We start from the raw sequence: 121,896 nt of genomic DNA, 5'->3' as shown, positions 1-121,896 counted from the left end.
GGATTTGTGTTTCAAAACAAAACTCTTCACTCCATCACTTTTTTCGTTGGTTTGACTTTTGAATATTAAATTTGGTTTGGATAAAAGTCTTTTGTAAAACTGCTAAAGTGCAGCAGGTTTTTATCCAGGCACAAAAACTGACTGATTTATGAGATGCAATTTAAACACAAGTAGTGAATGGACTTTAAAAAAATCTCCATCTTCCTATAGAGCACCACTGGCCTTCATTGTGTGTTTGAGCGTGTGTGTAAAATGTGTGTGTGGTAACAGTTGCCTCTTATCAGCTACATTCCTGCTTCATGTCATCATTGTTGGCTCTTATGATAATGCACTGTCCACTGTTACTCTGACTATGTTAAGGGCCACATTCAAGAAGGTGAAGGGCCAACTGAAATGTGTATAATAGGTCTGGAATAACAGATTTGCATCATGACTCAAAAACAGGTCAAATCTGAGGATTAAAGGAAGGAGGGAAACTCCCGGATACACTTCACATGATTGGAGCGTCAATTTGCTGATGTCAGGGCAGGAGATGATTCATGAAAAAAGTTTTAAATAGTGAGGTACGGATTAGAGCGGCTCAGTGGTTGGAGTGGTTGTGGGGGAGCATCAACTGGGATCAGGATCCATTCTTACTCTCCTCTTATGGGACGAGTGGGATGTCAACAAAGTCCGGCACCAGCTGACCAGCCCAGCAGCACATGAGCATCACTTCTTCCAGTGCATCCAGCCCCCCCCCCCCCCCCCCCCCCCTTACCCCTTCACACCCAGCTTATAGCCACTGGGGCCATGGGGATTGCCTTTTTAGGAGACACCTGATCACTGCTGAAGTCACCGCCGCCCCAACACAAAGAAGCTGTGGCTGATAGAGTGATGCTTTTGAGTGTTTGTGTGTGCGTGTGAGAGTCCACCCTTAATGAGAAACAAGCAGAGAGCTCTGATGGTTGGAAGGACGGAAGATTAATATATAGAAGAGACAGAAGTCTGTGGTAGTTCTACGTCTAGTAGGAATCTTAAAGGGCTGTTTGAATTCTACAGGAGTTAAGATTCAGATTTGTTTGGACCAGGAGTCGTCCAAATCCCGGGAGAGCTCATTTGAGAGATCTTGATTTGATCAGCTGGGACGAGCCCACGTGAGTGGAGCCCTGGACATCATGGAGAAATTCAAGGCAGCCATGGTTCTGGGTGCTGTTGGGGATGCCTTGGGCTACAGAAAGGGCCGCTGGGAAGGCTGCATCTCAGGCAAGAAGATCCAGGAGGAGCTGGCCTCCCTCGGGGGACTCGGGGCCCTGAAACTGGACTCCGACAACTGGCCCCTGAGTGATGCAACGCTGATGCTCATGACCACAGCAGAAGCTCTGATAACAGGTACGTTAAGGAATAATGTCATAAAGAGGATTTTAGATTGTCTAAGAGGCAGATTACTGAGTGAAAATCACAGCAAGTTTCGGAACTAATGTGATTCTTTCTCCTTTTTAAAATGTTAAGTATGAAATGAAAATCGACAAATGTAACCTCAGCTATATCTACATGTATATTTCCTTAGCTGTTAAGAAATGTATCACCAGAACCCAACATATCCCTAAAATATATACACGAGGCTTTGAATCTTTCTACACTTAGAAGGACCAGAATGGCTCCATCTAGTCAGTGGAGGCTGCTGACCCCGTACTGGGTGACCAAACCTGACGCATCATAAAACAGGACGTCAAAGACAAAATCTATGTTAAAAATCCTTTGTATGAATGCCGTCACCCAAATACCATCAGGAGTTACAGGGACAGAATATTCTAAAATAGACCACTCTGGAAAAGCTGATCCCCGCTTCTCCGTCACTGAACAATGGTCAGACGACTCCATAATCTGCCGCTATCATGTTCGGCTGCAGGTGCGGCTCAAAGCCAGTGTCAGTGGTCCAGGGAAATGGTGGTGACATCTTTTGAGATTAGGAGGCCCTATTTAGCCACAATGCAGCATGCCTGTACACACACACACACAACAGACAGCAGACAGCCCAAAGAGTATGGAGTGGAATGAATGTTGTTACTGTAAACACTGACTCTTCGTACCAGCACACAGACAAACAGCATGTAAAAATTAATGAGATAGCAAAAACTTGGCAATCAGTAGAAAGCATACCACCGCCAACAGCCACAAAATTCAAAACTCATCAATCCCCTAAATGATCCATAAATGATTCCCTGGGAAATAATTGAAAATGTCAAAAAAGCACCTATATTGCAATGTTGAAGAAAGTAAAAAAGCATTTCTGGATTTGCCCTCTGATCTGGATCCACAATTGAATGGGTTCTGTCTTTGATCAGGTCCTATCCTTCCACCTAGCATAACACTCAGTAGAGAGCATACCTGCTTAAATTCAATCAAGCTGCACCAAATTTCACACACTCATAGATATCAGTTCACTTAATGTGCCTGTTTTTTAAAATCAAGATCCATGAATTATTCCCTAAGGAATCTGTAAAACATGTCTTATTTAACAAAGCTAAAAAAGTGGAAATAAGGAAAAGATCCTGAATCTGCCTCCGTGTCCGACAGGTTTTGTGGAAATCTTGCTGACAAACAAGAAAACACACTAATGGAGAAACCCTCTCAGCAGACGTAATAAAAGCAAACTGGATCCTATGTTAAAAGGAATTATTGGAACTCAACTGACGGGACTTAGTCTATTAAACATTATTACTCTTCTCTCAACTCCCTCTTCATGTATTGATGACTCCAGGTCTCTCCTGCCTCACTCTCTGTGTAACTCAATCTGAACCACAGTCCAGTCACAAAGATGAAAGTTCCCGTCTTTCATCAAAGCCCTTGACCACTTAATTTGGTGAGGCTTCTTTGTCAGCGCACGCTCTCTCTCTCTCTCTCTCTCTCTCTCTCTCTCTCTCTCTCTCTCTCTCTCTCTCTTTCATGCACACACACACACACACAGTACACATATAAACAAACTCTGGCAGGGAGCTGGAGATTATGCCCGTGGATCCCAATTGACCTCATGGTGTGTGGACCTGACTCCACTCGCTCCACAGGCATGCTGGTCCTAATCTGTGGTGAGGCAGGCTGAGGCTAAACTTAGCCCGCTCATCTCGCCTTGCATGCCAGTCATGAATGACACTCAGTGTGTGTGTGTGTGTGTGTGTGTGTGTGTGTGTCCAGATTACTGGTGTCTGGAGGACCTGTATCGGGAGCTGGTGCGTCTCTATGTTGATGCCATGGTGTCCCTCCAGGGCAGAGCCCCTGATCCTGCCACAGTGGAGGGATGTGTTCACCTCAAACCTCACAACTTCCTGCTCGCCTGGCACACACCCTTCAATGAAAAAGGTTATTGGACATTTTTGTTTTATATTAGATAATATTAGTCGCTCCAACATGACTGCAGCTCATAAACATGTGTGTCTGTGTCCAGGGTCTGGCTTCGGGGCAGCTGCTAAGGCCATGTGTGTGGGTATGAGATACTGGCAGCCTGAGAGATTAGAGAACCTGGTGGAGGTCAGCATTGAAATCGGCAGAATGACACACAACCATCCCACAGGTGACAATGTTGGTGTTTCTTTTAACATATCTCAATGAATCCAGTAACTACAGACTAATCATTGTGCTGCTGATGAACTGTCAAGCATCTAGTTTGTATTTTCAGAACATTGATTTAATACTTAATTCATTATTTGGTGACTTTGACATGTCAGTAGACGGAACCATTGTGACTTTAAGTATCTCCCTTGTCTTCAGGTTTCCTTGGTTCCATGACAACAGCACTGTTTGCCTCCTACGCAGTCCAGGGGAAATCTCCTGTGACCTGGGGCCGGGAGCTCATGAAGGTCATCCCCCGGGCAGAGGAGTACTGCAGGAAGACCATCCGACACATGTCAGGTTAGACTCTGTTTCAGTAATTTTCAGTTTCAGTCAGAGTTGTGTCTGAGAAAGCATGACTGTCTGCTGTTGTCAGTTCTGTGTGTGATTGTACATTTCTATGCAGAGTATCAGGAAAACTGGTTCTACTTTGAGGCCAAGTGGCAGTTTTACCTTGAAGAGAGACAGATAGAAACAGAAGAACAGAACAAACCTTTGTTCGCTGATCGCTATGATGCTGAGGAGACAGACAAGGTAAGTTCTGACTCAGAAAACAACAAGACATACAAGGTTGGATTCACCTCCACATTTACTGTTATCTGTATCGTTGTCTGCACAGATATATAAACGTTGGAGCTCAGAGGGCCTTGCGGGTCGCAGGGGTCACGATGCCCCCATGATAGCCTACGACGCCCTTCTGGCTGCGGGGAGTGACTGGTCTGAGCTGTGTAAACGAGCCATGTTCCACGGAGGTGAGAAACACAGCACTCTGCACCTGCAAGACATTTTTCAAACTCATATTTAACATATGCTCTGCTCACTGTGGACTCACTGTGGACTCACTGTGTGTTGTTTCAGGTGAGAGTGAAGCCACAGGCCTGATCGCAGGTTGTCTCTATGGCCTCATGCACGGCCTGAGCCAGCAGGTTCCCTCAGGCCTTTACCAGGATCTGGACAAAAGAGGGCGTCTGGAGGAGCTGGGGGAGAAGCTGTACAAGGCAGCATCTACAGAGAAAATAGACAAGTAATCCTGATCTTCACTGGCCTGAACCCTACTGGCTATCAGCGGAACTGCACATGACTCTAAAACTGCTTCCCTATGTCCCACACCACCCTCTAGTCCTCCTTGGTAGTGTCTCAATTATCTTAGTGGCTTTCTGTTCTCTCCTCACCTATCTTGCCCTCTTCTCCTTGATGTTTGCTGCAGCCCACTGTCCACACATCTGACATGAATGTTTTCTACTCGATCATGATGCTCTTACTACATCTGGAATCAGTTTATAGCAGGGGATCTGGCACAGTTTGACCTCTTGGGCAACTTAATCCTGCAAAGACTCATCTCGCTTAGAGTAACACTATGTCACTTTTACTGAGCAACAGCGCCACACATGCTGTCTAATTCTGTTGGGCTGAGGTCGGACTGAGTAGTCCCCACAAACTGAACTGAAACACAACTGAAAGATAGATATTCCTTCTTCCTGAACACGAAGAGCTGCAGCTGTAACAAACTCACCAAACTCTGTTCAGAATTCTTCACATTTTATAAGTTTCCGCACTGAGTATTTGAGATAAACGCTAAGAATCACATCGCATTAATGACTTCTTTGTCTTTTCAACTGATCTACAGCTCAGCGTAACAAAAAAAAAAAAGCTGCATAGTGTTGCCTCAAATTCAAATAACAGAACTGGGGGAAAGAAAATTCCCAAAACAGTTAATTAGGAATTGTGCACTAACAACCAGAAGATAATTTCCTTCTCTTAGGCTAACCTGTATTAACATTAAGCACAAAGTTGTATTGTGGAGTAATTTAATATAAATGAGCAAACAATGTCCACTGTGGCTTCTGAAGTTCTCAACATTAGGCTCATTAAACCTGATTTTCTGCTTTTATCTAAAAATATTAACTGAATCACTGTATAACTATCTTTAGCTGATCAGTGCATGTAAAGGTGGTTGAAATTATGAAATGATTTAGCATACCTGTATGAAGTTGAAGAATAGTAATTGTTTTCTTTTAATATGTATCACTGTTTGCACTGTGATGCTCTTATCAGGTACAGTGTACTTTATTGTGAAAGCACCACGACATGGTGGATATTAATATGACATGACAATTAAAATTGACTCCGATATTTGTCACGCATGACGTGCCTGTCTCTTTATCTTAACTGCATCATTTATTTTGACAGATCGCTTCTTAATTTCCTGCCAGATTTCCTCTTCTTGTTGCACAACTGTCCTCTATACTCCCCTGAACTAATCAGCTGTAACACGTCCGCACTGCTTAAACACTGCACTTCAAGAACTGTACTTTGCTGCATCTCAAGGGTAACTGATTAATAAGGAAAAATTAAAAGAGGAAAACATTTTAGAGATTGCTCAGAGTAACAGTGGCTAGTTTTATATGGTCCCTGTGAACGGCCAAATTTACTCTACTAGTATAATTTAGTTGTGCATTTCACGTTTCAGTTTCAGAGAGAAAGAAAGAAACTTGGCTACAGGGATTAAGTTTGACATGTCCTCTATTCTCCTTAGACCAGATTCTTGGAACACCATTATCAGCCCTGATGCCGGTATGTTGAGGAAGTTGATTAGAGATCGCAACTGCCGTCCAGTGCTCCGAGGGATTTTTGAGAGTCTCCTGCATTACCTAACACAGTGTCTGCCCAGGCGGTCCACCGTAAACAGAAACCTGGAGAAGCCGGAGTCTGGTACTGGGGCAGCCAGAAACACAACAAAAGATTGTCCTGGTCAGAGAACGAGAGGTTCAATGAAACATTCTCAGCTTCAGACCAATTGCACAATGATTCAGTGTCCTGAGGAGGATCAAAAGACGCAGAGAAATACTGAGACCAGTTCCAAGATCTTCAAAAAATGCTGGTCGGATCCGGGGAGAGACAGATTGCCAAGCAGGTGTGGAGAAGACTTAGTTTCTCGGCGTCTCACCACATTCCAGCTCCTCCAATGTAAATTCACCAGGTCTACACCTAAACCTCCCATCACCCACCAGAGGGAGGTAGGAAGCCTGTCCTCCAGCAGAGGTGTGGCAGGTAAAAGGAGCCACAACCATGACAGTGAGCGAGAGACGCCCAAGAGGGACCAAGCTAAAAGAGAAAAAGGACTGAAGAGGGGAGGCAGTGTGAAGGATATAGTTTCCAGGTTTGCAATAGCTGAGCATAAAGAAATGGGACTAAATATGAAGAAGAAACAGCCAATTAAACCAGGACTCATTGGGCGAGGGATCCTCTTATCTTCTTTGATGGAGAGGTTTGAGACCATTGCCACAGTGTGCAGGGGAAGTGACTTCAAATGTTCACTAAAAATATCCTCTCGGGGAAATGACAAGGAGGTGACAGGAAGTATAAAACAAAAGGTGGCTTGTTATGAAAGAGGTCAACGAGAGGCAGCAGATCAAACTGTCCACAAACAAAACCGTCACAAGGTAATGAAAAGGAAACCTCTACAGCAGTTGAAGGGAAATCAAATTGCTTATAGGCAAGAAAAAAGACCAGAGCAGAAAGTCGACATTCTAACAGAATCAGACACAAACCTGAGAGAAAAAAATCCTTTGAAAGTAGAACAAATGAGACAAATGGGTTATCAGCCTCCAAATCAAAAGGCTGATCGTCATTGTTCATTAAATCATGTGAATAGTCAAGCTAACGATAGTCAAGCTACGAATAGTCAAGCTAACGATAGTCAAGCTATGAATAGTCAAGGTAACGATAGTCAAGCTACGAATAGTCAAGCTAACGATAGTCAAGCTACGAATAGTCAAGCTAACGATAGTCAAGCTAACGATAGTCAAGCTACGAATAGTCAAGCTAACGATAGTCAAGCTACGAATAGTCAAGCTAACGATAGTCAAGCTAACGATAGTCAAGCTAACGATAGTCAAGCTACGAATAGTCACGCTAACGATAGTCAAGCTACGAATAGTCAAGCTAACGATAATGACGTAAAGGACTGGAGGTCTGGAGGGGAATGTGGTCAAATTCGGACCATAGCTAATGAAACTCAGTACGTCACCAACAGGTTAAAATATGGACGTCAGGAGATGCTTTGTTTAATATCTGTCTCAGAGTGGGCCCCACCAGAACCCTGCCGGCTGTCTCCACTATCAGAACCCTTATTGAACAGGCATGTGGCGGCCATTGTGACCTGTGCTTTGTGGTCCACATGTGTGGATTCCTCTCCCAAACAATATCTGCAAGAAACCAAGCCCGAGACCTCAGAGACGATACCAAATGTGAAGAAAAACAGTCCTTGTGGAGCTCTTCCATACTCTCACGGCGAGTCAGCTGCAGCTGAACTCTCAAATCTAGTAGCTGAAAGCAGTACAAAACCTAAAGTTCAGGGACTTTCCCCAGAAACAGGTCCTGACTCCATGGAGAGCAGAGCAGTGGAGGATCCAAACCACTCCAGAGCAGAGGACATTCCGAGACTGCTGCGTAAATATGTCATCCCACGTGTTCACAGACTTCACTGTCATCAACAAGGTCCTGATCGATCTAATTCTTACTCTCAATCAGCTCCAGATAGAGAAACTATAAGTCGCCCGTCACAGTCTGATACTGATAAGACTGCTTCTAACAATACATTAATGAGAATGGAGAATTTTGAAGACATTGGTATAAGCCATAATAATCATAGTATAACAAAGATGAAACCAGCAGAGGCTAAACCACTAGAAAAAGACATGAAGGCTGCAGCGGCAGAAGAAGAAGTAACACTAGTGGACATTAAAGACACTAAAATGCAGCAAAGACTTTCTGAAGACACTGCCAATGAGGATGAAGACAATAAGACCATCGATGTAACATTACCTGAGATTAAACCTGAGCGATACGAGACAATACAGAGGCCAAAGTATACAACAATCAACTACGGGGATCCTTCAGTCAAACAAACATATAAACCCAAAATCATACGTTTTACTGACACCTTCACTTTTTAGGTTGTTATCGATGGACGGACGTTGACGTACAGTCAGAGAACTAGAATCAGTGTTTGCTGATCCTTCCACAGATATAATGTTGACTTATACATCAGCAACAATCACAGCAGCAGCAGTAACAAGTAACACTGGTGTCTTTCTTTGTCTTTCCACAACCAAATATGCATTGTTTAATCCCTAAAGTAAAACTTTTTATATCTGCAAACAAATGCCAATGCTGATACTGTATGTTGGTTGGCTCTACAATAAAGAAAAACACAAGAAAATGTATTGCTAACTCTTATCTTGTGTCACAACAGTGTTGATTCAAAAATTATTTTTCATTGTAGTATGTTTGTTTTAAATGCCTTTGAATGAATAGGATAGAAATGAATAAAAGGGTTCTACAGAAGAACAACGATCATTAATAGTAATAATATAACACTGATGACCTCAAAGTGACCTACAACAGTAAGACTGGCTGACCAGGAGCTTGTCAAGGTTTAATTGTTGAAAACGGTTCTGTCAACATGGTTTCTGTTTCTTTCTCTGCACAAAACAGTTTTCTCTCTACTTGAGAGAAACTAAACAGACCCCTTTGCACTGCGTTTCAGCCTCTGTGTATTCTTCAAGGTAATCTGTATAGGTAATAGATGTTCATTGAAAAAAACAAAAAACTTTACCACACTCATAGTGGAATATAGTAATTTTGCATTGACCTCAATTATTCTGTATGAAACAGCTTTAATGTGATTTTGGTTCAGATTGCTGTGTATATAAATCACTTTATAGGGAACTGGTGATGAAATACATGGTCACAGTGGTTACAAGGTTGTTTCAAAGGAAGTACGTTTTGTTAATCTTCAATCAACACTTGATTAACTGGACTCAGACGACCTTGTCAGCCTGTGGAACAGTGCCTAGCACACACCTACGCTAAACTGTAGTGTTTGCATGTGGTGACGAGCGCTGAGAACAGACGAATGGTCACACAGCAGTGCCAAAGATTTCAGTGGTGATAAGTTCATCCAGTTCGCAGTTACCACGCTGCCGGCAGGTGGGTGGTATTTTCACAAGACAAAGAGAGATCGAAGCCTTAATGAACCTTCGTCTGTCCAGTCAGGAGTTTTGTGTTGTTTGTATGGCAGCAACACTTATATCTGATTTAAAGTAATTCGATTTAGGATATATGTGGTTTATGCGTGGCTCTTGGTGTCACTATCAATAACTTGAGTGTTGTGTTTTTTCTTTTTCTTTATAATCAAAATATATTTCTGACAGCTTCCTTCGTTTATAAAAAATATATTTCAGCAACTCCAAAAGGGCTACATCAAAAAAATGTGTTGCGATTGTTTTTCAGCCTTTACGAGTGTCCTTTAACCACTTTTGAGTACTTAATCGTAAGTAACTTAAACTACACAAATTAATATGACCACATTATCTTCCTTTCCCCCCCAGCTTTTTAAAAAACAACAATTACAGGAAAAAGGCATCATGAACAGCCTCAGTGTTGTGTAACAGACTTTCCTGGATCTGGATGTCAGTGTTGGGACACTGTTTGCGTGCGGCTCTGCTCCAGTTTCTCTCATTTGCTCATAATCAAATTTAAAAAACTGGTGACTTCATGTGAGGTCGGCCTCATTTTCATACTCGTCACCTTTTCCAGAAAGACAGCACGGTCCAACTCTCGTACTTACATAACACTGTTCATAAACTGTATACGATTTAATTATATGAACTGAAAAAGTCATTAATTCATCATGTGTTATGTTTCCCTAAAGATGTGAAACTGTGCAGATGGTGGAAAGGAAGCAGATTTTTGAGTTTCCCAGCAGAGGCCCAGGTGAGTCTGTGTTTATTCACCTGAGCTACGTGGCTGTGCTGAAGAGGGCGTCGGCCACTCACCCTTTGTTTTGCTGCCTTCACGTTTCATCAGACATATGAACACTGTTCAGGTCAAATGTGGAACCCTGAAGAAAATTTAGGATCAGGGGGTTGATTGAGTTGCATGGCTGTTATCTGTGTAAACAGTTGGAATTTATATAACACTATACATGCCAAATAAATATTGAATACTTTTACAAAATGTTCTCTAATGCCTCTCTTGAAATACTGCAGTTGCTTAATGCAAAACAGGAGTTACTACATGTCCTCCTCCTCACATAGAGTTAATATACGAATATGCGGTAAATATATGTATTACTGAAAAGTAAAACTAGATGTTGTAAAAGATTATCATAAGTCCTTTAACCACTCTCCTGTTATCGTCCTCATTTCCTTTTAAACGCGTTTATGCACAACCTCACTACTTTTTTAGATTGTTGTGGGTCATATTTATGTTATAGTTATTTATTATTACATTTAATTCTATCCTATCCTACGTAGTTGATTTACCTCATAGTATTTGGATGTTTCTCAGATCAACAAGTTATGAGCAAGTGTCTGTTGATTTTACTCTTCTGTTTTACTCCTTTCAATCTCCTTAATTCTACTTGAAAATTGTTTTTAAACTGATTCTAAACTGATTAATCTTCCTTTTGTCTCTGTTGTTTTGAACGTGCCTGTGCAGCCCCTTGAATCTCCCTCTGTGTCTGAAACGTGAATCAGACTCGCCTCGCTTTGCCTTTTTGAAGTCGGCGTTTTCACGGGAGTCGCTTGAACGCACCACTAGGTCTGATTGACGTGGGTGTCCCGGGGCAAACGTCACGAGTCCAAAATCCTCCATGGAGCAGAAGAGGAGTCTGGACGGGAGCAATGGAGGAGGAGGACACGTGAGTAACATGGAGGAGATCGAGTTGTGTTAGTGTTAGTGGGGCGACTCAAGAGTTTCTCTCCGGGAGGAAGAAGAGGAGGAAGAAGAAGAAGAAGAGGAGGAGGGACCAGGAGCAGCAGCAGGTGCCTGTGGATGGCGATACAAAAAAAAACTCGAGGCAAACTCTCCACGCGATTCAAACACAACCGATAAAAAACATTTGAAGAATTGAACTGAAGCGAGTTGAAGCTTCGAGGGAAACGCTTCGCATCGCTTCTTCCATCTCCAGAGGATTTTGAATCCCAGGAGGAAAAACAGCACCAGGCAGCAGCTGCGTCTCGTCCCCGGTTCTCCTTAGCAAACAAAAACAAACATGGAGAAAGTGAACGGAAACTTTAAACTCCACTGTCCGGCCCGTCGTGAAGTCTGAGCGGGAAGCGGAAACCACAGCGGCTCGGTGGATCCATGGTGAGACTGAGGCTGTGATTTATTTAGTTTTCGGGGGATATCACCGGAGCGCAGGAGCCGATGGAGAAGAAGCACCGGGCGGCGAATGGAAGCCGCTCCGCCGCCGGAGGAAGCGCTAAAGACCGGGTGGGCAGGTAACGTCAGCTAACGTAACCTTGAAATATTAAATTAATAAACAAAAGTATTCCATGTTTTGAAGAAGGTGAGCGCTGTTTCAGGAACTTTCCTGGAAGCTCCAACACGGAGCAGCTCATTACTTTAATCCTCATTTCGTGGGAAATGTGAGCTGCAGCCTAAGCTACTGTTTCTACTGTACCTACATCTAACAGCTACTTCTTAAACACGACTTACTTATGAATTATTACAAATCATCCACACTCACTGATGACAACTTTCTATTAGAAAAAACTTCCAAATATTTTAGGAAATTGCCAAAACTCATCACAATGTAAATTATTTCACTATTTTTCAATAAATCAGTATAAATGCTGGTGGGTATGATACTGGTATTTGTTTTACCCCATCAAATTAATAAAAACGTTTTTATCAATACAGTTAAACAACCTATTGACCCTAACTACACAGTTACACTCAGTTTTTTTTAAACCCCAAAATACTACAAATTCACTTTTACCATGTTGTCAATAGTTTTGATGATGGTAACATCTTTAGGTTTGCACATTAGATATAAGTTCCCTAAATTCAGATTAGTTCTTCAAGATCAATTAATTACTCTTTGGGAAATGTAAAAGAAAAACCTGTTCAAAAAGTTAAAGAAAGTAATTCAAGATTTCAGAAGCCACCCTTTTGTGTGGATCCACGCAAACATTGATGGGTTGTTACTTAGCCCAGGTACCTAATACCTTCCAGAAGGTATTGTGGAAATCCATTGTGTAGTTTTCCATTAATCCTGCTGATAAACAAACAAACAGACGTGGGTGAAAACAAACCTCTTGCTGGAGGTAATAGAACAGTGAAGGTTGTAAAACACGTGTTGACACAGGTTTTATCTTACGGGATCACCAGATGGAAGGTGGAGGGATGGTCATTGCTGATCTTACATTTAAAGTGGTACAACAATTTAATCAAATTCCGTTGTAATGACTGAATGGAATTCAACACGCCCCAAAATGCAGTCATTAAAAAAATCATAAAGATGAATCATCACATACCTAGTGCAGTTTCAATGTTCTGACCTTTACAAAGGTTGGGTTTATTGCAGGGCGGTTCTCTTAGACTGTAAATAAACTGACAGCAGGTGTATATTGGACTAAAGTGTCATTAAAGTTGATATAGTTCAGTTGTAGATACAGGCTAAAGCATGTTGACTTTTTTTGTAGACGTGTGACATCAATACTTTTGTCTTCAGTATATGTATAGTGATATTTTCCATGGAGAAGTTTGGCTGTTGCACTGTTCAAACAAACGGTGATAACCAAAACCAACCTGCAGTCAGGTGCCACATTCACAGGCTCCACAATGACACATCCAATGTGTGCCCTCGCTTTTGTTTTGCCAACAAGGACATTTTCCCCCATGAGGAACGTAATCTTTACCTAATAATACCTTTTAGTGTTGACACAGTCACACCAGGTAGAGCCTGGACTGTTTTTGGTACATAAAAGAGGTGGTGGTGGTGGTGGGGGGGGGTTACAGGCTGTGAGGGCTCGTGTGTATTTCTTCTTCAGGGATGACTTTGGTCTCATGAAAGGGTTAAGCTGCCGGGAGATAATCGTGTTACCCAAGGCATTAGGTGGAGCCACTCACACCCAGAGCTTTTTCATGTAGAACCAGACTGTAGACATAGGTAATGTAGATACACATGCTACAGTTCTATGATGTGAATGCGTTGTTATTCTGATGGATATTCTGTTGAATTAGATGTCAACAGTTTCTTACCTTGTGCTTTTTGGCCCAGGTGGGATCCATATGGCTTTGAGCGCTCGGAGGACTTTGACTACGAGTCATACGAGGAGCTCATGTCCGAGTATCTCGTTGTGCTCACCCAACGGTCGATCAAGTGGTCCAAACTACTGAAGGGCAAAAGCAAGGTGCAGAAGAATGTAAAATGTAAGTGTGAAAACTGAAGCACATGTATCCTCAAGTAAGTGAGTCCTGAATGAAGTAAAACGGAGGGACTCACCTTAAATGTTCCCTTCTTTCTTTTCAGTAAAGCGTTATGTGCGTAAGGGGATTCCCAATGAGCACCGGGCTCTGATCTGGATGACGGCCAGTGGGGCTCAAGACCAGTTAGAGAAGAACCCAGGATACTACCAGTCCCTGCTTGGAGCCAAACACGACCCTAAACTGGTGGACACCATCTGCACAGGTCAGGCTGCAAACAGATTCAAAAACTGTGAGCCCTGGTACACATCAAGCCAATCTCGAAGAGCTTGCACCAGGAAAAGAACCATAAGCTGTTTTCAGACGTGAACTCCAGAAAAAGTCCAGAAATTGGGTTCAGACATTTTCTGGAGTTTGCCGTTCACATATAAAGAGCACAGCAGGAGTTTATCTGGCTCAGACTGGTTCACAACAACATGTTCCTGCTGTACTCTCCCTTGGGCTCACTCAGATATTGTTCTAACATCAGTACATGTCTGAAAGCACCTATAGGTGGATCACCTCATGTCTTCTGTTACACACTAACCTCTATGTAAACCCTAACCAGGGGAAAAACAGTTCCTCATCCAATGATTAGCCAGTTAGTTTCACATCAGTGTGAGCCCCATAAAAAGTTGCAGTTTGTACCATAAAGTTTTTTTTTTTTTATGTCTTTAGTATCATGCAGTTTTCTTTGCTAGTGAGAAAAAAGCCAGAGAGCTAAAAGGCCAGCTGGCCTCAATGAGTGGAAAAACAGATTTCTTTTTAACACACCGTCAGGGAATTCTTCATCATTGACTGCGTCTGAGGCTGATTCAGCTCATCAGTTTATGCTGACTATAGCTAATGGTCCTGAATACACTGCAAAACCTACAGTGAGGCACACAGGCCACAATGATGCTCAACATTTTGGTGTTTCAGAGCTCATACAACTCATCGTGACGTACTATAAATAGAGTACTGTATACTTCTCTTCAGCCAGATCAGATAAACTGCTGAAGTTCACTTAGGATATTGTTATGTTATGGGTATTCAGGTTGAAAACGGCACAGCAGTGAAAGAACCCCAGGGATGGGATTCTGTAAGAAACTGGTGAAATCATAAAATACAGTACAGGAAAGTCAATTAGAGTGATAGGTACACTGTGGTTTTTTAATTCTATGAGAAAATTATTTTTATTTTTCTAGCTGTGTAAACAAACAATTCATCCTTTTATGGAAAAAAAAACCCTAAAATGATCGTTCTCTCTGAAGTGAAAGGTGGACAGAAGGACACTGTGGCTCTCGTACCTAGTTACAGTTTAACCTACACTCAAAGCATCTGGAAAAGTTCACATGATCGAGTTACTGTTATCTCAACATGAGAGTTGAGATAACAGAAAGTGTCTCTGTCCTGCTTCTCTGTCACTCACCCTCTTGTTTGTGTACACACAAGCACATTATCAGTCAGTGTGTGTGTGTGTGTGTGTGTGTGTGTGTGTGTGTGTGTGTGTGTGTGTGTGTGTGTGTGTGTGTGTGTGTGTGTGTGTGTGTGTGTGTGTGTGTGTGTGTGTGTGTGTGTGTGTGTGTGTGTGGGGGTTTCTTTCAGACTTGAACAGAACATTTCCAGACAACATCCAGTTCCGTAAGACGTCCAGCCCATGTCTCCAGAAAGCTCTGTACAATGTGCTGCTGGCTAATGGTCACCACAATCCCACTGTGGGCTACTGCCAGGTAATACTGACCTTTAACCTAACAATATACCTATTCTCACTAAGTTCAATATGATTACTGTGACCATATTCAGTAGTGTCAAGGACTGTGTGTTATGTTTTTTGTTTGTAGTGTTAGAATGACACATTGTTCTGTTTAGTACTGAAATGCAGTGAAGGGTTCAGCTTGTTATTTGTGAGGATTATAGGACAAAAAGTATTATAGACAGACTGATATGGATTTTTGGGGCCGATACTGAAGTAAAAACACTTCCAACACTGATAAATCAGCCAATATATTTATATGTAAGAAATGTAATTGAGGCTTGATATTTTAAAGTTCAACCATAAACTTTACAAAAAATATATAATATGAATAAGAAAACAACACAAATAAAACAAAATAAATGTATTTTTATGTTAGATAGAAACATAAATGCACATCTTTTCTTTGTTTTGTGGAATTAAAGTTTTCATATCGGTAAAGATAATGTGTCTTTGAACAGCTCATTCATATCAGCCTTCAAATCTTTATCAGCAAAATTTAAAAAACAATAGTTTTTTTGCTTAATGGATGCTTACACATAACAAATCTGGCTATTTAGCTATTTATTCTATACTCAAGTATAGAATTGTATGTAATGTATGAAAACGGCAGTTTTTACAGCACTATCATGTCAACCAGTCATTTTAGTTGGTACTTCCAGGGAGCCAGTTCGCTTGTGTAAACTTAGTGCGTCCTATGTAAATGATCATGCTACTCATTTGAAAGGGTAATTTCCTACACCAGACCACATTCAGCTTGTTTTGCAATTCAAACAGGCAGCAGGTTGCCGATGGTTACATCATGTCGTAGAACAAGAACTCATTCATCTCTAATCCTACTCAGGTAGCCTGTGTTGGCTGGAATGGTTCTTTGTCTATTTATTTCATGTCCCGAGTACACTTCATGGTCTCTGTCCTTTTACTCTCGAGCTCCTCATGCTCTCTTCATGTGTAGCCTGAGTGTGTCTTTTGTCTTCAGGGGATGAACTTCGTAGCTGGTTATCTGCTAATCATCACAAAAGATGAAGAGAAATCCTTCTGGTTGATGGATGCACTACTCAGCAGAATATTACCAGGTGTGTGTGTGTGTGTGTGTGTGTGTGTGTGTGTGTGTGTGTGTGTGTGTGTGTGTGTGTGTGTGTGTGTGTGTGTGTGTGTGTGTGTGTGTGTGTGTGTGTGTGTGTGTGTGTGTGTGTGTGTGTGTGTGTGTGTGTGTGTGTGTGTGTGTGTATATATAAATGCTCTGGTTGTCCTTTTGCTCTCGGCTAAGAATAATCTTGTAAGAGGTCACGTGGTCTTTATCTGTCTGTGGCTTAAGACCTACAGTATGTTTTCATTTGGAATTTACACTCATTAAAATTAGTCAATGTAATGTCAATATGATTTAGACGGCAATTGTTTGTCAGTCAACACACGCAATCATGTTTTCCATTTAACCTGTTAATCCAGCTTTTGTATTACTCGAATGGATTTGTTTAGACACATCTTGTTATTATTTAAGGGCAATGTTTAACTCACAGTGTGTGTTGTTACAGACTATTACAGTCCAGCCATGCTGGGGCTGAAGACGGACCAGGAGGTGTTGGGGGAGCTGGTGAAGATTAAAATCCCTAGTGTGTGGAAGACCATGGTGGATCATAACGTCATGTGGACCCTCGTGGTCTCCCGATGGTTCATCTGTCTCTACATAGACGTCTTGCCAGTAGAGGTGATTGTCTCCGAGGTTTTGCCTTAAAACACCATTCATTGTCCGTCACATTCATTGAACTCCTTTGTGTTTTTTTTTTTGCCCGTTCTGCTTTAAATGCATTCCATACACAGATTATGGCCAATCCACCACGTGGAGTAGTCCTTGTTGTTGCTCCCTCTGTTGGCCAGAGGAGGGTGTTACATGTAAGACCTGGCAGATATTCAAGCTATTCCCTCAAGAGGTCACCCTCCCCACACTCTCAGCCACCATGGCTAACCATTCCCAGTAGTTAGGACTCAACTCCAGATTGATTCAGAGAAACCACCAGTTTTTCTTTGCTCCTCTTGAAACAAACATCCAAGTTACATGTTTTATAGAAGCTAGCAAGGTAGTGCAACGTTGAATGGTAGGATATATGGAAATTGTTTAAAGTTTTTCATTTTCAAGTGTATGAAAATAATTGTATGTATTTTTCTTCTTAATTTGCCACACCCTCTACCTTTTTATGTTTAGCTTTTTCAGTGCACTGGAAAAGTCATTAATTTTAGAATATAGGACAAGATGGTGAATATCCCTTGTACGTTTGAAGGTCTTCTGCACATTTAAGTTACCAACTACCAGTAGATGTTAGCAGGTGTTAGCGGCCACCAGCGGGGGTTAGGGAAATAACTATTTTGATCCCTATGTTAAACGTCATGTTGTGTATCACGACATGTGGGATTTACTTCTCTGTCAACATCTGCAGACTGTTCTACGGATCTGGGATTGCCTGTTCTACGAGGGATCGAAAATCCTCTTCCGCGTCGCTCTGACACTGATCAGCCAGAACCAGACTCTGATTCAACAGGCCCAGTCGATGCCAGACGTCTGCCAAATCTTCAAGCAGATCGCCCATGGACCATTTGTGGATGAATGTCACACTTTCATGCAGGTAAAAGAAGAAAAGGTGAACAAATTGGATCCTTTTATAATTGGCTTTCTTTAATTCTATAATCCTGCTGGGTTTTTTTGGCCTTTCCCAGAAAATCTTCACGGAACCACGAAGTCTCTCCATGGCAACCTTGACTAAGCTGCGGGCGACATGTCGATCTCGCATCATTGCAGAAGAATCATGACCCAGACTGATTCACCTGCTGCTCAAACTCAAACAAATTCCACTGGGAGGAGAACCCCGCTGCTTGTTTGCACCTTTTTAAGACTCAATATCACTGCGTCTACTCCGAGTAGTTTTTCACTTAAACATGGGTTTCCATACAATCTACATGTTTTATATATGATCATATGAGAATATTAGTCATGTACTGTATTAGCTGATGATTCTATTTCAACTTAATATGTGCTGTAGTTTATCTTCTTTTGGTAAAATGTGGACTAATGCACTTTACTCTGGTAAGTCAGAGACACTGAAGAGAGCTGGTTTGGTAGCAAATGGCCTGGTCTGATAAAACGTGTCAACACAGAGGAACCTGCCTGCAACATTTCACATTATTGTGTCTGGAATGAATATTATAGAGAGCGGTATGATGTACTATGCTGGCACAATCCAAAGTGAATCATATTGATTTCACGACAGAAACATCTTTAAACAATTCTCCATCTGATGCTTTTCATTCTTTCTGCATTATGGTGAAGCAATTAAAGGGCTGCTCTCGTTTTCTAACAATGGTTTGTCAAGTTTGTTCTGTGTTTGGGTTTTGTTGTCCTGCAAGCTGCTGCAGGATTACTGATATCAGAGTTTGTTGCTCTGGACAAAAATAACCTTGGTGTTGATCCCAGCTCTGGGTATTCTGTGTAATTTACACCTGGTTGGACAGCTCTGAGTAAACAACCATGTTTATTTTCCATCGAACCTCCTTTAAAACAAATCATAAATGTGGAATGTCTGTCCTGGACTTTTACGATTTTTATTAACTTTCAGTAAGATGCATAATAGAAAACGAGATCACATATTTTCTATGAAAATAAAAGATCAAATCACAACAATTTATATTAAGATTTCTTTTAGGAGACGGTGGCGAAAAATGTATTTAAGTGATGCAGAGTCGCACATCGCCCGACTGCTACATTTTTAAAGGGAGCAGCAATCCAAATATTTCACAAGTATCAGTTACCTTATTGTGCCTCAGCTCAGTGATGGGGTAGCTGTATCAGTCTCCACTGTGGAGGAATGTTTTTGGAAAAGATTCAGATTCAGAGCTTTCCCTTAGAATCACTACATTCATCTTTTAAGTTTAAAAAAACTACAAGAGAACACGCGTAAGAATAAAACTCCACCCAAGTTGAAATGTTTATACATCAGTGGATAATACATCGGAACTTTAAAAAACTACTTTTTCCTACAGTTAATTTGCCTCTTTTTCATCTGCACGGGATATTAAATAGGTTTTTAAAAAAAAAGATTTCCATGGGGAACAACAACAAACAGCAGTTAAAGCAAATTCAACTGATTCCTAGAACATAGAGTATAGCAAAGCAGCTGATGGTCAACTTTATCAAGCATTCAAACTATCCTCTCCGGCTTCATCAGCTTCATCAGCATCTGTACTCAGCAGGTATATTGCTTCTCATCATCATTCCACAGAGAAGGTGAAAGGAAAATAAAAAGTCCAGAGGTCACATAGGATGCAAAAAAAACATGCACTCGCCACATAGAAACATCCACTTCCATTCGCTCATGCTCGTGTCCAGTTGCTCATTCACACATTCATCTCTCCATTATTCAGTCCGTCGAGTTCAAGTTAAACGGAGGCGCCGCTCAGATGGTCTGGTATCCAGCATGGCTCCTCTTCCTACCTATTAGGTACGCAATGAGCACAATCAGCACCAGGCCAGCGAGCGCTGCCCCGACGATGATGGGGATGAGCATCTGGTCCTGGTCCATCTGACACTCCTCCGCTGGAGACAAGAGGAGAGAATCAAATGTTATGTCACAGAATCAGTAAATGTCGTGTCCCGCTGCAGCCTGAACAGATGGATTGATGAGGGGTGACTCTAAACTGTTGATCTAGTTCCTTATCTCTCATTTAATTTATTTCAGTAACTTGCATGGTTCTAGTGTGAGTGTGCTCCTTGCATGGCTGTTATTGACAGAATAGTCAGCACTCAGTGGGTAGCAAGTGTGGATGAGCTTGATGCAGCAAAACAAGTTGTTGTAAGTCGGCCTCTAGGAATAGCAACTCTGAAATAAACAATTTGCCACCTCCTTCTGAAGAGTGAGAAGATCAATTACACTCTGATGTCTCACGAGCAAGAAGCTACAGCCAGCGACAGCCGAGCTCTTCTTGGAATTAACACTGGGCCTGACTGACAGTCCCCTTAAATTCACCAAGCCACACCACAATGCACAAACACACAGTTATCTTAAGATCCATGAATTATTCCCTTGGAAATTGGTGAAAACAGCCAACAAACGTCCTGTCTCACAAAGTTAAAGAATGAAAAAAAATTATACATCTGCCCCTTTGTCTGAATTCATGCTAAAATATAATGGCTTCTTTCTTGGCCTATGTCCCATCTGTCCCTTCAAGTTTCATGGAAATTTGTTCTGTAGTTTCTTGTGTAATCCTGCCGATAAACAAACAAACCAATGAACAGGGGCAAAAATATAATCTCCTTGAAGAAGGGCACTCAGAGAGCGCATACCTCTGTCAAGGCTAACGCCCTGTCTCGCATTTGTTAAAGCAAGGAAAGTGTTGAAGCAGATCCACTTCAAAATGTAATGGGTTCCTCCCTGGGACATGCCCCGACCCTCCACCAAATTTCATGGTAATCTGTTCAGTGGTTTTTGAGTAATTCTGGTGACAGACAGACAAACAGCAATGAACACATAACCTCCTTGGTAAAGAGGTCAGAGGACGAAGATAGAAGAGGAGTTTGATGGCAGTTGTACCTGTAGCAAACTGGTCTGTGATGACTCCAAACGGTTGGACCTGCAGTCTGAATGTGTTGAGAGACAAGGTTGGTGCCACGATCAGAGTTTGCTCTGCGTTACACATGTACGAGCGGCCCAGTGAACTCGGCAGGTACTCCAGACTGGTGTTAATGGCGGAGAACCGAGCTGTGGACAGAATTATTAGAGAATTATTCTTTAAGCCAAACCAGTCAAGGCAAATAAAAACTAGCATTTTGTTTGTTACAAAACAAATCGCAATACCTGTCATATCAGGCCAGTTGGCGAGCAGAGATATCCCACTCAGGTGGTACTTGTTGGTCGTGGAGTTCTGTGATTGAGAAGAGAAGCTGAATAGATACTTGTACCGCACACACCCACAATAACAAACTGATGAGAGATGAATTTACCAGCGTGAAGGTGAAGTTGAGTGTGGTGTCTTGCTTTTCTGTCAAAACCAAGGTAGCTCTGCTGGCTTCACATGATCCTGATGCATTTGTCTGAGTAGGGGTCAGGTTTACTAAATCCTGGACAGTCTGGCAAAGTAGAGAAAAAAAATTTAAATTTCTATTTGACTATTTTTACTATTTATTTTTACTATGAGCGGTCTCTGTTTGTTAAGCTTTAAATTACCTTATTCTGAGATTTAGAGAAGTAGGAGATGTTGAACTGAAGTCCAAACTGAGCCAGGAGACATTCCGTGCCATTGCTGTTCTTTACAGAGTACATGCCGTGTTCGGGTGTTCCTGAAGGCGTCGGTGCTGGAGCTGTTGTTGTCGAAGCAGCAGCGGTGGTGGGTGGAGCTGTAGTACTGCTTGTATCCGCCAAACAGACGCTTTCTATGACAAGAATAAAATATCAACTCAACCATTGAGCAGGAGGTCAATCATTGTGGAAAGCCATCCATTACAAGAAAATCAAAGTCCTACCTGTTGGACTCAGGTCATTTCCTGGCATGAAGGCCTCCAGCCTCATGCCAGAGAAAGTGACATTCGCTCCACCGACTCTTAAAGCGACGGGGCTCACACAGCGGTAGGTGGTGTTGATTGCCGCCCAGATCCCGACGGAAGCCGACACCACTGTGACCACATCTAGGACACAATCACACAAACAAATAACAATTTAGTTACATCTAAAATATATTTCCTGTCGTATATGCAGGGGTGTTCAAAGGGACTTTGGGGCCCTGGGCATAAAAGGACGTGGGAGGGGCCTACATTGTACCAAACCAATGCGTTTGTTCTCACCGGAGCTGTTGGCTTCAGGGAAGATCGTCGAATCGCTGAGGTTGTACTGCAGCGTCAGGTTCGCGACGCTGTACAGACTCGCGTTGGAGGAAAAGCTCAGCCCCAGAGCATGGCCGGGTCCGAACACCGCCTCCAGCCAAGGAAAGCTCTCCTCTGTGCCGCACGAGCTGCTTCTGGTGTCGACTGTGGCGGAGTCAGGCAGAGTAAACTGCGCCGTTCTCTGAGGAGACACGAGTGATTCGATAAACTGGAGGGAATATGTCACGTTTTTTAAATTCCCTCAGAGATGGAAACCGGAACGCTGCCATCGCTGCACAGTACGTACCGTGCTGCTGAAGGTGTCGTATGTGATGGAGAATGATGCAGAAAGCTCAGCCTTAATGCAGGTGGAGTTCCCCTCTTTTACCTCCAGAGTCACGGCCTGAACACAACCTGAGGGCGAGAAAATAATGAGCAAGGAGGTACAATATTAAAATATTAGGAAAAAATACTTAAGTAATTACACTTGTATTAATTTGTGTGCCACATAGACGGAAGACTCCCGTTCTTCCCACTTCCCAGAAATAAAGCAAAAAATATCGCAGATACAAAAGCTGCCATCTTGCACATTTATAGTATTATTCAAACAACCTATTCCTAAAATGATAGAAACCATCTTTGATATGTATTTTGACTTTTTAGATTTGTCCACATCCCATCCATAGAAGATGCAGGGTTTATGACCTATACTGCAGCCAGCCACCAGGGGGCGATCGAGATGCTTTAGCTTCACATTTGGTGAGCCGTCATGTCGTCCATCACTGTTGATCAACTCAAATTATATATGATTAATTTAAACATAGTGTGACCTGATTATGAGCAAAATAAATACATATTCGTTATCAGATTTTTATTTTGGAAAAAGGTTTAACAATTGTGCAGATGATAACAGGGATGATTATTGCAACATAAACAGTTTTATATGATGTCCATGTTGTACATTTACACTAAAGCAGTTCACATGAACCACCAGCAGGGGTCTATAGGCAGCAGAGAGTGACAGATTCAAACCACAAACTTCTCCCTGGCTGTTTCGCACACTTTTTTTGTTACCAAAGACTTTTTGTCACATGACAACAGTAAAACCACAATAATAATTCATATGACTGATGACAGCTGTACTGCATTGAGGTGAGCAGGTTCCAGGGTTTGTTGGCTTGTATAATACACAATGAAGTGTAGGAGAGACTTCCTGGGACACTTGATAGAAGCTGACAGATTCAGGAGCCAAACTTGTTACATATAGTCAATGTGGCCCCTCTGAGCAGAATAAAATAAATAATTCAGCCGACTTGGCAACTTATATACACTTGAATTTGTATTTGTTTTTATCTTTGTGCCCTAGAAACTGCCAACTCACTGTTGTGTGTCCATACATGTGACATAGTGTGTGTACTTCTACAGTGGCTATTCAGGACTCATGTACTTATCAACCCTACTGCTCGTTTCTTTAAAAAAAACTTTCTTACCCACTTTATAATGCAGTAATGCAACACTGGAGTTTCACCACTTACCTCTCACTTCCCAAAATGTTTAAAAAGATGTTGATTCAGACGTCTTAAATGTGGTTGATTCCCATCAGCACAGACAGTTATTCTACTTCTGTAATCGTAAAGTACTCCTCAAATGTTTGGGACCATTAAAATAATTGAATGTTTCCACCAACAAGTACAGCTTCAGCCTACTGAGATTTGTTTCCAGACTTATATGAGGTCCATGTGACCTTTGACCACGGAGCTCTATTTAGTTCATCTTTGCATCCAAGTGACAAAAGTTGAAGAAATGTCCTAATGGCAGAGTTGAGATATTATGCTCAAGAGGCCAAAAACACGGTTTGCGAAGCCAACATGACCTTTGACCACCCAAATCTTATTTTATCATCTTTGAGTCCAAGTGAATTTTCAAATTTGACCAAATTTGAAAGGATTCCCTGGAGGCGTTCCTGAGATATTGTGTTCACAAGTGCTTAGTGAGTTCACAGCGACCTTGACCACCCAATTCTAATAAGTTCATCCTTGAGTCTCTTACATCGCTGAGAGACATATATTCAGCTTTTGGCTTGTGGGTGGTGTTAGTTGCCTCCCCCCATGTTACTGGCAGTAATTTCATAACTTATTACACAGCTCACTGACTGAACTCTTCTCTCTTCCACAGTGGCCTCACTTCCCCTTTATCTCCAGTGTTCTACATTTTTACAATCTACTGATCCTAATGGGAATCTGTGCTTCAGTCCATCAATCAGGTGCCATCCCCCCTAGTGCCTTGCTGAAACTTGACCCCAGCGTCACCTCTCAGTTCACCCTGTATACACACAGCAGACAGTTTACACAACACTATAATCTGATCACAAAGTAAAAGCATCTGTGTGTGCAGAGTATGAAGCTGCAGATATAAGTATTATACAGTCGGTGCGGAGAGAATAATGAAAAAAGGATAACAGTGTTCCATACTACCAGGAAATTAGGAAACTACCTGGTTCTGGTGGACTTAAATTTTGTCTAAAGCAGAAATCCTCAACATGTTGATGAGTGGACAACGAAACTGACCATCCACTATAATTAGAGATTACTAAAAGAACATCAATCCAGTTATATATTTTATAATGAGCATTTAGAGAGAGAGAGAACTACAACAACATGGGCCTGTTTACCTTTTGGCAGCCAGCTGTCTGTGTGTGTTCAGGCCGATTAAACTGGTCATAAAATAACACTGTCAGCCCCCAGTGTACAACACAAAGCCATCATAGCAGTCACACAAAGCTCTCAAATGACACAACAAAGAGACCAATCTGCTGCTCCCAAACACGAACAAAACCTAGGGATCATAGAAGAGATTAGAATAAAATAGAATAGAAAATAATAAAGTCCAGGGACTTCTTAGGTCTGTTTTGGCATCAATACCTGAGGACGGCTGACCTTTGGATTTTGGACTTTGGACAGAGCTTGCCGTAAAATTTTGAAATGCAGTGACTTCTCCTTAGTTTCCACTGGTTATTGAACCACAGCAGGAAATCCTTCGTTTTATTATTTACATATTTTATCTGTGTGTTAAGTCAAGTCATGAAAGACTGTAACAAACTTCTACACCAAACAATGTCCATCCATCTGGCCTCTCGCCCAAAGTGGCATCTTGACAAGTGTCCAAACTCCATCATATTCAGTTGACTATCACTGAAGACTATATGGAGACCAGTGTAAGTAGTCTTCAGATCCACTAATACCACATTGTAAAAAATACTTTAATACAAGGAAAATTACTTCATAAAGGAAAAATACACAGAAAAATGGTCACTGTAACTTTTGAATTGAATTTTACAAAACCATGTGAACAGCATTTCTGTTGCAGTTGAATGTGGTGAAGCTAATTTCTATAGGACTGTGATGTTCATTTTCATAACAGAGAAAAAGTTCTGATCATTTTCTAAAATTCATTGATCCCATTGTTCACGAAGCTTGTTTCTTTCCAAATCAGTATTCCAATCAATGTTGCAATTATTAAAATAATAAAAAGAGAATGAAGCAAAACCTGAAATTTGATAATACAGCTATGTTTGAACCATATCCTAAATAGTTTCAGATACATTTACCAACCTACAGGTAAAATACTTGGAGCATCATAAATTTCCTCTATTTTCTACTAAATTCAATGGAGTAAAATGTAAAATACTTGTAGATAAATTATAGTCGAGTAATAAGATGATGGAGCATGAACAGAAATATTTTAATTAGTACTTAAGCATAAGTACACTCTATATACTGTACTTAAATAGATTTTATAAACCTTCACTATGGGTTCTAAAGATTTAAATTTGACAATGACATGTCACAGATTATATGATTTTTATTTTTAGATTCATTTTTAAACATATTTACTTAATTGAAAATATTAGTAGAAACTGGATAACATTTTTACTGAGGTTGGGATTTCAGTGATTACATCATGGACTATATGATGTTAAAAAAAAACAATTTAATTTTTACATTTTTTGAAAATTATTCTGTAGTGAAAAAACCTACTGGAAAAATAAAATGTAATGGGAAAAAGGGTTTAATTGGACTTTTGATTTTAACAAGGACATGTCATAGACTATATGATTTTTATAAATTTGATAATTTTTTTTTTTTATTTCTCTATTTGAAAATAAAAAATTAAGTAAACAAATAAAAACAAGAAAGTTGCCAGCTTAAAATGTACTTTGTTAATTCCACAGCTTGATGCTTTATAATCTTCTGTCGATCAACTGTAATGGATTAATCGATTGATCCTCTACTTGTTTAACCGTTAACTCAACAACACTCGACTAACCGACTGGCAGTTTTGGGTGACGTCGGTCGACATGGAGCTTTTACAGCCCAGAAACACTCACCTAACCCGGCACAGCAGGCGACGAGCAGCGCGGCCACCGCGTGAGAGAGTTTCATCCTTCACCTCGGACACAAGACGCCTCACTGAGCGGACCTGACTTCTTCTTATCGCCGGGGAAAGACGAGGGAAAAGCCCGGGGAGCAGGGTCGTCGTGACGCCGCGTCACAGGCGCAGGTTGACGCACGAACCAGCTGCACTTGACTTGACGGAGGAGCGAGAGCTTTACGAGGCAGCTGCTCTTCTTCTTCTCCTTCTTCTTCTTCTCCTTCTTCTTCTTCTGGTTTCCGTCTCTCTATTGAAACAATAACAGCGTGGTTGCTCAGCGAGAGGCTGGGGAACAGCGGGGGAGCGGAGCTGGTGTCGGTCAGAGACAGTGACGGAATAAACCAGGTCTGGTCATGTGAACTGAAAGAGTCATAGCTGAGCAGTCACGTGAGAGGCCTCCTCCCCCTGTTTGTGTATGAGCTCCATTCACAGCAGCGGTAACACACTGATACACACACACATACACAATGATACACACACACAGAACACGACTCATCCTGAGGAAATGGAGTTGTTGCTGATAGATAATGTTTTTAAAGACTTTAATAATGTAGGTGATGCCAACAAGGAGTAAAGAGACATCCAGTGAGACACATTTTTTTTGTTTTTGCTTGTAACTAATATTTTTACAGACATGAATAATGTAGGTGATGCCAACTAGGTGTAAAGAGACACCTAATGAGAAAAGAACGAGCTTCCAGGAATTATATTACAATGAAAATTGCTGTTTTCCAGGGAACTCACAGGAGTGGCATGTCAAGTTTATTAAAATCTAAAGTGATTAAAACAAATAACATGGGAGGGACAGTATAAACAGACCAGATGCTGAAATATAACATTTATTGGCCTCCATTAGTTGATTGGTTTGACACATTTTCACTGCACTTGTGTTCAATATTTTAAATAGAATTTTAAATACAATAGTTATCTAATATAATAGAGAAGCTGTGAGGGGGGGTTACTTTAGGAGAGCACCCTGGAACACAACACTTGACATTGTGCATTAACTTCCATTCATTGTGGACAACCTCATCTCGAACCTTAACCCTAACAATCACCATTATCATAACCTAAACCTAATTCTAAAAGCTAGTACTTAACCCTCAAAATGTCCTCACTTCATAAGGTTCATACTTAAGGTGGCCCTCACAAAGTTATAAGTACAAGTACACACACATACACACATGGTACTGTGTCGGCTGCAAGTGCATGTGTTGTGGGTAGTCAGCTGACACCTTCGTCAATTCACGAGGGGGTGCAAAACCCTTGAAGGAACGCAGAGGCTGCTCACTTGCTGCTTTCCAAGACTTTATCAGGACCCTGCCACATTCTCCCTGCATACTTCTGCCTTGCTCTTCAACAAAAGACGAGCAGTTTAGTCGTCTTAAATCCAGACTACAACGCCCGAGGGCTTTTAAAGATGTTTTTCTAAAGTAAAGGATAAGCTGCATTTTTCCTGCTGTGATAATGAAAGTATTGAAAATCCCCTTCTTTTATTTTCAGTTCCATCTTCCAGTAACTCTGGAGTCACTTTCTTTAACATAGGTTATTTTTTCAATGTGTTTGTTGATTTTTCAGGGAATAACGCACAGATCTTGATTTTTAAAAGATGTCATATAGTGTATAGTGGGCTGATATTTATAAGTGTGTACAATTTGGCCTGGATCCATTTTTATCAGATTTCTTGAAACAATTTATTGTACAACTGTTGTTTAACTGAAGCTTCTCCAGTTGACATATTTTGTGTCGCTATGTAAAACTGTGTTATGTTTATTTCTTTTGACCTGATGCAGGGAATTAATAATACACGTTACATTGTTTTTTGGTCACGAGACTGCTTCCTATTTTCTATTTCATTTCCACAATAAGAACTATAAAAATCATGTGTAAGATTGTTCGGCCTTAACGGAGGTATTTGCTATTTGCTCTACTGAGGGCGATTCTAGTCATAGTATGGTTTAATGCCAAAAACATTGCAATAAAAGACAGAAATCGTTGTTATTCACTTGCCTAGACTGGTCATGATTTCATTACTATTAATTAGTTCAGATTTTTTATTCATCCTTATCTTTCTCATTTTGCAAAAACTGATTTGATTAAATTCAGTTAGACTGCAGGAGATGTCAGCATGAATAATTGCTTGGCTGAGAGGCAATTCCATCACTGTGTGAACTGAGAAAACTAAACTAAACTAAACCTCTGCCACAGCCCAACAGTTACCTTATGAAACTGCAAATTCATTAGATCATCAAAGTCCTTGAATCATTCTCTGAGAAAGTAACAAAAATGTTGAAAAATGCCATCGCAATGTTCGCGAATGTGAGAAAAAAATTCTTGGATCGGCCCACTGATCCAGATCTGCACCGAAATCGAATGTGTTTTCACTTGACCCATACGCATCTTTCCACCAAGTTTCGTAGTAATCCGTCCAGTCGTTTTTCTGTAATCCTGCTGACAAATAAACAAGGTCAGACAAAGAGTTCACCTCCTTAGTGGAGGCAACGAGCATCAACTGATTACCTACAAATCACGATCTGAATCATTAAATATCCATTTATTCAAGTTCACTTTTCTCACTCGTACATAGAATACAATCTGATCTACAAAAACATCAGCACATGACATTGGACATTTGGACATTTTGGTCAAAACATACAAGAAACCCAAAGACATACCCAAGTGGCTTGTCTGCAAATCATTTAGCATCTGTGTTACAAGTTATAACCCCCCCGTCTTCCCCTGCCTCATCTGACCCAGCCCCTCTGGACCCCTTCATCCATCCTCACGTCTCATGTCCTCAACAGCTGCTTCTCTGCCAAATCACGCAACCAACCAATCAGATTTACACTCAGCACTGTATGCAGCCATTCATGTGGAGAAAACCTTGAACAGAAATTAAAAACCAACAAAAAAAAAAAAAATTTCTTTAAACTCATGACAAACCAACTACAGTAGAAAATAAGCGATTTTTAGAACAAAAGGGATGCGGGGGAACAAAAATCCCAACCCGGAGGAGGAAAAAACAAAACAAAAACAGAGGAAAGTGCTCGTTATTTTCAGTTGAGTTTTGCATTAGCAGATTTGTAAGTCACATAAACCAACCATCAACAACCTGGGCCGCTCCTCCAGCCCCGTCTCACAGTCCCACAAAAAGATATCGCAGGGTGGGAACTGAACAGCCAAGTGTCTCTCATCTCACTGGAGCTCTGTGTGATCTGGACGCTGTGTCCAGGACTGTGGATGGAGGGAACGGTGGGCACCAGAGGAGAGTCGGGTGGCTGAAGGGCTGTAATGCTGTTTTGTGGGGGGGCAGCTGTCCGCATGCTGTGAGAGAAGCATGGCAGTGACAGTAGAGCCCCCTTTAGGCAACATAGTGGTACTGGTTTGGAGTCTCCTTGTCACGTTCCATGTAGTCTCTGTCTATGAGCGACTCAATGCGCTTCTTAAGATCGCCCGGCTGGGGAGAGGAAGGCAAAGCAGATGCTGATGAGCTTTCTCTCTCTGTGTGTGTGTGTGTGTGTGTGTGTGTGTGTGTGTGTGTGTGTGTGTGTGTGTGTGTGTGTGTGTGTGTGTGTGTGTGTGTGTGTGTGTGTGTGTGTGTGTGTGTGTGTGTGTGTGTGTGTGTGTGTGTGTGTGTACAATCAAAATCAAAAGGAATGAGAAGCTTGAGATGCCTCACCTTAACAGGGAACTTCAGCTGGTTGTAGAGCTCTGATACGAGGAGGTTGTGACTCAGGGTCTTCCTCATCTTCATGATGCGGACAACAGCCGCATCAATCTGATACTGTCGGTCTTGAAACACACGTTCTGTTGTGCTCACCTGCTCCTCTACCTGTGAGGGAAATGGGATATTAAATATGGAAAAGTGTGCCCAGGCTGAGGAGGAGTGTGTGATGAAAGAAAGAAAGAAAGAAAGAAATTTGCTAGTGTTTTACCGTCTCCTTCATCTGGATCTGGTTGATCTTGATGCGGAACAGTTTGTGTTTAAAATCATTGTTGAAATTAAAGCGGTCTCCGTCCTCCACATCTTTCCCTCGAGGGTTCTTGTTAAGGACTCGAGCTTTTCCGCAGGCCAGGGACTGCAGTGTACGCTTGAGCTCTCCCTCCTCTGTGCATGATAAGACAAATGTCAGACAGTGTGATACAGCAGGTAACTCTCTCCACTACAGAATAGCTGTACAACATATTCAAAGGCATAGTATAATGTGTAACCTATGCCGGTCGCAGTGCGAATCTCATCAATGCTGAACTCCTCTCCCTCATTAAACATCAGCAGCACCAGAGTCTGGAACAGGGAGACCTGCAGCTCCTTTTTGCCCTGCAGGAGAAAGCCACCATTGTAACTGCAGTTTATCAAACTGTCTCTCTCTCTTCTTCATGCCCCATTAGAATATACCAAGCGTTTACCTCTTTAAACTCTGCCTTTAATACAGCGTGACCCAGGGTTGGCTGCCACTGCAGCTTCCTCCCACTGTGCTTCCCCAGGTAGAACAGCTTGAACACCTCCTGGAGTTTGACCATCTAACAAAACATAGAGAGATTACATTTGTACTAAGTTGATGACCAAGATCACTATCATCAAAATACAATGAACACAGATATTTTGTTTGGACTGTTTTCCTCAATAACTTGACTTCATGCACCAATAGTCAAAGATTCTTACCTCTGGGGGCAAGTGGACCTCCATGGGCGTGTATGACGGCCAGTAGCCCATCGTGAGGATGTTAACTGTAAGTTCTATGTTGCTGGGTTCACTCTGGTTCTGCATATACTGAGAAAAAATATAATGTCAACTACGAATGAAAAATGCATTTAATGACCCAGTACAGCAGAAGTAACACGCACACGGCAAACACGGCATCAACCTCTTCAAGCTACACTTGTTTTCCTCGTACCTGTTTGAACTGGATCATGATGTCTTTGGACAGCTCCATGTCCTTAAACATCCCCTCAAGCTTACTGGTGAATGCTGCTCCGCATTCTGCAACCACATTCAAATTTTAAGTTGAATCTTACAGACAGGACAGTACAGGTAATGACAGTTAAGGGTTATGTGTCATTAAATACAATAAACCTCAGGTAGATACATTTCCTAAAACTGGGTTTATGAATCTGAAAAATGAAATTATTAATTGCAATTTGGTAATAAAAGCTATAAGAGATCGGACTAGAGATTTTACCGTGCTTGAGTTTGGAGAGCATGGACTTTTCAGCATCTACAGAAGCACTCTTGCCGACAAGCAGGCGTTTGGCCAAGTCCTTCTTATAAAAAGCTTCAAACACGTCTTTACCTGAAAAAAAGGAAACATATCAAGAGTTCTCCTCAAAGTGTAACAAGCTTCAAAGTGGTTAATTAAAGTAATTGGTTGAGAGAGAAAACACAGTGACATACGTAAACACCCCACGCACTGACACACACAGATAGAGAAGTGTAACTGACCATGAATGAAACGGAAGATTATCATTATCTTGTCCAGGATTCTCTCCAGCTCCTCCTCTGTAGCCTCCTTGTTCCCTGCTCTTAACTTAGAATCCACATATTTAGCTGGATAGGAAACAAAAAGCTGTTATCAAGACGTAGAATTCATAACAACCATGTTAAAATATGCAGGTCTGAAAAAACACAACAGCCATGATGTACAATTTCTTTGTCTGACCTACCAATGAGTTCTGCAGGTTTGTTCGGCCTCTTGTTGATAAAAGTCTCAAAGGCTTCCTTCATGGCGTTGATGAATCCCTCGCTCCTCGTGAAGCAGCTCTGTGCCACGTTGTCCATCTTGTCCTTAAAGTCCAGCAGCTCTTGCACCATGTCCTTGTCTTTCTCTGGAGTGCACACAATCTCTCCACCGAAGGTCTGAGAGCAGAGACCGTTTACAATAAGGTGAATATGATGCATTTCTCAGACATAGAGTATGTTTGTAGATCTACAGTATGTGTTTACCTTGATATAATCCCTCCAGAACTGCAGCAGGGTGGGAAGTCCCCCCTTCACCTTGCTGAAGAGCTGGTAGAGGAGGGCCAGCTCAGTCACACGATTCTCATCCAGCAGGGTGCTCAGACCTGCCACCAAAATGTTACAAATTACTGCATACATTCATGTATATATATATACTTTATATACTGGGGAAAAAAAATCCCCTATGTCTTAAAATAAAATAAAAAATCAAATCCACAAGTTGGAAAATGAAAGGATGTTTATAGCTCGACAAGAAGGGTAGATAGCATTGTTTGCTTTGGTCGGGTACATTTTAATCACAACTAGTTCACAGAGAGCCACAAAACAGATGAAGCAAATAAGCCTAAATAAGATTTAAAACAGAAAAGTAAATTCTGCATTGTTTATTTTGAAATGTTTATTCCTCTAGCGCAGTTCAATAAATATAGTACATATTGCCAAACACAAATGCTAATGTAAAGGACTTTCTAAATTCTTCCACACAAACACATACCCTTTTGTAGCATTGAAGTCATATGTTCTCCTAAAAGTTGTTTCTCAACACAGCTAATTAGAGGTTTCCTGTGAAATCATAAGAAGAGAATGAGTGGGAAGATATAAGCAAGCATTTTTCAAAAGTTAGAATAGATGCATAGATATTTATAAGTCTGACATTCCTGCACAACAAGCTCTCCACTTTGCATTACTATTCATCAAAAAATAATTACTATAAAAATTGTTATTTGTTTCCATTTACTTTCTGAGAATTTGTTTGCACATGAGATGGATGTTATTATATAATGTTAATTAAGGAACACAGTACACAGTAACACAGTTGAACATTAATTATTATTATTATAATATATATATATTAAGAAAGAAAACAATTACTGAGTGCTCTGGTCGAGGTAGCTCAAGATACGATCATTCTCCTCCTCTAACCGACGAGCCACATGATGCAGATACTCAGGCACCTGGACAAATACAAACACACATATTCAGTACGTTTGTCAACTGAAAACACATCCTTGGCATTTTGTGTAATACGGGTCACTGATTAATTAATGTGACCACATGACACATAGATCCATTGAGATTCTCACTCACATCTCTCTCCTGCATCAGCCGCTGACCCTCTGCTGCGTAAAGACGATTGGTCTCAATCAAAAATCTCTCTTCAAAGGAATCTTTGTAAACCTGAACATGAGAGGATCAGGAGATTAAATGACACGTGTTCAGTCTCTCTACTGATTATTAACAATGTTGACCAGGGGATCAGGTACCTGTAGGTCTGACAACATGCCCAATAGGCTCCTGAGCAGACTACGATCCACTGTCTCCCCGTTCCGCTCCTGTTCTACCTGCTCCAAAATGCCATCGACGGTCCGCTTTTGCACCGCACTGTCACTCACAATGTGGGTACGGAACAGCTCCAAGCCAGTGTCCCTGCAAAGTACACCTAACGTCAGCCTCCACAGAACACCTTAACAAACAAAGTGATTTGAATAAACTGTAGTTTTACCATATGGAGGGGAGGAGAGAATTCTGAAGCACGTAGGTACGATCCAGGAAGAGAAAGATACTTCGGATCATTATCTATAAAGGGAAAAGTGAAAACAGTCTAAACGTTGGATGATTTACACTCTTGCAGAGCAAAGTGCTGTTTTAATATTCACATCTGACAAACATCAAACCTTACAGTTTGTCTGCAGTGGTCCTGCCAGCAGCGATTCATTCGCTTAAGGAAGGAAAGGTTGTCCAAAGACTCTGTGAGATCCATGTTAAGGAAATTATCTGTCACTCACTCAAGTCATTGAACCAAAATACTGAATGACCATTCATCTCAAGAAAAATGTATAATAACCTTGGATGAATATACATGTTCCAGTGGGCTTAATATGTATCTTACTTACTATACTTATTCACAAAAAAGGATATTCTCTGAACTGGTAGATCTGGGCTTGCACATGATCTTCACAGACCTGCCGGAGCTGCTTGTATAGCGTGGGGGAGACTTTATAGGAACACAGGTTCTCCACCGCCTTCCAGAAAAAGAAGATTGTTAACAGCTCTATGCAAACAGCCAATGTCACCCAAAAAACAGTAACAAACTTTAACCCTGAGCTGAAATTAAACACTAGCATACAATACAATTCTGTGTTGTATGATCTGCTGAAAGATCATGTGTTGAAAATGAATAACTACAAAGCATTTGCTATGTCATGTTCTATGGTTTCGCACTGACAGTTTTCTACAATCCAACACTGCAAAATGTTAATCGAGGCCGGAGAAAAATCATCACACAGTATGGGTTAAGAAAGAAAGTCCGCAAACCTGATAGAGCTCCTCCAGGTTGTACTTTATAGAGGTGCTGTTCTGAATGGCTCCCACCGCATCTCGTAGCTTCAGCCATGTGTCTTCAGTGTAGTTCTCTGCTAGTTTTGGCCTGTCTGTTTCAAAAAGTCAGCAATAATGTTCATTTATATCCCCTCCACAACAGGACCGACACACTAACAACAGCCCATTCATGCAAATGAAAACTATAGAAGTTTTTAACAACTTTTTCCACTTACTTGGAATAATAAATAACTTCACACTTACTGCTTTACAAGGCAAGATTATATCTGTCTTGAATAAATATGTATTACAGGGATATGCAACAATGAACTAAGGCAGGAGCACTTCATACCCTCAGATAAGTTGGTAAATAAAAAAATTGAATGATGGGAGGTGCAAAAAGCAAATTTTGCTGGTTACAGAACTTTTCACTGTTGTTTTTCCATATTTATTTCTTATGAGTTTTTGTTAAATAACATTAAATGTAGTTAAATTTAGACCTCTGGTATTTTGGACTGCACGGCTTGTTTTCTACTTTCTTTAAAGTTGCGAAATTCTGCCTTTTTGTTGATTTCTCATAGAATAATTCATGGATCTTGATGACAAGAATAAATCGGACATATTTAGGGGTCAGATATGTATGAGTGTGCAATTTGAAGCAGATCCAACTAAAAATCCAGCTCTAGTGAAGTTAAATGTGGTTTCATTAGAGGACTGCTGGGCCTCGGTGGTCGTTTGTAGTCTAACATCCTAGTTTTGGTTTGATTTGGTCTTCATGTTAAATATTTGTAATTGACATGAGACATTTCCAACAAGGGCCATCAGTGCCACCTGCATTGCTCAAACTGGGTGAATACCTCTTATATAACAAGGTTATATGTCTTCTCTCGTCTCACCCACACCTGGAGGGCAGTGGCTTTTTCACACTGGTTACGTCTAATACCAGATGTGCAAAAACCAGATGTCGTGAGAGGCTCTTCAAAGCTAAAATAACTGAAGGCTAAACACCCAATGTGCTGTAATGAAAACAAACTCTGTGAAGAAACAGCCTAATCACAGCAGCCAAGACAAGCATGTTACACTTGACGTACGTAACTCAAACCACAGGCGAACAACTTTTTGTTTGGAACTGTACGATCTAACAGTTGGCTCACATGCTCTGCTCGATAGGTAACGTAGGAGGAGATCGATCGTCGACAATACCTTTGAAATTTTTGATCACTAACTTCTTTGAGGCACCACTTTTGCCTGAGGCCACGGCGGAGGTCCGGCCCATCCCGTTGGTGTTGTGCTCTGTTATGGCAGAGAAGCTGGCTCTCTTGTCCTGTCGAGTGTCCTCTGCCATTATCAGATTAGCGCTATGGCTTAACGCTGTGTGGGTCCAAGTGTTATGCTAAGTAACTGCGGGGTCTTCCTCTGACACAGCACGGTCCCTGCCGTGGGAGCGGTGGTCGGACGGCTCGGACACTCGCAGTCGGCTCAACACGCACTCGCAAACTACCTCGGACTAACGTAGGGTTAATTAAACAGAAAACATAACTGCGGTCAGCTACATAAACAAGCTAGCAGTTGTGTTATCTGAAACTGTAGCCCCCTTTAGCTTCACCGGCTAGTCCATGCTAGGCTCCGCTACTTACACGTTTTAGCGAGTTCAGTTATTGTGTTTTGCGACAGTACAGCAACACATAACGGCGACACATTCAGCGGTGACACAACAGATCCATGTTTTGTTGGTGGCTTTCTTTAGCATGTGGCTAGCTAGCACAACAAAATGGCTTTTCTCAGGCAGCTCTGTTGGACAGGTGCATCCTGGGTGAAAAGCGGCGGAGTCACGTTCACGGACAGTTTGGGATTTTTAACAGCTTGTTAACGGGTTTTCGGATTTTCAGACACACACTGACTTAACACGAGGATACAAATGTGACATTAATTGAGGATTGTGTAAATAAATAAATGAAGGAATAAATTCAGGGATTTGTCCATTAATAAGTAAATATAGAAACACAGAAATAGCATTTTATTTACTTATTTATTTATTTGTTCATTCATTCATTCATTTATTTATGCATTTATATGTTTATCTTTATTGTATATAATTTGACCCGGGGTGTTAATACTTTTGCAACACGTTTCATTTTGAATATAAAGACTCAGAGCACATTTGTTTTATATTATCATATTATATTTTCCACCACTATCCCATTAAAACCCATTGTTATATGGGAATCCATATCACTCTTGCTTTGACATACAAATACTTTGAAGTTTGGCTTAAAAGCCAACTGTCATATGAAAATCTTGTGTATCATTTGAAATTTAAAATCCTGGTTTCTCGTATAGAATCAGAGACGATAGCCAATAAAACATCATCAAAGTTATTGTGTAATCAACTTTAATGTTTGTACTGTGCAGCTTTTAATTGGTATGAGATGCAACCTGCATTAAAAAAAGTCAGTTCATAGATTTTAACACTTTACTATCTGATCTTGGCTATGTTACTGTTGGTGGCTGATTGTGTGTTTGTTTGCTTGTTTATTGTTACATTGTCTCTTGAAAAAGATCCATGACTCTAATCTGATTTGAAAAATTTGAATAAAATAATATAAAATAAATTTAGAACCCATTTTTCAAAGTGTTTACAAATCGTCAACAACTTCCCCTCCCACTCGAGAGTCTTGAACGCAGCCCCGCATCACCTGCAGCCAGCAGCGGCTCGGTGTCACTGGGTGTTTTCTACGGGACGAGGAAGGACCCACCGCCGCCGTTCAGGCTCCAATTTCCGCTTGTCAGTGCGGTGCCGACCACAGCAGCATGGGATAATTCATCCTCATGTGTGAATCTATGTCGTGGCCGCTGTTTCTGGAGTAGAGAGGCTCGCCTGCGTGTGGTGAACCCGCCTGCCGTCCTGAGCGCTGCCTGCAGCGGTAGGTATGCTAAGAGCTCCCGGAGAAAGTCGGCAGGAAGCTGGTGCGCAGAGCATCGTCTCAAGGGGAGAGAGGCCGGTTGGAAACCAGCAGCGAGCCGCTGTTTCTGTTTGGCGATTCAACAAAACAGCTCCTGTGTTCACATCAGTAACAACCCCTCCTTTAGCCACCCTAGAAACGTAGCCTAGCTTCATTAGCCTGCTAGCATGGACATCACTGGGGAGCAGACTCTGTAAGCTAACGTTAGCTAGCTAACTTACTCGGCTAGCTGGCCCAGGAGCAACTTAATCAAGTATAAAACCGACAACACTTTCCCCACATGTATAATATATGTTACTATCAGTTGATTCCACCTCCTGACAGGTGGTGTTAACCAGTGGACTTCGTTTTGTTGCTATTGTTGGCCTTTGTGGGTTTGACAAGCTAGCTAGCGTTAACGCTATTAGCTGTCACCACTGGGAAATGATAATAAAGTGGATTATACGCTTCTATGTAAAGAAAAGCAAGTTACCTAACCAGCACAGAAATTGATGATACACCCTTAATAATATTTGGTAATGAAAGAAACACACTATCATGTTTGATAAAAATAGTTACAGATGTGAATAAGGGCTTGACTCTAAGTAATACGTCAAATTAAGTCCCTACACAGGCAAAAATAAAAGCAAAACACACAATGCAATTTATATTAATGTATATCAGAGCATATACATTATTAACTGATTAAACAATAAGCACAAACGTATGTTGACAGGAAGTTATTAAACCCTGTGCACAGTCATATGTCTAATGTGTAACACACTGTGTTGTGACAGTCACCTGTCGTGTCAAACCCGCAGTGATGTCTGGCACTGGTTTACAGGAATAGTGTAAAAGATCACATTATAGTTTATGCCTGGAGAATTTACAATTCATGTGTTAATTCTCAGCTTCATCTAAATTAAACGGGTAACACTCGCCTACAGTCAAAGGCAAAATGTTTGATCTTAACTGAGCACAAGCTGACCTGTGTGCTGGAGAGTTGATACAGTTTATAAAGCTAGAAACAAGTCTTTTCATTTTATTTCAGTTAATTAATTATTTGAGCTCCCAGAGCCCAAGGTTTCTAACCAATACTCCAGATATTTGGCATTTTAAAGTCTCACTCTCACGTGAGTCTTTATTCAGAGGAAAATCTCTGACCTTCTTCAAAGCAGAATGAAAGCGTCCATACCTCATTATGACTCAGATATTGCCAGTGAGTTCTTAATGTATCCAGGACGTGGTTTGCACTACATTCTAATATTGATTGTTTTGACTCGACTGCAGTTTTCTTGATGCCTGTCTGTTTTGTATCATCTAGTGTAGATGCCTTGGCTGAGATGAGTGTGAAGGCTTTTGAGCTTGTCCCCGCTGTGGAGCGAGATCTCCTCATGGGCGACAAAGCTCGGATCAACATCGAGTGCATTGAATGCTGTGGGAAGCACTTGTACGTGGGCACCAACGACTGCTTTATCCACCACTTCTTGCTGGATGAGGTCACGTCTTCCAAAGGGAAACTGAGTTACTCGCCTCAGAAGCTGCTGCACAAATACCTGGGCCTCAAGAAACCAGTTGCTGAGCTGCGGGCTGCTTCTGCTTTGGAGCGCCTGATAGTACTTTGTGATGGAATCGTGTTCCTCGTTGACATGGTGACATTAGAGACTGTGCCCTCAGCTGCAGGAGGCGGAGCCAAGATCAGAGGTGTTACGGCGTTTTGCATTAATGAGAACCCGGTGAACGGGGATCCCTTCTGTGTGGAAATGGGAGTACTTTCCTCCAAGCGGCGGACAGTGCAGATTTTCATGGTGTACGAGGACAGAGTCCAGCTGGTCAAAGAGGTGACCACTCCTGAGCAGCCGTGTGCTGTCAGTCTCGATGGTTACTTCTTGTGCTTGGCCCTCGCTACACAATACATGATCCTGAACTACAACACAGGAGCTTCTCAAGACCTCTTCCCTTACAACAGTGATGAGAGGAGGCCCATTGTAAAAACGATCGGCAGGGAGGAGTTCCTCTTAGCAGCACCTGGTGGTCTCGGTAAGTCAGTAACAAAAACGAGGTATCTGCAGATCTTAAGAAGTCTTTAAAGATCCTTCGAAGCTTTTATATACTCTTAACTTGCATATACAAAGATCCTGGATATTGTTTCTCGCCTGCCATGGATGGTAACACAAGTTATGGCAGATCTTTAATAATTTGATTGATTATTTCTTAATTGGTTAAACCATCCATAAATGTTCTGCCGCTTATCTAGGTCCACATCACGCAAACTAATTTATTACATTACAAAGAATTTTTTTTATACACAGCCTGGAAGTTCTGACAAAAATGTATCAGTTTGTTTTCTTTCTAGTAACTGTCTCTACTGGTTTTCTGTTATTCTTCGACCTGTATGATCAGAAAAAATGCTTTATAATTGACATTAAAACAATGAAAACAATTCTTCAATTTAATTTGGTGAACCCTGCTGAATTGTGTCTTGAATTTTAATTATTAACCCGTTTCCAGGAGTTATGTGTGGTCAGTGTTGGCAACCCACAGTTATTATGCACAGTATTTATCATGTAGTGAATCAAAACCAAACAGGCTTCATACGTTGTAACATTAACAAATGTTCACAACCTTTGTCCCCTGCTCCCTCCAGGAATGTTTGCCAATGCAGAAGGGGTATCTCAGCGGGCTCCAGTCAACTGGTCAGAGAGCGTGATTGGTGCCGCTGTGTGTTTTCCATACGTGGTGGCCTTGGATGAGAGCTTCATCACCATCCACAGCATGTTGGACCAACAGTTGAAACAGACCCTTTCATTCAGGGATGGACACATTCTGCAAGACTTTGAAGGTATTAACATGTAATGCTGTCGTCTAATCAAACCACTTATTAAACAGGAAAAAGTAATAATCTAATTAATGTTGATGCCTTTTTTACATTATTCATTAAACATCGTGACAGGTTTAATGATGAATAGTCAATAAGCTCCCTTACTAATACACACTTGTGTGAGATGATGTAAGAACAAGGTGAAACAGGTCTTGCCTCCAGCAGGTCTAATAATTAACATGAATCAACCTTGTTGCAGTTTAGGACTTGATTTCATAAACCTCACTGTACTGTGTGGTGCTACAAAAGACTTTTTACAACTTTTCATATGCAGTGATTCTCCAAGACCTTTAAACTTCAAACATTTTTTAGTGGAAAGAGTTTGTGTTTGTCCATCTGATTTATAGGAGATAATTTAAAATGGATGTTTCTTTCATAGTGATGTGCTTCTGTTGAGGAAAACAGGCTCTCTCATTAAAAAGTAAGATTTCTGGACTGAGTCACCAAAATATTTTATAAGAGAGCGACTGAAAGCTGTGACGAGCTGTACACTGGGGTCTTGACTTCCCTCATGGGGTATAAAGCCCAGGCAGCCTTTCCTGTTGCAGCATATCTTTCAGTACAGTGGTAGAATAAAGAAATATTACACTACATAGCTTTAAAAAAAGAAGCAACTGGGAGGCACCTGTAAACTCACCTGTACTGCAGGCTCCCCCACTCGTTTGTTTAAAGCTCTGCAGTGCTTTGAAAAATACGGAGGCTTGACTCCTCCTGCAGCGGCCACGATTTGTTTCCGACCCAGCCCTGTGCTGCGTATATCTTTCCCCGATTCTCTCTTCCCATTTCACGCTTTCTGTTCACTGTCATATCTATAATATAAAGGCGTAAAATGCCCATAAAATATCTGAAGAAAAAAACCAAGCAGCTGAAAGATGATAAGCTTTGGAAAACAGGCGCACAACATTCATCCTCATAGTTGATGCTCAGAATAAAAGCTCTGGAAACCCTGTCAGAGTGTTTTAACATTCTATTTGTTACCTCTGGTGTTTCTGCAATCATTCAAAATGATGTTTAAAGACTAAAGCCACCTGTGATATCACTGTACATATTTCTGGTTGTGTGAGAGCGCTGCTGAGGTACTGACCTGTGAGTCTTGTGTGTTTTTAGGGAAGGTAATCCTGGCTTCCACTAAGGGAGTGTACGTCCTGGTGCCTCTGCCACTGGAGAGACAGATCCAGGACCTACTGGCCAGTCACAGAGTGGAGGAGGCGCTCACCCTCACTGAGGGAGCACAGAGAAATATTCCCAAAGACAAGTTCCAGGTAACAAACTGTGTGTTTTAGATTTTAATGGCTATATTGAAAAGATGAGTCATAGTCACTACAGTAATATTGGTATCATATTACTCAATGATATTATAACTTTAAATTCATCTGAATCACATAATTGAAAGTATTTTTATAAACTAAACTCTCATACTGTCACTTTCCGCATGTACAGATTTTGCACAAACGAATCCTCCAGCAGGCAGGCTTCATACAGTTCGGCCAACTTCAGCTTGTAGAAGCAAGAGAACACTTCAGGTAAGAGTCATTGATCATTTACCACCTTTTGTGAAAACATCATTTGATGGGTCATGAGATTAAATTAAACCGTTCAGACCCAAGGTTTTCCTTGTAAAGTCAGAACGTTCCCGCATCTACAAATATAATTTTAGTAAATCGTATTTCTCTAGAGTTAAAATGTTTCCTTTTAATTACCATTGCTGATGCTTTTGACCCTCACAAACCTGCACATATTGAGCTGTGGGCGTTCAAGGACTGAAATCAAATCGAAAGTTGAAATAAATTGTTAACCCTTGACCAGCAGTCATAAAATTAACAGGGTTATTCATTAGTTACAATCTTTTCAGAACACACATTTTATTTAGACTTCAGGAGCTTTGCTGTCTCTGTATAAAGTGGTTTTGGAGACTTGACCAAAGCTGATACCCCATTGTATTCCAAACTGTTTCAGCAGTAACTGTTGTTTATAGCACCTGTAGTTGAACCTTTTGTTCCAACTCTTTGTGATTCATTTACGACTTCATAATTTTATGGATGCCACAGCCAAGGAGGGTCATGTGTGTTTTCCTGTTTCAAGGTTTGGCCACGGACAGAGAAACTTTAGATTTGCTTTTGGTGTAAATCTGAATCCACATAATGGTATAATTTTTTTAGATATCACACTTTGATATTTCAACTTTCAAATTGAAAAAGAATATGAAGATTTTCCGTTATTAAAAACTTCCCAGAGATAGACTGGTGACCTTTCCACGGTGTATCTTGCCTCTTACCCTCTTACTCAGCTGGGATGGGCTCCAGTCACCTCAACAACCCTTAAGTGATGAGCTGTATAGCTATTAATGGTATTATAACTATAACAAATGTTAAGGATCAAGCAGTTTTGAGTTGTGGTGTGCATTTCTTGATTTATTTATCAATATATTTATTTTCAGGAAGGGTCAGCTGGACGTGCGAGAGCTGATATCTCTCTACCCTCTACTGCTGCCATCTTCCTCTTCTTTCACTCGCTGCCACCCTCCTCTCCACGAGTTTGCCGATCTCAACCATCTGGCACAGGGCGACCAGGATAAAGTGCTGCGGTGCAAGAGATTCCTCATCAGTTATTTGGGCGAGGTAAATGGAGAAAAAATCATTTTGTTTACACCAGATTTTGCAGAGTTCACACGACAGACGTCCTTGTCGCACTGTTAATGTATAACAAAAAGTCTTTCTTCATCCTCACACACAGGTACAAAGCACAGAGGTGGCTAATGGTTGCAGAGAGGACGTGGACACAGCACTGTTAAAGCTGTATGCTGAACAAGATCACGACAGCCTTCTAGACCTGGTAGCTTCAGACAATGCCTGCCTGATGGCAGACAGCGTCCCGTGGCTGGAAAAATATCACAAGTATGTATGCCATCATTTTTTATTTAACATGCTCCTTTTTGAGTTCATGTAATTTAAAATGTGTGAAAATCAGTGAATTTCAACACTGATACTGGCATTGACACATGCAAACGGTTAAAGTGAAACAACACCCATTTATTTTGACTCCAGATGGACTGAGCTTGTTAAATATCGTCTTTTTATGTGAATTTGGTTTGAGTGTTTTATGAAGATTTTAGTAAAGTAGTGGTCTCAATTTATTCATCTAATATTTTTCTTAACACTGTGGTAACTGGAGGAGGAGAACACTCTTCAGTGTAATTTCCACTAATCCACTAAGTCTTACAGGGACGATGAGGCTTTGTTGGGTAAATACTTTTTTTTGCCCCCCACTGTTAATTGCCACCCGGGTAAAGCTTCACCACTGTGCCCAGTTTAGTTAATCCATTTCAATTATGTTTTACAATATTTGAGTCTTGAGGGATCAGCTTTGCCTCATTCATGCTTCTTTCTCCCTCTCTTAGATATTTTGCACTTGGGCTGCTCTATCATTATAATGGTCAGGATTCAGCAGCGCTTCAGGTGTGTACACCTACTCATTTGCCCATCATTTGATTCTTACAGAAGAATCAGCACCAATATAATGTTTGATAATGTGAACTTATTAGTTTTTCTTATGTTTGTGACAGTTGTGGATTCGTGTGGTAGATGGGGATCTGCAAGACTCTACAAGATCTGATCTTTATGAGTACATTGTGGACTTTCTCTGCTCCTGCTCCAATCCGGACCTTGTATGGAAGTATGCAGACTGGGCTTTGCTGAAGAATCCCACCGTAGGTTACCTGTACATTAAATGGCCTCAGTAACTGCTGTCAAAGATTGTTAGTGCCAGTCAACTTGTCATTAAGGTGATTTTTAAACATATCTTTCTAATATTGTGCATAAAGTGGTATTAACATGCCTCTTTTTGTTTGTAGATAGGCATCCACATCTTCACTAAGAGACCTGTCTGTAAAGACCACCCACAGTTGAATTCTGACGATGTCATCACTTACCTGGGAAAGCACAGCCAGGCGCTGCTTCTTTACTTGGAACACCTGGTGTTGGAGAGAAAGATACAGGTACAAAAAAAGGATGAATTATCTGCTGTTAATGCGAATGAGAGGTTTTGGTGAGAGAACCGGAAGGTGGACCGCCTGGTTCAGGTTTCTTCTTCAATTCTTATTCAGAGAAATTAATCAAGATAATACCTTCATGTTGCCCTTTGAGGATTTAACTTCTATTTGTTACATCAAAGCAGCTTGATAGATTTTTTTCTCTCCATGTTTGTGGAACGCAGAAAGAGAAGTTCCACACACACCTGGCTGTGTTGTACCTGGAGAGGGTCTTGTCACTGCTCTCACAGTCGCCCACAGATGAACAGCAGCTCAGCAGTGCTAGAGACAGACTCCAGGCCCTGCTCAGGGAGTCCAACCTCTACCGTGCACAGTTTCTTTTAGGTGAGACACGTGTCTGAAGGTGACTTTCTGTTGCTGTGTAAACTTGTATGAAAGCTTTTTTTGCAATATTTGAACCATCTCTTGTTTAGTGACTAAATGGTTCTGGTGTTTAGTTTGTCATAGTACAATCAATAATTGTTTTGGCTTAAATGTAATGCAGGCTTAAGTGCAGTTCTGGGTGAAAAGGAAGTCCTCCAAAGCTTTATGACCTTTTTCCAAATTGGCTTGTAAAGTCATCGTGCAGGTTCTGACCGCTGATGTTTTGTGCTCTCTGCTCTGCTTAGGTAAGATGGAGAACTGTGAACAACTGCTGCTAGAGCGTGCAACACTACATGGGAAACTGGAGGAGCACGATAAAGCTCTGCACATACTGGTGCACAAGCTCAGAGACTTCCCTTCCGCCGAGGCCTTCTGTATATGGGCATCGTCTTGCCGGGACTCTGCTTATCAGCAGCAGCTGTTTCACTTGCTCTTGGGAGTTTATCTTGACTCGACGAGCCATCCTGAAAAATCCCAGACTGCAGCAGAAGGTGGCAGTGGAGACTTGGAGATGGCAGCAGTGGACCTCCTTAACCGTCACGGCGAGGTGTTCGACGCCGCCCGTGTCCTTCGCATGTTACCAGAAGGCTGGTCGATGCAGCTGCTGCGGCCCTTTCTGGGTCGATCGGTCAGGGCCAGTATGCACGCCGGCCGCACCTCGCAGATTGCTCTGGGGCTTGCCCACTCCGAAAACCTTCAACTGCTGCATGACAGGGTGAGAAATGCATAGCATAATGAATGATTTAATAAATGTGCAAATAAGATGAATAAATGCATGTGTAGTTTAACATGCTAGAGTTAAAAAATACAGTTTGTGACCAAGCTTGTTGCTTGAGGTGCAATATTAACAGTTATTAAAATCTCTTATTACCTACTCTTTTCATACCTTTTCCAATAGATTACGCAATCTTGAATAAACCAAATTAAAAAATAAAATAATTAGCTTAAGTAGAGCTGTAAAAACAATTTTTTTAACATTTTAATCTGCAAACATTTTTATCATTGAAAGATTTTAGGGTGTCACCTTCGCGTCCATTGCTGCTTTAATTCATTGTCACTCTTCTGTCGTGTGTTTTCTCCTCCAGTTGAAAGAGCGTAAGAAACCCATCTTTGTGTCTGATCAGAAAGGATGCCACCTGTGCCACAACACCTTCAGTGAGCCCGATGTGGTGTGTCTGCCCGGTGGAGTGCCTGTCCACACTCACTGCGTCGCCCAGAGAGTAAGAGACTCTCCCACAAAGAGACTGTTAACTAATAACAGTAACCACACGTGAGACTCGATCCTTTAACCTGTCATGTGATTTGCGATCGGAGGCACCAAACTAAAGCAGGACATGCTGAGATTTGGGATGGCTGAGGACTGAGGGGGTAAAAAACAAAAAAAGCACAGAGCACACTTTGCCATTGAAGAATATGCTGTGGAGTTAATGAGAGATGCAAACAAAGCTGTGTTGGCCTTTGTATGTGTATGTGTGTGAGGGAGAAACCGATGATTTCAGCTATTTATTCCTGTGCTTCAATAAAACCACACTTTCAGATTGCAAGTTTTTATAGAAGTAAAAAACACAACATCTAAGTCATCGGGCCCTTTTTAATATATTTAAACAAAGACGGGCTGCTGTCCTTTTTTGTGAGCTCGGTACTGTTTCCGTCCTTGTCCTCACTCGTACAGTTTTACACCTGAATCTGAGAAACCGCTCGAATTACAGAAAACTCACAATATTTGAATTATGTTGAAATATTATTGAAGCATGAACAGTATCACCACTGGTATGTTTTTCGGCTGATCAACTCATATGGGTAACGTATTATTAATGTCCTAACTTGCTCATCGAAATGTTATGTTTCAGTCTCTTACTCCTGAGATCTGCTCTCGGTGCTGCTTTAATTTCTCCCTCATCCATTTGGGTGGTCCATGCTATCGTCACAGTATTTCAGTCAGTGACTTAACGGCAGCAGTTTAATCCAAACCTTTTCCATGTTGAATGTCCTGTTGTTTAGATTATCGCCTGTGGAGCAACAACAACGTAAAACACTACGTGAAATCTTACATTGGCTCCATTAATCATCAGTAAGTCAGTTGTGGAGACTCCTGTCAATACTCAAACTGCACCAAGGATGACTTTGGTCGACCTTCTAAAAACAAAGCGCAAATCAAATAAACTACTGATCAGTACACATGGCAGCAAATGTTACGGCTCAGTTATATTGTGGAAATAATGTGGAAATCAAGCTTCAGATATATTTGTTTGATATCAAGTAACTGAATGGGATCGTCACTGTCCACCTGCCAATCATGTTGTTTGTTCAGTACAAACAAGGATATAGATAAAGTTAATTTAAATCCTGCTTCTGTCAACACTAAACAAATGTCCTGTCAAAATGTGCGGCTGGAAAACTTCTATAATGTGTAGTAAAAGAGGTAATTTGTTCCAAACAGGTGAATAAACATTGTCAATCAGTATCTGTGAGTATTTCACTTATTTTATTCTTATCTTGTAATTGTTATTTTTCAGTTTAAGCTGCAAAAAAAGATTCTGCCCACTGGATGGCAGTACGGTGTAATCTTTTGAAAAACAAATGCAATCAACCAGAGGTACTTTGTGGAAATGATTTAATGTTCTTTACTAAGATTCTGCCCTGGATCTGAATGTCTTTTTATGATAGAGAAAAATTCCTATTTACCTGTTTGGAACAAATCCTCCAAACCTGTTTACATTTTATTCCATCTCTTATCTCACACCCCGATCTTGGTTCAAGTGAAATTCTTTTAAAACTGCTGTTAAAAATATCTTCCTGGAAATCATGAAAAATTACAACCTACCGTGACAGTGCATTGGTATGAAAATAAAACGCTCGATGAGGATGCAGTGCTCCAGCATTCCTAATGAAAGTAGTGAATGAAACTGCGAAGACAAAAACTTTTATCACCCACGACTTTGATGGCCCGAGAACATACGGCTTGATACATCCCAGCTTTCATAACTGTCTCCCCCCCAAGTGCTGGAGTTACGGCTTTAACCTTTTAATCCTGACACCTCTCGCAGAGACAGAAGTCGGCCCCATTCTATCATAATGAAGCCCTAAAATTCTTAACAGACTTGTCATCACAAAGCACTGCCTTTTCCTTTTAGTGCTTTCCAAACGTCATGTTCGTGTCAGAAACCAATAAAGTGCGGCTTGGACCTCATAAACGTTTCTTCCCCCAGACAGACATAACTAATAGCAGGTGCATAATGTGTCCGTCTTGCTAAATTGGGAGAGCAGTCACAATCAGGGACGTGTTCTTAAACATCTGCTGGAGGGGATGCTTTGCTAAAAAAAAAATTCTCAACTATGTCAAACTCTCACTTTGAAAAACTGTGTTATACAAGAAGACGCATGAATTTCATAATGGAGGAATGTGAGAAACCCCTGAACACGATGATGTAAAGCTGCTGCACATGGGCTTACACTCTTACATCAGTGTGGATCCATGTTTTCATATTTGTCTCTTGTCCTAGAAATGTGCCATTGACTCACTGAAGATGCTCGTACAGATTTAAAGTAAAAACAAGAAACGTTTGCAGTTTTCTCTCCACTAACACAAATCCTCACCCTTTACACACTGCAAACTCCATAAGAAGTTTCATCCAATTGAGTTCTGAAAAAGAAATTAGTCAGTATCCCTCAATCAAATCCTCCAAGTCTTTATTATTTAACTTATATGCGACTCTCCACCCGACCGAAACACATCACTGTTGTGGGGGTTTCGCTCGTTTCCTCCGGTGCCTGTGCTGTTGATCCTCGCCTTCTGTGACTGTAAACCCATTTCCGTTGGGGAGTTTGTGAAACATGGGATGATTTTTCCATCATGGAGATCTGATCTGTTGTAGATTGTGTTTGTCGACTCGCTTTCCATCCGTGACTGAAATTCACAGCTTATGCAGCTTCGGTCCAAACACTTTTGAGTGTAGCTTGCTTTAAAGTCCTCCTAACAACGACTTCAAGTAATAATGATAAAAAAAAAATACAGTAAAGCTCTGTAAAAACAAAAAACAAAAAAAGAATGCTATTGTATTTTATAAATATATGTATACTGGTATGTATATACTGCATTTGTACTTGTTGCTTTCTTAATCAATGCCAATGTGGATGGATGTGTACAAACTGTGAATCCGTCCCATTTTAATAAACATGAAACTGTCTATCAACTCATTACGTCTCAGTTACACGTGTAGGGGAGTGATGATGATTGGCAGATGTAATGTCGTCATGGATGGATGGATGGGTAGAAAATACATTGATCCACTTGTTAAAATTCAGTTGTCCAGTTTCCAGCAGGTCATATGATTGTACTATCTACAGACAGAAATGCAGACGCATGGGTAAATACACCATAAACTAGGATGGCACTCAGTAGAGCACATACCTCCACCAAAGCCCAACAGTCTCCCTATGAAACCACATTTAAATTCACTAGATCAGGATTTTTATTTGGACCAGCACCAAATTGCTCACACTCATGAATATCAGTCCCCTAAATGTGCTTGTTGTTTCATCAAGATCCATGAATTTATTTCCATTAGTTCTCAGCGTGCAGAGCAAAATAATCCACAATGGAAACCCGCAGGAGGTTAGTGTTTACAGCCACCAAATACATTGATGCATGAATATTAATATAATAATGCACAATATAATTATTTGTGTTTCACAGGGGACATTCTCTTCATCAGAATCAGAAAAGCTTTATTTATCCTTCCATGTGCTCTGCAGCCATCTTTGTTGTCTTTATTATTGGAGCATGATAATTGGATATTTTCACTTGTTGTGCACTGTGCATGTGTGGCAGAAACATGGTTGGTAACATCTGTGTGTTATTTTAGAGTGTCGCAAGAAACAATGAGATTAGTAATACAGATTTTGGGTCCAGAAGGACTGGGACTACAGTGAGCATAGGTTCTCCTTGATAGTTATTTTTCTAATTATTTGTTTTGCTCATTAAACCAAAATTGTATTCTTGAATTTATGACTCATTTCCTTATTAAATTAAGACTTTATTCTTGTAAATTTGTGGCCTTACTCTTGTAATATGATGGCTTTTTAAAACTGAATTGTTACTCTATTTTCTAAATATGACTTTTTCCAATAAATTATGGCTTTATCCTTGTAATATTGTGACTTTATTCTTTCAATATTATGACTTCATTCTAGCAAAATTCATTTTCTCATTAAATAACGACTTTATTCTTGTAATATCATGGCTTTTTTAGAACTAAATGATGACTTTATTCAGTAAATATCACTTTTCTCATTAAATTACGACTTTATTCTTGTCATATTACTTTATTATCCAAATCTCTAATATGGCCCTAATTTTCGACATGCAAAAAAAACAAAATCTACTTTCATGTTGTTCGACTATATTCTTAACATTTCGACTTTATTCTTAAAATGTAAAAACAAATCTTTCTCTTGTCTCTTTTATTTTTAAATAATTATCCTCCTTGCTGGAAGTTTACAGAGTGACCCAACCCCCACGCCCCCTGCCGGCAGGGCGGTGGAACAGCAGACCAGCCACAACAACACAGACGCCATCTTTCCTCTGCCAGCACAACCAGCGGAGCGGCAGAGTCCAGAGCAGAGAAGTGGGTCAGGCTCCTCAAACACCAGCGGACTGCGAACAGCTCCGTCCCTCAGCGGGTGGTCTCTGTGCGCAGACCCCTCCTCGCACCGCAGACTCCTATGGTCCAATGTGTCTGATCGGTGCACGAGCTAAAACGCACTTTTCTTGTGTCGGCCCCGGCTGAGCGATCGACTTCTGCAACAAACATCCGAAGAGGGCTGCAGGCAGACAGGTAGGGGGGGGGCAGGGCTGGCTCCACTGCTCCTGAGCTCTGTGAGCGGGAGGCTGAACACAAACATCTCCACGTTTCCACTTCACAGTCGCTACAACATGTTTGTTGAGGTGTTAGCTAAGATGCCGGGTTGGGCTAAGAAGCTAACTCGCTTGTTTTGCCGGCTGCGCCACTTAACGTGGAGGAGGGGGCGTGTCCCCTCTACAAGTACCCGTTACTGTGCTTGTGGAAGTTAAGTTACTCTCTGTGTCTGTAATGAGAAATAAAAACATGGTTTCCAACATGTTGCTCAGCAGATCATCCGGTAGAGCTTCTGTTTTATTCCTGAGTTGTCAGAATATCAATCGAGTTTTTAGATCATTGCAAAAGAAAATACTGGACATTTGTATTTTTTTCTCCCATCCAATCCACTGAATTCTCCAACAGTGGCCTAAAAACAACCAGATAGAAAAGTTAACTTAGTGTGAACTGCTAAATAGATGCATTACTATATACTGTGAATATGGCAAACATCATCCCATGGTATAAGGTTGTATTGTGTTGTACTGATATATTTGATATTTGATCGGCTCGATTGTCGTTTGCATGATTTTTCTTTCTTATTGATTTAAAGCTATCAAATACACAACAAATTAGCACATTCAGGTATTATTTTAAACCTCTATATTTACCTAAAGTCTGCTTCATGCTTTTAAACAGTATTTGCAGAAAGAAGTGCTTATGAGTCAGTAGTGGCCCCCTGTGGGTGGGAAGATGTCACATATTGACACTGGCTTTGAAAGCCAGAGTAAATTGGTGCATCTCAATCCCTGTGTCAGCCATCATTGTGGGAAAAATCTGACATGTTCATTTCTTTTTTTTATGAATTTCGGTAATAAAATGTGTGTCATACAAAATGTTATGATTGATAAACACTTTCTGAGTTTATTAAATCCTAAGTTGAAAGTGGTTTATCATGTAAATACTCTGAAGTTACTTATAATTAATCGATTAATCTAAAAACTGAGTGACAGTTTAAAGTTTGTTCGATTGTCATTAGGCCATTTAACAAAAAATCCCATTTTTTATACTCTTCATACTATTGTCTTATCTTATTGAAATTAATTTTAAGACCTAATTAATAATGAATTGATTAACTGTTAATGAAAATAGTTGTCTAATTTCACAAATACCTTCTGTATGTCAAGTCTTTTAATGAAGAATCCCTGCACAAACTCTGCTGTTTACCCAGGATGAAGCGAGTTCTCCAGGGGGATGAGCAGGAGGACGGAGGCGGCACCAGCGGTGGGTCTCAGGAGTCTCTTAAACGAGCCTGCAAGCAGACAAGGGAGGAGGATTCGGAGGAGGAGGCTTCCCGATGCGAGTATCTGCCTCAGGAGATCTTGCTTCACATCTTCCAGTACCTGCCCCTCCTGGACAGAGCCTACGCGTCTCAGGTACCCACGCAGTGATGTCCTGTCAGTCTCTATCTCAGACTCTTTGTAAAGATGGAAGACATGACTGCTACCAAAAAGTGAAGCCAAAGTGTCTCAGTCGCCACCTAGAGGCTGGCTGCAGTATAGGTCATGTACAGTATAATGCCGTCTCCTCCATATTAGTGGATCAGACATGGACCAAACTACGTCAATGGTTTTTCTCAAAGATGGTTTATGACATTTTAAGTAGTTTCTCATCACACTGATGTTTGTTGTGCTAATTTTGCCAGTAAGTTTTGTTTTAATTTATCATTTGATGATATAAAAACAGGGTGAAACCTCATGATTGACAGCTGAGGCTGACTTCTGATTGGCCGAGCATTTATATATCGATGAACCGGGCTAATGCAGCTCTGTCCTTCAGTCGCAACTGCGAAGACACCTCAAAATGTGCAATATGGCAGTGTTTGTATCCAGGATATTTTAGCTTCATTATTTGGCAGAATTTGTTGTAACAGTTTGTTCCTCATTCTCATGGTTTTTAATAAGCTGCTTATCATTAGTGTTTCATGGAGTAGCATGTGTCATGTGTGGATTTTATTTAACACAGCTAAAACAACAAGGCAGTCAATCCATTGAAAAAAAAATCATTATTATTGCAACTTGAATTTATTCCACATTTGGCACTACTGAGTACAAAGCTGGATTAAACATAGTCAAGTTACTCACCCGCTCAGTTTGTACAAAGGCACCATTCATTACAATTGATTTTACCCAGATTACACACATGAAAACCTTTTGAAAACCTTTTTTACACATGACACTGATATTGATGTGTTTTTTCAACATTTATCTGATCTTATATGTAAAATATTACAACTAAGAGCTTCTACATGACTACTGCCACCTTGTATGTACAGTATGTTTGTATGTAAAATAGAGAAAGCACAACGTTAAATTCAGGTCTCCAAGAACCTTTAGAGACACTTAAAAAAGTCAACTTCAAGCAAAAACATTAAGTGAAACTCTGCAGCACCACACAAGACAAAGTTGAAATCACTAAAATAGAGTTCTGATGTTTTTATGTGTTGCATATCTATTGATATTTTTCTCCTTTTTGGATTCTGAGTTTCCCTCTTGTTTACTTCTTTTCACACTCCGTAATGAAACATGTGCGCAGGCAAATTCTCATGACAGGTCTTGTGATTTTCTTCTTTTCTGGAGATTCCTTTGCGGAAAGTCACACAATCTCTACTCATGTATTATTGATAGATCTTTTAGTTCATCTCATTCCTTTGCAACACATCATTAATACTAATACTAATAATAAGTGACAAGTCGACTTAATCTGATGCATTGACCCAGTAGAATTAGTCCATTAGCAAAAAATATAAAAACACAAGATTTTCAAATCAGACAATAATGATCTTAAATTTAAGGATTCTGCTCTCGCCTGGGAAAAGCATTTTGTCAGCTTGCTTAGGGATTGTTTAATTTAATTTAAAAATAATGTTGTTGTTTCTTGTTTTGAATAATCTATGAATGCTTTTTAAGCTTAACCAAGTGGTTTATATCTTGATTTGACTAATGTCACCATAGGTGTGTCGAGGCTGGAACCAGGCTTTTCACATGCCAGAGCTGTGGCGGTGCTTTGAGTTCGAGTTAAACCAGCCAGCCAGCTCGTACCTGAAGGCCACACACCCAGACCTCATCAAACAGATAATCAAAAGGCACTCCAAGCACCTGCAGTATGTCAGCTTCAAGGTACGAATGGAAAGTGAAAAGGAGAGGAAGCAATGTGGGGTGAGGGTGGTGCAAGTGATGGAAGTGAAATTCTTATGTTCTGTTCAAATTAAAGTGTCACCTGGTTTTCACATTTCTCTCTCTATATTGTTAAGGTGGACAGCAGCAGAGAGTCGGCGGAGGCAGCGTGCAACATCCTCTCTCAGCTCGTGAACTGTTCCTTGAAAACACTGGGGCTCATCTCCACAGCCAGGCCCAGTTTCATGGAGCTGCCCAAGGTAAGCCGCAGCAAGATATACGTTATTTCTGTGCATCTACTGTTTCTAGTTTAGAATCGTAATATTCTGCTGTGGGGAAACAATGCAACAGTTTATAGATAAGAACTAGTTTGAAGCTGTTTTCAGTCATTAACTGCAGCAAATATCCAGAATATTGGGTCTGAGGGGGCTTGCAGGAAAGGTTTTCTGAAAATGTCCGGAGCAACTGACATGGACCTTTGCTAACTCACATACAGCCCCTCTGCAAAATGTCAGGAAAATGTCAATGCTTGTCAGAAAGCAGCTTAAGATGCTTGTGAGGAAGTCTGTAACTAAAGATTTTAAGCTCAATCAACTAAAAGTATTCAATTAATAGTTAAATCAATCAGATTTGTATTTGTATAGCCCTTATTCACACCACAAATTGTCTCATAGGAATTAAACAGCATTCTACTCAGCCATCTTGGAATGAAGCTGATGAAAGAAGGATTAATTACAGTGTCTGTCTGTCTCTTTATCCCTTTTTCACCAGTCTCACTTCATCTCAGCGCTAACGGTGGTTTTTGTCAACTCCAAATCCCTGTCGTCCCTGAAGATTGACGACACACCCGTGGATGACCCCTCCCTCAAAGTGCTGGTGGCCAACAACAGTGACACACTCCGATTGCTGAAAATGAGCAGCTGCCCTCACGTTTCCCCTGCAGGTACTCAACAATAGAAGGGCTGATAAGCATTGTGAAAGTTAATGTTGGATAATGACTAATTGGGACTTAAGAGGGAATGGTTAAGTAAAATGAATATTAAAGCATCCTCATTATCTTTCAAGGCTTAATTGGGCTTAATGTAGGTAGGAGATATATAGATGCAGTATGATTTCGAAATATTGATATTTTAGGGTTAAGGGGGTTTATATACCTGTTTAAACAGATCTGCCTTCCTAAATATAAAACCTACAAGGAGAAATAATAGTGTCAGGGTAGTTCCATCTTTTCCTGTGCTCAGCCCTAAACTGCGAGTAGATCTGTAGCCTCCTGATTTACGCGTCTCTCCATCCCAGGCATCCTGTGTGTGGCTGATCAATGCCACGGCTTGAGAGAACTGGCTCTCAACTACCATTTGTTGAGTGACGAACTCCTCATCGCCCTGTCCTCGGAGAGACACGTTCACCTCGAGCACCTTCGCATCGACGTGGTTAGTGAGAATCCTGGCCAGCAGTTCCACACCATCAAGAAGAGCAGCTGGGACGCCATGGTGCGTCACTCTCCTAAATTCAATCTGGTCATGTACTTCTTTCTCTATGAGGACGAGTTCGGCCCTTTCTTCCGCGATGAAATCCCCGTCACACATTTGTACTTCGGCCGCTCTGTCAGCAAAGACGTGCTGGGCAGAGTCGGGCTCAACTGCCCGCGGCTGGTCGAGCTTGTGGTGTGCGCCAACGGGCTGCGGCCGCTGGATGAGGAGCTGATCCGCATCGCCCAGCGCTGCACGCAGCTGTCAGCCATCGGCTTGGGAGAGTGTGAAGTGTCCTGCAGCGCCTTTGTGGAGTTTGTCAAGATGTTCGGAGACAGACTGACGCAGCTATCCATCATGGAGGACGTTCTGGTCCCAGATCACCGCTATGGGTTGGATGATATCCACTGGGAGGTGTCAAAGCATCTGGGTCGTGTCTGGTTCCCAGACATGATGCCGACCTGGTAGAGCTCTGGAAGAAGTTTAGGTTTGAATGAGTTTATGAGTGAGTGTATGTGTGTGTTTGTGATGCGTGTCCTCGTCTTTCTACAACTTCAGACACCATCCATACTGCTTTTCCTGTACAACTACATGAAGAAATAACTCTCATATCTATCTTAGGTTTGATGTGATCAAACATATGTTCATTGATTTCAACAATACCATTTTGTTCCATGTATAAAATGTTTATATTTATATGTATATTTATGTCTCAATTTATTTGTCTTGTCACTCATTTAGCATCTTGTTTTCTGAGCCATTTTTCAAGGGCTCTGAAACCCTGCAGATTGGTTATGTTTGGAGTCTCGGGTTATTTAGGGGTGACACTTTACATGGAAATTAACCGGAACGTCTGGGAATGAAGGGGAAGTTATTAAATCTATAATGACAAATGAGGAGTGGGCATAAATATAAATCCCTTTTACTGAAATCAGAAACTTTATATTAGTTAGTTAAATTTTGGTTCAATAACTTCACATACATAATCAAAAAAAGTCATCATTGTCACAGAATTGCAAATGTTTTTTATCTCAGGCATTTTGGAGGTTTTGAAAACAGTCTGGTGGTGGAAGGATGTGCAGTCGGTAGATGTGGACGATCACCATTATAAGCTAATATTTTTTGTTAGTTAAAATAACTTTCATAGAAGGTTTCTGAATTTACTTGTTTAATTTCTGACACTTTAAAACCCAAGTACTGACACATTGTGACTGTAAACGAATGAGAAACATTTCATTGTAAAGGTACAGTTATGTGTGAAGCTTGTTATAGAGGTGGTTGATCACGGTCAGGAAGCAATAGCACATATAGGTTCCATGTTGATTCCATTTGTTCTTTTGTTTTTTTTATGTGTCCATCATAGTTTATTGTCCTGTCTTTGACTGTGTTTCTGAGTCACTGCATCTTATTAAGAGCAACAGAACTGTCTCTTCCTCCGTCCTTTGATTTCATGTCGACTGGACTTTAGACAGTTCCATCTCCTTTTTTCTATGGACACTGTTAAGGTGATGCTCTTAGGTGACTTTGTTTGTGTGTGTGTCTGTGTGCGAGTGTGTATATACACGTTTATATGTATGTAACGTGTGTGTGTGTGTGTGTCTATGAGAGGTGTTACTTTTGTAGCTACAGTATATTTCAATATTTCTGCATTACCTGACACATGTTCCTATTTTAATTGTAAATATCAGTGTCAAAGTGCGAATCAAATGGGAGGGAGAATTTTTAATGGCCAACTTTATATAAATATATCTATTTGTACATTTACCAAATCTTACTAATGCACTTTTACTCTGATGAACAGCACAAGATGAGCTACAATGTCATTAGGGCCTGAAAAGTTTTTCAGCAAAATGGTGTTAAATTCTGTCAGTAAATCTGCCAATGTGTCACCTTTGGTATTTAATTAACTTTTTTCAGAGTCGAAATTAAATTATGAGATGATGCACTAAAATGAAAACTGATGTGAAAGGGATAAACCAAACCTGCTTGACAGCACAATCATTCACCTTGCTAACAGGCTATAGTCCAACTAAGAAATATATATTCTGACTTAGCTTTTGTAAATTTACAGGATTTGATTCATCATTATTGTGTTTGTAAACAAAGCGAAGACGGTTGACAAAAAATACAAAAACTCTTTCACTGTATGTGAATTTAGTTTAAATGTATTATGATAGAAGGATTGATGATTTAAATGCCAGCACAGGGCTGCACAATTACAACCAATTATGACCAGGGTTGGAGCAGATGACTTTAAAATGGAGACAGTTACTGAATACAAAATTCATGACATGTTTTTTGCAAGTGGTAACATAATTCGTTGAATTTCAATCTAATCTGAGCAGTTTTGGATTATTTTTACTTGCTCTTTCTAATCTGGTAATGTAAACCTGATTACATGTACATCTCCCAACTGTGAATATGATTAATACTAATGCAATCATGTTTTAGCAAGTCTCTCAAACAGTTTGCTGGCCTAAAATAAGGGCAGATTTAACTTTAATCAATGGTGGTACTTCAAGTTTTGTCAGTGTCATCATGAAATTCCATTTCGTATTTGGATGTGGCAGCCATTCTAATGCAAATGGTAAAATGTGAAGATAGTGACTTAAGCTGGGTAATTGTGCAGCCCTGAGGACAGGATGGTGTGGCAGCTGAATGTTGTTGTAAATTAATGTTTTGCAGAAATGTGTAAGAGTCTAATATTTATATCTCACTATTGTTTTGTAGCAATCGGCTGAAAAAATAGTAGCTGGAACGTGTCTTAAGGTGGACTTATCAAGAATGTTGCTTGTGGAGAAGTTCATTTTTTCACAGGGTTGATATGTTTAGTGTTTGAAAATGTTAATTAAAAAAAAGCTATTCACACAATTTCTTCAGTTGTTGACCTTTAATCTGACCATGATCGTGTCTTAATATCATGTTTTCTGTTCCTGAAGGTCAACAAGGCCTGGCAATGAACACGGACCTTTATTGACTTTCAGGACATTTTATTGTGTATTCATAAAAACATGCCATTTGCTGTTTAATATTAACTGCATTTGCATTCAGTGCTTATAGATGATTATTGTAATATTCAACTATAGGCTGAGTAAGTGTACAGTGACAGTGGGTTGTTTTTATTATAGCTAAACGGGGCTGCATTATACTGAGATTTATTGGAAGGTAACCTCTTGTACTTTCCCAAAGATATGTAATATTTAAGTGAAGTTCATAGCCACATTAAAAATGCTTGTTTGAATATGTTGTCTGTGTTTTAACTATAAAGACAACGCTGACACTTCAATTAGCTGTTGTAATGTTTTTTGGACAATACAGGTCCTAGGAGCTGAGCTGAATTTGCCCCGTTTGACCTCTCTTTCTAAGATGCTTCACAAGTTAAGCAAGAAAGCAGTTAGTGGGATTTAGTAAAACAGTCACGCAAACTGTTTTGGGGAGTGGAGAACATCAAATTAGTCATCAGAAATTAATTACGTTTAAACACCCTCTTTGAAATGTTGCGCTGCAAACATTCAGATCCGTGTGTTTGCACAAGAGATTAATGCCTCATGCTGAAACAAGACACAGCAACACAATTAGTCTCCTCTGCAGCCATGCTGGTGAGGGTTGTACTTTGGCACAGTGGTGATTTGAGCTAAATGCTAACAATACTATGCTAACAGTAAGTTCATCTTGGTCACAATCTCAAGTGTGAACATTTGCTAATTAGCATTTAACACAAAGTTCAACCAAGGTGGATGGAAATTTTAATTGTTTCCAGAAAGGTGGTCATTAATAATGTTTGAGGCAAAATTGACCATTTGACCTTTATATTTTAATACTTATACTTATAAGGAGGGCTCCATGTTTTCTTACAGTAGCCCAGTCTGGACAAACTAAATACCTTTTGAGTTTTTACGACAACTCAAGGCTACCACAGGTTCTCTTTCATGTTTGGAATGGGAGGGTGAGGTCAGGGGTGTTCAGCTGCAACATGCAACTTCACCACTAGATGTCACTTAATACTACACACTGAACCTTTAAGAAAATGTTAAGAAAAGTAAATGAATAAGTTACATTTAAAAAATGCACAAAAACAGAAAAGAAAGAGGTAAAACAACAGTGATGAAACAATTATAAACGTGCAGGAGTGCTGGAAAGTGCAAGATCTAAGTAAAGAGAAATGTTTTGAGTTTTATTTTAAAGAATAGAGCTTCCTTTATTTGAACCTGACAAGAACACCAAGTTATGATGAAGCTGTTTAAAACCCTCACCAGGTTTCCCCGGCTGCTGCTGCTTCTCCCCCGCAGACTCTCCCCGTGTGGGCGGGTCGGGGCCGCCGCCCCCTGCCGGCTCGGGCTCCGCGGGGAGGGGACGAGGAGCAGGACGAGCCCCTTGCAGCAACCCGGAAAACTTTGGTAGTTCAGCGGGAGGAATTAGCTTCAACTGTTCGTGTCACAGCCTCCACTCCGGACCTGAAGCCGCGGCGCTAAGAGGGGATGCTGGGCGTCGCAGGAATGACGGGCAGGTAATGTATGATCTCTCCGTTCCGCTCGGGAAGACGTAAACAACTTCAGGCCGATGGTCCGTTAGCTCCGGAGGCTAGGAGCTAAAGCTAACGGTGCGTTAGCTTGCCAACGTAAGCATTGGGGTACAGTTAGCTCACTGCTACCTCCGTGCTGCTAGATACACAGTTTTTTAAGTACTTGAAAATATGTTAGCAACGATAAATATTTAGGCTCGTATCAAAAATCCAAGGGGTTGGTTCACTGTTGATTTGTTATTGTTGGTTAATCAACATTAACTGGACCTAACTGTTGGGTTAGCATGCTAGTTAGCTCTAACTTTAGTTAAATCATCAACCGTCCCTGAACTTAATTAAAGTAAGTTAATTAAAGACTAATGTCATTACTGGAGAAACTGACTTACTGACTTCAGATTACGTTTGGTTGGGTTTGTTAAATTCAACATACAATGTCATTTTATACACATTTATGTTCAAGAGGAAGCATAACCTGGAATAATCATAATAATGATGTCGGTTGACGCTCAAGATTTAACTTGGTTAATATGCATTTAATTTAGGTAATAGGTAATTAGTGAGTTAATTTGTGTGTCTCTGTGGGTGTATTAGGGCTGCAACAATTTCCATGATCAACTAATATGCAGAGTATTTTTCTATCGGGAATAGTTTAATCAGTTTGTTTGTAAACTGTCAGAAAACAATGTAAGCTGCAATCGGGTTTCCCAGAGTCTAATATAATTAAATGAATATTCTAAAATCTGCAAAAGTATTAAGATACAAAGATAATCAGCAAATCATCGCAATCGAAAAGCTTCTACCAGTTTGGCAATAATCAATTAACATTATAATAGGTGATCGATTTTCTGTCAATTAAGAGGGAGTGAATCAGTTTATTGTCGTAGCTCTAGTGTTTATATGTGTGTAAGGAGGAAAGGCTGCACATTCTCAGTTCGGCTTCAGTACCTCCACGTCTTCACCATATTAGGCAGTGACTGTTGCTGTGAGTAAGTGTTGAGCAAGTTCCCCAACTGATGCACATATCATTTGTATATTCTCTGCGCTGACGGCAGCTGAAACGAGCTCAGCTGCTCGTGTGGGAGTGATGTGTGAAATGATGAACACTGGTCCAGCCTCGCATCCCAGTTATTTATAAGGGGGAAGTAAATGCACTAATAGGTATTTTCTTGTCTCTTGCAACAGCATTGCTAATGCCCTGGCCAATGCGGCCTGCGAGCGGTGTAAGAGTGGCTTCGCTCCGACGGAGAAGATCGTCAACAGTAATGGAGAGCTGTACCACGAGCACTGCTTTGTGTGTGCCCAGTGCTTCCAGCAGTTTCCAGAGGGACTCTTCTATGAGGTAGTGCACTCAAACATACTGCAGTCATCACCATAATTCATTTCACAATGATGAGCAGTAGTGAGAGTGGTAACGATTTTTCTGCTGCACTATTATATAGAGCATGTTGTCTGTGAATGTATCTTAACCTTCTTCTCCTCACAGTTTGAAGGAAGGAAGTATTGTGAACATGACTTCCAGATGCTCTTTGCTCCTTGCTGTCACCAGTGTGGTGAGTTTTACAATTTCTCATAGTTTCTCTTTAGCAGGGTCTTAAAGTCTAAAAAAAGTCTTAAATTCAATAATCTAAATTCTAGGCCTTAAATATTAGTATTATTGTTTTTATTATTATTATGCACTGTGTCTTAAATACATTAGGTAGGTCTTAATGTTAATTTAACTCTACTTCTGCCACACTGAAGTCACATCACAGTCAGACTATGTGTCGATGTACTTTTGATTTTATTATATGGCGACTGGAGCCACACAGGAAAATACGACATTCCCACTTATGGAGATAGAAGAGGCTTGTTTTGGCCTTTTGGGATTCTGCAGAGATTAATATGAAAATGTTACCTTGTTTGGCATTGGCAGATATAATAACATTAATAATGGTGGTCTGCCAAACCTTTCTGTCTGTTCCTGATAACGAGCATAGAGATGTACAGTATCTGGAGATTTCACAGACATTTCAGAAAACAAAGCAGTTTATAACAAAGCATTCACAGCACCTCCTCATCTCTAAACCACTGCACCGCGGTGCTTATGTCTATCGAAGCATCCCTGACCTTCATATTTTGTTTGTGAGATCAGCTTCAAATGTGTCCTCACTGAACCTCAAGTATATAAACACTTTCACTTAGAACCTCCCACTTGCATTTAGATCACCCAAGATACCTTTTAGTGCCATGTAAGATTAATTTAAATACAGCTCGAGGGTGTCCAGGGACAGACGCATGCTCTGATTAAATTAAATGGACAATTAAAATGCATTCACCATTCAAGTGTCACTTTGAGAACACTATAGAAAGCACTGCAGTGTATTCTAGTAACTGCAGGTCTCCTATGTGATGGAGTGCACATTATTGACTGCTATACAGTAATAAAAGAAAAAAAGCTTCTAGCTCAGGCAATATTGGAAAAGACAAACTTATACTTGCCGTAAGATGACCTCTCACTTGTGGTTTCCCTCAGGGGAGTTCATCATCGGTCGTGTCATTAAGGCCATGAACAATAGTTGGCACCCAGACTGCTTCTGCTGTGACATTTGCCAGGCGGTGCTTGCAGACGTGGGATTTGTCAAAAATGCTGGCAGGCAAGTATCCCATCTTATTACAGACTTAATATAAGACTGTGACAGCCTGTGGAAGATGTGGTTACGCACACAATGGGCCCGGTGACTCACTCACTGCTCCTTCCTAGCGAATATGTTGGAGTTTGGAGCAGCTGTGACTGAGCCTGCAGAACCACTAAACTTTATTCTCCTCTATTTCAGGCACCTCTGTCGCCCATGCCATAACCGTGAGAAAGCTCGTGGCCTCGGCAAGTACATCTGCCAGAAGTGCCATTCTATCATAGAGGAGCAGCCACTGATCTTTAAGAATGATCCCTATCACCCGGACCACTTCAACTGCAACAACTGTGGGTCAGTCTTAACATTGCACCTCATTATTTTGAACAGAAAACACCAACTCGAGGGAATATCCGCTCAATAGGGTCCAGACTTTCTCTGGAGTTTGCCTTTCACATATGAACAACGCTGCAGGAGTCAGACGTGTTCACAACAACACAGAAATCTCCCAGAGCATTGAGGCAATGAGTGGTGCAGCATGCAGGAGGCAAACAAATTTAGCTGTGAAGATCACGTTTTTATTTACAGTTGATCGACAAAGGAGTCGGCCCATATCACCAAAAGCTCTTGAATGTCTCTGTCTTTCCAAGTTGACACCTTCGTCTGCATCATGTATGAATAAAACATATAATAGCGACTTCAAAGCCTGTTTCCTTTTATTTATGTTTTACCTTTTCTCTGTCCACAGGAAGGAATTGACATCAGATGCCAGGGAACTAAAGGGAGAGCTTTACTGTTTGCCCTGCCATGACAAGATGGGTGTACCAATCTGTGGTGCGTGCAGGAGACCCATTGAGGGGCGTGTTGTCAATGCTATGGGCAAGCAGTGGCATGTGGAGGTTTGTGAACAAGAACTCAGTCTATTTATTAATAACACTGGCTACAGTGTTGCCGTCCTGCATTTTCAGAGTCATGTTTATATGCTTATATTCCTGCTTGTTATTTTGAGGCCTACGAGTTTGTTCCTCCTAAAGAAAGCGTAAAGGCCACACTTGCATACCAATCATGTGTTCACGGTTTAGCATTTGTTTGGAAGAAATAAAGATGAGCATTGTAAGTTTTATTTATTCAGTAATTGGATTGCACAGAAAACTGAAAGTGTAACTCATCCAGACATAATCTTTGCATTCAGCTTCCAACTAGATGTGTCAGGATTCCCAGAGTTGCACATAATGGGCCATTAAACACAAAAAGCTAGTAGAATAATTAAGAATGATTAACAAAATGATGTGCTATTAATTCATGCAAAACTTAACAAGTGTCTCTGTGAAAATTGTTCTGCACATTGTCAGCTGGACGACAGGAAATGGGCTTTAGAGAGACTCCTGACACATGAATAAAAGTGGACAAATGTCATAATGGCCACCTTTTTACATTTCATATTATGTGCAATGTTGCCTTGGCACAAAAGCAGAATAATAATCTATTATGAATTTCACATTTAGTTACCATTACTTATGCACAGGAAAATGAATTCATTAAATAAACCACTTTAAAACCAAAACACTGTAAATGAGCTAATTTGATTTGAGGCAGTCGGAGAGATGTGAGCGCTTGTAAAAAAGATTGTTTCTCCTGAGGCAGAGCACAGCAGAACAAATTGTGTGTTCGTCTGTCTGCCTGCAGGCTGCTGAATTTTAAACTGCTAAAAAAAAACAACACTATCAAAAGTGTATAGAAGTCGGTTTCATTCTAAAAACGGTCATTAGCTGGAATTAATTTAGCAACCAACTCCTTCGTGAACTTTTATTTAGCAGGCATTAGAAAGGTAGCATTGCTCACGTAGTGTGTTGGCACCCCCCCTCCTTGAGTCAGTTTCACATGCCTTTTGTTAGGAGTCTCCCTTCTTGCCTTCAGCAACCTTTTGTTTTTGTTCACAGCATTTTGTGTGCGCCAAGTGTGAGAAACCTTTCCTTGGTCATCGCCATTATGAGAGAAAGGGGTTGGCGTACTGCGAGACTCATTATAACCAGGTAAGAAAAAGGCCCAGAGAAAATAATGGCTTTCAAGGACATGAAAGACATGATGATGTGGGTAAAGTCCCCAAAAAAGAGTACACAACTAATAACATCTTATCGCTTCACCAAATACATGTTGTGTTTGCTGGCTGAACCCCTAATCTCCTTGTTTTTCTATTAAGCTCTTCGGCGATGTGTGCTATCACTGCAACCGTGTGATTGAGGGCGATGGTGAGTATAAATATAATAAAGCTCATATCTAGTAGAGTTTTTAGTAATTAAGACAGAATGTTGCTTGAAGATACCAACAGTTTTTGGATTCTTCTTCTTTCTCCTCCACAGTCGTGTCTGCCCTTAACAAGGCCTGGTGTGTCAGTTGTTTCTCCTGCTCCACCTGCAACACCAAACTCACTCTCAGGTAAGTGATGCTCATTAACAGCTTCTTTACTAACATCTTGTGTATAATACTAAAAGCTGATTCTGTCAGACCTGGTATTAACATCTGTGATAAAGTGGTCAGCGTTCAGTTTGTGTATTCACACCTGACATTCAAATGCATCCTAAATGTGTCTCATGTGACCACTTGTGATCTGATCCCACCTCCGAACTCTAGATGCAAATAAACTGTCACTTGCGTTCGGGAAGACCAAATTATTTAGTTTTTACCCAGTGTGAGTTTACAATTAATAGCATCGTCCGATGACGATGTTTGTGCGTGTGTCTGTGTGTTGATGCGAGCGAGAGAGAAATAGAGCAGGCAGAGTCAGGATGGGCTGAATGATTCAATGAGAGCAACTATGAAGAAAGATTTTACCCATTTGTGGTGATTGGCTATAAACCAACGTATGGACACTTAGAGGAGTAGAAAAACCTTTAAACTGTAGTGGGTGAAAGACGTCAGCTGAGTTGAAGGTCTGTCTTATTTGGCTCAGGTCGAATTTGCGTTCACACAGCAAAAAGAATGTGGCCCCATGCGTCGACTTAGCACCGACCACTTGTGATCGCACCGCTCAGAACTGATGTTAAAACCAGGTCCGAACAGAGTCACAGTTCTATGTAACACTCCTACTTTTCGTGTCCTGACCTAACACCTGGCTCCTACGACTCCTCCCTCTTTGACTCCTTTCCTTTTCCTGCCCCCCCCCCCTTTCCTCCAATTTCTCTTCTTTCATGCTTCACTTGCTGCGTTTATGGTAATTCAGAGATAAGTTTGTTGAAATTGACCTGAGGCCAGTGTGCAAGCACTGCTATGAGCGCATGCCCGAGGAGCTGAAGCGCCGCCTGGCTCGACGTGAGCGTGATGCCAAAGACCGCAAGAAAAAACCTGCTGTGTGTCTGTAAAGTTATTATTCTTTACAACTCGCCACTCCGTCTGTTGGTTGGTGTTATCTCTGTCTTCCTCTTTTTCTGTGCTGCTCCTTGTTTATTCCCTTGACAGTGCTGCATCATATCATTCTTTATTTCCTTAAGTCAAACCAGGACTCTGCATTTGTTTTATTGGTATAAATTTCAGAACTATACCTGTATATTAAACAAAAGTTTTTCCCGATTGCTGCTTATGAGAAGCTTAAGCTTCCATCAAGACTTTTTAAAAATGAGATAAGTAATTGCTACATTGCAGTAAAGGGCAAAGCTATAATAAGGATCATTTCAATGGATTCCATTATAAGTCAAGATGATAAGATGGTGAATTACCTACTAAAAGTATGGCCTTAATTATAATATAATTTAAAGTGAGGAGATGATGACTTTGAATAAATTCTAACCTGCTGTGGTAATAATATTTAGATAAAGAACTATGCAGGTGGGGGGCAGATCTGGAAAGGTTAATGTATGCCAGAGACAAGTCATTAAATAAATATTTAGCATTTACATGGTGTTGTTTTTCCTTCTTTGCAGAAACAAGTTTGTTGAGTTTGACATGAAGCCTGTCTGTAAAAAGTGCTACGAGAAGTTTCCTCTGGAGCTGAAGAAAAGGCTCAAGAAGCTCGCAGAGTCGCTGGGACGCAAGTGAGCTGCAGACGACCTTGAAAGTACGGTGACTATATTCCTGCTGTGCCTGTGGTAATAAGATACCTGCTGCTTTACAACATGGGAGACTGGCATTACACTAGTATATCAATATTAAACATGTAAATCAGGGATCCATTAAAAAATATGTACATATAAAAATACACCAGTGTGGTCTTGTTATAAATGTGCCTGTTAGCAGATGTTTTTTTCGTCCTGTTTTTTTTTATACATTCCTAAACTAAATTGTCCAAATATTTTTTCCTCTCCTGTCCAAGAAAATTGAATTTAATTTACTGCAGCTCTGTCTAAAACTTTTCATTGAATTTGAAGCTTGTATTGCAATTACATTGAATATATAAACTGTGTCTTAAAATGCAAATACTCATGTGTTAGTGTAGAATCTTATTTTGATAAAGTATCGACTGAAAGAAAAAGTTTACTTGACTTTTCACCACAACCTCTGTGGTCTTAAGGATATTTTAATGTCTCTTCTCCCTGATATCGAAATTAAATAATGTTGCAAGAAAACAATCAAAATTCTGGGGTCAAGACTCAGCTGCAAAAATTAAGTGTCAATTAATCCACACCTGGATATATATATTAAATGTATGTCAGAAGTTTCTATGTAATGATTTCAACTGTTTGCTTCTTGCCACTTATCAGTCTGTTGTGATATATAATCCATCGGTACTTATTTTATTCAAATAATTACTCTGTGGTTGTTAATTCGTCCAATCGTCCCATAATCTTAATATTTACAAAGAGTACATTGGGAGAAAATATGAGATGAGGAAACAAAATAATCTTTTAAAGTGACCTGTTGTTTGGACTGTATGCTCAGTGTAATGTTATTGCTTGTACTGTGAATGCCTGGAGTTTGCCACTGTTATATTTAGCCAAATTTCTGCAGGGAAACAGTTCAAAGCAAAACAGACAAAATGAACCTTCTGCTTATTAATTAACATGTGAACGCTTTGATGTTAAAATATCATGAATGAGTCAGCACATTGTTTGCAGACAGGAAAATGTGCTTTAAAAAGGTGACCTACAACAAAAAAGATATATTTGTGTGGATAAGCATTTTTATTATGGTTTTGCATTTTTCACTTGTCAGAGTTTACATTATTGATTTTGCATGAAATGGAGAATTACAATTCATTGCAGGAACTATACAGTATTTGGTTTTCTGTTGAATGATCAATAAACGTTGCCTGAACACATCACAATGGATTTCAGTTGATGAAAGAACCAAATAAATTGTGTCAGTGTCCTTTCAGGCTCGGAAAATGAGGCCTCCTGTGACTGAATCATGGTGATGTCCACGTCCTCAACTTTCTCCCACTTTAATTTAGGTTTTTAAAACTTGTGGGAAGCGTTTATGAGCATAAAAACATCAAGCACCTACAAACTCTTTACAGATTGCACAGTAAAGTTACAGTACATATAGAGGAAAACCATAAAACTTTTTAAAACAAGAATAAAAGACATAACTACTCGGAGTTTTTTGCATGAGCGAGCCTCTTTTTCATCCTCACAGTGAACTACATCATTCTCTGAATTGTTAATGGACTAAAAAAAGATTTATTTACAAGTATAAGGTCATAAAATATGTAATTTTACATTTAAACAGAACTTAAGTGGTTAAGTAAGAGTCTGGGTTTCAACTCATAAAGAGCTGACAGTTTCACAGCTTAAATTCCACATCCCTTTCTGTTTGTTTGCTATTCTTCTAAAACACAAAGACGTAAAACAAAAACAAGAAAAAGTAAACAGTGTCTCATAAAAGGCCCTTTTCACAGCAGACATTTTGATATGTCAAGAGTATTCAAAGTTTTACTAACAAAATAAACAATAGCTCCGTTCTATCCAAATGTCACAATAAGCCATAACAGTGTGACAGTGAGCAATCCCAGGACTTAACAAATGAAATCTAAATGCAATTTATTGAGTCATCAAGGCTCAGTAGCTCATTGTGCTCCTGTTGAGAACAGAGGGAGTGATGAGCTGAAATCCCTCCATGGGTTTCAGGGGGGGGGGGGGGTGCATGTAGACAGTTTGACAAAGTTGGTTAGACACCGTCATTAGCAGATTGAGAGGTTAAGCAAAGTGGTGCTCTATATATTTTGGGGGCGGGGGGCAGCTATTTTAATTACAGTGATCCTCTTCCCATGTGCAAATGCGGCATCTTGGGCTTCGTGTTGCCCAAGATCATTGTGAATGACTGAAGAAATACAATTAAGCTGGAGAAGGACAATAGGTGCAGTCGGACCAACCTGCAGCGCTGACACAGGCGTTATTTCACACATCATAGTCAGAGTAGCAGTATTCCCTGGCCTGCTCCTAGTCTTTATGCTATGCTAATATACTATATTTACCTGCTGGCTATAGCTTCACATTTAGCACTGAAACCATAGACTGAGACATGAGAGGGATCAGGATCTTCTCATCTAACCATGGCAAGAATCTGATATTTCCCAAAACGTTGCACTAAACCTTTAATCATTTATCTGTAACACTGAAACATTTAGCAAATATGTATTTTTATGATATTTGTCGCTATGGTTCACATGCAGATCGTGATTTTATGCACATCAGACGTAATTCCTACATAGAGCTGCTAACCAGACTGGCATTGGACGAGTAATGATGGTGCTTATGTGCTTTAAACCTCAGGAGCTGGTTTTGAGGATGAGAAGGTGCCGGCAGCAGGTTCTTGTTCTGAGGTCGGAGATGTGATGGTAAACCCAGGAAGTGCAGTCTGAAAGTCGCCCATTCTCCATAGGTCATGTCTAGGAGGTCTTTGAGGTCGTCCGTGTTACCAAAGAGCAGGGCCATACCATTGAGGTCATTGCTTTCCACTTTATCAATATACTTGCTGGGGTACTTCATCCTCTCCAACTAGGGAAAAAAAAGACATTTAAATGATTGTAAATATACTTCCTGTTACAAAATGAAATGAATGAATTGATCTAAAAAAAAAAAATCACTTTCTGTTGCATCTGATTTTGATTTGCAACATCACGAGAGGTGACAAAACACATTACTCTAAATATATAAAAAGTCATAATAAAATAGCTATTTTTGTTGTTAGTGGGGAAGTCTGCTGTTGTTCCTGTGCTGATTTCAAATAAACTATTCATGCAGGGGGGATACACAGGGAACTACGCATGTATCTAATATTTTGTAACCTCTTTAAGTCTATTACTGCAGAACTGTATTGAGTTAACAGCTGTTCCGGTGGCTTTTAGTGTGAAGCAATCTCTGGAAGTTCTATTCATATGCCACAAAGGTTAGTGCAAAAACAGACTTCTCTGTTTATAACAGTGGGTGACAATTCAATTTTACAGGGAGAAATTGAGACATTGAGAAGCAGCAGCCACATTGAGCTGTTTGATGAAGAGCTGCAGGCGACGGGCGGCATGACTCCAACCTGCTTGTCTGAGTGCGCTCTACAGTTGTGTAGACAAATGCTCATGGCTCGATGGGAAAAGGTTGATGTTTAGCACAGCAGTTGTATTTCTGAAATAAAATCCGCTCAAACTAACCAGGACCGAAATCTTGCCGATTGTAACTTTAAAAAAAATGTCTTACCTCTTTGCATACACCCTCTGTATCCATATTTATAATAGTTGTGATTGGTAGAGGGGCCAGGTCCCTCATCCAACCAGAATCCTTCAGCCTGGACGTCCCTCTCATCTGAGCCAGCTCCTTCCTGATTGTGTGATCCAGGTTCACCGTCACCACTTCAAATGTCTTCAAGTCCTTTACGGTGAACTGGAAATCTACCGTGAGAAACCTTTCAAACATCTCAGGATCTCCGTCCTGCTCGAGGAGGTCCTCAATCTGCGCACTCATCACGTACAGCTCTGCCTTGGACTCTCTGAAGACTTCCCACAAGGTCTTTGAGTCGTCCGTGTTGTCCACGCTCTTACAATCAATAGCTGCTCTTTGCTCAGCATCTTCCGCACACTGGATGATCCAGCTGAGTCGGCAGGGCCACTGATTGGCTAAGACCACCCACGCTGCAACGTTCTCTGGTTGAGGAAGATGTTTGTTCAAGGCTATCATGATTGCGGTCACGCGAATGGAGTTGATCACCCTCCTCATGGACATGGCATCATCTGACATGTACTGGTTTATATTTCTTTTATTGCTGGTCATTATGCTCCTCACCAGTGTCTCTACTTCCTCTTCATTTACATCAAATGCTTCTGTAGTTGTATCGGTTGGTGAATTTGACTGTTCCAGTGGAATAAGTACTTCTGTTACATCTGAGGAAGATTTGTTGTTGGGGTCCCCTGTTCTTTGATTATCTTTCCCCACGCTCATATCCTCAGAGAATTTTGAATTACCAGTGAGGCTGTAATATAAACTCTTCTTTGAATCATCGCACAGTGGTGGGATAGTGAAGGCCAGAGTAACTATGCGGTTCAACAACGCATGAGCTCTGTCCTCTTCGCTGAAACAGTCGTCTGCAAAGTTCACTTTTTGCACAAGAACATCTGGGTCCACTGCCAGAATAGAAATAAACGGACTCTCCTCGTCTGAAAGCAGAATGTTGATGGCTTCCAGAACTGCCACAATTTTCTTAGGCGCGCAGCGGTCCAGATTGGTGATCTTCAGCACCACTCGAATCCTTCTCCTCTCAAATAACTCCATAAACCGGATGAAGCGACACAGGAACCACATTTCCTTTCTCACCTCATTCATAAAACCAAGTTGGCTGCTCACCCGCTTGTTGTCCATACCCTTGTTAATGTTCACTTCCTGGTTGACAATGAGGTTCTTAACCATTAGAAAGGTGAATCTGACTGCACTTGCTGCTGGGACTCCCAACGAAGCAATGATCAGGCCCTCGAGCATACCCACCTGACCATTTCCTTTATTCGCACCCCCATCTGGCTTTACCGCAGGTTTGGGAATGCCAAATGTCAATAGGAATACCAGGATGATGACTGGTACCACAAGAATGACCAGAACGAGACACCACAAAGGGCAGCAGCAGATCTTCTTGGACCTCCAGTTGTTCGTACCATTCTCCACAATCTTCAAGTTTTTGTACAAACAAAACAGAACGAGAAGCAGGTTAGACACCACAGGCATGGATTTAGCAAAGGAGATGGCAATGCTGATTGGTTGGTTGGTTGGTTGGTAGTTCACTGATTGAAATATCATGACAATTATTTGTCTGCCATTAAGTTTTGTACAAACATGATTCCCAGACAAAAAATCCTAATGAATTTGTGGATCCCTGACTTTACCTTAGTCAAAATTTGCCGTTTAAATTGCGAGATTTAAAAATGAAACGTTTCATACTGACATTCATGATATATTGTAAATTGTACCTGTGATTTTTTTACTTTTCATCAGGGACTATCAATAAGGCAAAATTTTCCTTTCTCCAAAATATGTCTTCTATATCCAAAAATATGAGGAGTCTGCAACAGAGATTTAAGCTACGAATCCATCTTAAATCTCTGTGGCATCAACAAGCCACATGTGTGAAACTCAAGAGGATGTAATTAACTCAACAGAACTAGTTGTCATCGGTTACAGCACTTTCCTTTATGACCAATGGCCGTATAACCATTAACCTTGGCTTCACTGAAGTAGGCTCCTTTGTGAGCATGTTAGCATGCTGATGTTAGCACTTAGCTGTGGCTGTAGATTCTGTCTTTGGTCGCAGAATAAAAAGGTAAGAGGATTCACAAACCTTCTTCTTGAATTCCTCCTCTTCATCATGTTGTGCCACACGGTAGAGTGCAAGCTGTAATTTCCCAAAGTTTATCTGCATGGCCTGAAACAGTCGTATGGCTAGCCCGGCCCAAAGCAGGTCACTGCCTGCGAAATGCCAGGCACTGAAATGTACATAAATGAACCGGATGTCATGGAGCTGCTGGTTGGTCTTAGTCCAAACAGGCCTGTAGAAGAGCAGTCGGCCAATGAGTCCAAAGAAGCCTGTGAATGACGAGCGAGGTTTTCCTTTGTGTTCATTCTCTATCTTCACCGCCTCCTCGTCCATGAACACTGAGGGAAAAAATATGTGCATGTCGGGATAAAAGATACAAATCAAGGCAGATAAATCTCACAACATGTAAAACGACATGTTGGTTAGTTGGCAAGGATGTAAAATAATGGAAAATGTAAGGTTTTTCGACTATAATGTGAAATATAATAGCAGTAAGTGGAAGAATTTAACTAATTTGGCTCTCACCAACTGACGAAATGCCCTGAGGCTTGTCACTAAAACCATAATCTGCTTCAGGGAAAACATCAGCCTGACTCTTCTGCAGAAATACAAAGTTATCCACAATAAAAAAAAATGATTATGATGTGACCATCAAGTCTGTTCCAACATCTGGAATATTGTCTGCCAAGGTGTAAAAAGAAATCATTACAACAACCCTGTAGTGTTAGACCTTCAGGGTAACAAATAGACAACCTTAAACTTTTCTCTTTGAGCTCGTTGCTGCAGCTGCACATGTTCCATTCAGCCTGTTCAATGTCATGTACGGCACATATGAAATAAAACCTTTTATGTTTGAATCCTCACATATTCGAATGTACAAGGTGACTATGTGTTCCGATGTCTCTGAATATGTGAGTTGTTATAGGCTATTTCAAGGATGTTATGACTTCAAGGCTCTCTGTTTGTTTTTTTGTTGGTTGGTTTGATTGTCAACAGGATTATGTAAAAACTACTGAATGGATATGTAACAAAACTTGGAGGAAATGGTGAATGGGCCACGAAAGAACCCATGAAATTTGGCTTTGGATCTGAAAGAAAGGGGCTGATTCACGAATTTTTCGTCATTAACATGGCATTTTTTTTACGTTTTTTGATTGTCGATTGTCAATGTACGAATCATCCAGCACATGAAACGACAACATGCTGGGATGCACACAGTCAGACACACAGTTCACCCACCTTCCATTTGCCCGAGGATCATGTTGACTCGATTCTGACATGAAGAGTAGAGTCCCACAGTTGCAGGCGATGAAACTTTCGTCAGGGTCTTGGACAGGGCGTACGCATAACTATCATCTGAAACTTCAGGAAAGAGGAAAAACAGCATGGTGTCATTTCAAATTTTCACATGTATTTAACCGAAGCCTTGATTCAGAGCAAACTCCTTCCTCAATAACCTCCTCAGTGAGCTTAAGCTGAGAGAATTTTTGGCACACCTGTTCGATATGGGGCGTCAAACATGAGTGCACATTAAACCTGAGAAAACAGGATCTCCAGTAGAGACGCTCACAGGATTAATTATTACAGACAATGTTCCTGATGAACTGAAAACGTGTTTTTCCCCAGTTTAGCATAATCATAGCGCAGCGACGGCGCAGGTACATGACAGGTGTTCATTCAGCCGTTAATAAGGGGAACATTTGCACGAGTGAATATGTTCTCAGCATAAACTTTGCTCCCGGATGAATGTCGATGGGCATTCAAATTTTCACAAAGCGAGAGTGGAGCTTATTCTGTGTTCTAAATATACGCTTTTCTGTATAGTATTAACTGCAAAGGCTACAATTTAGTCATTCAGTCTGTCAGTGTCTGTTTACTTTGCCTCTTCAATAATCTTCATGTCATTTCAGATCCTGCCACTCCCTTCGCCCTGCAGTGAAACCAGCCCTCTCCATTGATTCCCCACACCCACCTGTGCATCTGCCTCCCATCCTCTCTTTACCAGCCCACCTCCACCAGAGGCCTGTACTACGAAGTGCTATTTGCAGTCATCCAGGTAACTTCAAGTTTAGTTGTGGTTTCTTGTTCCTACAAAGCTGAATCACTTCTTGCAGCACACTTAACCTGCCAGGTCAGAGTCTGTCAACAGCCCAATGGCCAATCAGATCACTGGAAAACCAGAGTCAACATTACAGGATCCCAACAGGGACAAAAGACTGAACCACACAGAAAAAACTAAATAAAGAGCAACAGATCAATGAAATTGTTTTTTATTTTTGTTCCAGACTTCCCATCTGTCCATTTTGTTTCTAAACAAAGATACTTTATTTATAAAGACAGTTTATCACACTTAATAAATACATAACTAACAACTTCCCTGACAGTGTTGATGCTTATACTCTTATTTCATCGCTGCAGCTCAGAGCAACATGAGGCGACTGATGTCTTGTATTCGAAAAATTATCCGCAACAAGTGGACGACCCCCCCCCCCACTATATTTGTATCTAAGGATTCATTACATTTGATAGAATAGCTGCACAAATTGATCAATTTCTGTTATTATTGAATTCACCATGTTCATTCAGTTATTTCGCTGGGGAAAGACTCACTGGCCCTCACATACAACAGTGTATCATCGGCATCGACACTGTGTGGTGTCATCCAACCTTTGTTTTTTAACAGCAATGTAATGTGGGCTAAAACAAAATGTAGCCTGTGGAAACTGTAATGAGACTCCAATCAGCTGTCTGTGTATGTGTGTGTGTCTATCTGAGTGAAAACAACAACAAATGAAGATGTTGATTAACCAGTCTGACAACTATGAGCACCGGGTTCAAGAAAAAAAAACGATGTCAGATTATACGGACAGATATGCATCACTTATTTATCTAAAACCAAAATATTTTCCAAATTTCCATGCACATTATAAAGGTTAAAGGTCAATATTCACAAATACAGCCCCTATGTGCAGCATTGATCGAAACAAAGTCATTGAAAGACGTTAATACAGAGACAATGATGATACCACTACAAGAAATAATTAGCCAAACCGACCAAAGTAACAGAGTCTGGAGCCACTTACAATCACTGTGTGCCCAATTCTGATTCCTAGAGTGTTCACAGGGCGTCTGAGAGCATTTCACAGACAATGTGAAAGTGAAAACAGAGCCCGTCTGAGGAGGCTAGAAAAAGCTGAGTCACAGAGGTGTCATTACCTGCAGATCACTCACCTCTTGGTGGATTATACATGATGACTGGCTGGTGGGACGTGCAGCTTTCACAGAAAAGACTTTTTGACCTGAGGAGAATGAGGAGCAGCAGAGATCTCAGCTCAGGCACTGCAGTGGAGAGGTGTGTGTGTGTCTGTGTGTGTTTGTGTAGTCACAGGTCCCTCCTCACTTTCCTCTCTCTTCCTCGCCTCTGTGAGGAATCGAAATCACCAAATTGGACAAACTGTCTACTTGTGTAATTTTTTTCAATGGTGAGATTAAATATCATTTAAGGTGAAGAAATATATTAGTAACAAACAAAGGGGAAAAAAAAACAGGATAATTTAGGCACGATTATACTGTATGTGCCAGTCCTGGTTTCAGAACGTCCTCAGTGAGAAGAATGAGCCCACACGACTAAACGATTATGAGGAGATCACAAAAAAATGTTTTTATGCAACATAAACCGTGTGAGCCGTCTTACATCAAAACTACAGTTCAATTCCTCCACCAAGGGGATAATGTTTGATTGTACTTTTGACTGTTTGATTGTAAGCAAGATGACATAGCAACAACTTAATGAATTTGGTGGAAAAATGGTGTGTTGGTCAAGGAAGAACCCAACAAATCTTGGTGCAGATACGGAATTGATTTTTTCACTTTCTTTAACATTGGGTTTTTCAACATTTTCACCATTTTCCCAGTGAATCATTCATGGATCTTGATGAAAAAAAAAAAAGTCTGGCACATTCAGGGGACTGGCCTCTACGTGTCCGCAGCTTTTGTAGTAGATTGATGGAGGTTAGTGTTTAATCCTACTTTCTGAGCTGACGGCCAAGTTTCCTTGTTGAGAAAATGAACATTTTCCACTTGTTACTTTTGCGATTTGTGCACTTAAGGCTGTGTAATGAATATTGTTGAGGAATGTCTAGTGTGCAAGTTTGGGGATCTGTGACCGCTGATTGAGGAGAAGATGGCTTTTGATGGAAAATGCATTACGTTGTTTTGCTCATAATTTTCTTGAGAAAACAGTTCAACGGAAATCCAGTCTTTTTCACATGCAGCTGATCAATACAACTGATTAAATTCTGTATTGACACAGCTGGAGTGAATCTCTGCTTGTTCACACTGCAGTCATTTGTAACCGGGAGCTTTTTGCATTCATGTTGCACATCCGGCAAATATGCAGAGTCTGTTATGTTTTAATTAAAGAGCAAATTTAAAGAAATGCTAATAATAGCCTTATCGAGCGTAGCAGTGCTCTTAACTTGTTCAGCAGCAAACAACGTGACAACATTAGTGTTTTTTATGGAAAACGCTATGGGGCCTCTGTGCTTTTACCAGGCTCATGCTGTCCGTGGATGTTTTTGGACACTTACAGGTCAGGTCTCTCTCCCTAACTCTGTACACAGCCTTGTTTTGTATCATCACTGTGACTAGCTGCTGTTTCTCACTGCGATATGTGTCCTTTTAGCTGCCAGAGCCGATAGCTGATTTGCAAAGGTGAGGCTAGGGAGTGAGTCACATACAAATTTACCAGTAAAATGAAATTTCATGGGCTTCCAGCCAGCTGCTTTATTTCTAAATGGTGAAAATGTGGAAACGTGTTTTTTCTACCTAAAAACGTAAATCCAATGTGTCTGTGCGAATCACGGACTGCTAGAAGTGATGGAAAAGACTGTTTCTTTATGAAGATTGATACATGAACATTTATAAACACTGTAAACTGATTTTTGTCTTTGACAGATGGATGGATACACGTTTAGACCTCATCTCTACCCTGAAGTAACCAAATATCAATCACAGCACATCAGAAATGAATCAACATATTGTTCAGAATGCTGTAATGTCGTGTTTCCCTGTTTTGACCTAATTCTAGTTTTTATCATTGTTTTGGGGGGGGTCATGCTTAAATGCCTCTCACCCATTTAGTGTTTATATTCTTTTATTTATTCTTTTACAAGCACCATGTATCTATGTTTTGAGAACGGCTATAGAAAGAGGTATTGTACCAAACTCCTCCGCAGCTCAATGGAAATGAACACGAGTGCGATGAAGGTCCTTCAAAGTGCTGACATTGCAAAGACAGAAATTCACAACCCCACAGTGATTGACAGGCGTTTAAATGAATTGTTTTAAGATTACTGACCGACATTAACGTGCATGGAAAAGCCAACAGTTTTACTGTGTCAGTGATTACCTTGCAGAACAAGTTTCTCTCCCCTGCTTTGTGCTCTTGCCTGCACATGCCTAACAGTTCCCTCGACAGCCTGAAAGACCAAAGAGAAACATGAGTTACTCACAGACTTTTATATTAGGTTTATGTTACTTTGATTGCACCACCTCTGATCAGCGTACATAAAATAACTGCAATCTGCATCTTGGAAACTTGTGTAAAACTTGTGTAAATATGTTTAAAGCTCCAATATAGTAATTCTGATATGTTTAATGAGTTACTGATGAAACAAGCTTACCTGCTTGTACTCTAAACGTCACTCCTGAGCTTTACTGCGACTGATCTTCAATTATTAGGAATCCAGAAGACACAGAGGAACATGTAGCAGCAGCAGCTAAGGTGTGGTGAACCTTATACCACCGAGACGTCAGAGTTGTAAAACTTTACAACATTGATAAGAGAGAAAAGCCACAGGCCATGTGTGGAGCTCCAGGAAGTGAGGTCACATCCCAGATCAAGCTGTAGATTTCTCCACTCTTCTCTCTGTTCACACAATCTGACTGAAGTGGGTAGTTCCTGAAATCATTACAAGGCAGAAAAATCTCCTTTCTTGCAATAGCTCCTGGTATTAACAGTCCACCGTTTTCAAAAATGGAACAAATGAGAGACTTCACGTTGGAGGCTTGGGTCTGCATGATTCATGAACTGAATTCCTGGTTGGTAGACCCTCAGGTTGCTCCGCTTGGCCTGACCTGACATGCAAAGTATTTAAGGTGCCAGAGCAGCAGCACCAAAGACTTTCTTCCCCTAGAGCTAGATTTGTTATGACATAAGTGGTTAGTCAAGCTCTGGAAAACAAGCTAAGCTTGGAGTCTTATTTCATTTTGAATATTTAGTTGTTTTTTTATTTTTTTGCTTTAACCTACTTTTACTATCTGGTGTCACAGTTTAGCCCCAAACATGAGTCCTGCACAAACTACAAATAAACTTGTGAAGATGGTGCTTTGATCATAGACTGTGGACATTTAGACTGCGGGGGCCTGAAACCTGTGTTTTCTCGAAGGACCAGCAGAGTGGGACTCCACTAGTTGCAAAAAGAAGTTTCCACTGAAGTCTATGAGAACATGGATCAATTTCTCACTTGATTTATGTGTCACTTATGTCAATGAACGTTTTTAAACAGAGTTTATGGTCTCATTTGCTAGTTTCAAGTCTTTCACAATACAGCATGATGCTCATTTGGTAAATTATGGCCCCATTTAGAGTAAAATAGGCGATAAAGCAGTTTGCATAGGGACGTGGAAGCCGTGTGATTGCAGGTGTAGGTGGGTGTGCAGTGTCATCGAGCTCTCTGTCGGGCTCATCCAAAGAACCAAGATGGCGCTGAATAAAAAGCCAGCTCCCAGACCAATGGGTGAAATCAGGGTGGACTGACATTTGGCTTTAATACATTTCCAATGTCGCATTTAAATAAGTATCTGTATGCAGACAAACACGCGACACAAGCACGTGTGGTGATCATCAGAACTTATTTTCTTCATTATTGCGACCAAGCAGTTTTGTGTCAAAGCCATGCATCAATACCGTGTTTATATATTTTATATCTGGGAGCAAAATTCGAATTTTACTAATTTTCAGGTGAGCTGCTGAGATGAAGTTTAATTAGTGCACTTCTGATTAAGATTTAAAGTGCTCGGCCTGAGGGAGACTAATTCTGTCTTGACTCCCAGTACCTGATTGTTCAACTACTTTAATTAAGTTGATTGTCATGGAGAGACTGAGTGTGTGTGTGTGTGTGTGTGTGTGTGTGTGTGTGTGTGTGTGTGTGTGTGTGTGTGTGTGTGTGTGTGTGTGTGTGTGTGTGTGTGTGTGTGTGTGTAAGTGTGTGTGTGAGGGAGAGAGAGGTTCGCAGTTATTGCTTGGCCAGAGGTCTTTTGCTAATCAATACTGAATGAATTGGATTTTATCTCCCCTTTTATGAACCCTGGCCACACCTCGCCCTTTCACCTCGCAATTAAGGTTAATGAATTCACCTTCATGATTAATCCCAGATAAGTATCGGACACAGATAAATTATATTTCCGAATTGGAAAGACTTGAGTGAATTTCTTGATAAAGGCGGAGGGGAAATTAAACCAATATTCTAATATGTTTTCTGTCAGGAGCTGGTGGAAAATGTGCAGACTCACGAGTGCACCGTGATGCATGAAGATGATGGGGAGATAGTTTTCTTTTTAGGAGTCCTACACACCAACAGAGGGCGCTAAAGTATTGTGCATGAGAGCAGGACAATGACATTTGAACAGCAGCCCTTCATCACACTGCTCTGCTCTGTTTGGTATGTAGGAGCAGACCCCAGAGTGAAGGAGGAGGCATTCACTGAGAATAGGGTGCGGTCGAGGGCTTAAGATGAGCTGGAACTTCTCTGGGATGAGCTGACGAGCGTTTCATGTTAATCAACTGTAGTCACACACACACACACACACACACACACACCCACAACACACACACACACACACACACACACACACACACACACAACACACACACACACTCCATGACTTCAGAGGACATTAAATGGACTTACATTGATTTCCTGGAGACTTGCTCTAACCATATCCATAGTTACTCCTTACCTAACCCTAACCCTTACTTTAACCTTACCTTAAAACCTTAACCTTAACCTTAACTTGACCATTAATATGTCTTAAGTCACCTTACGATTAAATGATATATATTATGGGGACTTGCTTTTTGTCCCCAAAAGGAAGACAAATCCCCATAATGTGGCTGTGTAAATGGATTTTGGTCCCCAGAACATGAGTAAAATCTGGACCACACGCACACACAAACACACAAACACACAAACACACACACACACACACACACACACACACACACACACACACACACACACACACACACACACACACGTACGTTCTCTTCAGGACATTGCATTGACGTCTTAACCTGAACCTAAGCTGAACTACACCTCAGTTCACCAAAAAAGGTCCCAGTGAACAAAAAAAAACACACACACCCACACACACGCAGGCACATACACTCACACCCACAGTAATATCTATCTGCCTTTATTCCTTATCCATTATTCCTAAGGGCAGACAAGCTCCAGTATTGACACGTAGCCTGACACCAGCTTGGCCCTCGCCCAGCTTGCCCGGCCTAATTGGCCTCGAGACCTCTTGTTGGTGTGATCTATTGATCAGTCTCACTGCAGATGCTGCTAAGTCACAGGGAGAGGACAGAGGAAAGGGGCGAGATATACCGAAAGTAAGCACTGCCAGGTCTGGGCATGATGTCTTAAGCTTTGTTGCTCCCCTGGTAGAGCTGTGCAGCAAGCAACGACGATGATAGGGTCCTCACCCCGAGGTGCAGGGGTCCGGATTCTCGCCAGCAGCCGATTCACACACACGGATTGTCCTTTATTGTTACCGAGGGGATGAGGGCACCAACAAATGAAAGGTTCTGAATGCTGTGACCCCCAAAGATCTATTGACACTGTCTGCTTTAACAATCCCACCAGAGAGAGCGAGATGAAAACTCCTCCACTTTTTGTTTGATGCCTCTGCAGCAAATATTAGGAGAGGAGGAAAAAAATAAGGCAACTATGAGATTGCCGCCAAAGAGCCCTTGTGGGCCAGGGGGTGAGTGAAATGGTATGCATGCTGATCTTGTATCCATCAGGGCAAACATCCTATACATGATTATTTTTGCCTGCACCTTCAACCTCCTCTCCATTCACATTCACATCCGCGGTCGCATCATCTCATTCTCATCTATTTCCATTTCTTTCTTCTCCTCCTCATGCTCTCTCCCCGTCTCAAGCAGTACAGCCATTTCAGTGTAAATAGTGTCTGTGCTCGTCTGCCTCTAAATCCTCCTCACCTCCCCCCCCCCCCCCGACAGCCCTCCTTCAAATCCCAGAAAAACTCATAAGAGAAACATACGTACGTTGATGGGGCCTGCCACACAATATGTCCTTCGCTACCTCGTAAAAAAGGCTATACATTCGTCTTTATGGGATGCACAAATTTCCACTTCTCTACTGTGTGTGAGAGCTACATCCCCCGTATGGTATTACATTTATGATGCATGACAAGGCTTACAATTCTCCATCTCCTCTGCAGCACACCGCGAGTAACCAGAGCTGTCCAAAAGTCATGGCTGTGACAACGGGAATCATTATACATTTTTCTGTCTGTGCGGCTGCCTCTCTGTATTCCTGTCCATGCCTCCCTCCCGTTCTTCATCCCGCTCGCTGTGTGAGAGTGTAGCTGCTCGTCGAGGTCTTCTCCGCGTGCTGTTGTCGGAGCGAGTGTCCACTCCTGGACCTTTCCACCAGCACGCAAACATACACGCCTGTGTGCACACATTCATGCCGACCCTCTGATCCTGCCTCCTGTTTTATTGTCAATATCAGCAGACTCAGGGGTTGTAGGGGTTGACGGCTGTTGACAGGGGCTGGATTGTGGAGGTAAAGATGATGGTAGCTCTTGCCGGGATAGAATAGCTGTATCTTGAGACCTCTTGGAGGGTGTTATTAGGCCGTTATGAAGTCTGCTCCCTATCAGACCTTCACCGAGGCAAGTTGGGGGGGGGGCTTATAGCCGATACAGTGCAAAGTACAAATGCTGACTCTCCCCCATCTTCCCACAGCTTGTTCTTATCTACCCCTATACTTCCCTCTCCCACATACAAGGGCACACATATTTCTTTTGTACCATTCCTGTATTTTTCAGTCAACACAGCCTGCTGTCCCCCTGCGTTCTCCCATGAAGGAATTTCTTCAACATATATAGAAGGGCACAAATTTTGTTTGTTTTATATTTCATGAAGATATACACCTCCAAGTGTGCAGCATGCACTGCATCAAAACTCCACTATACCTGCTGACAGTTGCTCAGAAGCTCCTGACAAGATAACTGAACACACACGATCCTTTTAGCTCATCAGTGATAGAACTACTGTAAAATGATGTATCAGCCATTAGTACAAACAAATATATAAATATGCAAACATGCTGCTTGTACATGTACTAGAGACGAGAGTCAGTGAAAAAGAATAAATCAATTACGCTGGAAAAATTGATGTTTTGAGTGCGTCCACACAGAGGAACAGAAGTCAACATTCAGGTATTTGACTTTTGCCTGTGTGCTTTTGTGTAATGGTGGAAAATTTGACAAATCTATAGTTGTTTTCTTCCGCTTTGGTGGTGGAGAGGCAGGGGTGGGCAGGTTGGTCCATCACTTGGGTCCAGAATAAAATATCTCTCTAACTGCTGGATGCAGACAATGAATCCTAATGTCTTGGGCTATTGCAAATTTTCATGTAGTGCCCCCATGCCGTTGACATTTGTGGTTCTCATTGGAAATATTGGCTGGATTGCAATGAAATTTGATTCATGTCCCCCTCGGGATGAATTGCACAAACTTTGATGATCCCTTCACTTCTCCTCTAGCTCCACCATCCATCTCTCCGTCATCCCTCTCCTCTCTGCCCAACAGGTGAAGGCTCATGGCCTTGCACGCTGAGTCTGGTTCTGACAGAGGTTTTTTCATGTTAAAAAGGGAGGGTGTTTTTCGTTTTTGCTTGCTTGCTCTGTGAAGAGTTGGGTTTCTTCATAATATTGTAAGGTTTTGACCTTACTATGCAGAGAGCCTTGAGTGCCTTAGATTAATGGATGTTGTTATTTAGTGCTATAAAAATAAGGAAAATGATTTGAATTGATTTGGCACAACACAAATAAATCTGAAGTGCAACCCCCTTAACCCTTGCCACTGCATATGTATGATAATTCAATACATTACATCACAGGTCACATTCACAATGGTAACTCACAACCATACAACATAAGCAGGGGCAATTTGGGCTTCAGAATCTTGTCCAAGGACTCTTGAATGGACCAGGGATCGAATCGCCAACCTTACCGTTAGTGAACAAACCGCTGCCACAGGCGTCCTATTCATGACTAAATATCTGCAGAACTAATGACATGACCCCAGCCTTAACATCTTGCATTTGTGATCATGTCAGAATGCTGATGTTAGCATTTAGCTCAAAGCAGTTTCAAGCCTACGCACACCCTCACAGAGCTGCCGGCACGGAGGTGCTCTCTTGTTTTTACCTTTGAACTGCATGGGTGGACCGGATATGTGATAATAATACAAATAACAAAGTAATTATTGATATAATATAGGAATCATAGTATAATTTGAAAAAAATAATCTGGCTTCTCAAACCACTTGACCTGTGACAGGATAAAGTGTAAATCATTGCTCACACAACAACAACAACAACAGCAACAACAACAACAACAGCAACAGCAGCACAACCTGAAATAAATGTTCACACATTATTTGTATTCTGCTTTAGTGTTGTTGATGACTTTCACGTGTTGTCTGCTTTTTTCAGTATTTTCCATAATTGCAATAAAAAAAACACACAACAATGACCATGCATGGTTACTAACATGATTGAAATTGACCAGCAGGGGCCTGCGGTGGGTTCCTGACAAAGACAGATTTTTAAATAAAAGAATAAGTGCTGGAATTGTCACAGTCGGTCGGCGATGTTTACAACCACGAGTGATAATTTAGCATTGGCTGTGAAAAGGCAGTTTGTAATTATGGTCATTTGAATTTTCATAAAGGAAAGAGTCCTCGGATTCTCCTTGAATATGCAAAATGCAGCACAACTACGCGTTGTCAGATAAATATGGATCATTCAGAGATTTCCATCAAGGTGACAGACACGTAATAACGTTTAAATGAGATTTTTAAAACTCTGAATGACGCACGTGAGTGACAAGTATGTGTGTTATTGTTTTGACAGGGAAAAAACAGGTTACATCCACTCATCAGGATGTCATTTTTGAAATCTTTGCACAAACCTGCATGTGGAGATTTATCTGCTGCAGAGCCATCAATATGAAATAATATAACGAATAATAATAATAATAACTTATTTTCATGCAGTGCAAAGGTTGTGTCCGCTCTCTTTTAACTGCTTAAACTTTTATAAAGCGCTCAGGTGTCAGGTCTGTATACACGGATACGGCAGCCACTCAAACAGCCAGGCTGCAGAAAGGGGAATAGGTGGACACAGAAATCTTACTGTGAATTTAAATCTGATTTGTGAGACAAGAATCATTTAAAGTGACTCTCACAGCTCATTGTAAAGCCTCTCTGTCAGCTGTGAGAGAGCCCGCTCTAATCCATTGTCACTGGGTGGATTCATTTGCATAATTCCACTATTGTGCAGTCCCAGATCTTTTTTTCCCCGTCTCCTCCTTCACACTCAAGAAGAAGAAGAAGAAGAATAAGGAATTAAAACAAAAAAAGAAAACAACTTGTTGCTCTGGAAACAGGGATGGAAAAGCACAGATGTAGTACAGTAGGGCAAGAAGAACGAGAGCACTGGCAGAACAGAGAGGACTCAGTTGTGCGAGGATGTAGAGATGAAGAGGGCAAAGAGGATGGAGGTACGGTGAGCAGGGAGCAGTGAAGGAGGAGGAGGACTGAGGGGAAAGAAAGAGTGAAGTCAGATAGAGAGAAGAGAGGAAACTACTGTTCAGTGAATGGAAAACAGAGCAATTTACTGTTACTTAAAAAGTCATTTATCTATGTCGACAGTCTATTAGTCATGTATTCGACTGTGAACCCCCCTCCTCTTTGCACATACACACACTTCCCTGTATTGAACCCACACTGTGTGTACGTCCACATGTGTGTCCATGGTCGCGTGCTCGTGTGTGTCCGTGCGCATGATGAGGCTGTGTTGCTTATCCTCCAGGGATGGGAGTAGCAGGGAAGAGCGACACTGCTAAATTGCACAGATAAGATCAATATGTAGTTAAGGGGTGGGGCTGGGCCTTTCAGAGCGAACATTAGGTAATATTGCATTAGGCCCCGTGCAGTGTGAAATGCATTATTCTTCAGAGTGCGGTGTGGAGAGCTTACCTGTCAAGGAACAAGGACGGTCACTTACCACAGCGTGATTTCTTTTTAAAGGATGGATGCATGAAAGGAGAGTTACTGTGACACCGTCCTCTCAAGAAAAAAACGACCAAGCGCCCCGAACAATGTACTGTATGTTTATGTGCAAGTGACAAAGCAATCAGAGGCCACTGCAATTATGACTCTGGTCCGCTGGGAGCAAAGGTCAGGTGGTGTCAGGGAGGTTGTTTTTTACAGGGGAATCATCACATCAATGGACGCGATTACAGTTTCCTACTTTCTGTTTAACCGTGACCATGACTGATCCCTAAACTTCACCAAACCATGATCATGTTGGTTTTGCTTATTCTAAGAATTTGTTGTTTGCCTATTTTTATTTACATCCTCCCTTTTCTCTGTGACTCCAACTATCTTTTGGTTTAAATCCAACTTCTCTGTTGTTTTATCTTTTTGATAGATTAAGAGGGTGATGTTAACTTTCAAAACTCAAGGACCCTTTTTGTTAGTTTTGTTGCAGTGCTTCGTTGGTTTCCCTAACAGCGCCCCCTGTGGACCAGGTTTTGTGGTTAGTATGGAAGTGTCGGGCACACCACACCCTCATGTGTTGAACATTAAATTACTATTCTTTGGCATTTTCCTCATATTCATACATATTCTTGTTGGTGTTTATGTTAAACTTGTGTTTTTTTGGGGGGGGAATAAACACATTTACAATTGTTTAATTTTGTGGCCCCTCCTCTACTGTGATGAAATAGCCAAGACTCAGAGGTATTAATTAAATTATTGAGCCCACAGCTATGGAAGCAGAATAAAAACCCAGAACAATGGCTCATACTGGTTCTTTTCCACGTACGATATAATAAGACTAATATGAGCTGAAGGAGCGAGCATGAGGATCTCTGAGAGTCTTAAGTGGCAGACGTGACAGACATGGTGACGGTCAGTGTGTGGTCAATCTGCCTGTGTCACAATGGAGGTAAATGGAATTTTATTTGAGGAACTCACGGCATTGAATTTTTTTTTTAAAGAGTTGAGAGCAACGTGTCTCCATGAAGACCTGTTACTCTGAAATCCACACAGGTTTCTAACTGGACCTTTTTCATTGTAAATAATTCCATTAAACCAGTTGACGTGTTTACATTGACATCAATATTTCAATATTACCCAATTTAAGATAAGAAATGTAAACAGCATTTTTTCATTACTTTAACATGAATAAGGTCATATTCAGGATAAGCAGTAATTGAGGACATGTATTACGAGTTTACATCTTAATTGCATTATAACGTCCAGTTGATGTTTTCATTTTCATTTCATTTTTTGATGTTTGTGTGAATAGTCCAGAGTAACAGGGACAACGTTTGTGGAAACACATGTTGATGCTAATCTTTTAAATGTTTTTATTTGCCTTGGTTTATCACAAAATAAATGCCATTTAATTAAGTTGTAAGATGGGGGAGGTCAATATCTCAGAGACGAGTATAAACCCATAACTAACTGTTTGGTTAAATCTCAGAGGTCGGGGAGGAAACCTTATTATTTCATTCTGGGTGAGGCAACCCTTTAAATGGATTCAGGCTCAGTGAGACTAACCCGGAGTAAGTGTCTGTTGCCCTCAGCTGAGAGACCGCTCACTGTTAACCTGCTGGTATGGGGTGAAAACCCTGCAGAGCCGTGTCCTCTGTCTCCCCTGCTGCCTGTCTCTCTCTCAGCTCTCCCACTGTCTTAATACGCAGAACAGCATGTCCTGCTTTAATCATCATGCTGTATTAAACATAATCAGGTGGGCTAATTAGGTCATAATTAAGATTACTCCTGCATTCATTAGCAAATATTTATCCATCAACACGTAGCTCTAAAAAGTCCAGTTGGATCCATATCTGTGGACACAATATCCTGAATACCTGAGTGATCTAAAACAATCCAGTAAGTCCTGCCTGTGTCAAGCCGGCACTCAGACGGCTGCAATACTTCTAAAGGTGTTTATTTTAGCACCATCTCCTTGTAATCACCCTTATGAGGATCAAGAAGCAACCGGTGAGGCTCAGGCTACACTCACACCACTACGGTTTTGTTTGGTGTCTTAAAACAAAAATAAATCTGTGTCCATATGGTTGTTTGGCCAATTTTAATCCCCTTGTGAAAAGGGCGCTTTCCCCCCTTTCACTAGGTCCTATCTCTCTACATTAAAAGTTTTTGGTCATTTGATTATTCTTTGAATTTTGATTATCAATTAAATGTTGCTGTGAGGCTGCAGACTTTTCAGGTTTGTTCCTTTTTTCCCCCCTTAGTATGAGTTTTGCTGTGTTGGATTTCCCAGGGTTCATTTAGTCTTTCTAAAATCTGCTTCTTCAGTATTCCTTTTTTTTTTCAAGTTTTCAGTACCAAATAACCTCCTCCACCCCCTATCTGGGGTTGGGGCGCTACACCCCTTATGTGTTCACACGCCTGAAAAGCAGATAACATTCCTGCGTACACTGGGCATGCGTGTGCCAGTGTACACAGGAATCATTTGGTTGTTTGCTTGAATAATAGCTCATAAGCAGTTCATTGTAAAATGCAGAATATAACTACACAACAGGGTCAGTAACGCCTGTAATTGATTATCCATGTTGCGTTCTACTGGTAGCCGAGGCTAATGCTGGTTGTTTTCTTCCGGATGGGGCTCATGTCATAGGAGCTTGACCAATCAGCAAAGGCTATGTCATGTCCAAAAAGATCCAATCAGCAAGCGGCTGTGAGTGTCCACGTCACGTACTAGTACTACATTACTACGTTTTAGTATTAATGTGCACCATTTGATACGCCTGGCGTCCACACTACTCTAGAGTTTTGGAGCTACTTAAATGGAGAAGTTTGAAAATGCTGTTGGCATCATTTTATTTAGAAAACTTTTAGTATGGATGGGCAGAAACAACATTTGGAAACATTGTAGCATAGAGCTGTGGTATCGAGTTCCCATTGATACACGTACTCAACCGATAATGAGTCGGTCTCAGCTGTCAATCAGCAGCAATGAAGACACCGCTGGGAAACCTAATCCCCTGTTAAAGATAATGTGAATGAATGCTAAATCTTAGTTAAATCATCGATACCATGGGGTTAGGGTGGTGCAGGGAGACGTGACTGGTGAGACGTGTGTATTGGCACGAAAGCATCAGCTGAATATTAGTGAGGAGTGTCAGGTTTTCATGGCCGCGCTGCAGCTGGGAGGAAACGTGTGGATGTTACTCGTCAGCTCGTGGCCTCACTGCAGCTGAATGAAGCAGCTGATGCCAATCAGCTACCACAAGCTCCACTGCTCAGCCTGAACTAACACGAGGCTGCACCGGCTCTAAAGGGGGTCGCAGGAAACATGTTACAGATGATGTCTTCGTTTTGTGTCTCTTTCACGTAGTAAAACGGGCAGAAGCATAATGACAGTTGGACATTAAACCGTCCACAATCAATTTTTTTATAGAAACAATAGATAGAATGACTAATGCATCTTTTTCAAAGCTCTAAAGACCCACTGCACGCTGCTTGCCCGGCACACGGCTGACAGAAGAAGTTATAGACTATTCTGTCAACGTATTGGAGCATTTGGTTGCTGATGAACCTGGAGTTAGTCTCCCTGGAGATGGTGGAGACCAAAACAGCCTTGAAACTGACACTAGTGTAAATATTTAACATTTTAACACAGCTCCCGCTGAATAACAATGTTGCTCTGTGTCAGTTTGATGCAAATAAGTAGCTCAAGTAAGTAGAGACCAATTTATTGATCAGCCAATAATAATTGGCCAATATGAGCCTTTCCCAGATATATTAGTGTCTGTTGGCCGACATGCACCAATATAAAAACTTGAATTTTACAGACCAAAAGATATAGAGAATATGTCAATTAATTATTTTCTTATTTCAAGTTATTAGTATATTTGGTTGCATTTTTTCCTTTTTATTTACAGTTAATGTTAAATATTTACTGTCAATCACATTTCTCTCAAAGGATTGATTATGACATCTTATGCATCCCTGCCAATTTTTAAACATATCAACCAACATAACTGTTTTAGATATTTTTTACTCCTTTTACATCAAAATTGACATCGGCTCTATAACTAAAACAATGTTTGCTAACATGTTGACCATAAAAGGTGATAATAAGCTTAAGTTGTGTTTATAGCATGTTTTCACTGCCCCCAAGAAGTCAGAAAATAATTATTTGCAGCTTTACAATTCAACAAATGTTGAAATTATAATGAGAAAGTCAGAAGAATAATGTTTTTATTAACTGTGCACTTGCTATAGATACAGGACCAGGAAAGCCAAGCGTGATATGTTGTCTCAGAAGAGTTTACTCATTCTTATTCATCCCAAAATATGACCATGCATACTTAATTTGCAACAATGCCTCACATTCAAATGCTAATCCTCACAAGCTGTCCGGTGCAACGACAGCTCTGAAGTGTCGGCCAATACTGGAACAAGATTGGGCCTCGGTGTGGGCCTTGCTTCGGGGAGACGGAGAGAAACTAAACCAGAAAATCTATTTCTCATAATTATGAATGAAAATTAATGCCCATAATTCACTGAGCGGAGCTGTACGACACGGGGAAAAGGTTGGGGAAGGTTCTGCAGAAATGTCGATTGGAACTATTGATCAGGGGATCCAATACATCACATACCTACTCTGTCTTGTACAAGGTGCAATACATAAGGTTGACAATACAATCTGGGCTTTAAGAAAAGGGGACAAGGTGTAGTCACTTGCGGTGTTCAATTTGTTTGGAGCTGGAGAAAAAAAAATCCATGCTTTAAAATTGTATCTCTCAAAAATATCACATTAAGAATTCAGTTCTACCTGAGTCCCCTTTGAGCTGTAGCCATAATCCGATTAATCACATTTTGTGTGTTACTTTTTTAAAATCTCATCTTGTTACATAATCAAAGCACTTGCGTGTGTGTGTGTGTGTGTGTTTGTGTGTGTGTGTGTGTGTGTGCAGCGACCAGCAGCCTTATATGTTTATTCATGTGAGCTCTGAGCCAGACCGAGCCGACCATCCATCAGCGCACTCAGGATATAGGAGCAACCTTCTTCATCCTGTTTTCCTTTTCTCATGCTGTTCCACACCTCCTCCCTCCCGCCAGAGAGCGGATAGTGCTGGCAGACGTGTGAGTGCGGTGGCCACGAACAAATGTCGCCCCTGGTCCGGTCGTCTCTCTCTCGTCATGGATCATCAAGAGGAGCTCATTGTTATCACTTCCCCTGTCAGGCTTAATGATGGAAAACAGACGGGAGGGGGGGGGGGGGGACTAGTTGTGATTAGTAGTTAAGACGCATCACGCTAAGACCACCTGCTGGTTGGTAATTGTCACAACACGGGATGTGGTGTGTGCTGCGTGCATGCATTCATTTGCTCTTATACACACACACACACACACACACACACACACACACACACACACACACACACACACACACACACACACACACACACACACACACAAAGCCACTATAATGGGCCAGTGTGGTTTAAATTCTCTTTGATGCGGTGGAAGCCCCCTGCTGTTGCCCATATTACTCTGCACACATCAAACAGGTAGTTTTGAGAAGAAAAAGGGACATGATGACAAGAACGTGGCTCACTATTCAACTCATCCCGACGCTGGGCTTTTTTATTCAAATCAGAAAATGGGCTCCCCCACCTTTTCCTCCTCTTTTTGTCTCTGTGTTGCTTTGCCACTTTTTTTTCCTCTCATCTGTGCTCTTTCCTCACAATATCAAATCCTCCCTCCTTCCTCTCTTTGTAACTCTTGCATCGTTTTTCCTCACCCGTCTTGGAGAAAAACATCCTTCCATCAATTTTCAAGCCATCCTATTTTTTAAATTTTTTTTTGGTGTGTCCAGGTCCGTCTTTACTTTTATCATAAAACGCCTCCCCTCCTCTTTTTCCTGTCACCTGGAGCTTGTCGCAGTATGCCACCGCATGATAGCTGACCATCCAGACAATGTCAGCGTGAGTCACAGTTCACAGATGTCAGGGGACACACCGAGCTCCCTCCAACCCACCACCTGACCCGTGTGTGCCCGTGCATGCCTCCGCCAGTGTACATGTAAATGGGTTTGTGCGAATTCCTTACGAGAAGGATAAAGAAAGCCGGGGAAAAAGCAACACATCCTCCCCCTGGTGTTGATTTGTGTTATGTGTGCAAGTGCATCCATGTGTGCAGTGGATTTACTGAGCTGGAGATTTGTATGGCGATGTCTGTGCACGAGTCTATTGGTATGGATAGCGCGGCGTGATCTCGAGCATGATCTGTGTTCGCTGCCTCCCAGCCGGCCCCTCCCCTTCCCATAATTCCAGCGGTGCCTCCAAAGCCCCTCTAACCTTTCTCCTGCACACCCATCTGTCAATCATGCTCATTGCAGCATAGCGACATAGGGACACTTGGTTCAGTGTTAATTGAACCTTCCCAGTTTACATTGGCATAAACCAACATCCCTTATCTGTTATTCCTGAGGTAACCCTTCACAGAGGCATTATTAATCATGGCACACGGCGCAGAGAATATCTACTGGCTTATAAAACATTTGGAGGCTGGAGCTGGTTATACTTACAGATGTGTTGGCTTAAAATTTACATGCATGTTTTAGTTTGAAACTTAAAATATTGAAACGTGCCTTGTCTCCTCATTCTGATGATTCAGTGGAATGAGCTCTGCTTAAAGAGGTGTGAAAGACTGGGCATTTTCCCGTCCTGAAAGGTCATTCTTATTAAAGGTCTGGGGGTAGATGGTGCATATTGTATTAAAAGACAAATTACACAGCAAAAACTTCTTCTTTTTAAGTGTTAAAATTAATTTTTGTATTTTCAAGTGCAGAACAAAATGATCCCTGGATGTTGAGGTAAGCTTGTTCACTCAGTCGAGACTGTAGCCAAAGCATCTCAATCGCCACCTGGTGGCTGGCTGCAGTATAGGTCATAAATCCTTCCTCCTCCATGTTAATGGACGGGAAATGGACCACACTGAAAAGATGGCTTCTGTCGTTTAAGGTAAGTCTTATCACACTGATGTTTGTCTCGAGATCGAGGATCTCTGGAGAATTGGGTCTGGACTTTCTCTATTAGGGCTGGACAGGCATTGATATTTCTTCCTACTCCTTTTCGGACTTAATTTGTTAATTTATGTTTCTCATTGAAAGTCTGTTTATTATTTATTGTTGTTTTGTTCTCTGTGTTTTTTTCTACATTTATATTTAATTTTTTTTTTTTTAAATGTCTGCATTCACAACAGCAAAGAATTCTCCACAGGATTCAGGTGAGGGGCGGTGCAGCAGGCTGAAGCAGGAAGTAACGTCTTCTGCTGCAAAGATTCCGTGATTTTGTTTACAGCACATCAACAATGGCGTCGGCTCTTATCACCACACTCTGTTGACATCTTTGTTAGTGTCTTCTGATTTTTCATCCACATCTTTCCCTCTGTCGCGTGTTAGAAGCGTCATCAACTGCTGACTCTATAGCTCGGGGCTAGGCAGAGGAAGTTTGTAGAAACGCCGGAGGCTTTCACTCGGACATTTGCGTACACATGTACACCTCCTCTGGTGAAAATGTGGAGGATCACGTAAGTTCAGTTCAGCCTGAAAGCAGCTTAAGTATCTTAAATTATTCTGTAAAATCAGCTGACTCGTGATTGGTTGAGTCGACGGAACTCGCTACCACGGCTCCATCCCCCGATAGCTACCGCACAGAAGGAAGAAAGTGGAGACGTGTCGTCCATCTTTATATACCGTCTACGTTTTGAACACATCAGACCATGTAACAGCACTTCAAACTCCTTTGCCAGCACATTTTCAACACTGGGGAAACAGTGTTTGACTTTTCTAACACCAATAATAAAACAAGTACACCCACTTGACTGAGCAATTAGCCAGCTGTGCGGAGGTGATAAACTATGCAAAATCTGAATCTCAGTCTCAGCTACTTCCCACAGCTACATCACTTTCTGGGTGCACGACCATGTGCGATACCTTTGAGGAGAGACTGCCTCGAGAGTTGAGCGCTCTTATCCCTGTGATTCATTGTGTTTCGAAATGACCCACAAAAAATAAAAGGGGAAGTCAGATTCTGCCAAAAGGAAGCTATGGCAACTGACTAACAGCTTCTGCCTTTGAGTGGGACCATTCTGAATACATGTTAACACCGAGGACGCCTTTAGACACATCGAACGATCTCGTCAATTTCAAGTATACTCTTAAGAATCAGGGACAGTCTGTTTGGAAGCTCCGTGTCCTCAGTGATAGTTTCAGAACATTTTCAATTCAATTTTATTTAAATGGCGCAAAATCATAATATAAATCATCTCAATGCACTTTACATAGAAGGTGAAGACCTTAAAAATGTATAGAGAAACCCAACAGTTCCAACAATGAGCAGCACTTTGGCGACTGCGGAGGGAAAAAAACTCCTTCATTAACTGGAAGAAACCTCCAGAACCAGACTCGGTGTGGGCGTCCGTCTGCCTCGACCGGCTGGGGTGAGCAGGGAAAAATAGGTAAGAGAGGAGAGATGTGTGGAAAAGAGGGGAGAGAAGAGAGAGATAAGGGAGAGGGGGAGAGACTGAAAGAAACTGTTGTGCACCATCAGGTTTCATCTCTAGACTAGTTGTTATAATGAAAACAATAAGAGTGATAATTATGGATGTAGAGATGTTATTAATCATGGCGGCAACAGTTCATATAATAATAATAATAATAATAATAATAATAATAGTTTATCATTATCATCACAACATGTTTATCTCTGAATGTCTATTCAGTCCATGCAGCCTCATGTTCTTCTGTGTAGCTTACGCTCATCAAATTACTCCTGACATCTTTATTTCGGCCCATTTTAAATATTTAATCATTTCAATTTTTTATTTTTTAAACAGAGCTCTTGCAAATTGAGTCTTTGCTTGATAGATGGTATTCCCTCTGTCACACTCCATCACTTCAGGGTGAGAAATTCTCCCAGTTGATCCAGATTACAGATGAAATTTGTTGATGTACGAGTAGTTTGGGTGTGAAGACGAGGGATGAGCTTTATTACTATAAAGAAGAGCCATTGCACAAACTTGCATCATGCGTGTTGCCACACGCAACTGAAAATGAATGTGAAACACGGAAATCTTAATGGATCACGCTGATTGTTCTGTGACAGCAGTGTGTTTCTTGGAACATCCCTCTGCCACGCTCCGTGCTCTCCAAATGAAATGACGGTACTGCGGTGCAATCCCGGTGACAAAATGTCATGTCAGTAATTTCCCCCAGCTGCTTATCTGCTCCGGAGCCAGGATGGACTTGTGGACAGTATTTCCTGCTCTGTCTCTCTCGCTCAATCAATGCACCGAGAGAAGGTTAAGTTCTCTTCTCACAAGCCGCCATTTCCCACCTTGCGGGAGAGACTTGGATAGAGATCAGACGACAATCAATTAACTGTCTGTGTCATTACAGGATTAGCTCTACCTACGCCATGGTCACATACATTTGGAAGCTTGCCCAGTAATGGGCAGGCAATAGAACAAGTGACTGCATGTCCCCTGGGTAAGATTAGCGCTCCGGGAACAAAACTGTGGAGTAACAAATGGCACGCAACAGGAATAGTGCGGAAAACAAATGTAACCCGAGCATTTTTCAATAAATAAACGTCATGGTTTGTTGGATGGCTCACAAACATGAAAGGACGGGAAAATTAAAAAGAATACAAATTATGATCTTCATCAGCACATCATTAAATAATATGTGATACATGAGAGGAGAATGATATGAATCAAACTCTGTCTAATTATCGTTGGCGTAGTTGATGAATAATATGACGTATTGTTGTTTGAAGCCAGTGCAGCTTGAGGATACAAATATCTGTTGGTCACTGGTTCTAATGGAAATATCTTTACAACTATTTGATTAATTGCAATGGAATTTTGTGCAGAAATTCAAAGTCGTCAGAAAATGGATCTTAATGGCTTTGGTGATTTTCTGGCTTTTCCCTCCATGATAATGACAAATGTGGTTTTGAGTGAACTGTCGCGCACACACATCGGTCACAGTTATTCATTCATTCTCTGCCTGCCTTGCTCCCATCTGCACTTCAGAAACCCAGACTTCCAGCCACCGTAAATCCTTTAAACATTGACACACTTATCCATTATGTCAATAGCTGTTTCTTCTAATCAATGTTGTAAATATTGTCCACTGTCCGTCCTGGGAGAGGGACCCCTCACATGTTTCTATGATTTTCTTTTTTCCCCTGTTAAAAGTGTATTTTGGTAGTTTTTCCTCACTCTTGTTGAGTGTTAAGAACAGAGGATGTTGCACCTTGTTAAGCCCCAAGAGACAAATTGTGATTTGACAATATGGGCTGTACAATAAAAATTGGATTGATGACAATGAGATTGGAGGATTTTTTAAAATCTCATACTTACTTTTTCTCATTAAATAATTCTAATCACATTATGACATCATTAAATAACGTCTTTATTCTTGTAACATTATGACATCTTTAAAAAAAGACTTTATTCTTATAATATTATAACTTTTTTCTCATTAAATGACAACTTTGTTCTTGTAGTATTTCAACTTTGTCATTGTGGATTTATTCTCCTAACATTTTGTAATATATATATATTTTTAAAGTGTCATAATACTAACAGGTATTAATGTTAGCATGCTAACAGGGTAACCTAATCTGTTAAGCATTGAAAACATTACACCTGCTAAACATCTGCAAGTTTGAATGATCGGACTCACACAGCTACTTAGTCTCAATCTTGTTGCTTTTCAAAAATCTCCTCGCGTCTCATGCACATGAGTGAACACACACACACACACACACACAGACACTTTCGCAATAACAGCTATACACATTTAAGGTACTTTGCAGAGAGAGGTGTTTATGCTTCTCCATCTCTGAGTTTGCATATGTCTCATTCCTCCCAATAGTTCCTCATTATCCAGCCTGCTGGTCTTGGAGTTTGATTGATTGTTCATAAAACATGCATGACCCTCGTGAATTACTGTGAGAGAACATCCAATAAATTGCTTTAGATGGCTTATTACAATAATGTTACTGGCATGGCATATTAAATTATTTGCAATTCTGTAAATCACAGAGGTGATTTGAAAATAACCCATTAAAGGCATCATGGTGACATTTCTTCACTCTTCCTACAACATAACCGTCTCTGTCGCAGCTCGTTTTAATCACAGGGACTTTTTTCATCAATCACATTCTAATTGGGCCTTTAATAAAATACAGACAGAATGTGAGGAGAGGAGGAATCTGCAGAGTTCGGAGGCGAATTTTATGAATATTATTATGTTAACAGTGATGAATATTACTCGATTATAAAGACACAGCTGTGAAATATTAACTTTCAACAGTTTTTACCAAAATGCACGAATACAATTTAGTATAAAAAGTTAAATGTAATATGCAAATAAAAAGTCAATACAAATTACATAAAAAGGCCAAACAATCATATTTTTACACAATATTACAAAGTAAAAGAAATTATTCAGGGGATTCATTTTAGACAATTCCAATAAAGTTACAGCCTTGATTCCTCATACAGCCTCTAAATACCTTTTGCACAGAGAATTTAAGTTAATACTGAATTTAGATTGTGATACAATTGTGGTCAGTTTAAACGGACATCCAGAGTTGCCCATGCGTTTTGAGTTGTGTGACCCCCCTTCATCCTCCCTCAGTCCCATGGGTGAAGGGAAGAGACAGTAGGAGGGAGCCGAGGTGGACGGGGGCAGAGGAGAAGGGAAGCAGAGTTCATCTACGACCTTTGGGTCCCAAAGGGACACAAGTCAAACTTGGAATACAGAGTAAAGTTGAAGGACTGTGTGATGTGGGCAGCAGAGCAGCCACTGGGATTACCCACAACTGACTTGAGTGGCCACTTAGGTGGCAGGTTCTTCAACGTGTTGCCTCATCTAATATCAAAGTGATGGCTGATGGGCATTTTTTCCCGCTAAACCAGATTTGTGTTCTGCATTAGTGTTTTGATAACTTACAATTTGTTATGCGAATGAAATGCAGTGAATAAATGTTGTGTTGTTGTATAGGGGGCTGTTTTTCTAAAGGCTGTCGGCTTTGAAGGTCCACAGATCCACTGAGGTTTTTTATTTTTTTTCACACTTTGTCCAGCGCAGTCCTTGAAATCAAATTATTTCTATGACCGAAGGCACAGGGTCAAGTATCACTTTACAGTCGGGTTCCAACATCAGATTTATTTGAACCGCATTTTCATTTGATTTGAGCTAATTTATTCACATTAAGATTCAAGAGTTGTAGTGAATGTGGCTCCTGCAAGCACAGACATGAAAAGAGGCATAGATGAAGGGAGCGGAGCCGTGGAGAGAGTTGTGTACATTCACCACCTACCTGCACCCACTGCGTTTGATCCAAACGCCTCGCCTTTGAAGTGTGTGTGCCTTTGTGCTGGGCCAAATAGGGGTGTGTGTGAAAAACCTTGGATGCAAGTGATGACATCATTTACACTCACACACACACACACACACACACACACACACACACACACACACACACACACACACACACACATTTGCACAGATTCACCTTCATGTGCACGTGCATCCACACAAAGTCACACCCACACGTATGGAAACTAAATGGGAAAATGTTCTTATCACCTACAGGTATTTGCTTTCAAAATTGCACCTTGAACCTCTTTCTATTCTGACTCAGACGATCTTCAGAGACAATGAAAATGTTCATTTTATCAGATTGCACTTTTCAAGATGGGAAATGTAGAAAGGCCTCAAAATATACTGTTCAGGCACAAACATGGTTTTGCTCCCCCCCCCCCTCAAACCGGCCACGTGGTTTGGGTGATGAAACAATATCAATAATGATTTCAGTATAATTTTCATTAATTGCAATTTCACAAAATTGACGACTAGCTGGTGAACATTTATCTAATAAAGAGCCAGATATTTCCCTTAAGAGTTGATGAAATGCAAAAAGGCCTTGTCGGCTAATTTGGCTTTTTGTTTGGGGCTTGAAGCAAGTGACTTTAGTGCCTATTTAAAAACAGGTACTTTTGTGTGTTGTACTTGCATGACTGATGGGAAATGTGAACTCTGGTTTGTAGAATGAGGAGTAGAAAGAGTTTCAGAGACTTTGGAAGCTGCAGACTTTAGTTTGGTCGGGTTTAATTGGGTCTTCACACAACTTCACACAAGTTACTTTTACTAAACAACACGATTCAACAAATCAACCCCTGCCACTGCTGCCCATCTGCGCCCATAGCCTACTGCATTTCTACTGGTGGATGTTGGCAAACCTACAGACACATTCAGCAGGAAAGCTATCAGCAGTGGCTGCTGCGTGCGGTTGGGAGCGAGAGAGGCAGCGCAGAAAGCTGCCAGGACCGAGGGAAACCAGAGGGAGCTGCTGTTCGCCGCAGGGTCCAGTTAGCAGCAGCTGTGTGAAACTGGTCCTCTCATGACTGTAGAACTAAACTTTAACAAGGTTAATTGTTTGTTTCTTATTTCATGGCGATAGATATCCAGTCTTTCATGCATCTCCTACTGTCACGAGATGAGAAGCTGTGAAGATGTTCATCATAGATTAACAGTAATTATTGCTGCCTTTGTGTCATGTTGTCATGTGTTATCGAACTGCAGTGTGGTTCTGTTGCATTGCATTGCTTGCACTGTGAATGGAAGAAGTTGAGCCAAGGTCATGTTTTCATGCGGCAATAGAGGCATCAGCCAATCAAATCACTTTAATGGTAAAGCGGGCAGCAGATGGACCTGGTGTGTGTTCATCTGGTTTTACTCCCAGCGAACTACTCTTTAGCGTCACATCGATATCTAGCATGGCACATCAGCATGAAAGGTATCTTGTGTGTCCCAAGCATGAAACCGTTGTCTTCATGACGATTGTTCCAGCTCCAAGCATTGTGCACGCCTGGTGCTTAACACTACACATACGTGTGAACTCAGCTTTACCCGTACGGTCTGCAGGCTGCTGTTGAATGCAAACAGCTCATGTAAATTTCCAACCAGCCACCACTCTTTATATTTCCGAATTTGATTGTCGAGAAACACTACATTATGTTTTTTTACTTCATAATGATATTTGTATATATTCATTCAGAGACACTGTTTCACAGATAAAAAACTTAAGAATGGGAAAGAAATGACCGTGACAGCGACAACTGTTTAGAGCAGAAAAGACACTAAATCTTTGCAACAATTGCTTTAACCAAACATGAATTCTGGCTTCTCTCGTATTAAAAAACAGCTTGTGGATTGGTAATGGTGTTTCTCGGGAGCTTTACGTTCCCATAAGATTAAAAAGAACACTTTTATAAAGTTTGTTTCATAGCTGACACTTTGATATTGACTGATCCTTGCTATAAATTAAGAAAATACAAATAGACTTGGTGGGTTATAAAGATGTGAAAAAGATTTAGGAGGTTTTATTCTCCATTATATTCCTGTCTGTGACCAGCTGTTACCGAATAAATCAAGCTGAGTACAAATTACCAGATCAAAATTTCCAAAATAAGATGCTATTTGTTCTGCAGACGACAGAAAGTTTCACTCACAAAGAGTAACGGACAAAAAGACACCAACATAATTAGATTTTTAACTTCTCATAAAATGTTGACATGGGGGGGAAAAAAAGAAGAGGAAAAACAGCAACTGGCAGATAAGTTCAGACAGTCCCTGGTTTTGATCTCCTCTGATCTAAAGCCCAGATCAGTCGGAATCGTTAGAAATGTGTTTTGCATGCTTGATTACCCGTGTAAACACCGACGTGTTTTATGTAACTGAATGCAAGAGCATTTTGACTGCTAAAAAAATGCAGTTTAATCATGACCCCCCTCAGAGGGACGCTTCCTGTTGCAGTTAACTGTCAGATGACAGAGTGTGCAGGGAAAAACAACAAGGGGAGAAGCTGAGCCATGAAGACGAACAGGAAACAAGAGGAGTGGAGGAGCTGTCAGTCACACTCCGGCTTCTCAGGGTTTAATATCTCTTTCTCATGCACACATCTAAACCTCCTCCTCATCTGCTGTCAGCCAACGCCAGCGAGACGTCACTTCAACTCTGGATTCTCAGCTCATGACGGAAGAACTGAAGGTCAAATCATTAACAGTGGGCTCAGTTTAATGGGACTGAACATAAACCCTTGATAGTCTTAAAATACACTGAGCCGATTCGTTTCAGGGGATTGATCACATTTATCAGTGTCTGCTGCACATCCGCAGACCCCCCCCCCCCCCCCCACACACACACTTTATTCATTATGTATAATAGAGTGAAAGATAAGCTTTATGAAAATTTACTCCCGGTCGACACTGCGGTATAAATAGGCAGTGCAGGTGAGATATGACAAAAGTGCTGCACTACACTTTATCCACTAATGAATAAAACAGGAAAGCAGACATCAAAACTCAAGGAGAAATCCAGAAACTGAAAATTATTTTTTTCAAGGCACCAAAATCATAATAAGATAAACTTTACTACAAAACATTTTGTAACCCTTTTCTCCTCAAAATTATTTTCATGTTAGTAAATTCTGTTTAATCAAGCAATCAATCATATTTTACTTGTATAGCCCTTATTCACGAATTGCTATTTGCCTCGTAGGGCTTAACAATGTGCGACATCCACTGTCCTTAACCCTCAGCAGCAAGAGTCAGGAAAATAAATAACAGAAACCTCAGTCACATGAGGGATCTCTCTTAATAATAAAGATACCAATAATTAAAGTCATAGACAACATAGAAAAGACAGTTTATAACATAAATGCAGAGGTTTATTATGTTTAAAGTATTTATACAAAAGAAAATGTCTGACAGAGATGAAGGGAGCAGTAATGGCGAATTGTAATGATAGAGGTATTGCCAGTAATAGTAGTGTATGTGGACAGGCATTAATGTGATGAGGAGGGAGAAGAGGAAAGCCAATCTCCGTGTGTCATGCGTCCTCTGATTATATAGGCCTAAAAAAATCGACTTCTCCAAAAGCATTTCGGATGAGACGTATTTGCATGTTCTGTGCCTTGGTAACGAAGGTCGTGAGCGGCAGGTGGAAATGATCACCGGGTGGTTTTCAGTTAAAGCAACAGGATTAAACATGTGCCTCAAGTCACTTTGGACTTTTGAACTTCAACAAATGCTCTCGCATCCGAACATGCTCATAAATAAAGTAATTAATCCTTGAGTAGCTGCGAGTGGACACTGAATTGCACGAGTGGATAATGGAGGGAAAACATCACAAATGTGTTGTTGAATGTTTTGAAGATAAAGTATGTTTTCTATTAGCATTTTGTAACTTTGCAGGCAGGTGGATTCATTAAAAGCATTTCCTCATTATGCTGATAAAAGATCTAATCTGTTTAACATATTGGGTGCTGCAAATTACTATTACATGAATTTAGTTTGTAGGAAACAGGAGCTGTTGTTGAGACTTGAAAAAAGCAGGAGAAAAAGTCAGAGGAGGTAAGAGACATGAACGCTTAGACAAATCACACAGGATTTATTCATTCTCCCTGGGATACACTTATTTAGGAGTAGAAAGTGAAGGCAAACAGCAAAGTTATCACCCAACTTTCCTTTGAACACATTCGTCACAGTTTAAAACAGAGACAGCAGTTTTTTTCTGTAAAATAAAGGATTATTACTGCTTTTATTGTGGGCTTTCAGTCTTACCTGTGGTTTAGATAATCTGCCTTAACGGTTGGCTTGTTTACAACCTATACGGAGGCTTCTAGCATCTCACTTGAGTGAGTACTGTGCAATCATACGGAAAACAAAACACAACACAAAGCTGCAATAAATCAGAAAGCTGCTTTAAAGATGCTAGAAAGATCTATTGTTCCATTAAAAAGTGCAATGGCACAAGGCCCAACAGTCCCATCTATGAAACTACATTTAAATTCACAAAAATGTTATTTGGAGCTGCACCATCTTGCAAATATCACTCCCTTAAACATACCTGATTATTTCTCATCAAGATCCATGAATTATTCTCAGAGAAATCAAGGAAAATGCTGAAAAAGGCCCGATCGCGTATCTTCAGTAAGTGAGAACATTTTCTTTTGGGATCTGCCCCCTGATCCAGATCCGCACTAAAGTGTAACAAGTTCCTCCCTGACCCCGAAACCCATCCTCCCAAGTTCCGTGGTAATCCTTCCCGTAGTATTTGCTTAATCCTGCTAACGGACGCAGACGAAAACATAACCTCCTTGTGGGAGGTAGTGATCCAGCTCCTTGCCCCCGTCTCATCCCATTACGGGGTTTTCCTCCATCTCTGCTCTGACCATCAAGTACAGCAACAGCAGTAAAGATCAATTCATACTTTCTGCATCAACAGCAGTTTCATTTCATCCCAGCTGCTCTTTCACTTTGATCAAATAAAACAAACTGTTGAACGAGAGTATTACATAATAATAATCAGGATCATACACATCAGCCATTTTTCATTGCGCCGGTCATTTATTAACTCACAAACGATGCATTGATCTCTGATTTGGGTCCATTATGACCGATGACAAAATGGAACTAGTAATGGATTTTTGATTTAGACTAGAAGCTCACTGAGGACAAGCAGCATCTGACATGACGGGGATATATCGGTTTTCATCTGGGCCAGAGTCTGTGAGTGTGTGTGTGTGTCGTGCTTTTGATTTTGAGTGGGTGAGTGAGTGTGTTTGTGAGTAAGGTCACACTTTGTGAGATATCAGAAAAGCAATATTCCTTCAAGTTCAGCGCTATGTGTTGGAGAGAAGAAGACCACAGCAGGAAGAAATGGATTGTGGGATGTGGCACTGATAGTCATCTGTTGTTCACTTGGACTACGTGTATTGCTGCTGGCTTGTGTAAGTGTGTGTGTGTGTGTGGATGTGCATGCACGTGTGTGTGTGTGTGGATGTGCATGCGCGTGAGTGTGTATATTGTATTTGTGCAGTTTGGCCATAGTGTGGCAGCAGCATCTGAACCATTTGTGATGTGACTGCATTTTACTTCTGTAACTGACAGCTTTTAACATATGAGAATGAAACTAAGACTAATCGTTCCCACCATTATAATTATTAATACCTGAATTAGAAAATTATATAAGACAATTGTTTTCTAAAGATTTGACCTTACTGTTTTAGATTCTGGTGAATGTTGTTTTACACTTGGCACTTTTACCTTTAAGAGGCTCAAGAGTTTCTTCAACAGAGGAGAAAATGGTGAAAACACACAGGAAGGATTAATATTCGGCAAAATGGTGGATGACAGTGAGTTAATGAAACGCTACGGATTAGATTGTGCTGGGATAATTTTCATTAGAGACGCGATCACATCTCCCAAGCAGTGCTGTGAACACTGGAAACACAAGTGATCACAATACTTGGCAGCAGGAAGAATTCAGCAGCGATGACTTGGCTCTGTCACAAACTTCCATCGGCAGAGTGATCGCACAAACAATTACAGCTTCTTCACAATCGCATATCGTTCAGTTCATTTTCACTGGATGTTCTCACCTTGCAGCACGGACATCGCAGGCGTCCCCGTACTTAATTGATGTCTTTTTGCTGCTGTAACATTGAAAATGTCCCTATTGCGGGACTAATGAAGGACTTCTTATTCTTATTCAAATTAAATTTAAAGTGCAATTTTAAAATGTATTTTGAATTTCTATTAGTTTTAATATTTAGCTTAATTAGTCTATATTGTCCTGTGGGGGAAATTATTCACATTATTATCATCAGAAGCTGTGATTTAAATCCTGCTGATTTATTTGTATGGATGCTTAGAGCACAAAAAAAACCAGCAGCAGTATCTGAAAGTGGTATTGGCCAACTGAAGAGGCAGTCTGCTACATGCAGAGGTGGCTGATGTTAGACAAGGCTTACCAAGTCATTACTGCCTGTGTTATATTTTACTACAGCTGCACAGCCAGAAAATCCCAGAACCTCTCGAGGACACTTACGGAGACGGAGATGAAGACGAGGATGATAACGAAGAGAGTCAACTCCCACGGGGGAGGACCCTGTCCCAGAGTGAGTTTCCTCACTGAGCCTAATTTATAGTTTTTGCATTTTAGGCAAGTTCCAGTGAACATATATTCATATAAAAACTGGTGATTCTACTGAACCAACACACAGAACAGTTTTACTAGGTATGCATTTTAAAGGCCTGCTCTTACGAAGACACATGAATGCATAGTTCCTATTTGTCGTGTCATTTAATTTTTAGAAGCTCAATTTTTTAATATGCAGTCCTCCTCCTTGTAAGCACAGGACTCTGGTGCCATCTGAGGACATCCATCTCACCAATTTTCTGTCCAGCAGCGATGGTGTTGCAGCGGCAGCAGCATGCAGAGTTTAATTGGGACACTTCAGGCTAAGGATCGCACAGCTGGGACGTTGAAGGCCTCGGCTGATGGCTCCATGCAGCAGAGAAGGGGGGAAAACGTGGCAATGAGCATGTAGCTGTACAAGAGAAGTATGAGTAATGGTCTATATTTGTCCCTTAGCTTAAATAAAAATGCTCTTGCCTGTCTATTGGTTAATGAAAACCAACTAACTTAACTTCCTTCACATATCCTGCAGCTGAGTCACTGAAACGTCCGTCTCTACCTGCAGCCTGTTGAGAACAATTGACAGCTGTTTAGTAGGTGTTCCACCCCCCCAGAAAACAATCCAGTATATGGGCACAGATACAGTAACTCTGCATTTAAAGTCCATTTAAATGCAGAGCAATAGCACTCACCTGAAAAAACCTGTTTGTGTGCTGCAATCTCCTCTTTCGCTTTCGGACTTCAGCACACGTACCACTACTTTTCAGACTCCTAAATGGTGCATACACGGAGGGAATGAGGCATTTATCTGCTGCTCTCTGTTCTCCCAATCGTCTTGGCTTGCTCTTAAAATGGGTTTGCGCTCGTCATCTAATTGAACTAACAGTAAAGACTGTCCCTCTGTCCAGTGTGGTTTTATGGTTCTTTAACTCGTTTCCCTCGCTGTTTGCTTGTTTGCTGGTTAATAGAAGATTTATATACCGTCCAACTTTGCTACTTTTGTTGGCTGGCCAGAAATTGGCGAAACTAATATAAAACACATTAAGCATTGAAGTTACCAGCATGGTAAGTAAGCAAATGAATAAAAAGGCTATCAGTATGTGAATAGGGCACTGAGCAAGTAATGTGCTTTCATTTGTTGGGATACTTTTAATGTTCTAGTGTGGTGCCCATTCTAAACCTGACTGTTTGGAATGGGCTGATACCTGTGGTGATGCTGTTGCCAGCTTTCTTTCTGAAACTGCAAAAGGGACCTGTGAAGGACCCGCGATTGACAGCATCATTACTCCCAGCCGTTGCTACTACAGAGAACTGGTCACTTGTTTAGTTATATTGAATGTAACCTGTGTCCAATCGCACCAACTAAACAACGCTGCACTTCCTTGGGCCCTTTACATTACACATCCCAAGAGGAAAAGTTCTCTAGAACCACATACAGACCGATCAATCAATTCCTCTGTCCATGCTATGCTAATTAGCACTACGATATTTCACTTTTCTCAATCACACCCTATAGGAAAAATATGTTACACCTAGCAAACGGGATGAAAACACCCCGTCACCAAAGAAAAGTCATCCCTCCATTGTTCAGAATCCTAACTCACTCCTCAGCTCGAACTTCTTGCCAGAAATTTTTAGGCTAATCGGAGCTTTCTGAGACTATTCTCTCTGTTGATGAATACAGCCCCTGGTGTTTTGCCATTGTTCAGTTCCCCTGATGTTGTCATTTCTCCCAGGGTTATTGGCTGTTGTATTTTTCTTTTGTTTGTCAACCATTTCAATATTACTGAAGAATACACCCATGTTTGAGTATTTGTGGGGTTTCTGCTGTATTGAGTTTAGAGCAGTATGATTAAAAAAAAAGGTTATAGATTTACTTGGTCATAGATCTGAAGGAAATATTGCAATTTAGATTGGTGTTTGAGGTGAAGGGCAAGCAGACGACTGGCTTTGATGCAACATTAATTGTTTTTGACCTCAGTATAATTTGCTCCTGAGTTGGAGTAGAATTTCCACTGGGTTTTACAAAGTAAGATTTGTCTTGTTTGATTTGTTTAAGCATATGAATGACTCAGTTGGTTAAGTAAGGAATGTATCATCTAACAGTAATAGTGGACTGAGTCTCCAGTGGGAGTTTTAACAGCTGACAGAATCGAACTTGAATAATAAATAATAAAGGTGAAAGGTCTGAAACGAGTATTATTGAATATAATAGGAGTGCATGAACAGAAGTAAGGCTTTGTCTATAGAATGAGTCAGCTCTGATGTTTGCAACCTCTGTAGTCCTTTAGTCCTCATATGAATGATGTTAGTGCCGTGGCCATTTTTCAAAGTGTGGTAACCTTGGGAGTTCGAGAAAGAATTAAATAATGTGTATCTACCTTTTATAGAGGGTAGAAGCACAGTTACACATTTGGAATAATCAAAATTAGAAGTGTACACACATTCTAACATAACTGGTGTATAAAAAGAGTTTAAATTGCTTATAAAAGTAAAAATAGCTGTTCCTCTGGGCTTTAAGTTAAATAATGGACTGTCCCATCCATGGCCTCCTGAGCCTTGTGTGACCAGACAATTTAAACCTCTTATGATCCATGAAATCAGTTTTACATGCAGCTTTTTTTACGCCATGTTATCTTTAATATTAGTCACAGCCATAAATCCTACCAACTATATTCACTGGGAACATTTATATAATTTACCAAATATATGTTTAGTATATACCAAACCAGCGGCACTTCATCACATAATGAATACTTGATATTTATATCAAAAGTGTAACCAATGTGTGAACCTCCCACGCCCCATCCCATCCCCACCAAAAAACTAAAATAGAACAAGCTCAGCAGCGTGAGTCTGTTTAGTCAGTCTGGTAAAACTTCTACATCGAAAGCTTGTTCTGTGGAAGTGAGCAGCAGGTCTGCGTCACAGTCACACTCCTGGTAAATCAGGAGTGTGACTGTGACTTGTCAGAATTACCTTAACACAACGTAACATACAGCACAACACTCACATACATGTTTTACCAAATAAATACTTAAGTACTTTAAACATTGACACACCTTTCCATTATGTTACTACTAAACAGTTTCTTCTAATCAGTGTTGTAAACATTGTAATTTTGTTGATCTCAGTTACACGCGACATATATTGCATCTAGGGTTGGATATCATTTTGATTTTAATCATTGTGATTCAAAGTCTGATTCTGCTTATCAATGCAAGTTCTTAACAAGTACAATTCTCTGAAGGGACATCACTGTCCGTTCCACGATCATCCTGTGTTGACAACGGACAATTCACTTGGCATTTACATCAAACAAATGACGGAGGGAAGCCGGCATGAACGACATTTCAACTGCTCAGAGTCAGTCAGCTTTGCAGGCAGAAATTTCCTTTTGATCCGGTCCCAGACAGTGGCACTGTTGTCCATGGTTTGTTTGATGCATGGCTCCAATGCAGTGGTTATCCTCCAGAAAGTTCCTTGTATCATCTCTCTAAAATGAGCAGAAACCAATATACATATGTGCTCCTCCTGTTTGTAGCCTCAGTCAATTACCTGCAACAGCTTCGACAAGTTTGCCCAAATTGCTTCTTTAGATACAAATAAAGAATCTCCCTCTTCAACAGAAAAAAAAAATAAGCATCTCAAGCTTTTGGAGAATTGAAAGAATCTGACAGCATGTGATGTTATTTTCAGTAGAAACGCAGAGCGTGGACGTGTATAAGACTCATCATCAGATTGATGAAGTCCCCTGACTTCCTGAAATCTTCATCAGTCAGCCAAACAAGTCTGTGGGGGAAGGAAAATACATCTTCTGAGTTCAATATATTGCCTTTTTTTCTCTTTACACAACAAACTGACGAGGGAGTTTAGCTGCTCATCTTTATCCTTGCATTGATTCTACTATTAATCACGTTACATTTTCTCATGTGTCAGCTATGTTAATCTTTCTTGATGTTTTTATCCAAGCATATTATATTGTCCACAGTAATCTTCACTTCTGCACAGTTTTTACCTCTAAACCAAACTATTAGTGCGTACATGGTGTGTGTCTGTCTCCATATACTTTCTCTGCCATTGATCCAAGCTGCTGCACCAGTTCTCACGACAACAAGGAGCGAGCATTGAGGCAGCTCGGATGCAAACAAGAAAATTACAAATGAGATCAAATCAATATGACATGCAATTTTCATATGTATGCATGTGTAGTTACATAGTAAGAGATTCTGTTTTATGAATGTTGACAACTGCAAAACAAGTGCTTTAACCATTAAAGTAGAACATTGTTTTATTTTTATTTTTTCTCTTGATACTTTCTTCATGCACCCAGATCAAGTTCCTACATGACATCAAGCTCTGGGTTGAGACAAACCATCTTACATGAATTACCAGATACCTGTGTAAAACTATGGATCTACTTTCCAAGGAAGATGACCTTTGGAAAAGCTTTATTACTTGCATATGAATTTGATTCACCAGAACCCCCAGACACAGATATCATGTTCGCAGAGGTGTGGAAGGGATTGGCCAAATGGTCACTGTCAGATTTGAGCACATTGTGTTGTAAATTACCCCAAGACCTCAAGACTTCTGTCTCACTCTCCAAGTTCTATTCAACTTTTGTTGTCACACAGACCCCCCTGATTTGTCCTGGCCACAACCTACTGTTTTTAAACCCTTCGTGATGCAATGGTAGAAAATGTTAACTGAATGAAGACAATCAGGCAGAATAGTACAGCCTTGTTGTGGTGTCTCCACCGCACAGTGAATAAAAACTAATCTGAACCAGCCACAGCCCCTGACCTGAAGGAATTTTATTCTTCCACAACCTGCACAAGGACAAAATGAAAGGAATTCAGTGATTCTTGCATAAGCCTTTTGCTCTCTTGTCGGCAGAGGACAACATAGATACGCAGAACTTTGTGCTTATCCTTCTTTCTGAGGTACTTGGAATCTAATTAGAGTTGGTACCTGTGCACACAACACTACAACACTACAAGGCCCAACCCAACTTTTCGCTGTTATTCAAATAAGGTTCCTCTAAGACACCTTTTAAAAGAACGTTTTAGTCATCTGCACTAATTGGCATTGACCACAGAGTTCTCCCTTATCGGTCTATTGATTATTTCTGCTGCAATAGTGGTGTGGAAGTGGTGCTTGTCAATGTCAGTGGTAATGCAGAGAAGAGCACGGGGCCGTAGGGCAAAAGTGATAACAGCTTTGTGAAGGTTATTCTTGACATCTTATCTTGAATGCTGCCTGTTGCTCGGCCAAACTTGTTCCAATGTAAGGGAAGAACCGGTTGCTGTTGAACTGTTTGTCTTTGTGTGCATCCTGGCTCAACATAGCACACACTCGATGTTGTGGAAGCTGTGGAATCTTGCGATGGTGGCCCAGGGATGTTTGGGTAGGCTGCAGAGCTGTTGTTCTGTGTGCTCTGACAAATTTCTGATTTCAAATCTCACTTCCAGTGACTTTGTGGATGAGCTACGAGACGAATTCTGACAGCGGACTTCCTTCAATCCCTGTGGTAACCACACAGATCTCAGATTTGTCTAACTTGATTTCCGAGGTGCTTTGAATGCTAAAGCAGCGTTTGCCTTTTCAAGCTGATCAATTCTATACATCAGCTTGGCTATATGGTGAGTGTCCTTTCTACGGTTGTTTTCTTATCTTGTCCATATAGGTGTCCTAGGAGGACAACATAGTAAAGAAGCATGTTTCTCAACCTCCTGCTGTAGGCTAGCAATTAGTAAATGCATTGTTTTCACCACGAGCTGCTTGAGTTGCACACTCTTACTTTACTTAGCGCTATCGTCTCAACATTGCTGGAGAAATTATTTAGAAACTATGTCTCGAAAACAAAATCTAGTTTGACTTCATTTAAAACTAGAGTTGCCTTATTCTGACCTTATTCTTGCTTTAATTTACCTTCAAGTGGGTTAAAGAGTAGTTGCTTAAATTACAAATTAATTTCAATGGATGTCAAAGATTTATTAAGTGTGACCTTCCTTGAAGTGAAATAAATTCTGTTCAGATGAATTTTATATTTATGTATTTTATATTTGCATGTTGCAACTCTCCTAATTTTTTTTAACACAACATGACTGTTATTTGTTCAGCCGTTCATCCATCTGAGCTGCAGCTGAAGTCTTTTGGCTGTTTTGCATTGCCAGACTCCATTTGCACCGACAGTATGTCCCTCCTTAAAAATGTCGAATTATTTTAGCGTCATATTAATGTTATTTGGTGCCTTTGAAATGTTCTGGTGCTGCTTAGCAACAGACACACACCTGCTGCTCCAATCAGCTTTCCAACAGATAGCCGGGGCTTTTTATAGCCCAAATACGACAGGTCTTCCACATGTGCTAAATGCCACACATCTGATCATAGCAGCTTTAATAGCAATGTCATGCTAATAAAAGTTTTTAATCATTGTTCAGGGTTAGAATTGTTTGTACGTTAAGTCTGTAAACTGAAAACGGCAGAATTTCCCACATTTTCAGAAGGTTTTTCTACTTTGTTTTAAAGTCTGTTGCTGCAAGAGAGAGTTGCTTAAAAAGGTCAAACTTTTATATTTCCATGTTTCAGTAACAGAAACTCATATAACTGCAACTATTCCCTCTTAGGTGCACAGCAGTCACTTAACTATTATGGTGCCAGAGGTGATTCCAGGCAGCCAGTTGCACTGAGATGCTCCTCTCTCTTTGGGTCTGTCTGTGCCGGCCCCACAGCCAAATCCCCATTATGGACAAAACATTGGCTCATTGAGAGGCCTTCAAAGAGTGGGACGTCTCTACAAAGACACAGTTCGAGCCTCAGAAGCAGCTACAAACAGGGACACTCGTGGCCACAAGCCACAATGTGGCTTTTGACTGGATGGCAATGTGTGATAGGATGAGGTCAATCACTCTGATCAAAATAAGGGGTTTAATGTTGACTTTGCAAAATTAGAATTCATTGGAGAACAGCAAAGGCAAACAAAATAAAGATAACCAAGTGATTTAAGAACATTGATGATGAATGAAACCAGGACATTTGCATACAGTTACCCACTGAATTATTATTTTTCAGTGGAGAATATGAAGATGAAAATACCTTTGTGGTACTTGCCTGCGGCAGAGTCGAATGCCGAACGTTAAAAATTAACTTATCATCCGACTGTGGAGCAGCGTTTGTCCTCTTTGTTTGAAGGTTCAAACTCTGTTTCACCTCTGACCACACCCTGTCAGAGGGGAAACACACTCAAATTGTACAATTCTGCAAAAAAGTAGCTTCACTGGAGCTTTTACTGGAGTTTTAAAGCAGAAGAACTTCACTGTCACATCAGAGCTGGCGTTTTAGAGTCTTGTGCTCAGACCATGAAGAGTCTAAATGTGTTTCTTTTTACCACACATGGACCAAAGTGGTGTTTTTTTGCCTGTACACTTATAAATCAAATTATGTTAATTAAAACCAGCATGTCCTCAACATTACTTTGTCCATCTAGTGCAGATAAATATCACCAAAAACTGTTTGTGACATGCTGTGAGCATGATTGCATTCAGAGACCGATCTTTTAGAAAGCAAAGTAGGAAAAAACGAAATCGAATAAACAAGTACATCAATCTTGTTTACTCAATCTTTTGAAAAAGTATTGAAATCAGGATTCTAATTATTTCTTCAATTAATGTTTTTGTTTATTTATTTAATAGTGATGAGCAACTTAGTCAGCTGAATGGATTCTGGATGCATGGCTATATTGTAACAATAGATTTGATTTATTATATATAATTATTATTATTATAATAATAGACATTTTATTTTTGCTACTGTGTGATCCTTGCATAGTAAATCCTGATGTTTATAGTAGGATGGAAGGTAGATGCTTTTATCTGGTGCCCTACATTGACCTTGGTGTAAAGTCATTTCGTCCCCTGCTGCTACAGCCGCAGCGTTGCAGTCTGCAGATGGGAAATTGGTTGTTTTTTCATATTGTTCGATGATTGATTGCTGATTAATTAGATATACACGAACCTATCTTTGTGAAGTCATTAGAGACAGGACTTGTGATGATATACTTGCAGGCTATCATCATTATCTCACCGTCATGGATCTGCATTTTTTAATTGTCACCCATCTTTCTTCTTTCTCCGCACTTCCACAGTGGATGTGCTGTAGGACAAGCAGCCCCCATCAAACAGTTTGAGGGATCAGGATGAATTGTAATCATTTTTTTGATCCCACCTTTTTTTTTATTAGCAACACCTTCAGGTGAAAAGAAAATTTTGTCCAATTATTTATATCCAAATACTAATAAAACTAACAATGTTCCCATAAGCCTGTGCTGTACTTTCTGTTTAATTAACATTAAAAAAAGCATATGCCTGATCACTGTGAGCATGTTATGTCTCATTCTGCCATGCTCTTCTAAATTGAGTGTAGTGCAAGTCATCTTTTTCTGGCTCAGAATAACACGAGGACAAATCAAAGACACCTCAGAAAGTTTCTGTTTGAAAGTGTTCCTGACAGTATGAGGTTCAGGGAGAAATGCAACAAGGAGGGATTGTATTTTTTGGCATTATTTTCAATCAAAGTCTTATTGACCCTTAGAGAATTTCAATAAAGAACTGCTGGTTATGAGTGAAGCTGTAGCAGGCCTCGGAGACTCTAAAGAGTTGCGCATAAAGTAGATTTATCACAGCATCTTTCTGGTTCCCACAAGTTTTCACTTGCCTCTGAGAAACATTTTCCTAAAAATAGAAACTTAATTAAGCCTATCATCAAGGCTTTAATTTAACCATACAGAACACTTAAATGAATTACACTGCGTTCATTTGGCAGCTGCCTTGGTCCAAAGCAATAAGCACACAACCTACAGGAAAAAGAGTATTTACTACAATAAATCATGTATATGAAATCCATCTTGTTAATACTGAATTGACAGGGTGATTTAAAAAGTGTTCAAGATCTGGTGTGAATAGATTAATGTGCAAGCTCATTCTCTGGTGCAGAACTGCAAACAAATCATTATTGCAGGATTATAACTGGAGGAAATACTAACAATTTTTGCAGGTGATTTAATAAGTGCAAAATCACCATAGTTACCACTCCACCTTGCCAGTAGGTGTCGATGGCAAAACAGCACGTCGCATGGAGGGGGTCGAGGGCTTTACCTCGCACCACCACACTAAGACCTCAAATAAAGAAGCAGTAAAGCTGTTTTTCATTGGATGTCTGAGTGTGTGTGCACTTGTGATGACTCTAAGTGCAGCATTTCTGGAGGATCAGGAGCTTTTCTTTTTCATTTTACCAGGGACTGTCCCTCTTGTTCAACGATGCGCACGAGTACACACCAGCACCAAACTGTCTTCCCACACTACTTATCACTGGTCACAGATCATCATCTCCTGTTACTCTGATATTTCGGTCACTGTGCAGATCATAAAACTCATTACAGGAGGGGTGTTTAAAATACCAATTTAGGAGAGTTTTAGTAGTTTTAATTTTAGCAAATTAATAGGTGGGCAAGAGATAAAAGTATTTTCATGTAGAGTCAAAGATGGTGCAGCGTGTCTTGACGACTCAGAGCTGCAACTGATATACAACTCTTTTATTTGATGTTGCTGCTGCAGTTCCCTTCTGGTGGGAAAAAGTGAAATATATTTCTGCTGAATCATTTTGCACTTGGGTTGAAATATAAAGCTACACTACAACCTGTTGTAGATGGGGTTACCGTGAGTCAGAGGCATGTGTTTGGATGCCGGAGGAGTGACTGCCTGTGTCTATGGATCTCAGATTGCAAAATCAATATTTTAATTCAATTTTGAAAACGTACTGCCCAATTCCTTTATTTCCTTAGGGTCATTTTGTGTACGTGTGTGTGTGTATGTATGTGTCCATACAGGCAGGTGTGTATCTATGAAAAACATTGCATGCATGTGTGTATACAGGATCAATTTGGGCCGTCCAGAAACTCCATGCATTACAATTCAACACCTATGACTGAATATCATTTTTTTTTAAAGGGTCTACAGGCCTTGAATTTATTGCAGAGCTATTGTACTGAATGTCATTACAGTTATTATTAGGGGAACCCCACTTTTTCTTAATTCCATTATACTACAATTTGACATTCATATTTGAAAACCTTGAAAAATCCTTCCTTTGTTTTTTGTTTTGCTGCTGCGGAGACAAGCAGTGCATCAGCGAGGGGAACCGTGAACCGTTCTGTTTACAGAATGCAGTCCTGTTTACTTCCTTCTAATGCATGTTTGTGAAATATGACAGGGATGGGCGTGTGCGAGTGTGTTTGTGTATGTGCGTGTTTCGGTGTGTTATAACTGAGGGGAAGCAAGATGAACATGCTTTATGGCAGTAGTAAAATTCTCCATGGTCCGTCTGCTAGGGAAGAGCCAAGGGCAGAATGTTTATGGCTCCCAAACATTATAAACTACCTCTGTGCATTTACCTCAAGCTGCCGTGTTTGGCCAGCCATGTCCCTCCGCTGCAGAACAGGCGTCGCAGTGGCGTGTCTCTTCATGAATACTAACTATACCTCTGTTTCACTATCATTAAATGTATCTTTACTATTTCCAGCCTCACCTCCTCTGCTGGTAAAGTCAGGAGCACTGAGGTGTGATTTCATGCAGTGAATATCAACCAGTTCTCCGTCTACACAGCCTCTTCTTGGTTGCATGCATGCATGCATATCCTCCGCTGTTATTATTGTTTATGAGATGCAAATAGAAAAGAAGACAGTCAATGTCTTAGTGAGTGGAATCCTGCTGGAGTCAAAATTCAAAAATTACACAGGTACCATTAAACACATCATACGATATCTGTACGAGGTAGCAAGGCCTCTGTAAACCAGATGCCGTCAACCAGTAGTCAATTGACAGGAGCATCAGCAAAATAATTCAACAATGCATGGATTGATTTTTACTAGTGTGTGGCATGACATCCCTGCAGTTAAGAATGATAATATTAATACAAATAATAAATTGTACACTACAATTTATTGTAGTAATGCCAAAAAATAATATAACTAAAATAAATGCTAGTCTATACAGAATGTATGCTTGTTGCATGAATGTACACAGTGAAAGTAGTATCTATTGAGTTTATGCTGAATCCTGCCTTCCTCCTTAAAACGGTAAAGACTTTGCGGATGCTTTAATGGACACTGATGTGGGTAGAATTTCTCCTGGTGCTGCTGATGTGACAAACTCTCAAGTATGTTTTAATGGCGGAGAGAGGCGGAGCTAGAAGCAGAGCACTGCCCTCCTCTCGATACCTTTCGATACATTAAAAAAAATATACCTTTTCCCACTATCTAGTTATCAGCATTAACTAGTTATAAGATGCTCATGTGAACGTCTCTCATCGGGAATGACAGAATTGACAGGTTATGAAGGAGGAAGCATTTTGGATCATTTTGGTTTAAAGGAGACGACATCCCTCCTCATCCCTCCACAAATCGCCCACTTTCCCTTCAGGGCCGTTCAGAGCCTCCCGGAAAATGATATTCAGTTCAGCTATTTACCTACGTCAGCACATTATTGATAAATAAGACATTACCAGACTACACCCTAGAGCTAAAACCTGTTGTGCCAGGTTAGAACAGACAGCAAAATTATATCTCCACATGTACACCCAGCAGCCAGAACACACAAAAAAATCTGTAACATCACTTTAACTATCTCTAGGCATGAATTATAGTAAGCTCCCATATGTTTGCCAAAATAAAAGCATGTTATGTTTCTAATGGTCTGCAGCAGGTGGAGTGAGCAGCAACAGCTCCTGGTAACAGTAAACGGACCTTCTTTCATAGTGTGCAGAGTACATCATGCACGCCCAATTCCTGGTGCACAGAGGCACTCCATCTGAATCTTAACACCATTTTACACTCCGACTGAAAGCCGCTGTCAAGGGATACAAGATTTATTTGCCTGTAATTGCCTAATTTTGCCTTTCCTGCCGCCTCAGAGGGAGCCACAGCCCACCGATAGACAGCCTAACCTTGCCTACTGAGGAACAGTCCAAGGATATAATACTGTCAGCTTCACATGGTACTCGCTGGTGATTTATCATCGCTGCCTTCCTCCCTCTCTTCCACCCGCACTTCTCCCCACCTTCTGCTTGAGCAAACACTTAGTGAGTTGTTATGGCTCCGCTCATTGAAGGTAAACTCTGCTGAATGTTTGCCTTGCAACGCACAGGAGGGATCTGTTGATAGAGGCAACTTAGAAGTGCGACACGAGGGCAGATGTGTTGGGACGACTGCAGCACACCCTGGATGGGTTGTTTGTCGGGATCAATAGCCCGGTCTGAACAAGCAAGCGAAGGAAGTGACTTTGCCATTGAAGTGAATCCAGTCTGGCATAACAAAGGTTCAGTGATTATGAGTGTTTTCCGCTGAGAATGGCAGCCCAGGAAAAAAACATGACAGGCTATTTTATTTCCAGCACCATTTTCATGAAATCTTGCCTCTGCATGTGCATTTTAAAAAAGTATGGCGACGTACCAGCAGTTCAGTCAGACATTCACATACCTGGTTTCAAACAAGACTCTGCCGTTGTCCTACTTTTAAGTCATTCGATGAAGAATTCAACGTGTTTTGTGGGAGCCTGTAATGAAATTTGTACCTGGGACATGTTGGAATAACACATCGACCAGACAGTAGACTGCAACACGATCACATAGAGATGATGTATAAGCTGGGGTACATGATGCGTGAAGCCTATAGCCTATTTTCCACAGTGCATGTGGCAGAGTATGCTCAATTTTACTGCTTATCTACAGTCCCTCACTGGCTGCAGCTGGGATAAGACGCCACTTGCTCTGTACACCGCTTCAGCAGTTTTAAGACATTCTGAGGCTTGTGGCTTGAGTGCAGAATTATTGCAAACAATTTCAGTTTTGTATCCAGACTGCGAGTAACATTTTTTTTTAGCTAGTGAGACAAAAAATATGCCTGATATTCCCTCTCATCTTGTACAGGGATACAAAAATATTAAATTTGTAATTTTTCATTGTTGGCACAGACATATTTTCTTGTAAAGAGACTGGGACTAAAAAATATGACGTTTAAGTGGATTATAATGGGTACGGTTGAAGAAATGTATTCATAGTCTCAGGGTAAAGTGTGTTTGTTATTTGTAATGTTCACCTCCTGGACTGTAAGTTATATTGTCATGTTTTGCATAGTCTTGCGATCACGTTGAAAAATCATGCTTTATCCCACAGTTTGTGGCTTTTAGCATGTTCACTCAAAAGTGCAGAAATGAATTCCACTAAACAAATAAGCTGCACCACAAACTGTGATAGGAAGCCATGGTGGGGCCACAGTCATTAGTCACCAGATAATGTATAGCAAGCTGGTTATTATCTGTGAATAAATCCTGACAGGCTGAATCTGAATCCGATTTCACGACAATAAACACCTGGTCCTCCTGCCATATTATCCTCAATAAAACATATTTACGAAACAGATTAATCTTTAAAACCGAGGCATCGTTTTTCACTGTCTGTTTTATACGTAAAGCAGCCTCACTTGGAAGCATCCTTCAAGGCAGGGAGTGAAGCTCCTGATGGCGGAGTGATACGGACGGCCCTCCTCACGTTATACACTTTAATTAAGGTGCAACCTGTGACACTAATGATGCCTCTGTTCTCTTTATTTGTCCCGGTGAAACCAACCTGTGAGCAAACATGTAAAAATACCAGGTGTCTGGAACTGCTACACCAAAATAGGCTTCAGCAATTATTAATGTTATTAATCACAGCGGCTGTTTCACATGTCACGCTGCCCGCTGTGAGCATTTCAGAGACTTGGTGAATTTACTGTTTTATTACATGTGTGGGACAGTGACTTTTAAGGCCTCCACACGCTCATGGCGCCTGCACAGTAGTTTGAACTCATCATGTCTGATTAGCCGTCATCTCAGGACAGTAACTGTCATCCCCCTCATTTCCCCTGTAAAACCCTGTCTCCTAGTAAATATGTTTTCTTACAAACTGCAGCAGCAGAAAGGTAATTGCTACTGGATTAAATTTTTCATTAACGTAATGAGGATATGTTGCTAATTATCATATTTGGCAAATCGTAAATCCCTTAATACTTAAAGTAGCAGTAAAACGTTCTCAGACTACATATTTGTTTTCCAACAAAATAGACAATATCCCTTTGTTGTTGCCAGATCATTATTATACTTGGTTTATTGGTTAATTATCATACTCAGTAATACGGTTTTGTTTAGGCACTGACAACACATTGTTAAGGGGAGCGAAAGTTTGTGAAGTGGTTTGCTAAAGTAAAGGTTTACAGTAATTTCTGACACTGCGTGTTATTCAGGCTTCCTGCAGGCAAATCCAGTTTGTGTCTCAAATCGTATCTTGAGGACAGACTGTCCGTCCTGTTTCTTGCCAGAGAACAGATCGGATTTGTTTGTCAGGACGTCACCAGCCTGGGTGGTGACGACCCATCTGTGTGGGTTGCTGTGTAGGCGTATCTACGCTGGTGGCGCCACTTTCTAATGTGGAAGAATGGGAAATGGAGTCACAACGGACAACCTCGCATTGAGGTACGTATTGATGTTCATTCCTGTGGACATCACGGATGTGACATCACTGTGTCGTGTTGAAATGCAAATGGGGGGCTGTGGCTCAGGGGTTAGAGCGCATGTCCTCTAACCAGAAGTCCAGCAGTTCGTCCACATGCCAAAGTGTCCTTGGGCAAGCTACTGAACCCCAAATTGCCCCTTCTCATAGACAAAGTGCTGCCCATAGATGCACTGTATGGATGTGTGTGTGTGAATGTAAAACAACAGTCTATAGTATGAACACCACCCACCTCCATGTGACCAGGCTATGTTAACAGATGTAAAGCTTCAGTCATAAATAAAAAGGAGAAAAACAAGCCTGGGTTTATTAGAAGATCTCAAGCTACAGCCTCGTGATTACCTGCTTTAGAAATGACCATAATCAGTTAGAATAATTACAAGGCCACAATCAGATGATTCGCTAATGGATGTGGTAAAACTGAACAGTTCTTTCATGTTCACATCTAGTGAACGTGGACCCACATTTGAAAACCATCAGGACTGCTGACATTTGATAGACTGGAGAGAACGTGTCTATATAATATAAAGAGGTGAACATATCAGCGTTGCTGTTCCATGTAATTCTACACAACCCTGCTCTCTTCAATGAAGAGCAGCAGGAAAAACCTTCCACTCAAACGCTATTCACCACAGAATAAGTCATTTCAGTCTTGATGGTTGTTGAGTATTTGACCCTATTATGTGCTTTTTCATTTTCTTCTCCTCTTGTATGCTGGTTTACACAAATAATATATTCACACACACACGTTATTATCAGGTTCAAGCACCACCTGTTTCACAAATACATTTCACTGTGTGCTGCAAAGTCACCTCATGTAATTCACAGCTAACAGTAGGTCAGCCAACTTTAATCAGAACACAGGTCTAATTAGCCAGAATATCAAAAAATAAATCTGTGTAGGTCTGCAGGGTCTTGAATCCAATCTGTATTCACAATATGTCTGTTTAATACCTCAGTTGTTTTTTGTGTTGTGCATTGTCTCACACACACACGCTCCTGTAATGTGGCTTTCACGCCCTCAAACTGGCATCGAGAGGTACTGCATGTACTTCCTCTCATCCAACTCCCCCCCATGAATATTAATCCCATCCAACAGGGGCTGTGGATATGAAACACTTTGTCCTGTGAAACAATGCTCCCCTTGACCTTTAATAATAAACTTTGGCATCATAAATAACCGCTGATGGAGGTGAGAAATCAAGCTCTGTCAAGTGTTGACACTTTTCCTTTATGGGAGGGTCCCGGTTCCCTGAGCTGCCACCTCAGTGTGACCTCTCAATTTACCATCACATTGATAATGGCGTCATTCATCAGTTTGAAATTGGCTGGGTTAATTTTTTTCCTCACAGATCTAAATGGGAAGATTATCCAGGCAAATTACAACTGATGAATGACCTATTATGAAAATCAAGCATCAAGTGCAATGATCATGTTCCGCTTTGAGCTGACCTGCCGACATTATCCTTAAAAAGGTAATATTTCTTGTCTAGTAGTGTGATTAATTCTACTATGTGTATGTTGCTATATTTCAAAATGATTTTTGTAATTGTTAAGAATTTTTTTTTTGTCATTCTTACAATCTTGTCTTGTTTTATCAACTAATTTTGTAAAGGGTAGCGATGTGTCTGTGGAGATTCTCAGTCATCCAGGTCATGGTAGAACCAAGTGCTAAAAACAGGTCAACTGGACTTGGCTGGTTTCTTGAAGTTGAAGAAGCTCAACCAAGTCCAGTTGACCTGTTAGCAATGTTATCAAATGTTGTATTCTGTTACTTTTAATTTATTGAAGCATGAGGTTCATTTACAACAGAGGCCACTAATAGGCGAACTGCAGTCTGCACCCGGACCCGGGCCTATAACTAAAAACATGTAACTGTCTGTTCAGTTGGTTTGAAATTGTTAGAAAATTGGTTGAGAGGTAGAAAGAAAAAGAAAGAAAGAAATGTACACTTTTATCTGCTTTTCTAAAATTACTTTTTAAAGATGCCCATTTAAAAAAAAGGCTTCCTTATGTTATGTATTTAATTTTTAACTTAACATGACAAAATAACGTATCTTTAGCTAAAGTACTTATCTATAATCCCTATGTGAATAGGGGATGTGAAAATTGACAATAAGTATTATTGAAATATTTGCATTATACTTCAATTGATTTGACA

At 40.8% G+C, this 121,896-nt stretch overlaps 8 protein-coding genes across 19 annotated transcripts; 5 read left to right on the top strand and 3 right to left on the bottom strand.

Annotated features, from left to right (window-relative positions):
* Positions 1-426: 426 nt before the first annotated feature.
* Positions 427-10,940, top strand: adprhl1 (ADP-ribosylhydrolase like 1). Of its 2 annotated transcripts, XM_034571315.1 has the most exons (9): positions 427-1,368; positions 3,172-3,336; positions 3,422-3,547; positions 3,745-3,885; positions 3,992-4,119; positions 4,205-4,337; positions 4,444-4,609; positions 6,122-6,602; positions 10,304-10,940. In XM_034571315.1, exons 1-9 carry the CDS (start codon positions 1,155-1,157, stop codon positions 10,307-10,309), a joined length of 1,560 nt encoding a protein of 519 aa, XP_034427206.1. In that variant the 5' UTR covers positions 427-1,154; the 3' UTR covers positions 10,310-10,940. The 2 variants fall into 2 exon arrangements, with proteins under 2 accessions (XP_034427206.1, XP_034427198.1); XM_034571307.1 differs by lacking the exon at positions 10,304-10,940 and having other exon boundaries at positions 6,122-8,753.
* Positions 10,941-11,221: 281 nt separating this feature from the next.
* On the top strand, positions 11,222-18,933 carry grtp1a (growth hormone regulated TBC protein 1a). Its single transcript, XM_034571385.1, has 8 exons — positions 11,222-11,876; positions 13,661-13,812; positions 13,913-14,071; positions 15,433-15,557; positions 16,560-16,656; positions 17,116-17,288; positions 18,016-18,201; positions 18,293-18,933. The coding sequence occupies exons 1-8, from the start codon at positions 11,803-11,805 to the stop codon at positions 18,383-18,385; spliced, it is 1,059 nt and encodes a 352-aa protein (XP_034427276.1). The 5' UTR covers positions 11,222-11,802; the 3' UTR covers positions 18,386-18,933.
* A 227-nt stretch (positions 18,934-19,160) lies between these two features.
* Positions 19,161-27,208, bottom strand: lamp1a (lysosomal associated membrane protein 1a). The gene is made up of 9 exons (XM_034571373.1): positions 26,812-27,208; positions 22,732-22,838; positions 22,407-22,626; positions 22,089-22,250; positions 21,793-21,998; positions 21,570-21,695; positions 21,424-21,490; positions 21,160-21,327; positions 19,161-20,165 (listed from the first exon to the last, which is right to left on the bottom strand). Exons 1-9 carry the CDS (start codon positions 26,864-26,866, stop codon positions 20,026-20,028), a joined length of 1,251 nt encoding a protein of 416 aa, XP_034427264.1. The 5' UTR covers positions 26,867-27,208; the 3' UTR covers positions 19,161-20,025.
* A 2,182-nt stretch (positions 27,209-29,390) lies between these two features.
* Positions 29,391-36,950, bottom strand: cul4a (cullin 4A). 2 transcript variants are annotated; one of them, XM_034580739.1, is made up of 20 exons: positions 36,331-36,950; positions 35,125-35,240; positions 34,729-34,832; positions 34,490-34,559; positions 34,313-34,386; positions 34,074-34,236; positions 33,898-33,987; positions 33,682-33,764; positions 33,305-33,372; positions 32,797-32,915; positions 32,517-32,709; positions 32,296-32,400; positions 32,036-32,146; positions 31,751-31,836; positions 31,519-31,626; positions 31,263-31,376; positions 31,068-31,173; positions 30,791-30,963; positions 30,535-30,687; positions 29,391-30,312 (listed from the first exon to the last, which is right to left on the bottom strand). In XM_034580739.1, the coding sequence occupies exons 1-20, from the start codon at positions 36,470-36,472 to the stop codon at positions 30,217-30,219; spliced, it is 2,274 nt and encodes a 757-aa protein (XP_034436630.1). In that variant the 5' UTR covers positions 36,473-36,950; the 3' UTR covers positions 29,391-30,216. The 2 variants fall into 2 exon arrangements, with proteins under 2 accessions (XP_034436630.1, XP_034436636.1); XM_034580745.1 differs by having other exon boundaries at positions 31,519-31,617.
* Positions 36,951-37,791: 841 nt separating this feature from the next.
* On the top strand, positions 37,792-47,448 carry tgfbrap1 (transforming growth factor, beta receptor associated protein 1). 3 transcript variants are annotated; one of them, XM_034580187.1, is made up of 13 exons: positions 37,792-38,051; positions 39,394-40,109; positions 40,717-40,911; positions 42,058-42,212; positions 42,391-42,473; positions 43,388-43,568; positions 43,684-43,844; positions 44,348-44,405; positions 44,513-44,656; positions 44,801-44,944; positions 45,163-45,322; positions 45,607-46,076; positions 46,447-47,448. In XM_034580187.1, exons 2-13 carry the CDS (start codon positions 39,413-39,415, stop codon positions 46,633-46,635), a joined length of 2,637 nt encoding a protein of 878 aa, XP_034436078.1. In that variant the 5' UTR covers positions 37,792-38,051; positions 39,394-39,412; the 3' UTR covers positions 46,636-47,448. The 3 variants fall into 3 exon arrangements, with proteins under 3 accessions (XP_034436078.1, XP_034436087.1, XP_034436095.1); XM_034580196.1 differs by having other exon boundaries at positions 37,815-38,051; positions 39,399-40,109; XM_034580204.1 differs by having other exon boundaries at positions 37,815-38,055.
* A 3,475-nt stretch (positions 47,449-50,923) lies between these two features.
* On the top strand, positions 50,924-59,084 carry LOC117756267 (F-box/LRR-repeat protein 3-like). Of its 4 annotated transcripts, none has more exons than XM_034576712.1 (6): positions 50,924-51,198; positions 52,430-52,634; positions 54,213-54,377; positions 54,512-54,634; positions 55,146-55,317; positions 55,671-59,084. In XM_034576712.1, exons 2-6 carry the CDS (start codon positions 52,431-52,433, stop codon positions 56,309-56,311), a joined length of 1,305 nt encoding a protein of 434 aa, XP_034432603.1. In that variant the 5' UTR covers positions 50,924-51,198; position 52,430; the 3' UTR covers positions 56,312-59,084. The 4 variants fall into 4 exon arrangements, with proteins under 4 accessions (XP_034432603.1, XP_034432595.1, XP_034432586.1 ...); XM_034576704.1 differs by having other exon boundaries at positions 52,426-52,634; XM_034576695.1 differs by having other exon boundaries at positions 50,924-51,203; positions 52,427-52,634.
* Positions 59,085-60,119: 1,035 nt separating this feature from the next.
* LOC117756298 (LIM and senescent cell antigen-like-containing domain protein 1) lies at positions 60,120-68,500 on the top strand. 2 transcript variants are annotated; one of them, XM_034576738.1, is made up of 10 exons: positions 60,120-60,350; positions 61,548-61,704; positions 61,849-61,915; positions 62,878-62,998; positions 63,179-63,328; positions 63,723-63,873; positions 64,915-65,007; positions 65,175-65,223; positions 65,335-65,410; positions 66,892-68,500. In XM_034576738.1, the coding sequence occupies exons 1-10, from the start codon at positions 60,322-60,324 to the stop codon at positions 67,004-67,006; spliced, it is 1,008 nt and encodes a 335-aa protein (XP_034432629.1). In that variant the 5' UTR covers positions 60,120-60,321; the 3' UTR covers positions 67,007-68,500. The 2 variants fall into 2 exon arrangements, with proteins under 2 accessions (XP_034432629.1, XP_034432622.1); XM_034576731.1 differs by lacking the exon at positions 66,892-68,500 and adding an exon at positions 66,195-66,872 and having other exon boundaries at positions 60,165-60,350.
* Positions 68,501-69,251: 751 nt separating this feature from the next.
* On the bottom strand, positions 69,252-79,206 carry nkpd1 (NTPase, KAP family P-loop domain containing 1). 4 transcript variants are annotated; one of them, XM_034576669.1, is made up of 8 exons: positions 78,379-79,206; positions 78,105-78,174; positions 75,926-75,993; positions 73,934-74,050; positions 72,719-73,032; positions 70,597-72,051; positions 69,607-69,903; positions 69,252-69,457 (listed from the first exon to the last, which is right to left on the bottom strand). In XM_034576669.1, the coding sequence occupies exons 3-7, from the start codon at positions 75,942-75,944 to the stop codon at positions 69,610-69,612; spliced, it is 2,199 nt and encodes a 732-aa protein (XP_034432560.1). In that variant the 5' UTR covers positions 75,945-75,993; positions 78,105-78,174; positions 78,379-79,206; the 3' UTR covers positions 69,252-69,457; positions 69,607-69,609. The 4 variants fall into 4 exon arrangements, with proteins under 4 accessions (XP_034432560.1, XP_034432552.1, XP_034432575.1 ...); XM_034576661.1 differs by having other exon boundaries at positions 69,252-69,903; XM_034576684.1 differs by lacking the exon at positions 78,105-78,174 and having other exon boundaries at positions 69,252-69,903.
* Between the last annotated feature and the right edge of the window lie 42,690 nt (positions 79,207-121,896).

Source organism: Hippoglossus hippoglossus, chromosome 3 (genome assembly GCF_009819705.1).
Source record: "Hippoglossus hippoglossus isolate fHipHip1 chromosome 3, fHipHip1.pri, whole genome shotgun sequence".
Classification (NCBI taxonomy): domain Eukaryota; kingdom Metazoa; phylum Chordata; class Actinopteri; order Pleuronectiformes; family Pleuronectidae; genus Hippoglossus; species Hippoglossus hippoglossus.
The sequence above is the reverse complement of the archived record's forward strand: the minus strand, read 5'-3'. Positions and strand labels throughout refer to the sequence as shown.

Excerpts from the sequence above, each read along its gene's own strand:
- adprhl1 (XM_034571307.1), top strand. The coding sequence starts at position 1,155 with ATGGAGAAATTCAAGGCAGCCATGGTTCTGGGTGCTGTTGGGGATGCC. Across the intron at positions 3,886-3,991 it reads GACCATCCGACACATGTCAG|AGTATCAGGAAAACTGGTTC; the intron begins GTTAGACTCTGT and ends ATTTCTATGCAG. Across the intron at positions 4,610-6,121 it reads TCTACAGAGAAAATAGACAA|ACCAGATTCTTGGAACACCA; the intron begins GTAATCCTGATC and ends TATTCTCCTTAG.
- grtp1a (XM_034571385.1), top strand. The coding sequence starts at position 11,803 with ATGGAGAAGAAGCACCGGGCGGCGAATGGAAGCCGCTCCGCCGCCGGA. Across the intron at positions 11,877-13,660 it reads GCTAAAGACCGGGTGGGCAG|GTGGGATCCATATGGCTTTG; the intron begins GTAACGTCAGCT and ends TTTTTGGCCCAG. Across the intron at positions 17,289-18,015 it reads TAGACGTCTTGCCAGTAGAG|ACTGTTCTACGGATCTGGGA; the intron begins GTGATTGTCTCC and ends CAACATCTGCAG.
- lamp1a (XM_034571373.1), bottom strand. The coding sequence starts at position 26,866 with ATGAAACTCTCTCACGCGGTGGCCGCGCTGCTCGTCGCCTGCTGTGCC. Across the intron at positions 22,627-22,731 it reads ACGACACCTTCAGCAGCACG|AGAACGGCGCAGTTTACTCT; the intron begins GTACGTACTGTG and ends GTGTCTCCTCAG. Across the intron at positions 21,999-22,088 it reads AAATGACCTGAGTCCAACAG|AAAGCGTCTGTTTGGCGGAT; the intron begins GTAGGACTTTGA and ends TTCTTGTCATAG.
- cul4a (XM_034580739.1), bottom strand. The coding sequence starts at position 36,472 with ATGGCAGAGGACACTCGACAGGACAAGAGAGCCAGCTTCTCTGCCATA. Across the intron at positions 33,373-33,681 it reads TACCTCGACCAGAGCACTCA|GAAACCTCTAATTAGCTGTG; the intron begins GTAATTGTTTTC and ends ATGATTTCACAG. Across the intron at positions 31,627-31,750 it reads TCATGATCCAGTTCAAACAG|TATATGCAGAACCAGAGTGA; the intron begins GTACGAGGAAAA and ends ATTTTTTCTCAG.
- tgfbrap1 (XM_034580187.1), top strand. The coding sequence starts at position 39,413 with ATGAGTGTGAAGGCTTTTGAGCTTGTCCCCGCTGTGGAGCGAGATCTC. Across the intron at positions 42,474-43,387 it reads GAAGCAAGAGAACACTTCAG|GAAGGGTCAGCTGGACGTGC; the intron begins GTAAGAGTCATT and ends ATTTATTTTCAG. Across the intron at positions 44,945-45,162 it reads TGTTGGAGAGAAAGATACAG|AAAGAGAAGTTCCACACACA; the intron begins GTACAAAAAAAG and ends TGTGGAACGCAG.
- LOC117756267 (XM_034576712.1), top strand. The coding sequence starts at position 52,431 with ATGAAGCGAGTTCTCCAGGGGGATGAGCAGGAGGACGGAGGCGGCACC. Across the intron at positions 54,378-54,511 it reads TGCAGTATGTCAGCTTCAAG|GTGGACAGCAGCAGAGAGTC; the intron begins GTACGAATGGAA and ends TATATTGTTAAG. Across the intron at positions 55,318-55,670 it reads CCCTCACGTTTCCCCTGCAG|GCATCCTGTGTGTGGCTGAT; the intron begins GTACTCAACAAT and ends TCTCCATCCCAG.
- LOC117756298 (XM_034576731.1), top strand. The coding sequence starts at position 60,322 with ATGCTGGGCGTCGCAGGAATGACGGGCAG. Across the intron at positions 61,916-62,877 it reads TCCTTGCTGTCACCAGTGTG|GGGAGTTCATCATCGGTCGT; the intron begins GTGAGTTTTACA and ends GGTTTCCCTCAG. Across the intron at positions 65,411-66,194 it reads AACACCAAACTCACTCTCAG|AGATAAGTTTGTTGAAATTG; the intron begins GTAAGTGATGCT and ends ATGGTAATTCAG.
- nkpd1 (XM_034576661.1), bottom strand. Across the intron at positions 73,033-73,933 it reads GATCCTCGGGCAAATGGAAG|TGTTCATGGACGAGGAGGCG; the intron begins GTGGGTGAACTG and ends TTTTTCCCTCAG. Across the intron at positions 72,052-72,718 it reads AGGAGGAATTCAAGAAGAAG|ATTGTGGAGAATGGTACGAA; the intron begins GTTTGTGAATCC and ends AAAAACTTGAAG.